The sequence below is a fragment of the Musca autumnalis genome, unplaced genomic scaffold (genome assembly GCF_047663935.1).
Source record: "Musca autumnalis isolate F117 unplaced genomic scaffold, ASM4766393v1 scaffold_4, whole genome shotgun sequence".
NCBI lineage: Eukaryota > Metazoa > Arthropoda > Insecta > Diptera > Muscidae > Musca > Musca autumnalis.
Window position 1 is genome coordinate 17,428,462 of NW_027411977.1, and position 144,179 is coordinate 17,572,640.

General features: G+C 36.8%; 6 protein-coding genes and 2 long non-coding RNA genes across 16 annotated transcripts in view; 2 read left to right on the top strand and 6 right to left on the bottom strand.

Moving 5' to 3' along the window:
• Nucleotides 1-1,599, bottom strand: part of Sh3beta (SH3 domain binding glutamate rich protein Sh3beta) — a 20,832-nt gene extending 19,233 nt beyond the window's left edge. The window contains exons 1-2 of one of the 4 annotated variants that reach the window (XM_073980994.1): nucleotides 1,313-1,599; nucleotides 1,015-1,199 (exon numbers count right to left, since the gene is read on the bottom strand). In XM_073980994.1, coding sequence (XP_073837095.1) covers nucleotides 1,015-1,059 — 45 coding nt within the window. In that variant the 5' untranslated portion in view covers nucleotides 1,060-1,199; nucleotides 1,313-1,599. Of the gene's footprint in view, nucleotides 1-1,014; nucleotides 1,203-1,312 lie in introns of all 4 variants that reach the window. The other 3 variants (XM_073980996.1, XM_073980995.1, XM_073980997.1) reach the window with 3 other exon arrangements.
• Nucleotides 1,600-6,377: 4,778 nt separating this feature from the next.
• LOC141404205 (uncharacterized) lies at nucleotides 6,378-7,008 on the bottom strand. Its single transcript, XR_012412972.1, has 3 exons — nucleotides 6,869-7,008; nucleotides 6,686-6,806; nucleotides 6,378-6,633 (listed from the first exon to the last, which is right to left on the bottom strand). It is a non-coding gene; the product is annotated as an uncharacterized lncRNA (long non-coding RNA).
• A 4,446-nt stretch (nucleotides 7,009-11,454) lies between these two features.
• Nucleotides 11,455-20,229, bottom strand: akirin. 2 transcript variants are annotated; one of them, XM_073980999.1, is made up of 4 exons: nucleotides 20,113-20,229; nucleotides 17,754-18,282; nucleotides 12,157-12,313; nucleotides 11,455-12,088 (listed from the first exon to the last, which is right to left on the bottom strand). In XM_073980999.1, exons 2-4 carry the CDS (start codon nucleotides 18,198-18,200, stop codon nucleotides 12,078-12,080), a joined length of 615 nt encoding a protein of 204 aa, XP_073837100.1. In that variant the 5' UTR covers nucleotides 18,201-18,282; nucleotides 20,113-20,229; the 3' UTR covers nucleotides 11,455-12,077. The 2 variants fall into 2 exon arrangements, with proteins under 2 accessions (XP_073837100.1, XP_073837099.1); XM_073980998.1 differs by having other exon boundaries at nucleotides 19,843-20,229.
• Nucleotides 20,230-31,068: 10,839 nt separating this feature from the next.
• On the top strand, nucleotides 31,069-104,864 carry LOC141401127 (uncharacterized). Of its 5 annotated transcripts, XM_073981000.1 has the most exons (8): nucleotides 31,073-31,532; nucleotides 31,705-32,377; nucleotides 32,502-33,047; nucleotides 99,703-100,087; nucleotides 100,157-101,421; nucleotides 101,493-103,770; nucleotides 103,838-104,107; nucleotides 104,175-104,864. In XM_073981000.1, exons 3-8 carry the CDS (start codon nucleotides 32,770-32,772, stop codon nucleotides 104,379-104,381), a joined length of 4,683 nt encoding a protein of 1,560 aa, XP_073837101.1. In that variant the 5' UTR covers nucleotides 31,073-31,532; nucleotides 31,705-32,377; nucleotides 32,502-32,769; the 3' UTR covers nucleotides 104,382-104,864. The 5 variants fall into 5 exon arrangements, with proteins under 5 accessions (XP_073837104.1, XP_073837101.1, XP_073837102.1 ...); XM_073981003.1 differs by lacking the exon at nucleotides 31,705-32,377 and having other exon boundaries at nucleotides 31,069-31,263; nucleotides 32,569-33,047; XM_073981001.1 differs by lacking the exon at nucleotides 31,073-31,532 and having other exon boundaries at nucleotides 31,695-32,055; nucleotides 32,569-33,047.
• LOC141402381 (uncharacterized) lies at nucleotides 39,592-41,233 on the bottom strand. The gene is made up of 2 exons (XR_012412617.1): nucleotides 40,059-41,233; nucleotides 39,592-39,902 (listed from the first exon to the last, which is right to left on the bottom strand). It is a non-coding gene; the product is annotated as an uncharacterized lncRNA (long non-coding RNA).
• Nucleotides 104,865-112,314: 7,450 nt separating the features above from the next.
• On the bottom strand, nucleotides 112,315-124,107 carry SMSr (Sphingomyelin synthase related). The gene is made up of 4 exons (XM_073981006.1): nucleotides 122,925-124,107; nucleotides 115,961-116,306; nucleotides 115,733-115,890; nucleotides 112,315-114,106 (listed from the first exon to the last, which is right to left on the bottom strand). The coding sequence occupies exons 1-4, from the start codon at nucleotides 123,736-123,738 to the stop codon at nucleotides 113,364-113,366; spliced, it is 2,061 nt and encodes a 686-aa protein (XP_073837107.1). The 5' UTR covers nucleotides 123,739-124,107; the 3' UTR covers nucleotides 112,315-113,363.
• A 3,092-nt stretch (nucleotides 124,108-127,199) lies between these two features.
• Nucleotides 127,200-134,503, bottom strand: LOC141404217 (coiled-coil domain-containing protein 6). Its single transcript, XM_073987599.1, has 7 exons — nucleotides 134,091-134,503; nucleotides 129,920-130,037; nucleotides 129,764-129,854; nucleotides 129,543-129,692; nucleotides 128,728-129,453; nucleotides 128,068-128,652; nucleotides 127,200-127,995 (listed from the first exon to the last, which is right to left on the bottom strand). The coding sequence occupies exons 2-6, from the start codon at nucleotides 130,033-130,035 to the stop codon at nucleotides 128,245-128,247; spliced, it is 1,491 nt and encodes a 496-aa protein (XP_073843700.1). The 5' UTR covers nucleotides 130,036-130,037; nucleotides 134,091-134,503; the 3' UTR covers nucleotides 127,200-127,995; nucleotides 128,068-128,244.
• Nucleotides 134,504-141,714: 7,211 nt separating this feature from the next.
• The window catches only part of ZC3H3 (Zinc finger CCCH domain-containing protein 3), a 2,516-nt gene continuing 51 nt past the window's right edge, over nucleotides 141,715-144,179 (top strand). Inside the window, exons 1-3 of the mRNA XM_073987450.1 lie at nucleotides 141,715-143,179; nucleotides 143,321-143,516; nucleotides 143,603-144,179. The exon at nucleotides 143,603-144,179 is cut by the window's right edge and continues 51 nt beyond it. Of these exons, the coding sequence (XP_073843551.1) occupies nucleotides 141,834-143,179; nucleotides 143,321-143,516; nucleotides 143,603-143,995 (1,935 nt within the window). The 5' untranslated portion in view covers nucleotides 141,715-141,833 and the 3' untranslated portion in view covers nucleotides 143,996-144,179. The remainder of the gene's footprint in view (nucleotides 143,180-143,320; nucleotides 143,517-143,602) is intronic.

Sequence of the window (144,179 nt, forward strand, 5' to 3'; positions counted from 1 at the left end):
AAAGAAGAGAACAATACTATTTCAAAATAAGCCGGTATAAATAATGTATGGATATGGGACAAGTGTGAATGTTCTTGTTGAGTAAACAAATAGAAATAAAGGCTGAAATTGTGATAACATTTTTATTAAGTACATACATATGTATGTACGAATGTATAATCTAAACAAAGAGATTTGATTAGAAACAACTAGATACAATGGAGAACATCCATTACATTTGGGTTTACAATATTTTGGAGCTTATAAGCTACATGTGTAATTTACGAAACGAAATGTAGACACACATAGCAAAACCAGTTTGTCTACCACTTCAGCCAAAATGGGGAAAAGAAGAAAGACATGCTTAATTTATCAAACACCCAAAAGAAAACAACTGATATCGATTAATTGATGTTCTAGAATAATTTTTTGGCTTTTTCGTTTTTTTATTTTTCTATGATAAAGAAAAGTTTACTGGCATTGCATTTCATTGCACTTTAAAACCTTTATCAGTAGGCCTAATCTGTAACTTTTATCGTTTCAAAAGTTGTTAAAATTTCTTTTGTTTTTGTAACAACTACAAAACAAACAAATGAAATTGTTGTAAAATAAATAATGAGTAATGTTGTTACAAAGTTACTGAATAGGTGGGCAGGTTTTTTGCTTTAAAATGAAAAAGGCATATATGCATTACTAAATCTCTTCCCCAACCCATGCAAAACAAAATAAAACCCCGTTTAATTCCAAAACAAAAAGAATGGAGGATAGCATTGTTTAATTAGCATAGCAAGCAAGTCCATTGTCATCGTGTCGTTGTTCATTACAAAACAACATGCTGCTCATCGTCGAAATTGAATGACAGGGAGATTGTGTATTGTTATTGCCCCGCCCACATAACATCATAATATTCTTCTTCAATCGCCACCACCACCATCATCATCGTCCGTCTCCCCCACATCATTGTGAATGATGATGGAATATACATACCACATACCACCACCAACAACAACATAACAATCATATTATTCCACTTACCTCCTTGTTACCAGACATTCCACTAATATAAACTTTCAAGACCATTTTTAAATGTTTTCCTCTTCCGCTTCCACAATAATATTCCAATAACGAATTTAATTCAATTCAATTAACAACAGCAATGGATGGGATTCAACGGGTTGTGTATGGGCAAAAGACTATATGTCTTTTTTGCAAAATATATGCTGCTTTTTGAAGAAAAAAAGAAATATTTTTAGATTTGATATCGTTTGCTGCGCGTTCAGTTACTCTTGGCCGCTCTCACTCTTTCTCACACCACACATTCACCATTACTCACACACAATCGATTTTTTTCTTTCAATATTTTTTCTTTCCGACGAAAACGGATTATTAAATTAATGCGATTTTCCTTTATACGTTATTTGGTTATTACTTGTTTTCTTTGCAGCAAACAAATATACGTTTATCCTTCCAATGGAAGCTGATTTTGCATCAATATTTGTAGAAAATAATTAATGTAAATAATTGCACAAAAAATTCCTCTTATTGCTCGGTTCGTTCACGTCTTCTTCTTCCACTGACAAACTAATTGCCACTGAAACAATCGATAGCGCTATCGATACTATGCTATCAAAGTCACTATCGATTAATAGTTTTTTCTATCGATGTTATCGGTTGATATTTGGTCTGTTCCAGCACTGCAAGAATCTACACATTTTTACTATGATAAAAAATTTTCCTTTAAAAAATGTTCGATTTGCTCAAATAATCGGCTGCTTGCCAGTGTGGCCGTTCATTTCGTCAGTCATCAAGCACTGTCAATTTCATTGCTCAAACGTCAAATGAAGTCCAATCGATTTCAGGAGACCAATTACCATCTGCTGGCCACCGATACAAACAGGCATATCAAGAAGTATATTTATGCTCTATATACGGCGGTCCAACAATATAGGAGAGAACCTCTAGATCAACAGGCATATCAGGCAGGTTTGAACAGCATTCACACGGACACAGTTGCTAAGACCATAAGCAATTATTGTGTGAATGCAGTCATCGGAGTACATCCCCCATCTATCGCAGCTGAAGAGTGTCAGCTGTCGCGACTAACCAGAGTAGTTTTGGCTCAATTACGCTCGGCATATTGCAGTCGCCTAAATTCCTATTGGGCGGGAATCGATCGCACCGTGCAAGACATCTGCCCAGTATGCGGCATGGGCCCGAACGATACTAAGCACCTATTCAACTGCCCCGCCAAGCCTGCTCATCTGACTCCAGTGGATCTGTGGTTACATCCCATCGAAGTAGCCACCTTCCTGGAACTGGAGATAGACCCAGAGCCAGATTGAACAGGAGAACAAACATACAAACATAATAATAAAACACTGTTACAAGAACAACTGACCCCCTTTACGATGGTACAAGTTTTTTCAGGGGCAAGTAAATTCTTCCTGAGAAAATAGCCCGAAAGTTGCAAAAATCTCTATGTCACCCATGTGTAGTTGCTGGAGCGCACTATAGCACTCGATTTGTTCCGAAATTTGGTCTTCGTCATATTTTGTCCAATCCTAGTTTCAGTTCGAAGTTGGGCAATACCGGTCCACAAATTCCGCGACAATTTTTTGTTTGTAAGAACGTTTTTCCGCTCTCAGGAAAGAAAGCCCTACTTTGAAATACCTCGCTCTTGGTTTTTAGGGGTGAGATTCAACCGGTTTTTTGGTAAATCTAACTATAGAACTTAAATGAAATTACATATCAATTAAAAAAGGAAGTTATATGCTGTTTATATTATAGGTTTTTGCAGGGTTAACCTTCTTTATGAGGATTTATTTGACGTATAGGCAATGGAAATGACATTTGAAACCCAGTGGGTTTGTTAAATCCGGTCATATATAAACGTACTATAATACAACATTTTCGGTGTTCACCATTTCCGTAGTAAATATTGTTTGTTGTTGTTTTTTATTTCCGTTCCACATACAAAGTGATGGGCACTTCTATAGAAGGTAGAAGTGACAATCAGCTGTATTTTAACTTTTTTTTTTGTAAATTTGGTTTTTAAAATGTAATAGGGTCTACTCGTGAAATTTGAAACTTAGAAACTTGCAACCATAAAATACTTCTTCTTTCATCATAAACGTGTAATTAAAATTACCTACGAGAGTTCTGAATGCGTTATATTTACATTTTGATTAAAATTTGTTCTATTTTAGATGATTTTCAAAATGTATTTATGTTTTTCCTGAAAAAATTTTTGGAACGACCCTATTATTCAATATTTATCTTTGACAACCAATTTTCATTAACAACAATGTTGTTTTTGTAAATTTAGCTCTGTTCCTTTACGTGCAAGAATCTTCAAATTTTACCACTTTTTACTCGAAAAGCGTTCCTTTACATCAGACACCATACAATTCATATGGGAGCAGTTTACAACTTCTACTACTTTTGCCGGTTTTACCATTTTCAAAAGTAAAGGAACAGACCATTTGTTAGTTGTTGCATGGTACAAATACACAGGTAGCCGCATCGGCAATTGTTGGCAACATAAGATGTCAAAATTTGACATCAATTCAATGCAATTGACACATTATGTTACCATCAGCTGGCATGACAATGCTACCTGTATTATTGTACCATGAGTTGTTGTAATTCATACATATGCTCTGTTCCAGAACCTGCAAGAAGCTATTATTTTTTACTACGATAACATTTTTTCCTTTATGTTATCGACAAAAACAGTAGAAATTACTAGATTCTTGCAGTACTGGAACATACCAATATACACGGTGTGCCTTAAGTCCCTGTTTATACAGGGAAAGTGGATGGGAAAGAAAATTGAGTTTGTGGGCGAGGGAGTAGAGAGGAATAAGAGGGGGTACACACACCTCTGTACTGGCAAATTCTGTTTTGTTTCGTTTTTCTTTGTATACAACCTGAAGTTGGCTGCAGATTTGTTTTTGCATTTTCTTTCATTTTATTTTCTCTGTCGAGAAACAAACAACAGCGGACACAATTAAAAAAACATTTGGAGGAAAAACTATTTTTTTAAGAAAAACAATTCGAAATAAGTGGAAATATCAAAATTAAAATGCAATTCAAGGGTTCCTTTAATAATTAATTGTTTATCACACACGTCCATTTTTATTTTTCATTACAATTTTGCCTTGGCTTTGTTTTTGAACGGCGCAATGAGAAAATGAGTGTGAAGAAGAATAAGAAAAATTAGAAAATTGACACAAACATGATTTCCGTGTCTGAACAATAAGGAAATTTTAAAAGAAATTGAGAAGAAAAATTTTCTTTCCAGTTTGAATGCATGGTAGAATCATAAAGGTAATTTCATGCTAACAGCTGATTAAAATTTTTTTCATAATTCGAATTTGAAGTACATTCATTGTCAAACTGATTGCATGTACATGTCTACACATACAAACATACGTTTGTATAAATGACAGTTACAAACTAAAAAAAATAATTCGAATTGTTGAATAATTAAATAAATGTATTTTAACATGAGATCTTGTGTGCAAAAAGAAGATTTGTGGCGGAAATGGGTCATTTGTCAATGTTCTAAAATACATAAACATGGATCTTTTTTAGGTTGTTACAATAACCGAAACGACAATGAAGCTGCTTTTAAAGGAATTACCGGGACCCAAAATGAACAAACATTATTGCCTTGGAGATTGTTGAGGAGCGTCAAAAGATAATAAACGTGGATTTCTTGAGGAAATTATGAGAAGGTCCTACAAAGGATTTACAGTCCAGTTAAATATGACATGAGCTAGGGTTTGTCACTAGAAGCAATGTCTTAAACGTAACAGCCTCTGACAACCAACATCCCCAACAGCAAAAAAAAATATATATGCAAAAAAATGAATTGTGCCTACCTTTTAAAATAAATCCAAAAAAACGGAGATTGTTTAGTAGAGTTATTCCATCTAAGAATTATTCTATGCCAGATTAGGCCACTTAAGTCATGTGTGTAAACATAAGTCCAACTCGAACGACTCCTACGAATATTCTCTGCTTTTTTTCAATAACGTTCTTTAAACACGTGGGATCGATGGACACTTTTAGAGACATTGCTTCTAATAGCAAAACCAAGCTTTCCCCCAAAATGCAGCTTTGTGTGAATTTCATACGCATGCATATGATGGTGTTAGCATAACAAAATAAAAAACATGTTGGGAAATAAAGGATGGGTGACTTCCGAAACATCAGTTGATTTGCAAATGTCTGAAGTTGTGTGTTTTAGAAAGCCGTAATACTTAACTTATGTATTTTAAAATGTTATAGTTGCGCCTTTTTAATACATTTAAAAAGCAACACAACATTACTTTTATTTCTGATGCATTCAGCTACCTCTTCGAGGAACAAAGCATTACTGTACACCAGAAATATTTTGATGAAATCTAAAAATTGTAAAGCGACTGACGTTTTGGAAGTCGGCGGATAATTTGGGAATTTTTATAAAAAGATAATTGATCTGTTCCAGAACTGCAAGAATATACTAGTCTTTACTATTCTTTCCGATAAAGTAAAGGCCTGCGTACATAAGCTGCCTTGCCTGCTTACCTTGCTTACTTCTGATAAAAGAATAAAAGAAAAGGGCAACCCAGTTCGAAATTTCCTCGGCCTTCTTTATTCTTTTATTTGTATTGTGTCAGAAATGAAGCAGGAAAGCAAGGCAACCAGGCGAAGCAGCTTATGTACCCAGGCCTTAAAGAAAAAAATGTTATCGTAGTAAAAAATAGTAGCTTCTTGCAGGTTCTGGAACAGAGCAACTATTTGCTATTAATGCGTAACTAAAATTATAGGTACTTATTACTATTATTTCTAGATAAGCTCATTTTGAATATAAAGTCTATGCTGAAAGCAAAGCAATTCAAACGGAGAAAATTATATCGCGAAAAGCTCTGTTATGCAGCAGCAATTGGGAATCATTTCTATATATTTTTTTATTAATCTTTATTACAATTGAACAAGAATTTGGTAAAAAAAATACACATACCTACATACGTATATTAAAGTTTTTATATGCAGAAAATAAATTATTTGAATTTTACTAATTGAAATATTTGGTCTGTTCCAGTACTGCAAGAATCTACTAATTTTTACTATTTTATTCGATAACATAAAGGAAAAAATGTTATCGTAGTAAAAAGCAGTAGCTTCTTGCAGGTTCTGGAACAAAGCAATTATCTTATATAGGGGGTCTTTGGGATTCTCAAACAAACAATTGAATTAAACGTATTTGTTTAATGTATCAGTCCGATGTGCCAACAGAGATATAGATACATCTACATATATGAATTGGGTCAATTTCTCAGTAAGTATGGACTTGCCCCCGAAAAAAATTGTACCATCGTAACTGGCGCCGTATACACAATGTACATGTTTCCACATCCCCGAAAAGGAATATTGTTTCAATGATATGGGACGGCGTGTCTTTCGACATCACTTGTAGAAAAGTTTTTCATGGCTGAAATACTCAACAAATGTTAGCCGACATTACGCTGAGAGGATTCATTACCGCCGGAAATGATGTTGATGCCAAAAACTTAAAAACTATCACTTAAACTGCACAGTTTTCACGATTTATGTGGGAGGTAGCCGAGTGCTCCGATGTAGTCAATATTCGGACATAATCCGAGTCTGTAAGAAATAATCGAAATCGATTTCAACATTCGAGGGTTATCTTACGTACTTCCAAGTTTCGTTGTTTCCGGCAGGCTTTTTTTGAGGTTTTGGGGCATTATCTCTCCCACGAAAAATTGCGCAATCGTAATGTATTGCAAAAATGTTTTTCCAAATTTTGTGTAGTTACACTAAGGAAAACATTTTTTGATTAACAAAAACGGTTTTCATAAGAAATTTTGACGTTTTTTACACTTTTTTTAAATATTCCAACTTATAAGCATCCGAAGCCTCGATTGTATCCCTCCAGGTTGTTGTGTCATATTTTATCATATTGTGAAAACTTCTGCTGATATTCCAAGATGTTTAAGTGCCTTAACGCTGTTATTACTGTATCCGCGGAAATACTTAGGTTTTCTTTGGTGGAAAATTATTAGGAATCTTGATTAATGACTGAAAGATTCTGCGTTAACATCTCTGGTTGCAAAAATACAATAAAAATGATTTGTTTGGATTGTTCACAGATAATTTCAAAAAATAAACAAACTTATTTTGTTTTTGTTATGAAATGTCATGCCGTATTATTGTTGTTCTGTATTTGACACGCTCCCGTACAGACATACAGGGTTGTATTTTCTTAAATTTGACAGATGCGACTACCTTTTATCATTCTACCATGTTTGAATGTCTAAACACGGTCTAACCAAATTTCAATGGAAGGTGCTTACCCCTGGGAAGTTTTTGCAGATTCTGAAACTACAATGTTCATAGATGAGAAATCTCAAGAAACAAAAAAATCGCCGGAGGGATTTTCAAATAAATCGCGATTTAAGTTCACATTTTTAGGTGTTTTTATGTTTTCACGATTTTGCTTGGGCCTAAAGAAAATGTTGTAGCCTTGAAAATTTTCCACAAGATTGACCTTTATGATATTTTCGTAAGTTTTGCCGTTTTTGAGATATAGAAGTTCAAATTGAGACAATGCACTGACTGTATCCCCTCCTTTTAAAACAATATCAAAATAGGTGTGTCTTTTTACGTGATAATTTGTAATAATTATTACGAAATGTTACTAAATGCTGTCTTTTTACACAAAAGTTCAGTAAAAGAGAGCGAAGTGAGAGAACAATTTTGACAGTTGTTTGCTGAGAAATTGCTACAAGTTGATGAAAGAATTTTTCCCAGCAACATTTAGCAAGTTCGATCAGCTGTTTTTTAATCATCTGCTAATGGTCAGCTGCTCAATGTTTACCTTATTTTTGTGGAAAATACCATGGTACAATAAATTATAGGTAGGCCAGGTATGAAAATCGCTGAAAAACACAACCCTGTAGCCATGGCTTAAAACGTCAAATGGCATGCAGCAATAATAAAGGTATATGTATCTGCATAGTTAGCCGATTTTACAAAAACATATGGATTTTAGAACTTCACTGTTTATGATAAAAGCTTCAAATAAAGTAAAATATAAAAATCACTAGTTATGCTGCAGAATATTTAGTCTGTTCCAGTACTGCTAGAAAAGACTTCCAAACAGTTATACCCAAACTTACGACAGTGAAAACAAAAATGTCATTCGCTTCTATTATCTTCTACTTGACAGGTTTGGCTGATCAAAAATCAAGATTGCGGGCATCTGCTTTGCATATACGTTGACATTGCAGCTAGAATTTTTACAATATTTGTAGTTTTTCCGTTTCCGTACTTTCAGAACAAATTTCAATTATAATCAATACTTTACAAATCGTTATTTCGCAAGTATCACTATTAACCAATTTAATTTTGCCAATGCTAATAGAATTTGTTGTCCTTGTTCTCAATTTTAAGATAATATTTTACTGTGAAGTGTTTGTTGGGAAAATTCACCGATGCATCTACCTTTATTATTGTATAATGTCAACAACAGTAAGAAATGTCAACCCTGCTTTTGACAGAAGAAGCCATAAAAAGAAAAAAATTTTAATCAGCTGTTAGCTGTGGCCTACCTATGAATTATTCTACCATGGAAAATACTATAAATATTACGATTCAGCTATTTTTATTATTTTATTAATATATTAATACTTTTTTATTTATTTTGCTCAACATTGAAGAACTTTTTCATTGCTTTGGAATTAGTTTTTCTTTCATGCATTGGCGCCAATGTTTTTGTTTTAGTTATCAACTGTTATCTTGCTAAAGTTTACTAAATGCTGTCTTTTTACTTTTTTCTCTATTTTCGTATCAAAGAGTAAAATCTCTTTTACTCTCTGAAAAGAAGTTACTGAATAATTATTACTGAAAAAGTAAAAAGACACAACTAATATCATATATCATAGCATCATGCATCAGCCCATCTGATCGAATTTGAAACGTCAAAAGAATTTGTTGTAAATTGAATTCGTCTCAAAAAACATACGTCAAATTACAAATTTACTGTTTAATACTGAAAATTGCTCTGTTCCAGAACCTGCAAGAGGCTACTATTTTTTACTACGATAGCATGTTTTCCTTTATGTTATCGAAAAAAATAGTAAAAATTAGTAGATTCTTGCAGTACTGGAACAGATCAAATGTTAGCACATTATTCTACTAATGCTAACTAAAGAGCAAATAAAGAATTATTTTATCGCAGTTTGCCCATCTAAAAAAATAAACGAATTATTTTATCGTTTAGACATCGTAAATATTAAACTTGGTTGATTAAAATCAACTTTGTACATCAAAACAAATTTATGCCCTGTTCCAGAACCTGCAAGAAGCTACTATTTTTTACTACGATAACATTTTTTCCTTTATGTTATCGGAAAAAATAGTAAAAATTAGTAGATTCTTGCAGGTTCTGGAACAGAGCACTAATTTGTCCGCCTTGTTTACAAATTTTTACATATGCTCTGTTCCAGAACCTGCAAGAAGCTACTATTTTTTACTACGATAACATTTTTCCCTTTATGTTATCGGAAAAAATAGTAAAAATTAGTAGATTCTTGCAGTTCTGGAACAGACCAATTTTAAATTATTTTTAGTGTAGCAATTCACCGATGCATCTACCTTGTTTCTTCTGCCAGCTTGCAACTTTTTGTATTTTCTAGCAACATGTTGCAAAAAACAGAGTTGTTTTCGAGGATTTATGCCAGATTTAAAACAAATCCACCCAATACGAGTGGGCCGATTCCGTACAGCGAGGCGAGTCGTGTCGCGTTGCCAGTTGCAATTTTTCCATTACGTATGGCAAAAGTCGCACGACGACGTCAAATTTTGTCGCCGTAATGTTCATTTTCCGGCGACAACAAATTAGCTGTCGCCGTACATTTTTACTAACGAATAAAAATAAAATAAAAAAATAAAAATCGACGATTATTTTCTATCGCTGTACGTAGTGCATTTTTTAAATTCTGTCACAGAGACGATAGACAACGCGACATGACTCGCCTCGCTGTACGGAATCGGCCCAGAGCATTTATTTTTGTATGGAAAATCTGGTAGATTTTGGCTGGATTTAGCAATAAAACCTGATAATGTGCTAAATCCGGCTAATGAAGTCATATCTAAATGGGCTATAATATACAATTACGAGTAATTGGTCGATTATGGATGATTGAGTTAGTTGAGTTGCCATCCATAATCGACCCATAAATTACCCCTTGGTTCCTGAAAATTAAATTTTCCTTGTGCCAACACAGGCTGGATTCTCTTGCTGTATGAAAATTTGAAACGAAAAATATTTTCTTTATAAACTTGTTCATTACATATTTTTTCGTAAATGAAAAATAATATATGTATACTCCCCCCCTCCCCCTTGCTATACAAAAGGCAATGGTTTTGCTATTTTTCTTCAAAATTGTCTGTTTTTTATTTATAAAAAATGGCATTTTCTCTAATCATTAAAGTATAGAAAAGTTTTCTTTGTTTTTTATTTTGTTTCTTTATAATAATTAATAATAATAATAAAATACAAGAGAGAAAATATATATTTCAGTATTACAAATTATTATCATTATTATTCAAATGAAAAAAAAAAAATTATAATAAGTCTAATTATAATAAAAAAAATTATATAAAGAAAGCAAATGAAACTACATATAGCTCTGTTCCAGAACTAAAAAGTTTTTACAATTTTTACCACTTTTACACATTTTGCGTTCCCGTACACAAAATTTATATGAAAATCGTTTCCGACTTTTACAACTTTTACGACTTTTACCACTTTATAAAGTACGGGAACAAGCCATATGTTTATGCTAATACACAACATTTTTCTTGTAATAAAAAATAAATGTTATTTTTTCATATGTTGAGATGCATAGAAGAAATAATATTGAAACATTTTTTTATTTTTGGATATTTTTTGTTTTTGTTGAAGATGAAATCAATGAAAATAGGAAAACATACATTCATGAATATGGTGGTAGGTAATACATGTGTACATTTTCTTCAGTTTTTTTTTGCTATGTTTTATGATATTTAAATATATATAATTTTCTTTGTTTATTTTTAATATTTTTAAGCTTTACAAAACTATTTTTATTCAGTTTTTAGTTTTTATTCTTTTTTAATATTCAGTTTGTGGAGTTTTGAGGTTTATTCATCTGTTACGGCGCTATATTTATTGTATATAACTTGAGAATAAATAGAACCACTGTAAAAAAATAAAGAAACAGGCTATCTCTGCATGTGTCTGTGTGTGTGTTAACGTGTTCCTTTACAATTAACAACAGTGGAGCAGCACTTTGTTGAAAAGATTTCGGCTTGAATAACTGCTTTGTAATGGAAGGGTTTATTTGTGGCTTTTAATGTGGGAGGAGCTGGGATTTATATTTTGAGCAGAATGATTTTTGCTGTTTCCACATGTTGTTGTTGTTTTTCCTTCTTTTTGTAATATTACTAATATTATTTACTAATTTATAAATTATTAGTTTTTTTGTTTATATGCAATATCTGTTTGTTTATTTTGTAATTCAATGTACTTTTATTCTCGGGTTTTTTTTAATGAAATTGTATTTTCTTTATTGTTGCTGTGTTGTGTTTTTTTATATTAAAAAATAATTATTGGTATGCAAATATGTTTTATGTTTTTAACCTGCAGGTATAATGAGGTGTCATTTTTGTTGTTGTAATTAATTGTTAAATTAATTCTTAATTATTTGTTGTTTAGGTTCTTAAATACATATATGTTGTATATCTCTATTCTGTTTGTTGTTGTAGCAGAGTAAAGAAATATAATTTTACTTTCTTTTTTGTTTCTAATTTAATTCGAATCCATTGGAAATTGTTTAATTTTTTGAAATTAGAAATAGGAAATATATAAGTGAACAATTTATAGAAAATTATTGTTGTGTGGATGTTTGAAGAAGAAAACAAAAAAAGAACAGAAATGATTTGTTGGGTTGGCGTTGAATGACGTAAAAAGGCTGGGAGGAAGAAAGATCCTTAGCGTCTACATAAGAAACTAATTTTGGGGGTAACACGCCTGAGGTTCGAAATTACGACAAATCTGTAAAATAGAAATAAAGCATTCAATAAACCAAATGCCCGAGGTTGGACTTGAATAGTTTCACTTACAGCTGGGAGCAGCTTCGTAACGTCTTTGTATTTGATCATAAGTAAATTTGACAAAAGCATCATATTGTTCTGCAAGTTTTGTTGTCAGTACAGCATCATATTTTTCCCGCAATTCATCTTCACGCTCTTTCAGCATACGTTCGCATATTAATTGCACCTGAAAAATAACAAAATAAAAAATTGAGAACATTACATCAAAATACAGGCCCATGATGTTTGCTGATTTTTTAATGAGAACGTTTTGTACTCTCAAATAGCGTTTAATGAGGGGGAAGGAGGTGACGGGTTCCACGACATAACTTTAACCCGAAAGTACAAAACACTTAATTTGCAAAGGACTACGAGATTTAAGGTAAAGTGGAGGCTATAACAACTTGGTCAGGGAACCAACCTCAGACTGCAAGGTTGTATTACAATGTACTGAAGCGTATGATAGTATTCACATTGCACCTCTCTTTCTTGAGCTTAACTCTTGTGAGCCATACATAGAATGTATGGGGGTGGGGTAGCGGTTGAGTTTGGAACTCCAATGTCATTGAGGAAAATATTCCTCCGGTTCATTTCTTTCTCAGATTGTTACCAAACTCAAACTAAAAACAAGTAAAAACGTATCAGTCGGCTTTGCCGACAGAGATATACCCTCAGCCTGTGTATATTGAAACAATTTTTTCCCAAAATACGTATGTATTTAGGGCGTCTGAACCGACAAAAATGTTGATTAGGATTAAAGATCAAAAGTTTTGCGGAGGAGATACTGAAAGGAATGGATCTACATTGACCGTTATGGAAGTGGATCTCCACCAATATACGGTGCCATAATGGGTTTTACACCCTTTGGGCTGTTTTCTCAGGAAGTATGGACTTGCCTCTGAAAAAACTTTTACCATCGTAATTGAGGCAGCGAATGATTCAAAGTTGCTTCAACAAAAATCAAAGTGGTTCGATATCAGGTCTTAAAGAGAACTTATCCGAAATTTTGTGTGGGAGGTACCGGATGGAGTGGACAAATAAAGTCCATATTTGAACGTGATCTATATCTGGTAGATATATTAGGATGTGTAAAGTATAGACCAATTCGGCCACTCCCTTCAAGAGTTATCGTGCGCACAAGCTTTCCGACCATTTTCGAACTTTTGTGGGGGAGGTACCGGAAGGAGTGGACCGATGTAGCTCATCATCGAACTTAAACTAAGTTTGGGCAAAATATTACGAAAGCCAAAATTTGAACCGAATAGGTTCATCCGTTCGGGAGTTATCGTGCGCTCCAGCCAGCAGGACAGACAGACGGACGGACATGGCTAGATCGACTCCAAATTGTCTGAAACACATTTCGTCCAAACATACTTGGGGTCTAAAACCATTATTTCGATGAGGCACATTTTCATCGTATCAAAGTGTATATACCCTCCTTAGCCTAAAGGCTGAGGGTATAATTAACCAGCCTTAAGTCAGGTTTAAGGCCTGATCGCGGATCACCTTGTCATATGTACTGGTTGTTGTTGTAATAGCTTACAAACCTATATAGAAGCACAGGTTTGATATTAAGTTGGCAGCCGCTGGCCCAAACACTTCGGTTTCGGTCCTTACAGCAGTTGGATCTATGTTCCGGGACCGACGCAAGGAACACCTTGCCCAAGGACTGCTACATCCCCAATACAGAAATCAAAGTACGTATATCTATACCCTTTCATTTTCCTACACCTATGCCTATCATTTTTCCCCTAACTGAGCAGACAACACCGGCCTGTCTGCTCAGCCTCACCTTGTGCAAATCCTGCCTCATCCTCATCTCTGTCTCTCCCGCTCCAATGCCCCAGAACACACAACCTATCCCCACATTTTCAAACACCCCCCATGCACGTCATCACAAATAACCCATAACCCTCCACCAACCCCATACCACAACCATAACCAAATTTACAATACAAATACCAGTGTCAGGTCAGGCTGCAGGATGTGCAATATAGCATTTACCAGGGCTGCCCGCCCAGTCAAATGCTCCATCTGTCACACCGAAACACACCTAAGGTGTTCAGGCCTTAGGAACTCAGCTAAACACTACCCAGACTTCATTTGCCCCTGCTGCCGAAGGTCTCAATCGACACTGCCGCAAACTTGCGGACCTCAGGGACTCCATTAGAAAAACCAACCCGTCGGACGCCAGAACTAATGATCTTAATAAGGAAATAAATAAACTAGTATCCAACCACAAGAGAGAAATATGGAGGAAACACTTAGAGGAGTCGATCCAGGCACAAAACGTCTTTGGAATACGATCCGAAACCTCTCAAATCCCAGGCGTTTCGATAACATAAAAATAACATTTGCTGAAAACACACCAAAACTCCATCTAAGACAGCAGCCGCAATTTGTCGAACATCCATCAACACCTGATCGCAAAAGAAGAAGGCTACGCTGATCCTCCCGTATCCTAAAGTCAACTACGGAACCAGCCACCATCACAACGGATAATGTGCTTATAAAAATTAAAGCCGCCAAAAGCTCCATAGCAATTGGTCCGGATGGCTTGGCAACAAAGATGCTGATGCACATTGCTCAACGCTGTGCAAATTACCTTGCATGCACCTATAACTTTTGTCTCAGTACCTTCGAGGTCCCCGATATGTGGAAGATCGGAAAGATAGTCCCAATCCCTAAACCGGGTAAACCCGCGCACTTAGGAAACTCATACACCGAGCCATCACCCTCCTATCCCCAGTCGTGAAGATCCTTGAGTCCATCCGCCGACCACCAACATGGCTTCAGAACCGGAAGAAGCACTACAACAGCCCTCAGTGAAGTCACGACCAGATTACGGAAGGACTAAACAGTAAGAAACCACACAAAAGAACCATATTAGTGGCTCTGGACCTGTCCAAGGCCTTCGCTACAGTTAACCACACCATACTTTTGAAGGACGTTATGGAGACTTCTCTCCCTAACTACCTAAAGAGATGGTTGGTAAACTACATGGCTGGAAGGCAATCTTATGTAGAATTCCGAGGACAAACATCCCCCCAGGAAGAATAAGTAGGGGGTACCCCAAGGGGAGTCTTATACCCACTGCTTTTCAACCTCTATGTGTCGAAGGCCCCCAATCCACCCGAGAATGTACATTTAATCTCCTACGCTGACGACTGCACAGTCATGTATACAGGCAGGAAAATCTCAGACTTAGAGTCAGACCAAAATGGTTACCTCCCTTCCATTAAAGACTTCTTTGAAGGCAGAAATTTGCAACTATTTGTCCTCAGCCACCATCCTTACATCGTGTACTAAAGAAGTTAACGCGCAACTAAATATACACATCCGCGGACAGACCATCCCGACGATCAAAACCCCAAAATCCTGGGTGTAACATTTGATAATCTACTTTACTTCTGTAAACACGCTGAGGTAGTAGAGGGAACGTGGGCAAAAGAAACAAAATTCTCAAAGCGCTTGCCGGTAGTACCTGGGACAAAGATAAAGAGGCCATCTTAACCACATACAAGGCCATAGGTCGCCCCCTCATGGACTACGCTGCCCCTATATGGTCACCTGCACTAAGTGACACACAATGGGGAAATTTCCAAAGGGTCCAAAACACCGCATTATGCATCGCAACTGGATGCCACTCCAAGGCCGCTGAAAATCACCTTCACCATGAAGCAAAGCTTCTCCCGGTGCAAGCAACACAAGGCAACATGCGATTAAATGCACTAAACGGGATCACCCAAACCACGCAAGCATCTCTAGACACCCAAATGAAAGAGATTAACTAATCTGACTTGACTTTCTCAGACCCAACTGATGATGACATTCATACAGCACTGAGACAGGCCCACACAAACGTAGTCGAGGACCAAATATCAACCTACACATGCAGTGTAGTGTTAGTTGGGCGACCCCCACCCATTCATGAAGATGAGTGGACACTACCTAGGGAGACCAGATCGATATTATCCCAACTTCGATCTGGTATCTCTAGGTACCTCAACAGTTATCTCTCCGTCCTGAATCCTGAGATAACAGATACATGCCCTAAATGCGGCCAATCACTGCACATCACTCGGCACCTCTTCGCGTGTCCAGCAAACCCGACAGACCTGACACCGGAGTCACTGTGGACCCATCCTGTCCTGGCGGCTCGCTTTCTAGGGCTGGATGTGGATGCCAATCTACTAATTTCAAATTTTCTTCTTTTCTTTTCTTTCCACCGATACTATTTTGCCTGTAGGGGGGGTTACAACAACAAGAACACTATGTTTTGGGTCAATCCCGAGATATGGACCTTCAAAGTTCCGAATTATCCACGAAATCTTGAACTTTTTAAAAGGAAGTTTTATGGCTGTAATCAGGATCCCAAGAGCTATCGATGGTAGATACGTCAAAAAGATCCGCGATCAGGCCTTATACCTAGCTTGTTCCCTTAAGCCAATTTTTTTTAATTTTGTTGTTATAGTAGTATAGGTTTGATGCTGGTTGGCAGGCTGGGGAAAAATTTCAAGAAATTATTTCAATGAAATCACTCAAGTATGGACCCCATCAGTACTTTAGTTGGTAACCGCGGGACACTTTTTGGACCATCACCTCACGAAGAGCTTGGGCTCTGCGAAATTTTTCAAACAGATCAGAGACGAGTCCTCAAACTGCACTTTTCCCAAATTTTGTGTGGGAGGTACCTGAAGGACGTGACCGATATAGTCAATATTCCAACCTGACACAATGACTGAATGAAATACGATGTGCAAAGATTGGACCAATCAGAAACACCTGCGAGAGTTATCATGCGGATTGCCATTTTAGTTGCTTCCGTCAGGGTTTCTGGACGTTTTTAGACCATTATCTCAGGAAGTATGGACTTGCCCCCGAAAAAAATGTACCTTCGTATAGGGGGCCGCGGATAACCTGTTCTCTTCAAGGGTTATTGTTCACACAATTTTACAGAAAAATTTTAAACTTTTGTGGGGGAGGTACCCGAAGGAGTGGACAGATATGACCCGTATTCGAACTTAAACTAAGTTTGGAAAACATATTGTTGAGTACAAAATTTGGTTCGAAACGGTTGATCCGTTGGAGAGATATAGTAACAGATAGACAGGGCTAAATCTACTCCAAATTGTCTGAAACGATTGTCGTCCAAACATAATTAGGATCTAAAATCATTACGTTGATGAGGTACATTTTTGGTCGTATCAAAGTGTATTATACCCTCGTTAGCCTAAAGGATGAGCCTATAAAAATAGGGGACTGATTTGAATCCAATCCGAAAACAGCGACATTATTCCATATGTTTGATAGGTCCTTGGACTTCTTATTACAATGACATCAGGGTATGTTATGATACACACTTCAACTCTCACTTCATGCCTCAAGCATTTTGTTCACCCCATTTTTCCTGGAAAAGTCCACATTTCTGGAGATATGGAACCTCGAATGTAATTTATACATTTGTAATCAGGACCCCCACGGACTACTTTTGGGAAACATGACAACATCCGCGAAAAGGGCCTTAAACTTGACATAAACCAAACAATGTATCAACACTTTTGCAGGTGGCACAAAACTCCGTTCAATATTGGAACACCTTGAAATTTACTACTATTTGCACTTACCTGTTTAAATGTAAATAATGCCTTTTCAGGATTACGAACAATACTTGGTGGGCTATCGGGACGTCTTGGGCTATCAGGTCCCATTTCTGAACCACTCGATTCAGAATCTTGCATACGTTCGATGGCGGCTGATGAAAATGGCAGCTGTTTACGTCTGTGTAATCTTTTGATCTCTTCACGAATATTCTGTGACATTTTATCCGGTGACATCTTTGATAGATTTGCTTCGGCAAATGGACTTGGCTGTGGTTCACGGACAAAACGACTGCTAGGCGATGATGGATTTGAACTGCCAGGGAGACCATCATGGCCACCGGCCAATGATGAGGAACGTGATGGTGAACCAGTATTGCCTGATTGTCCGAAAGGATTACAACGTCGTCGTTTATTTGGACGTTGATTTATTGTTTCCCAGTCCAGTGTACGTTTGAGTGTTGCACAAGCCATTATTATTTTATAGCAAAATTCTTCTCAAAGTGGGAAGGAAAACAAAATTAGTAGCGGCCGTGGTATGTAACGGTGGTATAGTCTGAAAATAAATGGTAAATTTAAGGTTAAAAATAGTTTTAAAAATATGGTGCGTTCCTTTACTTTGAAAACGCCAAAAGTGAAAAAATGGTAAAGTTTGTGAACTGCCCTTATATCAATTGTATGTTTTTTGAATTAAGGGAACACTTTCGAGTAAAAAGTGGAAACAACTGCAAGTTTCTGGTACGTAATTCTTGTGCCAGACTAAGAAAACTTTCATGACTTCATGGGTAAGAATGGAGAAAGGGAGCTCCTTCACCTAATAAACGTTCATGTGATATTTTCAAAGTCTGGCACAAGAGTAAAGGTAAAGTCACATTAGGCAAATATTTGCTCCATCGACCGACAGAGAGCAAGGGAGCGTACATCATGCGTTGAGGTTTATGCTCACTTGCTCTCAGTAAGCGCACACTGCCGGTCACTGGAGCATATATTTTCCTAATGAGACCTTAAGGAGCAGAAGTATATATAAATAACAACCATAATTGTACGGATTACGATTTTGTAAAAAGGCTTGTAGATTTGTTTTCCCTAACACAAGAGTGGCATTTCTTGTTCATAGAGCCATTTTATTTGGTTAAAATCTAAGTAGCATATCATTGAGAAAATATATGAGAGAAGTCTTCCTTGTCTTTCGTCGATGTTTGTGCAATATCAAAGCCAAACAGATAAATGAACTTCTTAGTTTCAATGTTGTTTACTAATAATAAAAAGCCTATGATAATCCATTATTAAGGTTAAACCATATCTACATTAGGGTTTATTGCCGGGAACCTCCTTCATCAACATTTATTTGACGTATGGTATATGCAATGGAATTCACAATTTATACATCTTAAAAAGATCTGTGGCAAATATTCTCAATTCGTCTTCGTTCACAAAAAGCATGGAGAAAGAAGTTCGACAGTTTTCCAAAATTGCATGTATCTGGTAAAAATTAATAAACATAAAACAAACAAAAACTATTATGAAGGAAGTCCCACACAAGTCCTTTGTACTTTAAAATACCAAAAGACAAGTAAGAAAATGCACACTCATCCACCATTAGCATCAAAAACTACTAAAACAATGTACCATATCAAATGTGTAAAACATCTCTACCAGCAAGCAGCAGGTGGTGGCAGGTGTATGATAATCTCACAGCTGCTGCTGCTGCTTGTGACTGCCGCCAAAGGATTAAAACACTACCAAACAATTTACTTCATTTTGTTTTTATTTGGCTTGGTAGGACAATTACTTCACTATTCGGTAGGACGCAAAAAACACAACCTCTCAGGCAAAACAAAATCTATCCATCTCTCTCTAATTCTTTACTAAAATTGTTTTGATGTCTCCATTTCAAGGAATGCTTCATTTACTGTTCCCACTTTAGACCACAATCACACAAACGCAGCACCACACATTCAAACAAAATTCCTCCTCTTCGCATGATAAAGCAACAAAAGAAAACAAAAAAAAAAACTGATGATGAGTACCCCAACAAAATGGCAAAATGGAGGCGTAAATGAAGCAAATTTTCACAAAATCGCGAAATCAAATACAACAGCTACATTAAACTTACATGATTTTCCTCTTGAAATATTATTTTCTTGTTTCTTTCGCCTTAAATTGTTTGCAACTTGTATCTTCTTTTTTTTTGTGGTCGAAAGAAAAAAGCTCACACTGACACACTTGCGGATAATTGCTTATTAAATAATTCAAAGGCCACTTTTTAATGTACAAGACAATGTTTTTTTTTCAGTTCAAGGAATTTGATTGTGTCCTGCTTGGTTGGTTTCTTTTTTAGGTTTAAATTGGTTCTAGGTATTTAGTTTCTTCCAAAATTAATTACCAAGAGATTTCCAGCTGAAGATATATATTTCTTTGACGAAATGAATTTTGATTTGAGTCTTGCGAGGTTGGCAACCGTGTGATATCATTTGTAGCGAGGAGCGCTCAAGGCTTAACTAAATAAAAGCGTTGACGTAAACGATGGCGCATTTCGGTGAATGTTTTGCTTTGCTAATGGCATGTTTACATCAAATGGGCTTTTATAAAAACTCTTGTGTGATGCATGATGCAATAGAAGCTACCTTCCAGTACTTATTTGGTCTGTTCCAGTACGGCAAGAATCTACTAATTTTTAATAGTAAAACTCGTAAACGAGAGAACTGTAAACATTTTTTTCTCACATAAAAGTTTTTTGAAATATTTCGGGGGGGCCAAACCTATAGCTCTGCGTGTTGCGCGTGCGTTCAAAAATACAAAAACAAAACGGGAAATGGAAAATACGTCAAAAAAAAAAAAAAAAAAAAAACAGGAACAAATGTCAAAGTCGGCGTATCACCCAATCATACGCCGGCAACCACGTTACTATTTTTTACACCCTCGAATTTGTCGAGTAAAAATCCGCTTGCAAGATGAACTAGTTCGGCATCGGTAACTCGTCGATTCTTAGGGCTACAGTAACTAAAGGGTGTTTTTTTAAAGATAGATAGAACTTTAAATTGTAAAAAGTAACACAAAAAATTAAATTTTGATGAAACTTTTTTTTTATTTGTTTCAGTATACTCTGACAAATCATCATGAATAGGCTCACGCTTGAACCACGCTAAGAAATTATCCAAATTTACTTTGAAAATCAGTCGTCGATTCGCGCAACTTATAGACGACTTCGTCATTTGTATGGCGTTCAGCGAAGAGGCGCATTTTTGGCTTAACGCTTGTTAATAAGCAAAATTGCCGCATATGGAGTGAGACCAATCCACAAGAGACCCTACAGACTCCATTACATCTAGAAAAATGCACCGTATGGTGCGGTTTTCACGCTGATCCGGAGGAGATGTGGTTTCAACAGGATGGCGCTACGTCGCATACGGCGAACGCAACCATCAACTTATTAAAATCAAAATTTGGCGATAAGTTGATTTCGAGAAGTGGACCTGTCAATTGGCCTCCAAGGTCGTGCGATTTGACACCTCTCGACTATTTCATGTTGGGCTACGTGAAGTCACTGGTTTATGCTGATAAACCAGCAACAATTGATGCCTTGGAGGCCAGCATTGTTCGTAAGTAAGTAAGTAAGTTCTATCGGGCTTAAAAAACACCATTTAGTTCCACTTTAGACCCCTCACAGTGCAATCAATTGTAAACTTTAACATGGGGATGTCATAGGAGGTAACCAATTGACTTTTTATGCATTACCTGTAGATAGTGTTGTACCAGTTCCAAGTTTACAGTCATATACCAGTATTTTGTTCAAAAAAGTGGTGGATTTAATGTAAGAGTAAATTGTCGCAACTGACGCCTCGTCGATTACTTGGGGTTAAAAAGGTGTCTATTGGTTCCCCTAGCATTACTTTGTGACGACTTGGTACTAGTTCGGCCAAGAATTATTTCTGGAATTTTCATTGGTAGTGGGTAGAGAGAAGAAGATGGAAGATGTGTATATTTCCTTCGTATTCCTTTTTTATACCAGAACAATGTGTGCATTTACGAAATCCATCTGGATTTCATTTGACGTTTAACCTAGTCCCGGTAAACAGTAGAGTAAATTTCATTAACAAATTTCATGAAATTAGGTGTTCTTAGGCCGAATTCCCCATTACAGCCATGGCACAATTATAGAAGGTAGAAGTGACAATCAGCTGTCTTTCTACTTTTTTTAATTATGTTTGTGAAATCAGTTGTCAAATTCAAATACTGACGTAACGACTTTTCAAATTGATGTCGATTTAAATAAATTTATTTGTCAAACAAATCTGTTTGTTCTCAATTTTTCTTAATATTTCGATTGTTTGCATAAAAATAAAAAAGCGAAAGTGTATCGTTTGCAAAAAACGAGAAGTTCACGGAAACGGATCTTTTTTTGAATGTCCCGAAGGACGAAAAGAGGAGACGTAACTGGAGCGAAATATGTGGTATTGAATTGTCGGTTAAATCATGAATTTGTGAAGACCATTTTTCTCTTTCTTATATTATAAGGGGAGCGCAAAAAAACGTTTACTGCCAAATGCTGAGCCAAATTCATTCTATAATTTAATTGGGCTTCATATAGAAGAATGGAAGGTACGATTATTTTTCGTGGGTAAAAATGATTGATTTTGTTTGATTAGCGGAAGTATACACTAGATGGATACATTGGATGATTGCAATTATTACGAAGAAACGGAATGCCTGAACAATGATTACGCTAATTTCAAAGAAATGGAAACGCAAACAGAGTACGTGCAGCTTGTTCCGATGCTGGATACATAATCAAGAAGTTAAGTCTTCGTGAATATGAAAGCCTAGAGGATTCAAATACTTGGGTTGACCATGTGTCAAAGGGTGCCCTCAGAAAACCGAGTCCGCAGTTTTTGGAGGGCCTTGAAAAAGTATTTCTCTAAATAAATGGTATGGAGATTGCAGAAACTAAAAATCTTACGAAAGAATTACTTGATGCGAGTACTTTTGTTTGTCTGCCACTAAATGTAAAACGCTTATTTTTCAAATGTCGTATTCACTTTAGAATACGCAACATAAACGCTAAGCTTAAGGACCAAAAATTAAAAAAGAAAGCATTAGCCTACAAGAAACTTTTAAAAACTAATCTTTAACTTTGTTTTTTTTTTCTCGCCAATGTAATATAATATCTTGTTTTCTTTGTTTATCGTTTTTATTTGAGCCAATCTTAAATATATGAACAAATACATAAATACAAATTAATTGCGTTTTACATCTTAATAAGCTTATGTTTTTTCTTTTTACGAGTTTTTATACACTTAGATGATATATACACTTCGATACGATAAAAAGTGTGCATCATCACAATAATAGTTTTAGATCCCCGTCCGTCTGTCTGACTTGTGCACACGTTAACTTTCGAAGAAAGAACCCGATTTTGTCTAAAATTTGCGAGTCGTAATATTTCCTCCGGCCGTAGATCAACTTTTAACCTGGACTTTATATGTCCAGCCCTTCGAGTATTTCCCAAATAAATTTCAAAATTGTTGGCACAAGTGCAATTAAGGAACTCTTGTTGGATCGACATAAAATGTTACAATGTTCCAAAACATTTACATAACACTGCCGATATCAACTCAAAATGAATGCACATAGTTATGTAAATGTCGTCCAAACGTTTGAAGACGGTCTATATTGGAACACCTCTCAGGTGTCATGTTGTATTAAAGGATACTTCTCAAAAATTCGATAGAAACATGCGTCTGTAAATGAGTTTGTGGACAGAGTCCTTTGGAAAGATTAGCGGTTAAAGAACGAAAGTATATAAATAGATTATATAGCATACATACGTATATTTCGTGTTTCTTTTTTTTTGCAGTCATTTTTGATTTACTTTTTTGTTATTCTCTCCATTATTTCAAAGAATAATTTAATTTTGTTTCTTATTGACTTTTGTCTTCATGTCAAAGAAACATAAATAGTCTTGACAATTGATTTTCTATAACAACAATGTTGTTTTTGTAAAAAAATAGTTGTTGTAATTCATGCAAATACCTTATATAAATTTACCTTGATTACAGCAATTTCATGATTTTACTTTACTATGGAACTCGATCTAGAGACGCATAATTTCATGTTAAAATTTCAGAGAAATTACTCTAGTGTGGACCGGGACCTATGGATTTGACAGTTGAAATCGAGTGGATTTCGCAAATGTAAACCAAGCATAACTTTAAAAAAAGTACAGTAATGCTTGGTTTGCATTTACGAAATCCACTCGATTTCAACTGTCAAATCCATAGGTTAAACGTCAAATCAAATCCAATGGGTTTCAGTAGTGGAATTCTGTAACTCATTTTTTTAGTTAACGACAGAAATCGGTAAAATTAAAACGCAAAATTATGAATGAATTATAAGCGTTTTAATTTTACCGATATTTGTCGGTAACTCGAAAAATGAGTTACAGAATTCCAGTACAGATGAGATTTCATTTGACGTTAGAACTATGGAATTGACAGTTGAAATCGAGTGGTTTTCGTAAATGTAAACTTAGCATTACACAACGAAAAATAACAAAACGAGTATTAAAATTTCTTTGTTGCAGCAATTCGATATCACGAAACGCCACCGAAATCACGAAACGATGCCGAATGTAAACCAAGCACTAGGTCCCGGTCCACACTAGAGTGATTTCATTGAAAAAATTGCATGAAATTATGCGTCTCTAGATCGACCTCCATAGTAAAGTAAAATTATAAAATTTCTGTAGTGGGGAATTCGATTTAAGAACACCTAATTTCATGAAATTTTTTAATGAAATTCACACTAGTGTGGACCGGGACTAGGAGACAAACGACAAATTTAATTTATGTATGTATGCGTTAGTAAATCAGTTGGGGAATTCTGTAACTCATTTTTCGAGTAACCGACAAATATCCGTAAAATTAAAATGCTTATAATTTCGACAATTAACGAAATTTGTCGGTAAGTTAACAATCAACATAAAGCTGTTGCTAAATCCTATCGATAGCAACAGTGTTGTTTATTGATACTTTTCACCCATAATTTTGCGTTTTAATGTTACCGATTTTTGTCGGTAACTCAAAAAATCCCACCAAAAAATTTTGGAAGTTGTGCATGTGGAGTTATGATTTCACAACATCCTCCGATGCAGTCCACACGGAGTTATGAAAAATTCACTCCGTTGGATACAATTTAGCTGTGTTCCTTTACTTACCTGAGGTTACCATTTTTAACCTGCAAAGCGTTCCTTAACCCCGAAAAGTGGCAAAACTGGAAGCAATTTTTAAGAGAGTAGGAGGGGAGAGAATGATTTTTATGTTTCTTTTTGACATTGCTGCCAGATCTACCATTTTTCCGTTCCTTTACTTTTCTGTAGTGGAAATCTGTAAATCATTTTTTGAGTTACCGACAAAAATCGTTAAAATGAAAACGCAAAATTATGAATGAAAAATATCAATAAAAGTTGACAACACTGCTAATATCGGTAGGACATAGCGACAACTTTATTTTGGTTGTTAACTTACCGAAAATTTTCGTTAGTTACCAAAGTTATAGGCAATTTAATTTTACCGACTTTTGTCGGTAACTCGAAAAATGAGTTACAGAATTCCACTACTGGTAAAAATGTTCATGAGAGAGCAATTTTGACCCTTTTCACTTTTATCATTCTTACCATTAAAAAAGTAAAGGAACAAAGCTTTTATAAGCAGTTGCTTTAAGCTGAAAACAGATACAACGTTTGATTAAAGTTTTGTGTCGTTTTGGCCGTTTTTGCACTGTTGGGCATGATGCCGAAAAATTCAAATTCATTTGAAATATATGCCGACAAACAGATAAACGCTGGACTTTGGTATCGTCGTCGCCCTGTTGTTGTTGTTTTTTTCTCGACGCCCAACGCAAAACTTTAATCAAACGTTGTATTTGTTTTCAGCTTTAGAGATCCCTAAAAAAACAAACAACAAAAACAGTTGGTTGATCCCTACCCACCGCTTGCGAAATCATTATATATAAAAATAAGAGAGAGTGTATATATGTATTTCAAAGAATTTGTTATAAAATAAAGAAATAAAAACTTAAGTTGCGAACATTTTTGCGGTAATTCACGAGATGGAAATTTTTAGTGGAGTGGAGTCCAGTTGGAGTCCATGTCGAAAGCTGAACTAGTGATGGGAAGGCAACATAAAAACCCTTTAGGATGATGAAGCAAAATCAGATGTGCTTGGATTAAATGGAGAACGGAGAAAGTAAACTCAAATGTGATTGAATTTAATGGAAACTTTATTTAATTTGTGTTTTATAATAAAGTTCTTTGTATTATTGTTTTATACAAGTAATAAATGCATTTTATTTTTTCTGGGATATTTCGCAATGGCTTGCATTTTTATCGCATTATTAGACTGACTACAAATGCAATCTGAAGAGTGCCTTTACATTCGATCCAAAACACTACATCAAAAGCTGTGATTTGGATCGAAAATGGAGTGCATCCTAGCTGTGTGCTGTGGAAGCAAAATAGAGTGCATCCTAGCTGCGCGCTCTCTTGTAAAATTCCTAGAAAAAGATGTACTCCAACGGCAAATGTACTGTACACTTGTACTGATTAAACTGCATCCGCGGATGCAAACTTTTTTCTGGGTAATATTAAAAAGACTCAAAAATATCCCTGCAAAAAGTTTGCATCCGCGTATGCACCCTGATGCGAATCGTCTATCAGGGTGAAAAATTAATTCAAATTAAGGAATTTTTAATGCAAGTTTACCGTCCGTCCGTCTAGGTTATTATCCTCCTTTGAAAGAAAGCTGCTAAAAGTAAATGGACCTGCTAAAAGTAAAAACCTGCTCTCAATCAGCTCATTTGTCAAAACAATACAATTTGCCCGCCATTAAAAGAACCAAAGCAAGCAAAAATTTTATATTTTATTAAAAATAAAAAAGAAAATGACCCAAAAAAAGAAATTTCCATTTTGCAACTTTGTTCTTCAAAACAATAAGGTTCTGTTCATGTATGTCGATAAGAAAATGAATGCGCAAGAAAAACTACCAAATTTGAGTATGTTTTTCAAATTTGTTTTGAAGTAAAAGCAAAGGCAATAATATTTCAAAAACTAAAGTTTGGGTGTGTTTCATGCGCACACATTTTCGTTTCGAAATACATAAACTGGGGGTAAGTCTGTTCTCATCTGGATTTCATTTGACGTTTAACCTATGGATTTGACAGTTGAAATCGAGTGGATTTCGTAAATGTAAACCAAGCATTAGTTTATGTTTGTATGCGTTAATAAATCAGTTGTGGAATTCTGTAACTCATTTTTCGAGTAACCGACAAATATCCGTAAAATTTAAATGCTTATAATTTCGGCAATTAACGAAATTTGTCGGTAATTTAACAATCAAAATAAAGTCCAATTTACATATGCACATTTAATGATTTCGTTTTACGAAATCCTAGAATCAAATGAAGTGTATTTACATCTGTTTTTTTGCGCCATTTGCTTACGCACACAATCGCACATACACACATATAGAATAACACAAACACACGCACACAATATATTTATTCAGAGAAATAGGAATTTTACAACACAAATGTGTATCAAATAACTTAAATTAATTCTAAAAACAAAAAAAAAAACATAATTTTTGCAAGTTTTTTAAACATTTATTTTCACTTTTGTCATCGTTTGAGTATTTTTGTTTTTCTACAACACACACAAACAAACAAAGACATCATAAAACAGTTGCATTTTTTGGTAGTTTATGACAAAAAAACTGGGCTGCTTATAATAGTATGGTGTTTTCGTGCGTTGTTTAGAATAAATGACGCAGCTATTGTCATTTATTTTTGTATGGTAAATGACGCAAAATGTAGCCTGTTTTAACAAATAAATGACGAAACAGCTCTAAATGACGAGAAAATTGCTAATGTAAATTGGACATAAAGCTGTTGCTAAATCCTATCGATAGCAACAGTGTTGTTTATTGATACTTTTCACTCATAATTTTGCGTTTTAATGTTACCGATTTTTGTCGGTAACTCAAAAAATCCCACCAATTTCACAACATCCTCCGATGCAGCCCACACGGAGCTATGCAAAATTCACTCCGTTGGATATAATTTAGCTGTGTTCCTTTACTTACCTGAGGTTACCATTTTTAACCTGCAAAGCGTTCCTTAACCCCGAAAAGTGGCAAAACTGGAAGCAATTTTTAAGAGAGTCAGAGGGGAGAGAATGCGAAAGTGGCTTTCTCTTCTACCACAGGCTACCAGCAAAATGTCTGCAGGTAAAAAATGGCAGAACTGATTTTTTCGACTTTTGTTTGACGATTATTTCACAATGAAGAAGAAAATGGACGAAAAACAGAAGAAAAAGTCGAACGCTGACAAAACTAAATTAAAAACTGTGAAATAAAAGACGAAAAATAATTTTTATGTTTCTTTTTGACATTGCTGCCAGATCTACCATTTTTCCGTTCCTTTACTTTTCTGATAAAAATGTTCATGAGAGAGCAATTTTGAGCAATATTGACCCTTTTACCATTCTTACCATTAAAAAAGTAAAGGAACAAAGCTTTTATAAGCAGTTGCTTTAGAGATCCCTAAAAAAACAAACAACAAAAACAGTTGGTTGATCCCTACCCACCGCTTGCGAAATCATTAGCTGTGTCTGGTTACCCTAAAATTTGTAACACTTTGTACCAATTGTTGCTGGAAGTCGTCTGTTAACACAAAAAAACAGCAAAAGAGAGCGATTCGAGAGAGACATTTTGACAGTTCTTTCACTGAGAGCTTGCAAATTCTTGCTGGACAAATTTCTTCTAGCAAGTACTTGCAAGCTCTTCTTCTTCCTGAAAACAATCAGCCGTTTTTAGTTTTTTGCATGGCACAATCATAATTGTACCATGGTTTTTTGTTGATTTATGTTTGTGAACATTAAAAACAATTTTATTGTGGAAATAACATAGTCTAATTGTATTGTTTTATGGAGAACAAATTTGTAAAGTGGAAAAATACTTTTTTGTTTCATTTTCTTTTTTTATTTTTAATAAAATATAACGTGTTTGCTTCCTTTGTTGGCGGACAAATTGTTCTGAGTTGGCAAGTCAGCTGATTGCTTGCTGGGAAGGTGTCTGTTTACTTTTTATAATTTTTAGCAAAAGAGAATAAAAACCCCTAAGTCCCAATTTACATTGGGCGAGTTTACTTGCGGCAATTGTCATTTTGTAGGAGAGAGAGGTGAGGCATATGGTAACCCTTTGCCTCTCAGCACCCTCTCTCACCTACAAACTGACAATTGCCGCAAGTAAACTCGCCTAATGTAAATTGGGACTTACTCTTTGAGAAAGTTCTTGCTGGACAATTCTTGCTGGGAAAGTAACCAGACAGACTTATTATTGGTCTGTTCCTTTACTTTTGAAAATGGTAAAACCGGCAAAAGTAGCAAAAGTTGTCATCTGCTTCTATATGAATTGTATGGTGTCTGAAGTAAAGGAACGCTTTTAGAGTAAAAAGTTGTAAAACTTGAAGATTCTTGAACGTAAAAGAACAGAGCTTATATATAAAAATAAGAGAGAGTGTATATATTTCAAAGAATTTGTTATAAAATAAATGGTCTGTTCCTTTACTTTTAAAAATGGTAAAACCGGCAATGGTAGTAAAAGTTGTAAATTGATGCCATATGAATTGTATGGTGCCTGAAGTAAAGGAACGCTTTTCGGGTAAAAAGTGGTAAAACTTGAAGATTCTTGCACGTAAAGGAACAGAGCTAAAGAAAAATAATTTTGCGGTAATTCACGAGATGGAAATTTTTCCATCGAATTTGTCCAGTTGGAGTCCATGTCCAAAGCTGAACTAGTGATGGGAAGGCAACATAAAAACCCTTTAGGATGATGAAGCAAAATCAGATGTGCTTGGATTAAATGGAGAACGGAGAAAGTAAAGTTCTTTGTATTATTGTTTTACACAAATAATAAATGCACTTTATTTTTTCTGGGATATTTCGCAATGGCTTGCATTTTTATTGCATCATTAGACTGACTACAAATGCAATCTGAAGAGTGCCTTTACATTCGATCCAAAACACTACATCAAAAGCTGTGATTTGGATCGAAAATGGAGTGCATCCTAGCTGTGTGCTGTGGAAGCAGAATAGAGTGCATCCTAGCTGCGCGCTCTCTTGTAAAATTCTTAGAAAAAGATGTAATCCAACGGCAAATGTACTGTACACTTGTACTGATTAAACTGCATCCACGGATGCAAACTTTTTTCTGGGTAATATTAAAAAGACTCAAAAATATCCCTGCAAAAAGTTTGCATCCGCGGATGCACCCTGATGCGAATCGTCTATCAGGGTGAAAAATTAATTCAAATTAAGGAATTTTTAATGCAAGTTTACTCGTCCGTCTAGGTTATTATCCTCCTTTGAAAGAAAGCTGCTAAAAGTAAACGGACCTGCTAAAAGTAAAAACCTGCTCATTTGTCAAAACAATACAATTTGCCCGCCATTAAAGGAACCAAATCAAGCAAAAAAAAAAAAAAAAGAAAATGACCCAAAAAAGGAAATTTCCATTTTGCAACTTTGTTCTTCAAAACAATAAGTCTGTTCTAGAACTGCAACAATCTAGTAATTTTTACTATTTTTCGATTCCATTACTAGGCGTTTACACCAGATAGTTTGTCTTCAAATACAACTCTGATTTACTAACACATACATATGTACATTTGTCGCTTGTCTCGCAGCTGTGCATCATTTTTTCACCGACAGTCGGGTCGACAAATTTTTGATATTTTTGTGAAAAAGAAGTGAGATGATAATTCAAATGTGCTGAAAACAAAAGAATATGCACAAAAACAAAATATGTGAACGGAAATCGATGATTTTTATTCATAATTTTACAACTGTTTTTGAAGTTGCCTGGACGCCTACGTCACATAGGCAAGTTTTGTGTTTTTGACAATCAATACATGAACTCAACTGTCCTGTCATTTGTAAACGCAGGGTTAAGGGAGAATTGTTATCGTAGTAAAAAATTGTAGATTCTTGCAGGTTCTGAACAGTCATTATTATAGTACGTTTACATTTACGAAATCGAGTGGATTCCAACTGTCAATTCTTTTGCGTATACGTCCAATGAAAACTCATCTGAAATCCATTGGATTTCATTTGACGTATACGCAAAGGAATTGACAGTTGAAATCATCTCGATTTTGTAAATATAAACATACTATAAGTGTTGCCAACCAGTATTATTTTGTTTATCAACGCCGTTCACTAAAAGTCATCATTTCGTAGTGATTTACATTTTTGGGGTAAACACACACACACACTTCAGTGTTTTGGTTTATGGAGTCTGCAGAAATAATTGCAATAGTTTTGTGAATTTCGTTCGCGTAATTGGCACATAATAGAAAATAAAACAATATAAAAAGCAATTGAAAATTAGTGATTTAACACGTGATTTACACAGTGTTTGACCAAACAAAACAAAATTGTTGTCATAGTTTTTAATTTAGCGGAAGCTAAAATGACAGACGGGAAGTAATTTTAATAAAAGAAATTAAACCATTAAGACTTAATTGGTTTGAGATGGAAAAAAAATTGATTGGCCTATGACATATTGTTTATAATCTCTTGTAGCAAGAAAAAAAAACAAACAACTTTAGTGAGAGTGTAGTGAGGGTTGCCAATCTAAATGTGGAAATTGCAAGAGTTTTTGCGCGTGTGAGAAATAAATGAAATAACAATTGAATGGGTTATAACTGGCAAGTGTTTTTAGTGGAAATCGGAATAATAGCTGTTTTATACAAGTTTTGGTCTGTTCCTTTACTTTTGAAAATGGTAAAACCGGCAAAAGTAGCAAAAGTTGTGAACTGCTCTCATATGAATTGTGTGGGGTCAGAAGTAAAGGAACGCGTTTCGAGTAAAAAGTGGTAAAACTTGAATATTCTTGCACGTAAAGGAACAGGGCTTTTGTTGCAGTTTTTCTTTATCGAAACGAATAAAAAATTTAAAAGTTTTTGTTTACATCACCAAAAACAGGGCAACCCTGTTAATAGAAGTGTGAAATGAGCAAAACATATGCCATCATTCAGTGATCCGTGAGTTTTCATTTGATTAAGACATGTCTGTCATTTTCTTGTCCATTTTTTGTGGCATTTCGGTTTTATAAGCAGCTTTCTTTGCCAAAAATAGTGAAGAAAAATAACAAAAACAAAAAGTGCATTAGGAAAATACCAAATCAACGATAAAACCAACCACCATCACCCCCAGAAATAAAGTATTTGAAGCAGTTGTTTGAAGCAAAAAGTATTTGTATCCAAAAAGTCAAAGGTCTATCGAATGTTCTACAAAAAAATCTTTATTTAAAAATATTATGAATACAACGATGACCAAAGTAAAATGTATTGAAAGAAGAAAATGAAACAAAGAAAAAATAATCAATTTATGTGTGTGCCGATGCCGATGTTTGTGCTGAGAAAGAAGAAAAACAGCAACAGAGAAACGCAATTATCTGTGTTGTAGTTATTGTTTTTGTGCAGCACAGCTAGTGAAATAAAAACAAGAGAAAATTGTAACTACTTTGCCCTCCTCACCTTATCTTCTTAATTGTCATCCGGTCTCGTCGTCAACATCAACGCATAATGGGTTAAAAGTGAAATTATTGCTTTGTTCCAGAACCTGCAAGAAGCTACTATTTTTTACTACGATAACATTTTTTCCATTATGTTATCGGAAAAAATAGTAAAAATTAGTAGATTCTTGCAGTACTGGAACAGACCATATGTTGTTTGTTTTTTATTAACATTTAACGGTTGTGTGAGTGTCGGCTTTTGTTTTCTTCAGCCAAAAGGAAAACATTTGGCCCGGTGTGTATTATTTTAATTGGAAACTAAGTGGAAAAATTAATGAATTCATAAAGAAAATTAAATAAAAATACAAAAATACCTACCTTCTTATGCTTTTTATGGGTATATTTATGCGTGTGTTCGCTTTGCCAAAGACACAAAAGAAAACATCTGTTATCCCTTTACATATTAAAAGAGCATGGCCTTGTTAAACAAACTCTTCTTTCCGTCTTCTGCGTCGACCACACCATCACCCGCTGTCGCCGCCCCTACTGCTGCAACAACTTGTAATACTCAAAATACTCAAACAAACGTCTCATTATCGCGTTCTTCTTCTTTGGCTAGTATTTTATCCTCCTCTACTGCTAATTCAAATATCAACAGTGGCAGTTCTTCAAACCAAAAGACGAATGCAAAATATGCCAGCAATAGAAAAACATCGGGAAATCAATCAACACATTCTAAAAACTATTTAAGGTAAGTTATTGAACCGAGCCAAAGCTCGGTTTGTATAATATGCTGTACATATTTATTTACTGGACAAAAAAATAATGTTTTTGAAAAAAAGTCTATCAATAGTATTCTAGTCACGTTATTAGGTGCGTTCGTTTACAAGTTTTTAATAGGGTTTTACAGGGGTGGCACACATGGCCTGTTCTCCCGTACATTATTAAATGACAAAAAAGACGAACGACTTGTTATAGTACGTTTATATAAAACCGGATTTAACAAACCTACTGGGTTTCAAATGTCAATTCCGTTGCTTACATTTCAAATAAATCCTCATAAAGAAGGTTAACCCTGCAAAAAGCTATAATATAAACATGGCCTTCCTAGAGTTGGGTAATCTAGTTCCTAGTTCCTTGTACTAGTTCTAAAACGTATGAGTAACATCATGGACTATAACGTGTGATATTAAGTATACGCAGTTTGTTCAAAGAACTCTACTTATTACCATAGGTAAACATAGATGAACGAAATGAGCACACGCCTGTATTCTTCACTGTCCTAGGCACACTGATCACAACGACATATAGATTTCCGGGGGAAATCCATACTTTCCGAGATATGGGTCTTGACATTTCGGAAATGTTTTACTTTATATCCGTTGACTGTTTTGTTTGTGGGCACTTCACGGATTGGTTTAAAATTTCTACAACAGGTAGTCCTAGAGACCCTATTTTTCCGCAAAATTGAAATTGGTAGAAGCATCAACACTTTTGCGGGGTTAACCTTCTTTATGAGGATTTATTTGAAATATGAGCAATGGAATTGACATTTGAAAACCAGTGGGTTTGTTAAATCCGGTTATATATAAACGTACTACTATTCTGACCAAATATTCTTCAAGCTGTCAAAATGTTTGTCTATGATGTTTTCATTCAACTTATTCACAATACCAAACATTTGACAGATTGAAACCAACCAACCTGGGCGTTTTACGCCATTTTCTAATTTCATCATGCTCTTATGTTACACGCTAAAACTTTCATACGAAACTTTCCCATTATTTTGGCGTTCATAGATCGAGTTCCATACAAAAGTAATTTTATGAAATTACTGTAATAGGGAACTCGACCTAAGAACGCCAAAATAATGGGAAAGTTTCGTATGAAAGTTTCAGCGTGTAACATAAGAGAAACATGACAAAATAAACAAGGTAGATGGAATGGCACATTTAACAGGTCATCAGAATAACAGCTGATCACGATTTTTTACAATTTTTTTTTTTATTTTATGTACATTTATTTCCTATATACCCTCATATATTATAGAAAAAACATAACCATAAATTATCTAGATCTATATAAACATGTACCACCCAACCTATTGTTATCGTTTACCGATCATTCATTATTGTGAAATAGTCTCTAAATATTCGAATTAACGGCATTACGTGCAAACGAAAAGATTCTATGGCAAACAAATAACCACTAATTAATACAACTAATTGATTATTTTAACATTTGTTTTATTTACCTTTTTCTAACTTGTATTTGTAAAATGTAAACATTTTCGTTAAAAGTAATATTTACTTTACACTTATCATCATGTGGGGGGGTTGGCCTTCTTCATATGTGAATGACGTTTGCATTCTTGCATTGGGTGGAATTGCAAGATAACCACTGTGTACAACGATATCCATGGATGTTCGTTGTTCTATATAAAAAATAAATTATTTTTATTTTTTATTATGATGACATACGTAATCGTAATCGGTGGTTAAAGTCACTGATCATCATCCTGTTCTCTTATATCAGGTGTTGAAGTAAACTCTGGATGTCCACCACCGTGCGTAAATAAAACCTTATTTGCTTGAACATCATTAGTGGGATTGCATGGCTCTCTCTGCCGGGTTATAATATCCATTATGAGGTTGATTTATATTCAGTCTAATGTTAATGTGCTATAAGTCGACGAAGTATGGACTAGAGCTGGAAAACTATCGATATTCCCAACATTAGATATTTTCGACATTTCATGTCAAATTATCGATAGCTATCGATATTACCGTTGATATGTCATTACCATTAATTTGGAAATAGAAATGGGGGAAATGTCTATCCTTCACAGAAATATAAAAGAGAAAAAACAATTCCTTTTATTTAATAAAAAGACACAAAAAACATGTTAGTTTTTAAAAAAATTTGTACGTGACTACTGACCTACTTTCTCACATCCACAAAACCGAAAATCGCGTAATTTCTACTCATTTTAATAGATTTTAGGTAGAGGGATTAAAAATCCAATGATATCGATAGAGAAAACTATCTATCGATAATAAATTTTTTTAAAAATAATCGATATTATCGATAGTGACATTGATTTTTTGCCAGCTTATGAATCCTTGTTTTTGAAAGATAGGGAGGACTATTGATGTTAAACGATATATGATGTTCTACGTTGAAGTAAATAAATTTGCATGTTTACATTCGAAACTTCTGTTAGCTTAATTAAACCCCGCTAAATTCAGTACAATGTAAATGTGCTATAAGTAAACGATGTTTGGTCATCGTTTGTGTAAGCCCGATGTACGTTTTACGTAAAAACAAACAACATTGCATTACATTGGGATCGTGTATGTACAAGTCAACGACGATAACAACGATGTCCCTCGATCCAACAATATAACTGTCTTTATTGTTATAAGGATCGTTGAAGTCTGCATCTATTTTAAATCTCTTCCTACCAATTCTTGTTTTTGAAAGGTTAGAAAGAGATGTCCTGCTCGGATAAAATTGACTGAATTAACCCTTGAAATCGAAGTAACAAGACATATCCTAACTAAATTTGTTATGATCATTCAAGATACAAACATGTATGTCAGTTCCTAGGATTAATTCAGTCAGTTTTATCCGAGCAGGTGTAGCTGCCATCATTATAGTATTTAGGACCATGCCAATACCATGAATGTTAGGACTCGTATGTCATATATATTCACTGGACAATAGCCGTAGACTATCCCCGCATTTTCACATACAATATCAGGGACCTATGGCTTATCCTGATGACGTTATTTTAGTTTATAGTACTAAAATACGTAATTTTTCAAAGTCCGGTCTGGGTTATCAATATTTTCCCTATGGATCGAGCACACATAATCTCCTGAAAGAATTTATTATGAAAAAAACATGAATAAAATATATTTTGTGACCGCAGATAACGAAAATATGAATAACAAGTAAAAAAGTATCAGTCGGCTTTGCCGACAGAGATATACCCTCAGCCTGTGTATATTGAAACAATTTTTTTTCCAAAATACGTATGTATTTAGGGGGTTTTAAAAATGTTGGGCGTTTGAACAGCCAAAAATATTGATTAGGATTAAAGATCAAATGTTTTGCGGAGGAGATACTAAAAGGAATGGATCTACATTGACCATTATGAAAGTGGATCTCCAGCCACTACATATGGTGCCATAGTAGGTTTTTACACCCTTCGGCTGGTTTCTCAAGAAGTATGGACTTGCCCTTGAAAAAACGTTTACCATCGTAATTGAGGCAGCAAATGCAAGTTGCTTCAACCAAAATCAAAGGGATTCGAGAGCAGGTCTTAAAATGAACTTATCCGAAATTTTGTGTGGGAGGTACCGGATGGAGTGGACAAATATAGTCCATATTTAAACCTGATCTATATCTAGTAGATATATTAGGATGTGTAAAGTATAGACCAATTCGGCCACTCCCTTCAAGAGTTACCGTATGAACAATTTTTCCGAAAATTGTTGAAATTTTGTGGGGGAGGTACCTGAAGGAGTGGACCGATATGGCTTATCTTCAAACTTAAACTATGTTTGGACAAAATATTACTAAGGCCATATTTTGGACCGAATCGGCAGATCCGTTAGAGAGTTCTCTTGCGCTCCAAACACCTCACACGGTGTCATAGGGGTTTTTGTAACTTTCATGCTATTTTCTCAGGAAGTATGGACTTGCCCCTAATAAAACTTGTACCGTCGTATGGAGGGCAGTAAATACAAGTTGCTAAAACAAAAATCAAAGCGATTCGAGAGATGGCCCTAAACTGAACTTTTCCGAAATTTTGTGTGGGAGGTACCCGAAGGAGTGGACCTATTGAGACCCTATTAAAACCTCATATTCCTCTGGTAGAAAGTTTACACTATACAAAGTATGGACCAAATCGGTCACTCCCTTCAAGAGTTATCGTGCGCACAAACTTTCCGAACATTTTCGAACTTTTGTGGGGGAGGTACCGGAAGGAGTGGACCGATGTAGCTCATCTTCGAACTTAAACTAAGTTTGGGCAAAATATTACGAAAGCCAAAATTTGAACCGAATCGGTTCATCCGTTCGAGAGTTATCGTGCGCTCCAGCCAGCAGGACAGACAGACAGACGGACGGACATGGCTACATCGACTCCAAATTGTCTGAAACACATTTCGTCCAAACATACTTGGGGTCTAAAACCATTATTTCGATGAGGCACATTTTCATCGTATCAAAGTGTATATACCCTTCTTAGCCTAAAGGCTGAGGGTATAAAAACGGTAGAATATGGTCCTAAATCATATATGAAAAGCGAAAGCTTCTGGAGATGTTAAATGTTATAGCTACAAATTTCTTTTGTTCAGAGACTCATAATGAAATTTTATTTAGAACATTTCTTCTTTTGCCACATCCCCCAAAAACTGAGTTATTTTAGGAGATTTTGGCTCAGAATGGAATACATTTTAATTGAGAGTCTAAAAGTGTAACTAATAATTTCTACCTATAATATCTAATTTTGTAACGCCATTTTCTTAACAAAGTATTTCGCTTAGATATCTTGTTTGTTCTGGGACTTACAGTAACATTTTGTGTAGAATATTTCTTCTTTTAACACCTTTCGTCTAGAATTAAATTTCATGTTACTTTCATGCATCAACTCGAAAAAAGAACAAAACAAATTTATTCAAAAAAAATATTTGGGTGTTTTGTTGGCAAACTTGATGTATATATTTTAGTGATATATAATGCAAATACATAATTTATTTATTCGGCGACTTATATTGGAATTTGATGGAGATTATTTTTGTCTTTGATGTCTTCTATCTAGAATGAAGTTTTGTGGGACAAAACTTAATAAACTCAGATACAGTACAACATTAACCCTAAAAGTGATTTTACTTTTAACAGATTCCTGGCGTTTAGGTACGATTTAGAATTTTGATGTATTCGGGGACCCATAGTAAAATTTTATGACAAATAATTTTGTAGAATATTTTGATCTGATACGATCACATTTCAAAGGAGTTTTTAAACGTTTTTGAAAAAAGGGACCAAAAAGACCACTTTAGTAACTCGCAAGAGCGTTAATTTTTTTCATAAAAAGATACCCCGCATTGTTGTCAGTTATATTGCCAAAGGCACTTTGTACCTAAAATGCAAGGATTCCAAGGAATCTGATGTCGAATATATCAAAACCTGTAGAAATGGGCGGAACTTGCCACGCCTATTTAGGTTACTTCCCGACGTAAACTTTCAAAACGCCGATACGCGTGTCTTCTTTTTTCGGTCCTCTTTCATAATCTGTGGGGTTTCTTGTAATTTAAAAAAGTTAGATTTTGTTGCACAGCGTAATTATTTTTTTATTTATTTTGTTTAAAATTGAAACACCTTTTCATTGCTTTGGAGCATGGCACAATTACGCAGTTAATGGCATCGTAAACTTTTGAATATGTTATGTCAAAATTTTCTCTATGTTGTTGGCGAAAAACAACAAAAATATTTTTTTATAAAGGGATTTGAATTTCATGTTCGATCACCTGGTGTGATACCACTACCTGGCCATGCTTTGGAGTTAGTTTTTCTTTCATACATTGACGCCAATGTTTTTGTTGTGGTAATCAACTGTTACCTTGCTAAAGTTTACTAAATGCTGTCTTTTTTACTTTTTTCTATTTTCGTATCAAATAGTAAAATCTGTCTTACTCTCTGAAAAGAGGGTACTGAGTAATAATTATTTTATCATGGGTGTAACGCCAAAAACAGCTGATAGTTGCCGAAAATTCCTTATTGTGAATAAAGTCACATAGAAAAGATACACAATCAATTCACAGTAATGCACTATTGTAAACAAATTTTGACTTTATTTATTGTGTCTTTTATTTATGAAAGTTTTTAATTATTTGACCTAAGGAGTTTGTATTGAAAAAGTGAATTCTAGCGAAGTCCCACACACGCAACAAATATCCTACGATCGTTTTGACGTTTGGTCTGAATTTGAGCAACTGATGTAACACCTTGAGCAACCAACCGATGCAACACCTCTTTGTTCCAGAGGTGGAATCCAATATGTCTGTAGACATCATTAGTGTTCGCCTTATGACAAAAATACTCTGAGTAAAGACTATTCTCAGTCCAATCTCCAATAAGAATGGCAAATACAAAAACAGTACCACACAGACACAGCTGTTGTATGAAAAGGAATATAAACAAATGCAAAAGAAACAAAAAGGCGGAATAAAATTGTCATTAAAACTTGTTGTTGCTGCTGGTGCTGAGAACTAAGAAAAAACACATAAAGAACAAAAATAAATTTATTGCAATTATTTACTAAAAACTGCTGCTGGCAGTCTGTGTCAATAAATTGTTTTGTTATTTTTTTTTTTTTGTTTTTGATAAGAACAATTTTGTTTGTTGCCGCTGTTTCATTGTTTGCAGGTTCAGTGTTTACAATCAGCCAGCCAAAGAACGACAAACAACAGCACTTAATTCCCAAATGGTTATTGAGTGGGGTTTTTAAAGACTTTTGACACCTTATTGTTGGCTATGATTCCCCAAGTAACTGTTTTTGTTGCTGTTGTAAACATTTGGCAATGTTTGATGAACTCTTTGGATTAAAAAAACACATTAAAAAGGGAGTTTAAAATCAATTCAAACAACAAAGAAAAATATAAATTAGATTGTTTAGGTATCAGGAAGGGAGGGAGGGAGATAGGGAGCAAGGAATTAATGGGAGGATGGGGAGGTTGTTGTTATTTCCTACCTTTGTTGGCATGGTTGTACAAATAAACGATCTGAGTTTTGGATGTAGAGGACACACCAACAACGCAGGCGGCAAACAACCGGCCCGGTACGTCAACCCGCCATTCAGCCACTCAACCAACCAGCCAGCCAGCTAGCTAGGCAAGCGGGCAAAGGCATTCACTCTTAAAATATAAATAAAAAAGCAATCACATGACTTGGTCGATAATCATTGTACGTCTCTCGTGATTATTATGTCATACAGTACATGTGTGTGTGTGTGTGAGTCGTTTTCTGTTTCGGTTGTGGGTTTGTATGATTGCTTGCCATTGTTGTTGCTTTCTGCTTGTTGTTTTTGTTTACAATATGAATGGATTTCTTTGTGTATTTTGTTGTTGTATTTCATTGGAGGCGGATGAAGAGGAGCGCGCGCAAACCTCTTGAAATTTGTATTTTCATTCATACAATTTATCCAATTTTTATAATTTCAATTCTACTTTTCTTTGCTTGCTCTCTCTCTCTTCCTTCCTCTTTCTCAATAGTTTTTATTCTATTATTTGCATAATTCCTAATTCTAATTTCTTAATTAAAAAGGAAAGATAGAAACAGCAACAACAACAAATTTATTCTAGTCACATGCACTGAATCGGTAGCGACGTCCGTCGACAACATCAACAACAATAGATTACACTGCATTGCCATATATTAGCCAATTATGGGTCACAAGTGTCCAAAACAGAAATTAGATCTATCTTATCTAATTGGAAAATTATATAGGTACCTACTCACCTACCCAACCAACTAAGGTAGCATTGTGAACAGCTAAGGTAGTGGTGTTAGGTAGGTAGTTGGTTGGATGGATGGATACACACAAACTATATTGGATATTGGACTTTGATTGTTTTTAAGCGTTATTTTTTATTACTATTCACAGTATCCATAAACATATGAGAACACATGAGTATAGTTGGTAATTATAAGTAAGTTTGTTAGTGATTTTCAATTGGAGATTAGATTGGCGTCCCTTTAGTTCAAATCTAGTAACTCACTTTTGCACACATAGTTGCAGTTGACCCATTGAACTAAAACTTTGCACACTTTTCAGATTTGGATGACAATACATGAATATGATACCAAAACCAATATGGGTACATTTTTTCTTATAGCCCCATATAGCGGTACCACCCGATTTAAAATATTTTATCGTCCCATGATGTCTATGTCATCAGCATAAGCAAGTAACACCGATAGCGGTGTAAATTGTGTCATTTCTTTTGACATTTGCATCTCGTATTACCTTTTCCAGCAACATGTTGAATAGGTCACACGAAAGGCTGTCTCCTTGTCTGAAACCTCATTTGGTACTGAACTGTTCGGAGAGGTTCTTTCCAATTTTAACTGAGGACCTAGTATCAGTTAAAGTCATCTTACAAAGCCGAATGAGCTTTCCGGGGATACCAAATTCAGACATTGCTTGGAATACCTTTGAACGTAGCGGGCTGTCGAAGGCTGCTTTATAATCAACAAAAAGGTGGTAGGTGTCGATCTGCATCTCTTGGGTCTTCTCCAGGATTTGCCGCAGGGTAAATATCTGGTCAATGGTGGACTTGCCAGGTCTAAAGCCGCATTGGTATGGTCCAATTATTTCGTTGACCATGGGCTTTAGTCGTTCGCACAATATCCCTGACACTATCTTGTAGGCAATCGGGAGTAGACTTATGCCCCTATAGTTAGAGCATACAGTCTTATCTCCTTTCTTATGGACGGGGCACAGGATACTCAGGTTCCAATCGTCGGGTACTCGTTCTTCTTGCCAGATGGTGCTAACTAGCTGATGCATACACCTTATCAGCGTGTCGCCTCCTGTTTTAAACAGCTCGGTAAGCCATCGGCTCCTTCTGCTTTATTATTCTTTAGCCGGTTGATTGCTGTTTTTACCTCATCTTGGCCGGGCGGTATACCTTCTATACCATCTTCTGGGATTGGATCTGTGGTATCATCGTCGACTTCGCTACTATTGGATACCAGCAGATTGGAAAAATGCTCCTTCCATATCCTGAGCACGCTATATGTATCTGTTACTAAATTACCTTGCTGGTCTCTACAGGAGGATGTGCCTATACCAAAGCCATCAGTTTGATGTTTCACTCTTTGGTAGAATTTTCGGACTTCATTCTGGCTCCTGTACATCTCGATTTTTTCACACTCCCGCTTTTCCATTTCTCTCTTTTTCTTGCGGAAAAGACGTTTCTCTTCTCTCCTTTTCTCACAATATCTCTCCCGTGCGCTACGCGTTGCTACTGATTGTAAAGTAGCTCTATACGCCGGATTTTTCTCTTCGGTAGCAGCACGACACTCCTGGTCATACCATGAATTCCTTTGTGGAGGTCTCTGGTATCCAAGTATGGATTTTGCGGTTGTTTGCATGGAGTGGGCAATATTTTGCCGTTTTGTTGTTATGTTATCGGGACAAGGAGTGCTCTCATTAAGCAGTTGGGCTAGTTGAGTGGAATATGCTGTGGCTATCTGTTGTGTTTGCAGCCTAGCGATGTACAACTTCCGCGTTGTGTCTGTTCGTGCTTTATTTGTAACATTTAGACGGGTACGTACCTTTGCTGCAACAAGGTAGTGGTCCGAGTCTATGTTTGCTCCTCGGAACGAACGCACATCCAACAAGCTCGAAGAATGTCTTCCATCTATCACAACATGATCAATTTGATTACTTGTTCTTTGATCTGGAGACAGTCATGTGCCTTTATGAATATCGATATGATTAAATCTGATACTGCTAACTACCATGTTTTTTGCAGCTGCAAAGTCTATCATACCTTTGTCAGATGTTTCACTGTGGAGACTGAATTTCCCGACTGTTGGGCTAAAGATATTCTCCTTTCCAATTTTGGCATTAAAATCGCCTAGAATGATTTTAATGTCATGGGCAGGGCAACGGTCATATGTTTCTTCTAAGCGCTCGTAAAATATATCTTTGGTCTGTTCGTCCTTTTCTTCAGTGGGAGCATGAGCGCAAATAAAGCTGATGATGAATAATTTTGCTTTTATTCGAATTGCAGCAAGTCTTGCATTCACTGGGATGAAGCTGGATACCAGATGTTTTAGTCTCCGACTTACTACAAATCCGCAACCGTCATGGGCGCTATAATACAGTGCGTCACCTTTAGGTGTTGTTGTGACGCCTTTCCCAATCCATCGTATTTCCTGTATGACAGTAATATCGGCCTTGTACTTTTCAAGTACGTCTTCCAATGCGAAGACTGCACCTTCTCTATAAAGAGTGCGAACATTCCAGGGTTCGTCAACTTTAGAGGGGTTCGTTTTTCATTTCTTTTGTTTTTTCACAGTAGGCTGTTTTTTCTAGGGGACGCCCAAACCTAAGTTGTTAACGTTCTTATGGGTGAACGCGCGGCTCACTACCTTTAACGGGTGTTAAAGGCAGTTCCCCAGGTGACACCACGGGGAGGTCAGTGTCCACTTGAGATGAAAGAAGGACCAAGATAAATCCTGGGCTTTGTCATGTTAAAACCGGTCAGGACCGTTCCTTGGTATATTCCATCCCCTACGTCACCCTCTAGTTTTAAGTGCAGTTATAAATAAAACACTGTAACTTATTTTTTTAATTATTTTTTATTCTTAATTATTAATTAATTATTTTTTATTATAATTATATTTTATTACTTCAAAAACTAAAATTTTTACTCACCCACTTCCCTTAGGTTTGTAAATATTTTATTAATGGATTGTCCTAAAAGTCGTTTAGCAGAACCTCTCGGATCAGGCTGAAGTTTAAGAGCTGTTTGGGGATAGTTTTGAAATTTTAATCTAAGGTACTTCTTGTTGTTGTTTTTGTCGTAACAGTATTTATATGTTTATATGTTCTTTTTTCAGCTTAATCTGGCTCTGGGTCTATCTCCATACAATTTTTGAACATTTTGCTTCGAAAAAGTCATATTTGGTCTAGTGGGCCCAGGTACAGGACCAGACTGGATCAGATTTGTTAGGGATTGCGAACCTACCGTCACATCACCGTCAGTGGAGCTGTCATCATCAGACCTCCTAGTTGACTCAGCTGGGATCACCGTAATGTCCAGTTCGTCGTCAGTGAGGGTGAGATTATTTAGCATGTCCTCGGTGGCATGGTCGGAACAAGTCTCTCCAGTTGGTCACGGAGTTCCCTACTCTGTCTCTCAAGACTGTCTCCAATAACTTTGAAATTTCCGTGTAGGTCGCCCCCGCCAGAAACTACGTTCCTGTCAGCCGTGGACTGATTTACACCAGTTATGGCAAAAGCGTTGTCTTTTGGAATTGCCGGTTCGTCAACTATATTTCGGATTGAACTTTCTGCACTTGTAGCAGTTACAGCTGTAGCTGACAACCGCTTGATCTCGACGGCACGTGGCTTGTGATCTCACCAACGCTTACTGGGTACTGGGTTATTAACTCCCTGCACCGTAACTTTACTCCTTTTTTTTGTCTTTTACCCATCTTAGTTGATTTATTTAAGGGAAATACCCCGATCCAATTTTTGTCCACGGGGGGTTTAAAAGAAAAGCCCCCAGGGTCTTTGAGATATGTGAAGACAGAATCGCCTTCGGTTTCCCTCGGGCAGTGCTGACCCCACATAACTCAGAGACTCCCTTCCCATCCGCAACCCGGGAAGACGCGCCCAGTAGAAGATTGGCAACTTCCGTGGGACAACTCCCGACAACGTACGTGTAAAAATTTTCAGCTTTTTAGGCAACATCAGAAATATCTTTCGATAGCGGAATCTCAAGTTATCTCTAGCACAGTGAACAGTGTTTTTATTTTCTTCATGGACCAGAAAAGTCCACACACAGTTTATTTTCGTCGATGTGAATTCCGGCTATTCATAATCCGAAGATCCTTGGGATAGAATTCGACAATCTTCTCCACTTCTCTTGGCACCGTACCCACATCAACCAGAACGTGAAATCCAGGAACAAAGCCTAATTAATTAACTGACACCTCCAGGTGTAAAGATAAGAATGTATTCATCGCCATTGGTTGCCCTGCTTTAATTATGCCGTCCCGGTCTGGACTTCCTTCCTGAGTGACACGCAATGGTGAATTCTGCAAACTTGACAAAATAATGCTCTACGAATTGCATCCATGTGGCAAATGTGGATCATCTTCACGAAAAGACCAGGATATTGTTAATCAGGCGACATAATGTGTTGCTGACAGTTTCTGCTGGCATTTTATGACCCTAACCATTAGGTTGTCATAGAAGATCAACCACCTAAAGCAATCTGTAAGGACTTCAGGTGCTGTCGTTGGGACATATAAGATATCATTCCATAGGACGTCAATCGAATCTCTCTGTACTCTCTGAACACCGTGCATCAAAATTGCTGCAGATGCAACAATGTCCTAAGCTAACGTTCTCCCGAAATTTCGGATAGTGAGTGGCTTTCTTCAAGGAAAACACGTTCCATATTGGCACAGTTTAGGTCCGGTTACAGTAGGATTCCAATTTCTACAGAGAACGCATGCCCTTAAAGAAGTCTGAGTCTGAGAATTTTATAACTAAGTGTCCAATGTTCGCTAAGGGAATAAGCTTTTGGTTTGCATGGCCGCAGCTTGGGCGCCAATAATCCAATACGTTTGCCTAAACATTATGACTTCGAAGATAATCCAGTTTAATGACAGTACTTGGATTGTGTTGAAGCCTGAAGTTTGTATTAAGTGCCCAATGTTCGCTGAGGGAATGAGCTGTCGGGTTACATGGCCCCACATTGGGCGCCAATAAATCAATTCCTTTGCCAAAATTGCATGACTTCGTAGAGAATACACTTTAAGGCAAGTATTTGGATTGTGTTAAAGCCTGAATTTTATACTAAGTGTCCAATGTTCGCTAAGGGAATGAGCTGGCTTGTTACACGGTCCCACCTTGGGCGCCAATAAACCAATACGTTTACCTAAATTATATGACTTTGTAGAGAGAAGCACACAAGTATTAATTTTTAAAACAAATATGACTTTTCTCTTTTTTGCATACATTTTATTGCACTTTAAAGGCTTTCCCTGAATTTCCATAAAGTCAGAATTCGCTAAGCATTGAGAGATACTGAGACTTGAGCTTTCATAAATATTTTTCTTAATGTTTTTTCTATAACCTTCAGGAGCGTTTTTCCTTTCCTCGTTGACAAAAGAACTGCAGTTACCTATGACAACACTTACCTGTAGAAAAAATAATCCCCCATAATGTGGTTGTTTATTTTTTTAGCTCTCAAGTGTTTGACATTCAAAAACTACTTGAGAATTTTTCTAGTATTTATTTGCGGTTGAGTAGCTGGTGGCTACGCTCTGTTTCTCATATTCTAAAAATTAAAACAAAGGCATTTAATTTTTGTTTTTTATTTTTAAAATATTCCATTAGGCAAAAGCATGACTTGTGAACAATACCGGAAATTATGCGAGGCGCGGCTGAATACCTGCTGCGCTGAGTTGTGGCATTGGTTCAAAGAACTGAAAAAACCTTGCATATTTCTAAAACAAATGTCTTAAATACCAAATTTGGGTGGGTGTGTTTTTGTCGCGTTCACATGATGGGGCGTGTAGGAGAATATTTAATGGAGAAAACCTTTGTTATGGCTTTACTAAATGACAATTCGTCGTGTTCCTACCACCATAGAAGTTTTATTTTTTAAGCAAATTGCGGCATTTGTGTCTTGTGACTTGTGCTTTGCTTTCTTCTAATTGACAATAAATTTGTTAACCTGATTTTTCACACGTAAAGGTCAGTTCCAACCAGTTTATGGTGGATAAAACAGGAAAATGAAATATAAATTTTATTAGTAATGACCACCGACCACCCTACAAGATAAAATCTGTTCGAAAGAATTTTTAACCATTAATTTGAAAAAAAATTGATAAGAAATATTTTTTTAAAATAAAATAAAATTATTTCATTTCTAAAAATAACTCAAGTAGTACAGAAGGATAAGATCAGCCCAAAACAAAATAGCTCAACCACTTAGCCTATGGCGATTATTTCAATTAGACAAATGCGTTGGTAGATTCGGAGCATTTGGAATTTACACATGTACTTTTAAGGGAAAATATGGTCAATAGTCGGGAAAATGTTTATGAGAATTATATACTACTATTATCAAACTAGTTTTCTGAGATTTCTATACTTGTTCCACAAGATTCGGAGCTTTTGAATTCACATATGTACTTTAAAAGGGAAAATATGGTCAATAGTCGGAAATATGTTTATGAGAATTATATACAACTATTATGAAACTAGTTTTCTGGGATTACAATATTTGTTGCACAACAAATGTAGTTCATGTTTGTGACGACAATTGATATTGTAACCGATTTGTATCATTTTGCTATACATACATATTTATATGGGAATTTTTTTCATATTAAAAGTCAATGCTAAATGGACTTTTAATATGAAAAAAATCTTGTTTTGTGATCTTGGCGCCTTTCAGTCTGATTACGAAATTCAATCACTTTATTGTTTTTGTCCCTCTTCTTCTTTATATTCAAATTCTTACAAATAAATAATAATGTGATATTTAAATTTGAAAAATGAAAAAAAATGTATCTCGGGTTTGTTTAAAACAACGGACTTTGATGTGTTCGCTGTTTGTTTGTCATTTAATACAGATAAATGATAAGAATGTTCGCACTCTTTATAGAGAAGGTGCAGTCTTCGCATTGGCAGACGTACTTGAAAAGTACAAGACCGATATTACTGCCATACAGGAAATACGATGGATTGGGAAAGGCGTCACAACAACACCTAAAGGTGACGCACTGTATTATAGCTGCCATGACGTAAAGCATGAGTTTGGTTGTGGATTCGTAGTTAGTCGGAGACTAAAACATCTTGTATCCAGCTTCACTCCAGTGAATGAAAGACTTGCTGCAATTCGAATAAAAGCTAAATTCTTCAACATCAGCTTTATCTGCGCTCATGCTCCCACTGAAGAAAAGGATGAACAGACCAAAGATATATTTTACGAGCGCTTAGAAGAAACATATGACCGTTGCCCTGCCCATGACATTAAAATCATTCTAGGCGATTTTAATGCCAAAATTGGAAAGGAGAATATCTTTGGCCCAACAGTCGGGAAATTCAGTCTCCACAGTGAAACATCTGACAATGGTATGAGACTGATAGACTTTGCAGCTGCAAAAAACATGGTAGTTAGCAGTACCAGATTTAATCATCTCGATATTCATAAGGGCACCTGGCTGTCTCCAGATCAGAAAACAAGAAACCAAATTGATAATGTTGTGATAGATGGAAGACATTCATCGAGCGTGTTGGATGTACGATCGTTCCGAGGCGCAAACATTGATTCGGACCACTACCTTGTTGCAGCAAAGGTACGCACCCGCTTAAACGTAGCAAACAAAGTACGAACAGACACAACACGAAAGTTAGACATCGGTAAGCTGCAATCACAACAGATAGCCACAGCATATTCCACTCAACTAGCCCAATTGCTTAATCAAAGCCCTCCTCATCCCGATAACATATCAGCGCAATGGCAAAGCATTGCCCACTCCATGCAAACAGCCGCAAAATCCATACTTGGATACCAGAGACCTCCACCAAGGAATCCATGGTATGATGAGGAGTGTCGTGCTGCCACCGAAGAGAAAAAGGCGGCATATAAGGCTACTTTACAATCCGTAGCAACGCGTAGCGCACGAGAGAGATACAGGGAGAAAAGGAGAGAGGAGAAACGTCTTTTCCGCAGGAAAAAGAGAGAGATGGAAAAGCGGGAGTGTGAAAAAATCGAGATGTACAGGAGCCAGAATGAAGTCCGAAAATTCTACCAAAGAGTCAAGCATCAAACTGATGGCTTTGGTACAGGCACATCCTCCTGTAGAGACCAGCAAGGTAATTTGGTAACTGATACAGATAGTGTACTCAGGATATGGAAAGAACATTTTTCAAATCTGTTGGTATCCAATAGCAGCGAAGACGACGAAGATACCACAGTCCCAATCCCAGAAGATGGTATTGAATGTATACCGCCCAGCCAAGATGAGGTAAAGACAGCAATAAATCGGCTGAAGAATAATAAGGCAGCAGGGGCCGATGGCTTACCAGCCGAGCTGTTCAAAACCGGAGGCGACACGCTGATAAGGTGTATTCATCAGCTAGTTAGCACCATCTGGCAGGAAGAACGAGTACCCGACGATTGGAACCTGAGTATCCTGTGCCCCGTCCACAAGAAGGGAGATAAGACTGTATGCTCTAACTATAGGGGCATAAGTCTACTCCCTATTGCCTACAAGATCGTGTCAGGGATATTGTGCGAACGACTAAAGCCAATGGTCAACGAGATTATTGGACCATACCAATGCGGCTTTAGACCTGGCAAGTCCACCATTGACCAGATATTTACCCTGCGGCAAATCCTGGAGAAGACCCAAGAGATGCAGATCGACACCTACCACCTTTTTGTCGATTATAAAGCAGCCTTCGACAGTCCGCTGCGCTCAAAGGTATTCCAAGCCATGTCTGAATTTGGTATTCCCGCAAAGCTCATCCGGCTTTGTAAAATGACTTTAACTGACACGAGGTCCTCAGTTAAAATAGGAAAGAACCTCTCCGAAGACTTTGGTACCAAAAGAGGTTTCAGACAAGGAGACAGCCTTTCGTGTGACCTCTTCAACATCCAGCTAGAAAAGGTTATACGAGAGGCAAACGTCAAAAGAAGTGGCACAATCTACACCAACAGTCACATGTTACTTGCTTATGCTGATGATATAGACATCATGGGTCGATCAGTAAAAGAAGTAACTGATACCTTTATAAAGGTCGAAGGAGAATCTGCTAAAGTGGGTCTGGCGGTAAACGGTGAGAAGACCAAGTTGATGGTGTCGACGCGCAATGCGTCCATTGAGCTCGGACCGACTGTGGAAGTTGGTTCCTATAATATTGAGGTAGTAAAAGACTTCGTCTACCTCGGCACCTCCGTCAACACAACAAACGACATCAGTTGTGAAATAAAAAGAAGAATTGTATTGGCCAACAGATGCTACTTTGGTTTAAGTAAGCAGTTTAAAAACAAAGCCACATCTCGTCAAACAAAAATAACGCTCTACAAAACACTGATACTACCCGTGCTGATGTATGGCTCCGAAGCCTGGGTACTTGCGCAAGCAGACATGGCAGTGCTTGGTGTGTTTGAGAGAAAAATTCTTCGAAAGATCTATGGACCAATCTGCGTTGACGGTGAATATCGACGTCGCATGAACCAAGAGCTGTATCTGCTATACAACGACATGAATATTGTTAAACGTATCGAGATGCAGCGATTGCGTTGGCTAGGCCATATCATAAGAATGAGCGATGATGAACCCGCTAAAAAGGCGTATGAATACATGCCACATGGCGGTGCACGCAGAATTGGCAGGCCAAGGAATAGATGGCGCAAACAAGTGGATGATGAGATGACAAGGCGCGGTATTCCAGTGTGCAAAGCAACAAATAGAGAGGAATGGAGATCTCTTCTTAGTTCGGCCTATAGAACAAATGTTCTGTAATGGGCCAGCTAAGTAAGTAAGTAAGTAAATGATAAGATAAATGAATGAACATTTAATTTTGGACAGATCAAAATCAAAGTCAGTCATAAGTACGGACAGTAGCAATTTATGACAGACGACAATGAATGCAATGAATTAATTTTTTATTCAACAAAGAAAAAAATCATGTGACTGTGACTTCCATACCACAAAGAACCTGTTTCATAAAATACTTACTGCAAATGTCCATACATACATACGTACAGAGGCGTAAATGGACGTATTAATGGATTTTGATTTATTGGAATATGCTTACAATTACGTAGATGGTGTGTACAGAATTATCAATTCAACCTAAAAGAGATAGGGGGCAATAAGTTAACTTGTCATAGAAGACTTTGTCTTTTATATTTTTTCCACTGTATAGTACATAGTTGCCGTTTTCTGTGAGAAGTTAATCGCTTTCACTAAATCTCATTTCGCTTATACCTGAAACTTTGATCTTATAGGATGCCATTTTCTGTCCTAGTTGTGCAAGCCTCGATGCTTCACGAAGAGTTCGTACATACCATTGTGCAATGCGCGTTCCATTTCGTGTGCCGTGTTGTTCATTTTGTCGGCTAAGTAGATAATTGGTCTATTGTGGACTGTACTAGGTGTTGGTCAGTGATTGGAGTACTTCTTATTTAGTGTTGCCATTTTCCTCTGGTTTTCGCTATCTCCTGTCATTCCAATTTTGTGGTATCCTCATGTGTTGGTTTGGTTTTAGGACGCGCAGCTACCATTGTTGGCAGCTACTCCACTCGGAGACCTTGAGGCGCATTGTGATTGATCTATTGCAGATTTTGTTGATGAGTGATGTGCGGTGGCTGGTCTATTGCATTTTTTGTTGATGTGATGATAAGAAGACTAGTGTAGGTGAGAGGTCGCTGCTGGTTATGGTTGTGGGTGTGTGGTTGCTGAGTCTGTGGTAAGAGCTGCAGTTTTTTATGTTCATATGATGGTGTGTGGTGATTAGTCCATTGGTCTATTCTGAAGTGATGAGTTATGGACAATGGGTGTGTGGCTGCTGAGGTTGTGATACAGAGATGCAGTTTTTATCCTCCTGTGGAGAGAAGCAGATGAAATTAATTAGATTTGTTTGCCAAGCCATGTTAGATTTTTGGCAAATTGGTAAATGTAGATGGGATCTATGTCGGAAAAGAAAGTCAGAGTATTTATCTCATATCTACCGAAGAATCGATGTCTCCTCGTGAGTAGCGGGGGGCACCTACATAGTAGATGTCCGACCGTCTCTGTTTCTTCTGGGTCTTGACATTGCCTACAGTAGTCTACACTACTGTTGTCCCATCTAGAAGTTAGGGATCTGATCATGCTATGACCGGTAATGGTCTTTATCCCTAACTTATTTAGTGAAAAGAGAGAATTGGTTCTGTATTGAGAGTAGCTAGGCCAGATTGCCTTGGATACCTTGCAACCAGGTTCCGTTTGTCATCTTTGCCCTGCCTTCTCAAGAAAGAAGCCGCGAAGTTTTCGGATATAGTAGCACTTTGGTGGTCTGGTAGATGACTCTAGTGGTCAATCGACTGAGAGCCACCCCGTGCTAGTTCATCCGCCTCTTCGTTCTCCTCTATATCACTGTGTTCTGGAACCCAGCAAAGACCAACGATATCACGTACTTCAAGTAGAGCATTTTTGCAGTCAAGGATAGCTTTTGAATTTATGGTCCACGACCTGAGGGCCTTAAGGGCCGCTTGACTATCGACAAATATAGTCACGGGTCCTTTAAGGCTGCTCCCAAGTTCTTTGACCATCTCCACTGCTTTCCTGATTGCAAAAATCTCTGCCTGAAAGACTCTGCAATTATCATTGAGTTTGAAGGATTGTTTAATTGGTGGGTTCTCGCAGTAGACCCCGGCTCCTGTACCATCCTCCGTCTTGGAGCCGTCTGTGTAGATGGCCAGACCGCCAACAGAAGGACTGTCACTAGACGAGGCATCCCTGCTGTGTTGGTGTTGGCATCCTCATGTGTTGATGGCGATGCCGATGTTGGTTATTAGAATGTCATGGGGCTACAGATGGATTTCATTTGGAGGGATGCACGTTATGCGGTTGTTAAGTAATCAAATGTGTGTGTGTCTGAATGTGTCATTGATCAATTCGCACAGCAAACGATTCAATTTGTTCCGTTCGTAAATGAAACAACTCGGAACAGCATAGCCGAAGTACATTTCACCAATCGTACAGTTTTGTTCTTCTTCAGTTGAAAAGTTTGCTGTTTTGTTTTGAGAACGAATCAATTCAGAAAAAATGAAAAGTTTGTGACTTTGTGTGAATGGTACGGGAACCATTTCGTTTGTTTGCGTTCATTGATTTTTAGAATTTTTAAAATCAACAAGTCGACGAATCGATCAATCGAAAGTCGACATGCGTAACCGTATTTGAAATCAGCCTTTGAGAATCCAACTAGTCAACCAGCTTTTAATGAGTTTTATCAATAAAACCAGTTAACAAGCCATGTGGAAGTAATCAATGTCAAAGTTAAATAAAACCTCATTCAAAAATCAATAAGCCTTCGTTTTAATGGGCATTGGATAAAACCTTAGAGGAGGAACGACTTCTTTATCAATTTTTGTCACACATATGGAAGATACCATGGAAATGATAAATAGCCAAACGACTGGAAGTGAACTAGAGAACGCTAATGATTTCATCAAAGATATTGTGAATACCGCTAAAAGGGTAGTATCACGATCGTGACACGCCCGTATCTATACCCAAGGGAGAGGGGTCGGATGTAGTTCATGTTCGAACCTAAGAAGAAATTTTACGGCGTGCACAATTTCAGTCAAATCGAATACTTAATTTGTAAGTTATCGGGCTCATCAATTATTTTGGTCGGTGGCGCTAGGGTCATTCAGAACTTCTGCGCCATCAGTACACTTTGATGTCTGAAATGTTTCCCCTTCTCCTTGTCGGTTACAGCATTCTTTTTACGTAATCTCTTCATTAATTTACCACTCCCTCCATATGAAAAATCTTAACAATTCACAATTTAAAAAATTAACACATTCAAATGAAATATTAAATTAATCTAAAACTATAATAAAGGCATTATCAAATGTCATCACCATAAAGACCGTTACCGATTGCTAATTAACAACACGTAACAAACATCACCATAATTCAATATGCGGGCGAAAAGATCGTTTCATCACGCCGACAAATCATCCCACTATTTGATTTCCATCGTCTATGTTTGTCTATTACTTACAATGAATGAATGGTTGTTAATTAGATTAATTAAATGTTTTATTTTTTCTTGACAATATATTTATGTGTATCACACCTCAAAATGACCGCGGTCAATACTTTGTTGTGATCCACAATCTACCAACTTCCAATTGGAATATTTTTTGTTTAGTCCGATTACTCTACACGTGCCGCCTGTCTGAAGTTTATTAATATTAATTCTCACATGATCAGCTTGAAAAGAGATAAATAAAATTTATATATTTGCCTGGCTGACTAGCTGAGGTTGTTGTATATTGTTGTTTGTTGTGGTTGATTGTCGGATTGGCGAGCAGTGGTGATCGCCATCGCAACACTAAGTAGAATCATAAATAATAGCCGCAATTTGGGCCAAACAAACATTTGTGAATCTAACACGAACTGACCACATGCATTTTTGGAATGTTTACCCAAGTTATTTAATACGAAATATCTTAAAATAGATAATTGGAATTGTTTTTTAAAGATTTTCTAAATAACAAAAAGGCGGCGGCGGCGTCTTCACACCCACGTATGGGCCATGAAAATTGTTTGCTATTTTCAATCGAATTTTTTTTTCTGCTCATATATTTTTGGGAAATGACGAAAATCCAAGAGCTATTATTTTTCACATCACGTGATTACCAATTACGCATTTTCTACAAACACACACACACACATGTGTTTTATATACCAAATACCTCTCCGCCAAAGGCGCAGAGGAAAAATATGAACCCTTCGGCTCCCTGCCCATATGTTGTATACAATTTTTGGGATTATCTCCATTCCTCTACACTAGGGTCTTTAAAATCGTGTCAATATTAGTGGAAGATATATTTCTTGTATGCTTGTTTAAAATTAAGCAGTTTGTGTTTAATTTCAAGCATATTCTGTTGAAACTACTGGTTTTGCAACAATTTGTGTTTGAAATTGCGCATTTCCATAAATTGCAATACAATTTGTTAATTATTACGCACACCTTAAATAATCAACAAAAAATCGCAGTAATTTTCATTGCAATTTTCAACAAATAATTTAGAGTGTACATTTGAATGTATTTACACACCAAACTTCGTACATTTACAACAGATTATGTCTAAAATCGCAACTCAAAATGTGTAAAGTTTTAAACATATTTTGCGTAACATCTTACAACAACAAAGCTGTTGAAAATTACGCACTTTTGTGTCGCATCTTGTTGCCTATCATTATCATTGTGAAATTCAACAGAAAAAGTTTAGAGTTTAGCTAACATGGTTGCAGCAACAATATTTATTTTAAAATAATTACAAGATACATATGTATGTCTTTCTGTTTGCATTTGACTTTTGCTGATATTGCTTTTGTTGACAGTTCAACAAAAACTGGAATTTATTTTAGAGTTTATTGTTGAAATTTAGGTACTTTAAACATTTCCCATGATTATTTGATTTTTTTTTTTTTGTTTTTAAGAAAACCAATATTGACTTAACTTTCTTCTAAGAATTTTATTTAACATTATCACCATAACATGTGAAGTTATTTCTCGTTAACACCTTCTGCACGCACATGTGAATTTCACAATGCCATTCATTGAGGTTATGATTGGTGGATTGGATGACTGGTGGTGATACTCATCACACCACCATACTACAAACCCCCCCTCCACCCAAACAACACCTGCACATGATTCAAGAGATCACACCAAACCAAATTGTTCCTTCAATAAGTATGACTTGCCCGCCGGCTGACTTGGGTGACTGATTATTTATTTATTTATGAAAACAATTAACAAATGTCCCGTTCCGTTCTGTTCCGAGATCGAATAAAGGTGTTAATAAAAAAACTACAAACGTTTCCATTGAAAACTTCAAGTGTTAATAAATTTCAAATGTCTGCTTTATCATCGATTTGCCGATTTGATTGTTTGTTTATTTGAAAAAAAAAAAATAAATAAATAATAATAAAATAGAAATAGCAACAACAACGATTAGTTGTGTTGAAAATAAATACTTTTTTATGATTAGCATTAAATTTCCCACGGCATAATTGTCTGTGCAATATTTTTATTGAATTGGAGTTGTAAATTAAACAAAACGACGATCAATTGTTGCCCTGCTGTCCGTGTGATGATCATCAATCAAATAAATATCGGAATGAGAATGAATGAGGGGTCGGGTATGTGTGTGTTTTAGACACCTCACTTCGTTTTACGTTAAATGTGACAATTTTTTTATTTTCGTAAAACAATAGCTACTGTTGTTGTTAGGTGGTGATGAGTGGGTGGGTGGTGTTTTTGTTTGCCCCAGGTTATTTAATGATTTCGCTGGGTCTGGTCGCTTTGTGCCGGCCGGCCGGCGTCACCACTGTCAACTTGTTAATTTCTGTTAAATAATAATAATGTCATCATTCAATAAAAATAGTTGAAAAATACAATCAATTTTTTGTTTCTATATAAATGTTTCTTCTAAAGTGACATTAAAAAGCTTTTAAGAATCATTGCGATAGCAAAGAACTTCATTGTCGGCAACCTTTGCAAGGTGAAAAATGAAATAAATAAATTGCAATATTAAGAAAAATTACTTGGACTCTGACCCCATTAGGGAGAAAAACTTAAATGTTGATAAATATTCAAATATGGAAGAGGTTAATGGGAAGAGGTAACTTCAATGCCAAACATATTGTACCTACAGAGGTGGGTGTCTATTACCATTACCCCATGTGTGTCTACCATCAATCACAACATTATCGATTGTGAGTTAATCTGGCGACAGAGATGGGACCTTTCGTACATCGATGTTTTTTAATCTGTTGCAGCTAACTACATGTTTTTCCGTCGCTAAGTCTATCGGCCTCATTACGTGGTCCTATGTGTGACTATGGGGCTTTAGCCGATAGCCTTAGATGCTGGTGCTATTTTTTTTAAATGATTTGATTGTAATTTTTTATTGTAATAAATATTTGAAATAAAAAAATGACTATGGGGCTAAATTTTCCACAAGGCTCAGCCAAATCGGATACTTAACTCGTAAGTTATCGTGCCCATCATTAGGCAGATTTTTTTGGGACATTATCTCAGAAAATTAGGCCCAAAAAAATTGTACCGTCGTAATCAGTGCCGCGAGCAAAACATGCTGCAAAAAAATCGAAATGATCAGAGAGCTGTCCCTAAACTTCATTTAAGCGAAAATTTTGAACTTTTGTGAGGGAAGATACCCGAAGCTGTTTTCAAAGTTGTTGTTCAAAGTTTCGACAAAATCGGATACTCATTTCGCAAGTCATCGAGCTCATCACTCCATAGGTAGGTTTTTTTAGAGCTTTTGGGACACATTGTCTCAGGAGGTATGCAAAATTTGCTGCAAAAAATTTCGAAAATAATAATGTCATCATTCAAATAATAATGTCAAAGACCCGAGAAATGTTCTTAAAGTGCACTTTAGCAAAAATGTTTTAGCTTCAATTAGCTAAACACAATCAACGATATAAGGAACAACGATATAAGGAACATCTTGACCAAAGACGACCTCTGGCTCGTCTATAAAGACCACCTCCGGCTCGTCTATAAAGACGACCTTCGGCTCGTCTATAAAGACGACCTTCGGCTCGTCTATAAAGACGACCTCTGGCTTATCTATAAAGACGACCTCTGGCTCGTTTATAAAGACAATCTCTGGGTAGTCTATAAAGACGACCTCTGGCTCGTCTACAAAGACCACCTCTGGCTCGTTTCTAAAGACGGCCTCTGGCTCGTCTATAACGACCACCTGTGGCTTGTCTATAAAGACGACCTCTGGCTCGTCTATAAAGACGACCTCTGGCTCGTCTATAAAGACGACATTTGGCTCGTCTATAAAGACGACCTCTGGCTTGTCTATAAAGACGACCTCTGGCTCGTCTATAAAGACGACGTCTGGCTCGTCTATAAAGACCACCTGTGGCTTGTCTATAAAGACGACCTCTGGCTCGTCTATAAAAAGCGACCTCTGGTCGTCTACAAAGACCACCTCTGGCTCGTCTATAAAGACGGCCTCTGGCTCGTCTATAAGACGACCTCTGGTTCGTCTATAAAGACGACCTCTGGCTCGTCTATAAAGACGACCTCTGGCTCGTCCATAAAGACGACCTCTGGCTCGTCTATAAAGACGACCTCTGGCTCGTCTATAAAGACGACCTCTGGCTCGTCTATAAAGACGACCTCTGGCTCGTCTATAAGGACGACCTCTGGCTCTTCCATAAAGACGACCTCTGGCTTGTCAATAAAGACGACCACTGGCTCGGTTATAAAGACGACCTCTGGCTCGTCTATAAAGACGACCTCTGTAAAGACGACCTCTGGCTCGTCTATAAAGACGACCTCTGGCACGTCTATAAAGACGACCTCTGGCTTGTCTATAAAGACGACCTCTGGCTCGTCTATAAATACGACCTCTTGCTCGTCTATAAAGACGACCTCTGACTCGTCTATAAAGCCGACCTCTGGCTCGTCTATAAAGCCGACCTCTGGCTCTCCTATAAAGACGACCTCTGGCTCGTCTATAAAGACGACCTCTAGCTCGGTTATAGAGACGACCTCTGGCTCGGTTATAAGGACGACCTCTGGCTTGTCTATAAATACGACATTTGGCTTGTCTATAAATACGGCCTCTGGCTCGTCTATAAAGGCGTCCTCTGGCTTGTCTATATAGACGACCTCTGGCTCGTCTATAAAAACCGACCTCTGGCTTGTCTATAAAGACGACCTCTGGCTCGTCTATAAAGACGACCTCTGGCTCGTCTATAAAAACCGACCTCTGGCTTGTCTATAAAAACCGACCTCTGGCTCGTCTATAGAGTCCTCTGGCTCGTCTATAGAGACCTCTGGCTCGTCTATAGAGACCTCTGGCTCGTCTATAAAGACGACCTCTGTCTCGTCTATAAAGACGACCTCTGGCTCGTCTATAAAGACGACCTCTGGCTCGTCTATAAAGACGACCTCTGGCTCGTCTATAAAGACGACCTCTGGCTCGTCTATAAAGACGACCTCTGGCTCGTTTATAAAGACGACCTCTGGCTCGTTTATAAAGACGACCTCTGGCTTTTCTATAAAGACGACCTCTGGCTCGTCTATAAAGACCACCTCTGCCTTGTCTATAAAGACGACCTCTGGCTCGTCCATAAAGATGACCTCTGGATTGTCTTTAAAGACGACCTCTGGCTCGTCTATAATTACGACCTCTGGCTCGTCTATAATGACGACCTCTGGCTCGTCTATAATGACGACCTCTGGCTGGTCTATAAAGACGACCTCTGGCTCGTCTATAAAATGACCTCTGGCTCTTCTATAAAAACGACCTATGACTCGTTTATAGGGACGACCTCTGGTTTGCCTATAAAGGAAGAAATACTACGATGTGCCAAGGTAGGATTAAATCAAGTTTAGGATAGGATTAACTTCAAGTGCAGATTAAGTTACAGGCCCTCTAATTTGGTTTTATAGTAATCTGGTATTTCGAATAGGTATGTACCTTTAGCATAAAAGTCTTGTCGTGGTGACGGCTTCCATGTAACACAACTGATTATATATGTAGATTAAAGATCAAACGTTTGCCGTCGTTTACGTTTCTGAAGAAAAAATATGGCCTTGGATAACACTAATCTTAATACTCAAACCTTGTAATTGCTACCTTTGAAAAAGGCGTGTAATTAGATGGGCAATTGCGACCCTTACAAAATTTCCTTAAAATCGGAAATAATTAATTTTTCAACGATAATTATTTTCATCAAATGATGATTATTGTCGTCACTGTCATAAATACCACCAACGACCAAACACAACAGCAACAGAGTTGACACAATCAACAACAACAAAACAACATTTTACATGACGCCCAAATGTCTGGCAATCTGATATTTTTTTCTGTTGTCCGTCCACAACTATTATCAGATTGCTGCTGCTGCTGGTTATTGTGTAAGTACCTTCTTCGTATACTACTTCTTCTTCTTCTATCCACACGACGAATCAACCAACGAATGTCATGTTGAAGAAGTACGTCGTCGTTTCGTGTTTTGATACAGTAAATGTCACCACCCATTCACCCGTTCCACTTTACCTTTCCCAAAAATTAAATTGCTCTTCTAATTTAAGGGCCATATAAATTATCAGTAAAGCAGCGGCAATTGTGGCTCCCCGCGCACGCTCCATGTTATGGGGTTCCCCCTGTAAGAATAAAAAAAATCGGATAATTATGACAACAAAAAAAGCGCGTGCTTCGTTCGCAATGCCATAATAAGTCATATGAGAGGAAAAATTATAAAATACTTTTCGTTGTTGTTGTTGATTTTGTTACTGTTTGTATTTACTTTGTGAGAAATTCTGCCTAAAGTAAGAAAAAAAAAAGATTTAAGCATGTTTTTTGCACAAACAACAATCTGTTATCAGTTAATTCACACGCTTTGTTTATTGTTCGTTTATTTAAATATTTTATCAAAATATTTTATCAAAATATCCATCAACCTCCCCATCCCATGCAGATATATGATGTACATATGTATGTACCTATGTAATTATAAGATGTGAGGCAGAAGGGAGCAAATGTCTGTTTACATATCCATATAATAGATGTAAAAAATAAATATAAATTTTGTAAATTTTCTATTCCCCTACGGGGAGGGATAGATCCGAGTTGAGGTGATTTTAAGTTCAGTTTCACCAAACTCTACGTTTTTATACCCACAGCCTTAAGACTATCGAGGTAATATACACTTTTATAAGATCAAAATGTATGCACAACATCCCAGAAGCGACAAGGTGGATTTCTTTCATATCAATGAGTGCACGCTGATTCATATTGGCTCAATGATATGGGACCTATTTTTTATTGCCGAGTCCGACACCACTTCATGGTTGAAATACTCAAGATGTTCTGGTCAGGGATTGAATTGCAGACCTTTTGAGTGCAAGGCGTACCACTACACTACGGTGGCTCAAATTGTAACTCATCAACAATTTTTTTTTTGACCTCACGTATGCTTGGACTATATTCGTTTCAAACAAATTTGAGTTGGTTTAGAACTAACTGTCCTTTTGGCTGACTGGTGCGCACGATAAAGATTTAGACCAAACTTTTTATTTCTTTAAATTTTGTCCAAACTTAGATTATGTTCGAACAAGGGCCATATCGGCGGTCAATTCCTTCAGGAAACTCCGACACAAAATTTCAAAATTTAAACGTGTAGTTTAAGACCAGCTCCCTGATAGTTTTGAAATGTTTACAGCAGGTATACCTCGCGGCCCCTATGGTATAATTTTTTCGGAAATATTGACCAAAAAGCTCTTAAAACCCTGGATGCTGATCACGATAACATACAAATTGTTTATTTGATTTAACCAAAACATAAAAGTGTACATCAAGTTCCAAAAAGTCTACATCGGATAATACCTTGAGGTACCTTCTACACAAAATTTTCGCCTAAGTGCAGTTTAAGGGCTGTTCGAGGATAGTCTTGAACTTTTTAATGAATGTGCCCCTAGTGGTCTTGTTTTGTTCAAAGTGATATAATGTATTTCGTGGGCAGTTCAATGCTTTCTGAATGGTCCAAAAGTTTTAAAAATCCTACGGTGGCCAACTAAAATGGCTGATTGGCAGAAAACTATTCAGTGGGATAATTGGGTCCATTGTGTATGATACTGTTATGGAATTAGGCTTAACTTAATCCGGTGTTACGATACGATTTATACCAAATAAAACGTGGTTTCGTTTAAATTAGGATTCCTACAATGCTTTATGCACAAACATATGTACACTTATCTAGCCGGCAGCACTTGGAGTGCAGATAAGAAACCTTGTTGGCCACATATAACGCGATAGGTCGGTCTGTGGTAAGCTATGCGGATCCAGTCTGGTCCCCGAGATTATGTGATACGAATTGGGAAAAGATTCAAACTTGTCAGAATGCCGCCCTGAGAACAGCAACAGGATGCCTCCTCAAATTTTCAGTGGACCATATACATGCGGAGGCAAAGATTCTTCCAGTAAAGCAACACAATGAGATGCTTTCGTTCAGTACCTGCTTGGATGTTACCGTGTGAGCCATCCCAATGACCATCTTGTGGGTAGGCCCGACACATTCAGGCAGATCAGGAAGGATATCCATGCTCTAGAGGGAGAGGTCCAAAGATACAGGAGAGAACCCCTAGATAAACAAGCATATCAAGCAGGATTGAATAGCATTCACACGGACGCAGTTGCCAAGGCCTTAAGCAATTATAGTGTGAATAAAGTACTCGGAGTACATTTATCGCAGCTAAGGAGCGTCAGCTGCCACGACAAACCAAGCTCAACTACGCTCGGGATATTGCAGTCGCCTAAATTCTTATTGGGCGGAAATCGATCGCGACGTGCAAGACATCTGCCCAGTATGCGGCATGGGCCCGCACGACGCAGAACACCTTTTCAACTGCCCCGCCAAACCTACTAATCTAACTCCAGTGGATCTGTGGCTACATCCCATCGAAGCAGCCATTTTTCTGGAACTGGAGATAGACCCAGAGCCAGATTGAACAGAGGAACGAACATACAAACATAATAAAAACACTGTTACAACAACAATGCTTTATTTACATTATTCTCTTGTTTACATAAGACTTTGTCTCCACTAAGCATACAGCTTTACCCTGTTCAGGCTACTCTTAACTGATGGTATTAGTTCGCGGTCTGAATTACAACTCAACTCGCCATTCTGCTATTCTTCCGTATTTATACTAGCTCGTTGATGCATAGACTCTTCTAGCCTCCTCAATATAAGAGGTTCTACAATGTTCAGGCCAAATACTAACCGATTAGCAAATACAAATGCGAACAGACGGGTGAATGTAAACAACCAATGGAACAGAGGTAATAAATAAGAAAGAGTTGAAGGGGTTACAATGGATGGGGTCACGATGTAGAAAGTTTATTAGCAATGGTGTCCAAAATAAATAACAGATTTAATCGTAGAGTAATGTCACTTTTTTAAACAAGGGTTGGCATAGGAAAAGAGAGAAAAAAATTGGTTTGTTGTTATGGCAACGCATATGGGCTCTCATCAATAATATTAGACAAAAATGAATATAAGAAAGTGAGATTCCAACAAAAACAATAACAAAATAAACATGAAAAATTGTAAGTGAAATTCTATACAATAGTTGTTGTTGTAAAATTGATTTAAATAAAGTAAATGCTTAATACAAATTTACGCTGGAATTTAAAATTCTTAAATTAATGGAAATTCATTTAAAATAATTTAAATACACCAAATACTTTCGTAACAGTAGCTACTCCACCAACGCCTACATCTACTCCAGAGCTACTCTCCTCACGTACACTATGCGTGAACAAAAACAAACAAAAACATCACTTGGTTGTTGTTTTTTTCACTCATGCATTCGTTTTGTTTGTATTCCTATAGATATTTGATTAAATATGTTAAGCTATAATCTTGAATTCAAATGTAAACGTTAGGGTGGGGCGATTTGTGTGGGAGGAAAAAAAATTAATGAGCCCTTCGCGTTTCTGATTCCTGGGATTGAACTGAGCAAAAAAGTCTACTGGACCATATATCTACCGTGAAAATCGAGCCTCCCGATTTTGACTTTAAGTTTTTTATTGATGTTTTTTTTGGATATTTTGGCATATAACAGCCAAACCATTGAGATTTTCGATCCAACACAAAGACAAACATTGTAGCCAAGACAGTAATTGAAAACTCTCTAATACATCGCAAAAACATTGGAACGCTCCTTCAGGCAGTTTTGGCCTTAAGAATGTGCAAACTTTTCGGAAAATGTCGATAAATGACATTGTGCTACAAAATTTGACCCGAAAAATATTGAAGTGTTCTGATGCAAAATTATATCGTGTTGGGATCCATGGACAACGACAATGTCTTTAGTTCGTTTGGGTCACTTCGTTTTACTTTTTTATAACGGTAAAAGTAGTGAAAATCTGGGTTTCTTACATTTTCAAATTTAAACGGACATATCTTCTTTTTTCACAACGGATTTCTAGTGGTCCTTCTTCCTTTTAAAGGGATGAATAATATCTTTAGAACAAGTTATTATTTGTTTAAATCGGTTAACAAATGGCTAACTTATAGTGGTTTAAGTCTGAAAACCCCCTCAAAAAAACTATAACTGAATTTCTCATAATTTTGAAAATAATTATTGAACAAAACAAAAAAACATTATATTTTTGAAAATTTTGAGAAATTCAGTTATAGTTTTTTGTGGGGGTTTTCCAATGCTTTTGCGATGTATTAGAAAGTTTTCAATTACTGTCTTAGCTACAATGTTTGTCTTTGTGTTGGATCGAAAATCCCAATGGTTTGGCTGTTATATGCCAAAATATCCAAAAAACGTCAATAAAAAACTAAAAAGTCAAAATCGGGAGGCTCGATTTTCACGGTAGATATATGGCCCAGTGGACTTTTTTGCTCAGTTCAATCTCAGGAATAAGAAACGCGAAGGGCCCAAATCGCCCCAGCCTAGTAAACGTGCTTATTTTATATATCCCCAATGTAATCTAGTTTAAGTTCCAGAATGCAACTCTGAATTGAATTTGAAATTTAACTGATAAATGCAACCCTGTAAATATTTTTAGTTACTACTACATACTTTAAGCAACTAGTTCTAGATTAGAATCTTGCTTCTCATAAGTAGTAGCTAACTACAATGAAATTTAAAGAATTCACTCATTCAGCAAAATGCATTCAAACGCGTTACATAGTAACTATCTGATAACTTTGCTCCGAGTAATAATAAAAGTGTTCATTTGAAATTTAAATCTTCGGTGTTTCTTTGAGAGGCAGAACTGTTCAAACTTCTATAAGAATAACATTCAACTCCTACATATACATTATCTACATTATCTCTTCATGTCAAATAATGTTGTGAATTTGATTGATTTGCTGTTTTCGATGACTTGCCGTTTTTTGGTCATTAAAAAGCGACACATTACAGACGTTTATGTCACTCATTTATCATTTCCTTATAAACCAAAATGTGGTTTACCCCCACCTCGATATCTATTAACACTGTTTGGAAATGTAAACAAATCAACAAAGAGTCATAATTTTAACCACCAAATGGTTTATTGTGTCTGCGCTAAACTCCATAAAAATGTAGACAGACTAGAAGAGAAGAGAAGGTTACACACATGATTTATATCTAAAATTATCACCTAAATAAAAAAAATTGGGGCTATGTCTCGGCACGTGTCAAAACCATATGGGTATGTTTTTGTATTTTTGTAAACACAGAGTTCTTGTTCGGTTGGTTACCTCTCTTTTTGATTTATGAAAATAGTAAAAATGAAATATGTAGAGTTATGACCTTTGAAAAGCCTACGGGTCATAGAGCCAGTCACAAGCGTCCTGACAGGCTGGTGCAATAGTAAAGCTAATAGCCAACTCCATTCTGGAGCGATTCTTCCTCAGCAACCATCACAACTCTGTAAGCTGCAGTTGTTGTTGAGTTTGGTTTACTGCACCGCCGCGACCATGATCTTCTTCCGACTCAGGAACTACACTAATACCTCGATCTTACCTCGGAGTTGATTGCAGTTAAATTACAAAAAGACTGCATTTTCAGGGAATGGAACAACAACGGCTGGTGTTTAGTACTGCGTGCATCGCCGCTGTTGTGTTATGTATGAAATCTCCCTTTGTCAGGCACGAATGCATACTATATTTTTCTATTGCATACTTTACGGGGTGTCATTGAGTGACGTTCACTGAGCGCACACGTGCGCCCAATTGTTCGACGCTGCTTTATTCGTGAAATATTGCCTACTTTTAGGGATTTCATTTTCATATTCATGACAATCATGAATAATAATTCCAAGCGGAATTTGTTCCCTTTCACCAATTTCACAAATTTTTTTATTTCCACATTTATGACCAAAAAGGTAATATTTTTTGTCGATTCGGCGAGAATATTCCATAATTAAGTGATTCTAATAGTTTGCAATGTTATTATATACTGGTTTTGAAAGAAATTCACTTCTTTAAATTATTTTCCGTGCGGAAAATTCCGGAGGAAATATTTGTGATTGCCCTGATTATGACATGCAGTGTTGTATGTTTTTATCGACATTTCTTTGTCTCTTTGTATTTCTTGTGGCTTTTTTTGTTGTGCTTTAAAAAAAAAACTTTTTAATGGGGGTTATCATGAATGAAATTTCACCGTGAGTTTCGTCTTTTCGCCGTTGCAACTCAAGGGAGAAAGTAAAAAAATTCACGGGGAATTTCCGTTCATGATAACCCCCAATAAATTTTCTAAAAAAAATTATATATTATTTTCAAATTTTCGAAGTTGTGCCTACTTTTAGGCGATGTATTCGATTCGATTCTAACAACTCTCTCTCATCGTGTGTACATCTCGTTCTCTGATTTTGTTTGTTGATGTTTCTTCTCTACCTCCTTCTTATTGTTATATTTTGGGTATTATTTACAGTATTTATGCAAATAATAATAAAAACGATAATAAATAATATTTAATTACTTAAATAATTACAATGTATATTAATGCGGCACATTAAAATTTATTTTATCTATTTCTGTTTCTGTTTCTGTTTTTTTTTTTTTTGCCTTTTCATACACCGGCATCAATGGAGGAGGAGGTAATTCTCCAGTAAAAACAACAAATTATGACAACAACGACAATAAAAAAATTAAAACAAATACACTAACAATCATTCTTCAAAACAAAACGTAACACAAATCTAGAATATTTGAATAAACAACTCGTGATCGTCGGTCACAACGGCGTTTGCACCATATCAACAAAAATACAAACCGACGACAACGGCGACCACAACCACCATCAACACCAATACATGGACAGGGCACAGCAGACGCGGATCGTGCATTATATAGGAATGACAGGCAGGCTGGTTGGCTGGCAGGCAATCCGCCGCTATCATTTTAATCTACAAAAACAAAGCGAAAAAGCAACAATTGGCGGGTTATACGCCTGCCCTGCTTTGCCACCGTTATATATTTTAATAACAATTAAGCGTCAATTTATGAATCAACTTTAAACTTTTCCTTCACTCCAGGTGGTGTAACGGTAAAATTAGTAACAAAGCGAAGAAATTTTAATGATTTCATTTTATTTGTGAAATCTGTGGGTTTTTGTGTTTTTATTTTTCTCAGCCAATCACCACCCCACCACCCAATGTGGGGTGTGTAATATTTGCGGTTTATTTGTTTGTTTTTAATTTTCTTTGCTTTTTCACTTGATAGGCAATTTGATATCTGGACACACAGAAAACAATCCACATCATGTGAGCAAACCATAAATCGTGTTCCACTCTATAATAAAAGCCCGTTATTGGGTAAATAGTGGAACGACAACGTATGGTCACTTTTTTCCTAAGATTGTTTAAATCAACAACGGTGTGTGGTGTTGTGACAAGAAAGGTGTTGTTGCTAACTTCTTCAGTGTGCGGTTTTATTGTTGGGAGAGGGTAGTAAAGTCGTCTGGGCCATATGTATGATGTTTATGGAGTATGGAGAAGGAAGGTAGTTGTTGCTTGGTAGTGTACCCCCCATTTTTTGTTTATAACATTTCTACATGTGTATGAGATACAGTTAGTCAACTATATTATTGCAAACGATGAATTGTTAAACATTTTGATTTTTAATTAGGAATTACTACAAGAAATTCTATCAATAATGTTGTGTTTTTTGTACATATCTGTTGATTTACCTGTTAATGACAACACCCAGCCAAAAAATGCAGAAATCGGTCGTAAATTACGAAAACAACGGGCAAAAAGTACAGGTACCTGGTTTTTGTGGTGTCAACTAAATAGTTGCAAAATGAATGAATGTGCAATAAAATCGTGGGATTTTCCCAGCGATTTTTTTCAATTAAGGATTTTTATGATTTTATGGTATGTGGACATGTAAACCCATAATTTTTGATCATACATTAATTGTTCTGTGTGTAACATAGGCGGTATATTCAGAAAAAGTGAAGCTCAGGTAAACGGATTTCGAAAAATATGCTACATTTGGTCAATTGCAATTATAATAATGGTAAATCCGCAAGAGAAAGCGTTAAAATCACCTCTCATAAGCTGATAACTATATGCAACATCATATACCGCACAGAGAGAGAGAGAAGGCAGGTTCAAACTAAAGACGTCACATTGTAGGCCAAGAGTAGTAAATTCACGAATTGGCAGGAGACTGATTAAAGAAATTGACGAAAGACCCCAAAGCAGACCCAGATAAATGCTTTTTCTCTTAAAAATAGAATTCGGAGTAAGTGTTTCACATGGAAAAGCCAGAAAAGCTATTGCCCTCCCAGCACAACATATAGAAACTATTCAGACTTGTTACAGACAACTTTTCATGCCATCTTAAGTATTGGGATGACGTTATATTTTCTGATAAGACTCAAATTATATTGTACTATCACGATGGGCCTCAAAAAGTACTGCGAAACCCCTTTATAGCCATGGAAAACAAGAATTTAATACATACCGCAAAGTTCGGAAAACTGTCAATTATGGTATTGGGTTGTATACCAAGCAGTGACGTTGGTGACATCTAGATTTTGAAGGAAACAATGACAGAGTGCGTTTATTTTCGTGTTTTAAAAATTATTTAACCAAAAACGTCAAGAAATTTGGACCTGTTGACCCTGAAAATGCAAAAAATTGCAATATGAATACTACCAAAACAACGACCCTTCCTCATAAATCGTATTTATGTAGGACTTGGTTGTTATACAACTGCACCAAAGTCATTGACACCCGAGTCCAAAGCCTAAATATTAACCCAACATCGACAATTCATGGGTACACCTAAAAAAAGTCGGGAATAGGTCGCCCACTAACCTGGGGTACTAAATAAAATGCAATAAAGAAGAATGGCTAAAAAATACCATTAGAACATGACATACCGAAACTTATTTATTAAATTCATATACGTTTACAAGCTGTTTTTGATGCCAAATGTGGGCATAGGAAATATTAAAACCAACTTTTCGAAAAATACCGTGAAAAACTGAAAAGTTGTGAATTTTGCAATTCTTTAGTTGACAGTGCAAATAATGAGTTGTACTCCTTTTTGTTAATTTTAAGAAAATGTTTAGTGAAATTTAGATACTTTTTATTTTATTATATTAATAAACATGTTTAAGAATTGCATTGTTAACAAAAATATTAATAATGATAATTATTTATACCAAAATGCTGTTTTATTTAAAATTTTGTAATAATTTTGGTTTTGCAATAATTTAGTTGACTAACTGTATGTCCATATGTGCAGTCGGGTGGCAGGGATGGGAATTTAGTATATTTCAAAAGTCAAAAATATACATAAGGTGGATTTTGTTAAAGAATTGAATTCTGGTCATTACGAAGAATAAAAAAGTTTGTAATGAAAACTACTACAAATTTTAAGGACGAGAGGTAGGGTAAGTGTACCAATAGTCGGCACTTTAAGGATTTGTCCAACTTCAATCATTCACCATTCCGAGTAAATTTTTCCAATTGCTATGAACTAAAGCTTATTTGCTTCGAAATTTTGTTTACTTTTCGATGAAATAAAAAAATGTTGAATTATTTCTTATAAAAGATGAGAAAAATGAGAATTTAGTAAAATAGTACTTTTATGCTAGTAGTCGGCACCATTTTGCAATAGTCGGCATGAATTGTTCCAGTAGTCGGCATATCGTATTTTAGTAATAAAATGTTATAAGTGGATCATTTCTTTTATTTTAAACAACAACAAACGCCCTTTTACACAAATAAGTCTTATTTTAATCCATATGACATTTAAAAATTAAATAATTTTAAGATTTTGTTAACATTTGGAAATCAGTAAAATTTTCTTTTGTAGGTGTTTAGAACATCAACATAATTATTTGCATTTTTGTTCACATTCCAATTAATTTTGCACTTCAAACTAGGCCTAATATGGGCTAAAATTGCTTAAATACTCATTTTTATTGAAGTTGTTTTTATCAATTAGACTATAAAGTATTTATTTAATATATTTTTACAATTGCGAGCCAAAAATAATTGACAGCGCGAAAGTTTTTAAACCCATGCCGACTTCTGGCAAACTTTACATTTTCTTGTCCCTAAAGTCGGCATCAGCTAAAATGGCAGAATTAAAACAATTTTTTAATCATTTTTTTCGAATGTGTTCTTTTGAATATTACCTACCATCACAACAAAATTTTATTGACAATTTGCTCATTTAAATGTGTTGAAAAACGCTCACTACCAAAAAGTTAAATTCCGATATAATAAATGGTCTTAGTTCAATGAAATTTATTTTTTTATTATTATTTTCACATTTTGTTACAGTAATTTTCAGTTCAAATGCAAAAGATGCCGACTACTGGTACGTGCCGGAGTTAGGAGCATTTTCCCTATATGAAGTTGTTTTCGAAACATTGGGACATATCGCAGGCTTCCCCAAGAAAACACTAAAATGCTGTAGTCATGGTCGCGATGACTATCCGCTACTAAGTTTTCGATACGATCTGAATGATGACCTTTAACTCGAAGTGTTGACTTTTGTGGTCGTGCCAACCTGCCATTTTAGTTCGTCACAGTAGAATTTTTTTCAGGAAGCATGGACTTGCCTACGAAGAATATTATATCGCTGTTAAATCGGCTACAAGGGAAATATTTCAAAATTTCGATCCTCGAACTGCCCGTAAACGGTACAAAAGCGAAAATGTTGAACTTTTATGAGGGAGATGCCTAATGGTGTTGTCTGATACAGAATTTCTTAGAAAATGATGGACGTTTGGAATAAATTTTACGATGTGCAAAGTTTCGAATCGGATAAATCGGATACCCAAATGATTAATTATCGTCTCCATCAGTGAATTTAGTTGGTTCTGCCATCGGGGCTTTTGGCCAATTATCTCAAGTATTGACTTGCGAGGACAACGCATTTGCTGCATTTTTTAAATTTCTTGTGGGAAAATGTGGAAAGAGTAGGCCGATATAGTCCATATCCGAAATTTATATTTACCAGTAAAAAATACTAAAAAAGACCAAATCGGTAACTCCATTCTTGAATTGACGAAAATGTTTTAACTTTAATGGAGGTTGTTCCGATGGTAGTGGACCTACCATCTGGCTGCGGGTATAAAAATATGTCTCATCAAAATAGTGGTTTTAGAATCTGTATATGTTAAGATTGAATCCATTTCGGATAATTTGGAGTCTATCTTAATTTGTCCGTCGGTCTGTTCGGCTGGCTGGGATGCACGATACCGCTCGATCGTCTAAATTATGTTCATTGTAGTATTCCATAGATAGATCAAATTCCTTACCTCCTTCACCTCCTCCTCCTTCAAAGCATTAAGTGATGTTTAAGTGCCGTTGGAGGATGGTTTTGAAATTTTCAGCAGTCTGTGGTCTTGATTAGAATGTTCTTAAGAACCTGTGGCCACCAACTAAAATGCCTAATGAATTCCACAATATTCGAATTGAGTAACCGACGTGGCCGAAATTCTGAAAATGTTTCTTACAAAAATACGTCATGTTCCGAGGAGGTCTATATAGGAAAGTACATCGGTTACCTCTGTATCAAAAGTTCCATTTTTGCCTAAGTGCAACTAAAGGACTGTTCGAGGTTCATTTTACAATTTTCATAAAAGGTACTACTTGCGGTTCAGATTACGATTGAATTTTTTAGTGGCAAGTCCACAGTTCGTGACATAATTGCCCGAAAATGGCCCTGAAAATGATTGGTGGGCACGATATTGTCTTTCCGCCGTTGCAATTTAAGGGAGAAAGTGAAAAAATTCACGGGAATTGTCGTTCATGATAACCCCCATAGTCTATGGGATCATTATTACGGTGATATAATTCATTTGTAACACTTCTCCACAAGTGGTGTCTTAAGACACGCCGTTCGTACTCGGCGATAAACAGTAGGTCCCATATCATTGAGCTAAATATGAATCGGGGTGCACTCATTGATATGAGAGAAGTCTCCCTTGTCCCGTATGGGATGTTGTGGAACAATGCGTGTTTATACCCTCAGCATTTATGCTAACGAGGGTATATACACTTTCATACGGACAAAATGTACCAAGTATGTTTGGACGAAATCAGTTTCAGACAATTTGGAGTTGATTTAGACATGTCCGTCCGTTTGTCTGGCTGGAGCGCACGATAACTCTCGAAAGGATTAACCGTTTCATTCCCAAATTTGGCTTTCGTAATATTTTATCCAAACTTAGTTTAAGATCGAAGATGGGTTATATCAGTACACTCCTTCCCCCACAAAAGTTCGGAAATGTTCTGAAAATTTGTGGGCACGATAAATTTTGAAGGGACTAACGGATTTGGTCCATACTTTGCTAATCGTGAAATTTTTACCAGACGTAGATAAGGTTCCAATATGGACTCAATCAGTCCACTCCTTCGGGTACCTCCCACGCAAAATTTCGGTTAAGTTCAGATTAGGACCTGCTCTCGAATCGCTTTGACTTTTATTGCAACAACTTGTATTCACTGCCTCCCATACGACGGTACTAGTTTCATTACGGGCAAGCCCACACTTCCTGAGCAAATACCCATAAAGGTACCCAAAAACCCCCATGACACCGCCTGTAGTGGTTGGAGAACAAGATAACACTTGAACCGATCTGCCGATTCGATCCATAATTTGCCCTTGGTAATATTTTGTCCAAACGTAGTATAAATTCAAAGATAAGCCATATCGGTCCACTCCTTCAGGTACCTCCCCCACAAAAGTTCAAAAATGTTCGGAAAAATTGTGCGCACCATAACTCTTGATGGGAGTGACCGATTTGGTCCTTACTTTGCACATCCTAATATATCTGCCATATGTATATCAGGTTTGAATATGGACTATATTTTTTCCACACCTTCGGGTACCCCACACACAAAATTTCAGATAAGTTCACTTTAAGACCTGCTCTCGAAACGCTTTGATTACTGTTGATTCAAGTTGCATTCGCTGCCTCAATTACGACAGTAAATGGTTTTTCAGGGGCAAGTCCATACTTCTTGAGAAAACAGCCCAAAAGGTGTCCACGTTTAGTTTCAGTTCGAAGATTGGCAACAAATTCCTGTACTTCCCTACGATTTTTAAAAAATACCACTAAAATGGTATGCACGATATTGGGCGTTATCATGAACGGCAATTCCCCGTGAATTTTTCCACTTTCTCCCTTACGTTTCAACGGCGGAAAAACAAAACTCACGGGGAAATTTCATTCATGATAACCACCATCGCTTGAACGAGGCGACCAAATTGGTCCAAACGTTGGATCTCCTAATATTTTGTCCAAATTTAGTTTAACTTCTAAAATGGCCGATATCGATCTTCTCCTTATGGTACCTCCTCTACAAAAATTCAATAATTGCGTCGATGCAATTTTCAATTCACATAGGCTGAGGGTATATCTATCTCTGTCGGCAAAGCCGTCTGATACTTTTTTACTTGTTTTGATTTAATTGTATGAAAGGGTATATGCCATAGGTTTGATACTAGGTTTGAGCTTTGCCTTCGTCTGCCACAACAACAATATCCTAATACACCTGAAGATCGGCTTTACCACCCGTGAAACGTAGTGTAATGGTTGGATGCGTGGGACTTCGGTAGACTCCTAATTTTTCAATGTATCTCTAAAGGCCTAACAGCTCAACTCGAAAGAGAATTAATTAAATATCACTATAAATGGCCTTCGCCTTAATATAAGGCAAAAATAAAAAAAATATCATCCGTTAAATCGAGGGTCTTTAAACACCTCTGATAATATTTTCTTGTTATTGTTTCTCAATACATTTAAATTTTCCCATCCCTGACTATACATACCTTGTTTATTATGGTATATTTCGTGCTGCTACTGCCGAACTCGTGCGTGTATATTGACGTTGTTGTTGTTGTTGCCCCACAAACCGAAGAATAGTATAGGGGTAAAAATGTTTGTTGTTTCTCGGCGAGTGGCGATTGCAGCTGACTTTTGGGGCTGGCTGGCTACACCAGCAGTCATCATCCAACCCGCGTTTGAGAACCATGCAAGCGATAAATGATCGCAACTCGAAACGGACGGACGCTTGTACTGAAAATGTTATACCGCAACAGCTATACGGCGATTTAATCAAAAAACCACAAAAGCATTTCAACAAATCAATTGGTCATACAATTTAATCTGAGTGTATGTGTGTGTGTGAACCGCGCAAATAGTTTACTCATTATTATCAAAAAGCAACATATGGTGGTTATGTTATGGTGGCGACGATGCCTTGAAAAGAAAGTGGCGCCTTGAACTTCAAAAAAACGATATTTTTGTGCAAAATCGTTATCGCGTTGGTCGCGACAAAAGTGTTGTGATTTTTTTTTTTGTGCGTTCACTTATAAGTTCAAAGTCAACAACACCAATAAAAAAAATACTAAACAAAACACACAACAAATTTAATTAAAAGAGGGCATAACCACAACCAATCATCGACCTACCCACCTACCCACATTTATGCTATTATCTACCTCAATAACAACAACAAGAACAACAACTAAAGCACGTAATGCTACATATTATTGGCATGAGTAAGAAGATCTCTAAATTTGTACCGGAAAATGTTTATTAATATTTCCATATTGAATGTGAAAATGTTATCAGTCGCCGTCGTTCGCCGGTGTTGTTTGTTTTTGTAATGAAACCGAAATTAAATTGTTACCCACCACATTATTACCGTTATAAAACAACAAACCATAACAAAAATAGATAGCAGTTGAACCTATCTACGCCGCCTACACCATACAACCTACCCACTATCCACCCACCCACCTACCAACCAACAACCATTCCAAATTTTTTTCATTATCGATGACACAAAATCAAACAAATAAAACATTTTAATTAAAATAAAGAACGCTTTTTTACATTCTAAAAAAAGCGTAAAGCAGCACATAACTCGAATTCAAAGAGAACTGAATTTGCATTTGGATATAATACTACCTACAGACGTGGAGCCATTAAAAGACGCATGAAGGCGCCATTATATTTACCAATCAAGTGAGTGTTCCTTCCTCTAAAGTGATAAAGTTTTAAACAATTTTTATTAAAGTGTTCCAATACTACGATCTCAGGATCTAATCTAGAAGACCCAGGGCACATTTATATAAGGTAGATGCATCAATTACAATAACTAACAAATTAACAAAAACAACGTTGTTGTTATTGAAAATTAAATGTCAAAGAAAATATTGAATAAGAACGTTCATCATACATTTCTATGGCGGACATCGGGGAAATAAAATACCCGGGGGTGACCAAAATCTAGCCTAAGGGTCGGCAGCTGGTCCCTTAGTACAAATGGCAGGCAGAGGCTGAGACAGCTGGAATGGCTGCATTTGAAATACAGAAGGCGCTGTGGGATCCACAACTTCGGCTTCTGCACAGCGAAAAACTTACACAACAGCGACTGTATCCACATTGGGCGGCTGTAAACAGCGTCTGACCCGAATCGAGCGGCTGAACACAGAAGGAAAACTATAAACCCTTCAGAAGGCAACGGGAAACCACTGAAGTACTCTTCCTTGAAAATCATACATTATGAAGCCTACAATACATAACACACGGCCCTCAGTCTCCGGCCAAACGAGGGTGCTAAGAATCCCCGGAGGTAAAACCAAACATAACCTAAAAATCGGAACCTGGAATGTAAGGAGTCTTTTTGAAATCGGAAAGCTTAATAACACCATAAGTGAGATGAAAAGGCTCAATATAGATATACTTGGAATAAGTGAAACATGGTGGGAAGAATGTGGAGATTTCAAGTCACAAAATACTCATGTAGTATACCACTCAGGGAATTTAGATGGACATCACCGAAAAGGCGTTGCAGTAATTATGAAAGACGGTATAGCTGCATGTGTTGCTGGATATGTTCCGATGTCAGACAGAGCTATGCTTGTTAAAATTGATGCTAGCCCACTTAATATAAATATTATACAAGTTTATGCCCCAACAAGTGATTCAAGTTCGGAGGAAATTGAGCAATTCTACCAAGAACTAGAACAGCTATTAAAAATGACAAAACCGCACGAAATAACCATAATACAAGGTGATTTCAATGCAAAAGTCGGAAATGATGAAATACGTGGCATTACAGGAAGATATGGACTGGGAACAAGAAACGATAGAGGGGACAGACTAGTGGAATTCTGCCAAGCACACAAAATGACAGTAACAAATACCCTTTTTCACCTACATCCAAGAAGGCTATATACTTGGAAATCTCCAAGAGACAATAAGGACAACATTATACGGAATCAAATCGATTATATAATAATAAACAGCCGATATTGCACAACTGTAACAAAATGCTCGACGTTCCCAGGAGCAGACGTTCCGTCTGACCACAACCTATTGTTGGCCAATTTAAAAATTAAAATCTCTGCCGTCCGAAAGACGAGAAAAAATCGAAGGCCAAAAATTAACGTAGAAAAACTTAAAGACCCCTTAATAAAAAGAGATATAAAAGAGCGGGTAAATTCCACGCTGCAGAACATCGATAGAGGCGACCTTGAAAATATTTGGAACAATATAAAATGCAAAATTAATTCAATTACAAGAAATAATTTAGGAAATCAACCCCAACAAAAACAAGAAGAATGGATTACTGACGAAATTAGGGAGCTTCGCTTAGAACGTAGTAAATATCGAAACACTAATTTTGAAAGATACTGGGAAATTAATAAGGAAATTCGCAATGCAACCAGAACAGCAAAAAATGCAATCTTACAACAGAAATGCCAAGAGATTGAAATGCTACAAAACATGCACGATGACTTTAACTTACACAAAAAGTTAAAAGAAGCTGCTGGAATACACAGGAATTCATCATCAGGAGTATTATTAGATGAAAATAATGAAGCTGCATTTGAAATATCCGACAGAAAACGAATTTGGAAAGATTACGTCACTAGGATGTTTACAGATGACGAGAGGTCAACATATGATTTTAATCAACCCGCTCTGACCGGAACTCATATAGAAAAGAACGAGGTCGAATACGCAATTGCTTCACTTAAAGATAGAAAAGCAGTTGGTCCCGACGAAATTCCCTCAGAAATTTTAAAGTTAATAGATGGAGAAAACATAGACATGTTAGTCACACTTTTTAACCACATATATGACAGTGGTCAATATCCACAAGACTGGCTAAAATCGATTTTCATAACCATACCAAAGAAAAAGAATGCAAAGAAGTGCGATGAATATAGGCTTATAAGTTTAATGAACCACACCCTAAAAATCTTCCTGAAAATTATCCATAGAAGAATTTATGCAAAATGCGAACTTCATATGGGCAAGTCACAATTTGGTTTCAAAGAAGGAATGGGTACCAGAGAAGCGCTACTAAGCATACATTCGCTGATCCAAAACTGTCGTGAAGTGCAAAAAGACGTTTTTATATGTTTCATAGATTATGCGAAAGCTTTCGATACTGTCCAGCACCACAAGTTAATCGATATACTACTATCAATTGGGATAGATGGGAAAGAAATTCAATGTATAAAAAATCTATACTGGAACCAAAATGCATGCATTGATGTTAACGGCGAACTCACCGACGAAATCGCAATATCAATGGGCGTCAGGCAGGGCTGTATATTATCGCCTCTTTTATTCAATATTTACTCCCAAAAAATATTCACGGAGGCCTTGCAAAACGAGAAAATGGGAATACGAACAAATGGTGTTCTTATAAATAACATACGATATGCAGACGATACGACAATTCTAGCAAGCAGTCTAAATGGCCTACAAAAAGCAATAGACAAACTTACAACGGTAAGCGAATTATATGGGCTTAAAATTAACATCACAAAAACAAAATACATGATTATCAGTAGAAAGAACACATATAATAACACATCGCTGACAATCCATAACACAGAAATTGGAAAAGTAACTACCTTCAAATATTTGGGAGTATTGATAAATGACAAATGGGACATATCACATGAAATTCGATGTCGAATAGAGATGGCCAGAGGAGCATTTTATAAATACAATAAATTACTAACAAGTCATGATATCGGGCTTCAAACAAAAGTTAGATTTGTGAAATGTTACGTATGGTCTGTACTACTATATGCAGCCGAGACATGGACAATTAAAGCCAAAGATGAAAAAAAACTAGAGGCATTTGAACTATGGATCTATAGAAGAATCTTAAAAATACCCTGGACCGATCGAGTAACTAACAATGAAGTTTTAAGAAGAATGAACGTGGATCGACAATTGATTAAAACGATAAAAAATAGGAAAATCTCATATTTCGGCCACATAATGAGAAATGATAAATACCGACTTATCCAAACAATTCTCAAAGGGAAAATTGAAGGAAGACCCAGTAGAGGAAGAAGAGAAATCTCCTGGCTTAAAAATATTCAAGATTGGACTGGCTACGATGACGAAAGGAACTTGTTTAGGGCGGCCAAAAATAGAGAACTGCCGACAATATAAACAACAAAAATATATATAAGAAAATATTTATATATTCTGAAATGTAATATAATTATTGTAAAACGATTTAATGTATGATCGCTTATATCCGAACAACGGATGGGCAAATAAAAGAAGAAGAAATTGGGTCGTTTTAAAATTTTTCTCAGGAAAAACTTAAGTATATTTTGAAAATCCTCTAAAATAGAACAAATTTGAATCAAAATTTGTCATTATACCTCAGCATTTATGCTAACGGGCAAAATGTGCCTCATCGAAATAATGGTTTTAGACCCCAAGTATGTTTGGACGAAATGTGTTTTAGACAATTTGGAGTCGATCTAGCCATGTCCATCCGTCTGCCTGTATGTCTGTCTTACTGGCTGGAGTGCACGATAACTCTCGAACGGATGAACCGATTCGGTTCAAATTTCGGCTTTCGTAATATTTTGTCCAAACTTAGTTTAAGTTCGAAGATGAGCTACATCGGTCCACTCCTTCCGGTACCTCCCCCAAAAAAGTTCAAAAATGTTTGGAAAATTTGTGCGACAACTCTTGAAGGGAGTAATCGATTTGGTCCGTACTTTGCCCATCGTAAAATGTTTACCAGACTTAGATAAGGTTTCAATATGGCCTCAATCGGTCCACTCCTTCGGGTACCTGCCACACAAAATTTCGGAAAAGTTCAGTTTAGGACCATCTCTCGAATGGCTTTGATTTTTGTTTTAGCAACTTTTATTCACTGCCCTCCATACGACGGTACAAGTTTCATCAGGGGTAAGTCCATACTTCCTGATAAAATAGCCTGAAAGTTGCAAAAAACCCCTATGTCACCGTGTATTGTGGTTGGAGCGCACGATAACTCCCGCACGATAACTGCCGATTCGTTCCAAATTTGGCTTTCGTAATATTTTGTCCAAACTAAGTTCGTGTTCGAAGATGGATTATATCGGTCCACTCCTTCCTGTACCTCCACCCCACAAAAGTTCGAAAATGATCGGAAGATTTGTGCGCACGATAACTTTTGTTGGGAGTAACCGATTTGGTCCATACTTTACACATCGTGAAACTTCTACCAGACTTAGATGAGATTCCAATATGGACCCAATCGGTAAATTCCTTCAGGTACCTCCCACACAAAATTTCGGAAATTTTCAGTTTAGGTCCTGCTCTCGAATCGCCTTGGTTTTGTTTTAGCAACTTGAATTCACTGCCCTCCATACTACGGTACAAGTTTCATCAGCGGCAAGTCCATACTTCCTGAGAAAATAGCCTGAAAGTTTAAGAAAAAAACCCACACAAAATTTCGGATAAGTTCACTTTAAGACCTGCTATCGAATCACTTTGATTTTTGTTGGAGCAACTTACATTCGCTGCCTCAATTACGATGGTAAAAGTTTTTTCAGGGGCAAGTCCATACTTCTTGAGAAAACAGCCCAAAGGTTGTAAAAACCCCCTATGGAACCCCCATAGTTTATGTTGGTCCATTCCTTTAAGTACCTCCTCCGCAAAACTTTTGAACTTTAATCCTAATCAACATTTTTCTCGATTCATACGCCCAAAATTTTGAAACCCCCTAAATACATACGTTTTTTGGAAAAAAAAAGTGTTTAAATTTACACAGGCAGAGGGTATATCTCTGTCCCAGCTGATTTTCCTTGATACCTTCTATAAATGTGCCTTGAGAAGACCTTAAAATTTGTTTCTTGTCAGAATCATGGAGCCAGAAATTTCAAAAAATTTCAACATTTTTGCGTTTAGATCCAGTTTAATGTCACTTTTCGGATATTGTTGAATTTTTTTAAACGATATAGTCCTGATTGTTACTGATTAAGACTGTATATTCTTTTCTTGTGGAAGCACATACTTTGAACAATGTAGTTCTTGTGGTCCTGATTTGGACGATATAATTTGTTTGTTTCGGAAGCCCATACTTTATGAAATATGGAACTCGAAATTGTCAATATTCCACATCAATGCGATTAAATCCATTTTAAGGCCACTTCTAGGATCGTGTTGAATATTTAAAAAAAAAAAAAAAGATAATCCTTGTGATCCAGATTCTGGCGGTATAAATCCCGATATATAGATCCCGATACTTCGAATATTCAACATGTTTGTGTTTAAATCGAATTTAAGACTACTTCTCGAATTGTTTTGAATTTTTCGAACCATGTGGTCCTTGTGGTGCTGATTACGATGGTAGCATTTGTTTCTGCGGAAGTCCATACTTCTGGAAAAATTGTCAAGGAAATTTCAACAAAAAAAATATAATTTTTTGCATTTAAATCCAGTTTAAGTCCACCTCCCGAATCGTGTTGAATATTTTTGAAACAAGTACTCCTTGTGGTCCTGATTTCGATGGTATAACTTGTTTCTTGCGGAAGCCCATACTTTATGAAATATGGGACTCGAAATTGTCAATATTCCACATCAATGCGATTAAATCCATTTTAAGTACACCTCCCGAATCGTGTTTAATTTTTTGAACCAAGTACTCCTTTTGGTCCTGATTACAAAGGTATAATTTGTTACTTGCGGAAGTCCATATTTCCTGAAATACGGAGGCAAAAAGTTGAAATATTCAACATTTTTGTCTTTAAATTTAAATCGAGTTTAAGACCACTTCTCGAGTTGTGTTGAATTTTTCGAACCATGTGGTCCTTGTGGTGCTGATTACAGTGGTATCATTTGGTTCTTGTGGAAGTCCATACTTCTGGAAAAATGGACCAGGAAATTTCAAAAAAAAAAAAAAAATAATTTTTTACATTTAAATGCAGTTTAAGTCTACATCGCGAATCGTGTTGAATTTTTTGAACCAAGAAGTCCTTGTGTTCCTGATTGCGATGGCATAACTTGTTTCTTGCGTAAGCCCATATTTCACTAAATATTCGTCCCGAAAGTCAAAATTTTCAACATATTTGCACTTTGATCCAGTTTAAGGCCAGCTCTTGGATCCTGGTGAACATGAATATTTTTCAACCATGTAGTCCTTTTGGTCCTGATTACAGAGGTATAATTTGTTACTTGCGGAAGTCCATATTTCCTGAAATACGGAGGCAAAAAGTTGAAATATTCCACATTTTTGTCTTTAAATCCAATTTGGCACCACTTCTCCGATCGTTTTGCATATTTTAAAACACCTAGTCCTTGTGGTCTAGATTTCGACGTTATAAATTGTTTCCAGCGTAAGTCCATAGTTGCCGAAATATGAGACCCGAAAGGTCCACCACATTTTCAACATATTTCCGCTTGAATTCAGTTTAGGGTCACTTTTCGGTTCGAGTTGATTTTTTTCTAAGCCATTTAGTCCTTTTGGTCCTTTACGTTGGTATCATTTGCTTCTTGCGGAAGTCCATACTTCCTGAAATATGGACCAGGAAATGGCATATGTTCAACATTAATGCCCTTAAATCCACATTAAGGTCACTTCTCGGATCGTGTTGAATTTTAATAAAATCCTGTAGTCCTCGTGGTCCTGATTACGATGGCATAATTTGTTACTTGCGGAAGTCCGAATTTCCTGAAATACGGAGACACAAATTTCAAATATACAACATTTTTTCCTTAAATCCAATTTAGTACTGGTCGTTTGGAATATTTTATACCATGAATCCTTATGGTCCAGATTACGACATTATAATTTGTGTCTAGCGGAAGTCCATAGTTCCCGAAATATGTGATCCGCAACTTAAAATTTTCAACAAATTTCCGTTTGAATCTGGTTTAATGTCACTTATCGGTTCGTGCTAACTTTTTCAAAATCATGTAAAACTTTGGGTCCGGGTTACGGTGGCATTATTTGTTACTTGCGGAAGTCCATACTCCGGTAATCTGGATCTCGAAATTGCATTTTTTTTTTCAACATATTTCGGCTTAAATCTAATTTACGGTCACTTCTCGGATCGTGTTAAATTTTTCTAAACCAGGCCCCTAAGGCCCTGATTACAACGGTATAATTTGTTCCTTGCAGAAGTTTTTGCGTTGGATGTGCCAGTTGAATATTTACGACCAGAACACTCCTTTTGGTACTCCTAGCACAAAGTTAACATTTTTGACTTTATGTGAAATATAAGATCAGGTATCGGATAATTTTGAGATTTTTACCACAGATGGTCTCTGCTTCCTTATTACACTGGGAAGTTCATGCATCCTTAGCTACAATCCATTTTTTCTATATTAAATCAAAAATGGAGTATTTTATTTGTATAGACTGTTTTGAATCTGCCATTGCAAAAATTAGGTCAAATCCCTCATAAACCTCCCCACAAACTCTTAAAAATATTGAAATGTTTTTTTTTTATTATATCGGAAAGTTAATATTTTAAAAAAAAAATCGAGAAAGTATGCAAAGCACCTTTACGTCCAATTTTCGACACAATTCTTCATTGCGGTACTGATTCCAACGAAATATATTTTTAAATACCTCTGAAAGATCCAAAAATTCCAACTGATTCTTTTAATACATTATCCTATGCCTTCAATTTACAATATTTCTTCCTTATCTTCCTACTCTTACCACGGTCTTAACATGGTCAGTTTTTTTCTTAATTCTTTGTGTATTACCTATAATTGATGATGTTCAGTAATTGTTGTCGGTTAACATCAAACCAAAGCACACAAAGCACTACCGACCTAACACTACCCTCCTCCTATACATCTTAAAAGCTTAAATCTAAATACCTCAACAGTAATGTATAGGCACTTAAAATTTGTTATCAATCTTTGACAGAAAAAAAAAACATTTTAACTAAACTTTAAAAAATAATATACCTATATTTATTTGTTAAAAAGGGTTTATTATTTATCTCTAACATGGCATTAACCATGGAAAAAATTCCCACACAAAAACAATTATTATAAAAACAGGGCAAAACAAACCGAATATTAAATATTTCACATACCTACATAACTGTCATTATTTTAAGCCTCCCACCACCCATTCGACATGCATATGCTTTGAACTTTAGCTTCTTTTCAATTCTAGCGCCGCAGACATTTTGGAATTTCAAAGTGATTTTATTTTAATCTTATGTTGGCGCCACCATCAACACCTCCACCTCCATTATCTACGTAGGTGCATATGTTATGACTCAAAGAATCTTTTACTTATGTTGGATTTAAGGCAATTTTTTGGTAACTTAGTCATGTTCGTTAGTGGCATAGCCAAGTTATTGATTTATGCCGGTACATCAAAAATAGACTTTTGTGGAATTAAATTTTCATGTGATTGTAAAATGCTCTGCTGCCATAAATTAGTTTCCAGTATGTTCTGGATGATTTATGAAATTTTGTTTGATATTTGTCACGTATTGAGAATGTAGTCAGTCTATGTTTTGAGTGATATGCAAATTTATAATCCCTTAAATTGCTTCGAAATCTTAAAAACATTTAGTTTATAGTAATTAGTAAATCCCATCCCTGGAGTCCTAATGAGATGAAGTTGCATTTACTATGTGAGAGAGAATGACAAATAACCAACCATAACATCATCAATATACTAATAAATTCACATTGAATTGATATCCCATTACTTCTAAATAATACATTTCCATCTCTGGTGATATTGCTCGAATGTGTTTGATGAACGAAGTGAGATGAAAGAGTTTGTCAACAAAGAATTTTAAACCATACAATTACTAATAATTGTTTAAATAACATTTAACTGAAATAGCGTAAACTAAGTACACGCACATTTACATCAATGATATACAAAATTATATGAGACTTTGCTGTAATAAACCACAAGTATTCTCTTCTTCTTTATAAGAACTGCCGTTGTTTCCCAACACATACAATTAATTGCCTCCGTTGGTGTGTCAACAACACAAGTGAGAATGACAGTTATCCGTAACAACATCCTAAAAATAGATGGGAATTAACTATTTTTTTTTTCTTTTTTCTTTTTTTTACATTATGCAACATCCTTTTAACAATACTCGCGAAAAAATGCGTTAAATCATAACTTTCTCCATAACTTCTTTTCAGAGAGTAACAAAGATTTGACTATGTTCGATTTAGAAAATTCAGTGGATTACGATGTCATTTTCATGCATTACCTATATGTCAAATAAATCGAGGTAATGCACTTAATCATTCGCCGTCAGCATACCTGTATAGTCTAAACCAAGCTTTAGAAAATATACAGTTGATTACTTACTTACTTAGCTGGCCCATTACAGAACATTTGTTCCATAGACCGAATTAAGAAAAGATCTCCAATTCTCTCTGCTTTTCGCTTCGCTTTCTGGAATACCGCGCCTTGTCATCTCTTCACCTACTTGTTTGCGCCATCTATTCTTTGGCCTGCCAATTCTGCGTGCACCGCCATGTGGCATGTATTCATACGCCTTTTTAGCGGGTTCATCATCGCTCATTCTTATGATATGGCCTAGCCAAGGCAATCGTTGCATCTCGATACGTTTAACTATATTGATGTCGTGGTTCATACGACGTCGATATTAACCGTCAACGCAAATCGGCCCGTAGATCTTTCGAAGAATTTTCCTCTTAAACACACCAAGCACTGCCTTATCTGCTTGCGCAAGTACCTAGGCTTCGGAGCCATACATTAGCACGGGTAGTATCAGCGTTTTGTATAGTGTTATTTTTGTTTGGCGAGATGTGGCTTTGTTTTAAAATTGCTTACTTAAACCATAGTAGTATCTGTTGGCCAATACAATTCTTCTTCTTATTTCACAACTGATGTTGTTTGTTGTGTTTATGGCAGTGCCGAGGTAGACGAAGTCTAACCCTTTCGGCCCCGAACTTTTTTCCTCGCATTAGTAGTTACTTTAAAAACATAGAATTAAAGTATAAGTCAAAACTAAGACATATCATAAATTGGTGGGCGTTACCCCACCTATTTCGGAAGATACAGTACATTTAATCTAAAATTTATTTGCTCATTATTTTGTCCAATTATGTAAATATAAATGTTATAATCGTATAGAAGTATACCTCTGACCTTACTTTTGAAGAATCAAAACTAAAGTTTAACATAAAGCTCATACATTTTGATTTAGAAACGATTTAAATAATTTGGACTATACACATCGATTATTGACATGCCGTGATTTTCCAGACTTCACACTGAATAATGCATCGTAGTTCTGTTGATCGGGTTACAACTGACACTTTTTTATAATTTTTGCATTCTTAGGACTACAATTAACCAAAGCAATGTGTTCTTTGAGGAAAAAATTAAGTAAGTTTTAAATAAAACGACGTTAAAATCGAAGTTGCTTATAAGCAACGTTGGGGCCGAAAGGGTTAACTACCTCAAAATTATAGGTACCAACTTCCACAGTTGGTCCGAGGTCTATGGACGTTTTGCGCGTCGACACCAATTTGGTCTTTTCGCCGTTTAACGCCAGACCCACTTTCGCAGATTCTGCTTCGACCTTCCTAAAGGTATCAGTTACTTCTTTTACTGATCGTCCCATGATGTCTATGTCATCAGCATAGGCAAGTAACATGTGGCTATTGGTGTAAATTGCGGCATTTCTTTTGACATTTGCATCTCGTATTACCTTTTCCAGCAAAATGTTGAATAGGTCACAAGAAAGGCTGTCTCCTTGTGTGAAACCTCTTTTGGTACTGAACTGTTCGGAGAGGTTCTTTCCAATTTTAACTAGTATCAGTTAAAGTCATCTTACAAAGCCGAATGAGCTTTGCGAGGATACCAAATTCAGACATTGCATGGAATACCTTTGATCGAAGGGGACTGTCGAATGCTGCTTTATATTCGACAAAAAGGTGATATGTGTCGATCTGCATCTCTTGGGTCTTCTCCAGGATTTGCCGTAGTGCAAATATCTGGTCAATGGTGGACTTTCCAGGTCTAAAGCCACATTGGTATGGTCCAATTATTTCGTTGGCCATTGGTTTTAGTCGTTCGCACGATATGCCTGACACTATCTTATAGGCAATAGGGAGAAGACTGATGCCCCTATAGTTGGAGCATACAGTCTTGTCTCCTTTCTTGTGGACGGGACATTGGATGCTCAGGTTCCAATCGTCGGGTACGCGTTCTTCCTGCCAGATGGTGCTAACTAGCTGATGCATACACCTTATCAGCACGTCGACTCCGGTTTTAAACAGCTCGGCTGGTAAGCCATCGGCTCCTGCTGCTTTATTATTCTTCAGCCGGTTGATTGCTGTTTTTACCTCATCTTGGCCGGGCGGTATACATTCTATACCATCTTCTGGGATTGGATCTGTGGCATCATCGTCTTCGCTACTATTGAATACCAGCAGATTGGAGAAATGTTCCTTCCATATCCTGAGCACGCTATCTGTATCTGTTACCAGATTACCTTGCTGGTCTCTACAGGAGGATGTGCCTGTACTAAAGCCATCTGTTGGATGCTTCACTCTTTGGTAGAATTTTCGGACTTCATTCTGGTACATCTCGATTTTTTAACACTCCCGCTTTTCCATTTCTCTATTTTTCTTGCGGAAAAGACGTTTCTCTTCTCTCCTTTTCTCCCAATATCTCTCTCGAGCGCTACGCGTTGCTACTGATTGTAGAGTAGCTCTATATGCCGCATTTTTTCTTCGGTAGCAGCACGACACTCCTGGTTATACCACGAATTCCTTTGTGGAGGTCTCTGGTATCCAAGTATGAATTTTGCATGGAGTGGGCAATATGTTGCCATTGTGTTGTTATGTTATCGGGACAAGGAGTCTTCGCGTTAAGCAATTGGGCTAGTTGAGTGGAATATGCTGTGGCTATTTGTTGTGTTTGCAGCCTATCGATGTCCAACTTCCGCGTTGTGTCTGTTCGTGCTTTATTTGCAACGTTTAAACGGGTACGTACCTTTGCTGCAACAAGGTAGTGGTCCGAATCAATGTTTGCGCCTCGGAACGATCGTACATCCAACACGCTGGATGAATGTCTTCCATCTATCACAACATGATCAATTTGATTACTTGTTCTTTGATCTGGGGACAGCCAGGTGCCCTTATGAATATCGAGATGATTAAATCTGGTACTGCTAACTACCATGTTTTTTGCAGCTGCAAAGTCTATCAGCCTCATACCATTGTCAGATGTTTCACTGTGGAGACTGAATTTCCCGACTGTTGGGCCAAAGATATTCTCCTTTCCAATTTTGGCATTAAAATCGCCTAGAATGATTTTAATGTCATGGGCAGGGCAACGGTCATATGTTTCTTCTAAGCGCTCGTAAAATATATCTTTGGTCTGTTCGTCCTTTTCTTTAGTGGGAGCATGAGCCCAAATAAAGCTGATGTTGAAGAATTTAGCTTTTATTCGAATTGCAGCAAGTCTTTCATTCACTGGGGTGAAGCTGGATACCAGATTTTTTAGTCTCCGACTAACTACAAATCCGCAACCAAACTCATGCTTTACGTCATGGTAGCTATAATACAGTGCGTCACCTTTAGGTGTTGTTGTGACATCTTTCCCAGTCCATCGTATTTCCTGTATTCCCCTGTATTCCCCTACGTCACCCTATACAGTTGATTACCAAAACAAAAACATCGGCGCCAATGTAAAACCTAAACCCAAATCAGTGAAAAATTTCTTCAATATTAAGTGAAATAAATAAATAATAATAATATAATAGATTAATAAAATGATCATTAAATGTAATTGAAAAGCAATATTTGCAATATTTTCCCACAAAAATCAAATAAACATTGAACAGATGATTGATAAACAGCTGATCGAATTTACTAAATGTTGCTGAGAACAACCTTTAGCAAATTCTCAGCAAATAACTGTTAAAATTGTTTTCTCATTTCGCTCACTTTTACTGAACATTTGTATAGAAAGACAACATTTAGTAATAATTATTAGGTCTGTACGATAACTTTCCTAGCAAGAATTACTCAGCAAGTTCCAGCAACTACTCTCAGTAAAATTTATTCTCTCAAGAAAGGAAAAAAGGCAGAAAATTATCGAACAACATTTTGCAAAAACTTGCAACAAAGTCAGCTGTTTCCAAAAATGTACGAACAATTTGTTTGTTGCTTTTGATTTTTGAAATCAAATGGCACAAAAACATTAGTTTTAAAATTACATTTAAATTATTTAAATCTTTTAACTTAAAAGTTTTTAAAATTTTTACGACTTTTACACATTTTCCCCGAAAAACCGTTCCCGTACATAAAAAAAGTTGTAAAATGTTCACTTCTCTTTAAACAAAAATGGCGCTAAATTACGCTCTCTTTAAAAACTTTTTACTCGAAAAATTTGAGCTTATAAAAAATAGTAAAGTGGTTGCCGGCGTCTGATTGGCTTATAAGCTGACTTTGACATTTGTTCCAGTTTTTTTACCTATTTTCCATTTTTCCGTTCCCGAGATATTTCAGAAAAATTTTATATGAGAATAATTTTTTTACAGTTCTCTCTTTTACGAGTTTTACTATTAAAAAGTACGGGAACGAAGCTTTAATTTTCTTGGTCGAAATTGAAAACATTTTAAGTTATTTACATTGAACAGCTGATTTAAAGTCATTTATATATGTTGTCAATTCCATTGAATATTTGTCAAAATAATTCGCATTTCTCCTAAATACTGATTTTATGTACAAGTGCAAATTATGTTTAAGTTTGATTTGTCGTTGTTACGAAGTCGCAGCTGGACTGGCATCATCCACGTTAAATAAAAGTTGGTATTGTGACATAAATCAAATCTGAGGGCACCAAATCTACTGGGCGAAATGATAAAGGTGTCTTTTATAATTACCAAAACCAGAAGATATACAAATGATGATACACTCTTATTTGGACAACTGCAAATGTAAATAACACAATAATCAAGGTAGATCATAGACAAATAAAAGAATAGACAAAGAAATTGTAGTGTGCTTGTTTTTTGTAGGGGTCGCCCTAACGAAAACTACGCATACATCTCACTCAATTGCATTTTGTTTTGGGGTAAATTGCAAGATTTTGTTGAATTTGTTTATATGAGAATGTAGATCTGGTCAAAGACTACCCAAATGTTGTCTTTTACCAGCATAAATAGTTTAAAAATGTATAGTTATTGTCATTTAAAAATTGAGTGCATATAACGTCCTACATCATCTGGAGATAGTTTCAGCGCCTAACCCACGTATGATTAATAACTTGTTAACAACTTTATATTACATATACGCCAAGTTGTCCCATATACATATGTACCATGACCTGCCTACATAAGGTATTATTGATATACATAATTCTAACCGCCATCACATAACTTATACGCCAAGCTGTCACCTAATTCTACATTTGAAATTCAATATAACGTTTCTCCTCTCCACAAGCACTTTACTGATTCATTCACAAAAAAAGCTAAAGCGCCAGGGATCACGTGCCTTTTTCTTTGTAAATTCGCAAAGTTTTATATTGGAAACCTGAAACACACACACACACACATCTATACAATATAAAATTGCAAATCAATTGACTCTTGTGACCATTTAAGATATTTCAACTGTTTTACTTGGCCGCTTCTCTAGACTTTCATCTTTATTCCGTGACTGCTATTTTGTGTGTGTGTTTTTTTTTTCATAATGAAATCTTTGTTCGTTTGTGTTAATTTGTTTCGCAAATGAATTCATGCTGATCTTTCAATTAGCACTCATCACGATCTCATACCGACGACGGCGGCGGGTCATTCTTTCGTGTTACTTACGTTAAAAGTTTAAAATTCGTTACTCATATAGTATTGGGTGAATGGATTATAACAGATTATAAAATCTTCAATGAAAACTTCTGTTTCTGTTTAAATTTTTTCATAAATAACAAGTTCTAGCCTAAAGGCTGATTGGGTACCTCCCACACAAAATTCGGAAAAAGTGATGTTTAAGAGCACCTCTCAAATCGTTTTGAAATTTGTTTCTGCAGGTTGTCCTTGCGGCCACCTTTACGAGGGTACAATTTTTTTCAGGCGCAAGTCCACACTTCCTGAGATAATAGCCTAAAAGCTCTCTAACTATTTGTGCCGAATTCCAACAGAAGCATAGACATTACGGCCATTTACATTTCCAAGTTAATGGTGATGACAAACTAACGATAATATTGATAGTTATAGATCTTTTTAAATGATATATCGAAAATTTTATATGTATACGGCATAATTATTGTGTTTTTTCAGTGGGTGAGGGTTTTGCAAGAAATTCATATTCTTCTTTATCCCATGTAAATTACATCGGTAGTCATTCATTACAACCGTTATTTTGCAAATGTCATTTGTTTTGACTTCATTGTTGTGTTTGTGAAAGGGTTCACAATGAGTCCCTGCCAATATTCCTATAAATAAATAAAAAAAATCTGTTATAATTTCAATGTTAAATACTGTAGAAATTTACGTGTTTCGTGTCCGTGACCGAGAAATCGTACTGTTGACTACTTGTTTTTGTTTTTTGCCGTTTTTTTTGCGAAAATCTAACTGCACGATTGGTGTGAGTGAAAGCACAACAGTGGCATTGGGTGAGAGCGAGAGAACATCTATATTTAGAAAGCACGTGAGTAGCATTACTCACGTCAAGCAACAACGACAAAAAAAGTCAAGTACCTGTATACGTAAGAAGAAGAAAAAAAAAAACAATGTTACTGAAAGAAATGATTAAAAAATTGAGTATGAATAAAAGACAAACGACTGACTATGGGTGAGAAATATTGGTTCTTGTTGTACGATTTATTAGTTACTTTGACATTTGATGTTGAAGTAACGGAACACTAACAAAAAAGGGTGCACTCATTCACCGATAACAAAAACAAGAGACAATTGGTAATGATGTGATTTTTGATTGATAAATGACGTTGTCACAATGCAAGGTGAGAGATAGGCTGTTGTTAGTGTTGTTTTGTTGATAACAGTACTGGGAAAATGCCAATTTTATAATCTCAATGCGTAAATAAATGACAACGATTTTGCAGTAAAACAAACAGTACCCTATTTAATGATACTTGAAAAGTGAACAAAAACAAAATAATCTGCCATCAGTTATGACATCATTGAACAAAATCATACCTCATCATTCTCCCGTTCTTACTCAGGCCAATGACGTATTCACCAAATAATGATGGGTTTTGATATGGTTTTAATTTTAATTTACTGTTGTAGGGGTGGAGTTCAAGTACATACCCTCAACATCAACACCCAAACAAATAAACAATGAATAAGTATTATGAAAAACCTCTTCAGGCTCTAGGCCATAAAGTAGGTAGTATTAGTTACCTGCTGATAATGTGACAAATCTCATCATCAACAAAATATTTGCAATTTTTAATTAAAAAATGTTGTTCAATAGAAGAGATTTATATCACTTCTTTTAAATGAAATAAATAACTTGTGTGTGTTTCTATTTGTTCTCAGTGAAGAAGTGTCGAACTGTTGTGTTAACCCTCAACATTTGGTAACAGTTGTTGGCAAATATCGTGTAATCAAACACGTCGTAGAATGGCATGGCGTCGTTCCCATGCCTTTGTAGTTTTTTTTTTTTTTTTTTTTGTTAATTGATATGTTAATTGTTATTGTTACTAAAGACCTACTTACATACATAACTTGAAATACCCACAGTGTGTCAATGTTTGGTGTTAAATAACTGTTTTTGGTGTTATTTTTTCATTTAAACAGTTAGCCTACATTAAAAATACCGTTTATGTCATATGATTAGTTGTCACTCACATGTACAAAATAACGCCAATGATTAATCAAACTTGTTTTTAATAAATTCACAAACTGCCAGTTTAAAAATAACAAAAACCTCAAATAGATTAAAAATGACAAAAGGGTAAACACACAACGAACTCTCATCATATTATCAAACGAAGAAGAAGAGGTCCTTTGTTTAAAACCACAGATGATCATATGACTTTATTTAATGACGCAAGCATACCTATCTTCTATTATTATTATTTGGTGAGTGGTTGAGAAAACTTGCAAAAAAATACGACTTCGATCATGGCATATTAGGGAGGCAGTAATTAATAATGTGGTTTATTGGTGTTAAACACTATTACAGTTAAAATTCAAAGTAAACTAAAAGCAAATAGTGAACCCAACTTTAGCTGTGGATTGATATATCATCTGGAAATTTCAGATATTGTTGACCTATGTAAATGTTGACAAATAAAAAACAAGGGACCAGTGAGATACTGTGGCGAGGATCGAAACTAGTCTTCCCTGCCTTACCCCTTGGCGAACAATGTCAAACTTTCTCAACTAATAAAATTAAAACAACAACAATAGGATTAAGCCAGACTATTTTGAAAAATAGTCCAGCACAGGTGATCTCCAAGAAAATATCCCTAAAGATGATTGCCGATGACAATCGAAATATTGGAAAAATAAAAGAAGAATAAAAATCAAAAATACATCGTTTTCTTTTTCAATTGACCTATAGCCAAACAAAACCACTAATAAAGAGAATTACATCAGGTCAACAATAAATAACAAACAAACAAAAACATTTTTCCACAACATCCCATACGGGACAAGGGAGACTTCTCTCATATCAATGAGTACACCCCGATTCATATTTAGCTCAATGATATGGGACCTATTGTTTATCGCCCGGTCCGAACGGCGTGTCTTAAGACACCACTTGTGGAGAAGTTTTTTCAAGGCTGAAATACTCAGGAAATGTCGCCAACATTACTGAGGTGTATTTTGCCACCGTTGAAAATTTTTGATGTTGCCTGGGCGGGGAATCGAACCCACGACCTTCTGCGTGCAAGGCGGGCGAGCATACCATTGCACCACGGTGGCACCCCAACAATAAATAACAACAACAACAAAATGGCATAAGTTGAATATACGGACTGGATTCGGATCGATGATAAAAAAATTTCGATTTAAAGGAAAATTTTGTTCGCGTTAGCCGAGATTTGTTCCTGTCCATAGGAGAAAGTCTTAAATCCCCGGCCGAAGGCCGTCTATTTATGAAAAAATTTCGATTTAAACTAAACTTATCGTCAATACCAAGGGAATTGTTGAACATTCGGAGCCTATATCTCGGGAAGTATGGACTTCATGCCCATGATATATACATTGGCGTGATCAGCACTTCATGTCCTACGAGTAATAAAAATTTCAGATCGATCCGAACCCAGTCAAAACATTCAACCTGGTCCAAAAAAATAAAAAAATTGGTGACAGTAACATTTTTCGACTCATTAGGGCTTTTAGATTTTTTTATAACTTGGTATAAATTTGGAGAAAAAATATGCTTCAGCTGAACTTTGGTGTCCTGGTGAAGTTCGGACTTCCTTAATAAAACAAGCACAAAGCTGCAACAGTAAAGCTGAAAACACATCCAACGTTTGTGTAAAGTTTTGTATTGGGCGTTGGGAAAAAACAACAAGAACAGGGCGACGGCGACACCAAAGTACTTTACCCAAACGTTGGATGTGTTTTCAGCTTAAAAAGCAAAAAACGCGTAAGGTTCAGCCGGGCCGAACGTTTTATATCCTCCACTAGGGATAGGCAATGGAAAGCAATAATCGATTTTTTGACTTTTCCATTTTGGTCTAAAACTAAAAAGGCGATTTATCGGTCTTGCGATTATTTCAGTTGTCTTAAAACACGAATTTCAAGTTTTTCATAACCGCAGAAAATCGAATATAATCGCCAATCGTCGATTTTCGTGTTTTGTTTTGAAAACCGCCAACTGTAGGCCTGTTCGGTAACCCAAAAGTTTGTACAAATTTGTACAAACTTTTACAAAATGCTGTTCGATAACAAACTTGTCCAATAAAAGAGGAATGAGAAGTTGTTGCAAGAACTTACAAATACTTTTTTCTTGCGAAGTTATCGAACAGACCTAGTGTAAAACCGCCAAGTCCACAATCTATAGGCAAACTTGAAAATCGATTACAAGATAATCGATTATGCGATTCTCCCTCCAGACAAAAGTCGACTACGATTTTTAGATTTTGGACTGCAAAAAGTCGACTTACGTATCCCTATCCTCCACCATGATGTTTTCTGAAATAAAATTGAAATCGGGCGGTACCGTTATATATGGGCTATAACAATCATAGGGTACACAACATTAGGTGGAGTAGTTTTTTGAGCACTGGGAATACAAACTACCAAATTATAGCTACTTTGGTCACGAAATGTAGCTAAAACTTCAAAATACCTGCAGTTAGCCCCCGATCACAATTTAAGCACATTCCATAGTTTTTGCGGATAAATTTCTGGACCACTTGGAGCCATAAATTCAACTTTACATCCAATTTGGAACAAAAACGTCGATAATAAATTCAAAATCCCTGAAATCGGGCGGTACCGTTATATGGGACCTATTGCAAAACGTAGGTCCATGTCCTTAACTTTTTGTGAATACGTTTTGTTGACCATTAATTCAACTTTACATCCAATTTGGAACGAAAACGTCGATAAAAACTTCAAAATACCTGAAATCGGGTGGTACCGTTAATGGGGCCTATTGCAAAACGTGGGTCCATGTCCTTAAATTTTTGTGAAAACTTTTTGTTGACCATTGGGAACTATTAATGCAAATTTACATGCAAATCGAGTTGAAAACATCGATAACAAAATTAAAAGTACATCAAATTGGTGGGTACCATTATATGGGGGGCTATACCAAAACGTGGACCTATGTCTTATTGGTGTAGAAATTGTTTAACTACTAGGCAACATAACTGCCAAACAACAGCCAATTAAGATCGAAAATATAGATTACAACTTCAAAATACCTGAAATCGGGTTGTACCGTTATATGGGAGTTATACGCAATCGTAGACCTGTACCTAAAATTTGTGGTGGATGAGTTTTAAATGTCCAATAACAGCCATCTAAGACCAAAAATTTAGATAAAAACATCAAAATACCTGAAATCGGCTGTTGCCGTTATATGGGACCAAAACGTGGACCTATATAGAACATTTTTGGTAGAAATGTTTTCTTCCCTCTGGAAACACAAAATTCCAAATTACAACCTATTCGGTGGGTAAATGTGTAAAAAGGCGCGTCGCGCAATATAGGGATAGCCCAAAAACATGGACCTATATAGACAATTTTGATAGAAATGTTTACTAAACTCTAGACACACAAAATCCAAAATTTCCAACAATTTGGAAATCAAATTTGTTCAAAACTCCCAATATACCTCAAATAGGTGTGTTGCTTTTTATGGGCCCTATACCAAAAAGTGGACCTATCTAGACAGTTTTTGTTGTTGTTGTAACAGAGTTTGTTATTATGTTTGTATGTTCGTTCTTTTGTTCAATCTGGCTCTGGGTCTATCTTCAGTTCCAGGAAAGTGGCTGCTTCAATGGGATGTAACCACAGATCCACTGGAGTTAGATGAGTAGGTTTGGCTGGGCAGTTGAAAAGGTGTTTTGTGTCATGCCACATACTGGGCAGATGTCTTGCACGGCGCGATCGCTTTCCACCCAATAAGAATTTAGGCGACTGCAATATCCCGAGCGTAGTTGAGCCAAAACTACTCTGGTTTGTTGTGGCAGCTGACACTCCTGAGCTGCAATAGATGGGGGATGTATTTCGAGGACTTTATTCACACTATAACTGATTAAGGCCTTGGCAACTGCATCCGTGTGAAAACTATTTAAACCTGCTTGATACGCTTGTTGATCTAGGGGTTCTCTCCTGCATCGTTAGACCTCTCCCTCTAGAGCATGTTTATCCTTCCTGATCTGCCTGTATGTGCCGGGTCTACCCACAAGATGATGATTGGGATGGCTCACACTGTAACATCCAAGCAGGTACTGCAACGAAAGCAGCTCATTGTGTTGCTTTACTGGAAGAATCTTTGCCTCCTCATGTGGATGGTCCACTGATGATTTGAGGAGGCACCCTGTTGCTGTTCTCAGGGCGGCATTCTGGCAAGTTTGAATCTTTTTCCAATTCGTATCACATAATCTCGGGGCCAGACTGGCGCCGCATAGCTTACCACAGACCGACCTATCGCGTTATATGTGGTCAACAAGGTTTCTTTATCTGCACCCCAAGTGCTAGGGACTTGAGGACCTTGTTCCTACTTTTCAGTTTGTCGCAGATAGCTGTGGCGTGTGCGCATGACGTGAAAGTAGTGTCGAATGGGGCAGTTTGTGGTCGGAATTCTGCTACCATCGACCACGACATTCAATTCTCTTCCAAACTGCGCTATCCATGTGGTGAACAGTGTGGCTGTTGATTTTTTGGCGGAAATCTGCATATTCCTCGAATGGAAAAAGGTGGTAAGAACGGTTAAATAGTCGTTCAGTCTCTCACAGATGTCATCAGGATAGGTACCCGACGCCAGGATCGTGCAATCACCCGCATACGGCGGAATCATGGAGGGGGCGGAATACAGGAGAGGTAGAGGTTAAACAGTTCCGGAGATATCACCCCACCTTGGGGAACTCCCTGTTTCACTCTACGGGGTTTGGACTTCTTGTTCCTGAATTCCACGTACGACTGCCGTCCACACATTTAATTGACTATCCAACGTTTCAAGCTTGGCCGGAGGGTTGTCTGCTCAATGTCCTCAAACAGCGTGGAGTGCCTGACTGTATCAAAGGCTTTTGATAAGTCAAGCGCCACCATCACTGTTCTATCGCACGGCCATCTCTGGTTGAGTCCTTGACAAATATGTGTGGTAATGGCGTGCAGCGCAGTTGTCGTGCTGTGCTGCTTACGGAATCCATGCTGATGATCGGCAACTTGATAGCTATTTCTGATATTGGGGAAGTGTAAGGCCTCAAGTGTCTTTGCTACGGGCGACAAAAGCGAAATTGGCCTGTACGATTCACTTTTGCTGGCATCCTTGTCGGGCTTCCGTAGTGGGACCACCCAGCCCATTTTCCAGACTTCGGGAACAATGAAGTTGGATAGCGGTAAGTTGAGAACTTCTCTTCGCCCTGTCACTCTCGGGGTGCTCGACAAACTGTCGATTGAAATAACTTGCGCAACTCTTTGGGTCAGTCAACGTAACGTCGCCAAACGTGACTGAGGTCCTATCTTCCCTTCTTCCAGGGTTTGAAAGTGACTTAACCGTTGCCCACAATTGACCTATACCGGCTCTAATGTTGCAACTCTTCAGATGATTTAACCACTTGTTCTGCTTGTGCTCGCCGACCAGCCTGTTAACTTCCAGTGTCAGCTATCTGACTCTGGGGTCATTGGGGTTGGTTCGGCGAAGCTCATCACGCTCATTTGCTAATCCCGTCGCCTCTGCTGGGAAGTTTGGTCTTACTTCGGTTATTCGACCAACAGGGATATGGCGAGCGGCTGCAGCAGTGGTGATGTCTCGGAACGTCCTTTCCGCTACCCGAACATCAGAAGGATTGGGCAGTTCTCTGAAGCGGTGATTGGTGAACTCTCTGAAACCCGGCCAATCAGCTTTCTTATGATTGACGAATGTGCGGCGTTCAGAGGTAATGAAATCGGGTGGTCTGCTAATGGAGACAATTATGGGGATCCAAGGGAAATGACGGGTTGCCAGCTAACGTCATTTGTCAGACCAGGTGACACGATGGTTATGTCTGGCGAGCTGTGACACTCTCCTCTTATTCTGGTAGGGGCGTCCTCACCGACCGTACAAAACGTAGAGATGTCAATCTGCTCAGCGAGCGCTGTACCTCTCTCGTCGTTTCCGTGGGCCGAATGGCACATCTCATGATGCGCATTGAAGTCCCCCAGGACCAGACGATTATGACCTTCCAAAAGCGTGCCAATATTAGGCACGTAATCTGAGATACAGCTATTTCTCGGCGGGATGTATACGTTCAGCAACTCTATCTCGGCAGTTCCACACCTGACTGCTACATGCCATACATTCCATGTACGGGTCATTAGAGACAGGCTCAAGCGAGATAGGTCTGTATTGGACTGACTGGTGCAATAGGAAAGCTAATCCCCCACCTCCACTTCTGGTGCGATCTTTCCTTAGCACATTGAAACCATCACAATGTTGTAGGCTACAGTTGTTGTTGAGCTTGGTTTCTTGCACCGCAGCGACCTTGATGTTCTTCCGACTCATGAAATCTACTATTTCCTCGATTTATCCTAGGAGTCCATTGCAATTAAATTGCAAAAAGGATGCATTCTCTGGGATTGGGGCAACAACGGCTGGTGTTAAAGGCTGCGCGTGCGGTTGTTGTCGAGGGGACTGCGGGGGAGTTTCGTAGTCAGACGACTAGGGAGTTTCGTAATCCGACGACGACTCACTGGGGACTGTGTTCACGCAGCATGCAGCAACATAGTCCCTCACGTGGACAAGTCCAGAGCAACCCCTTAGATGCACCCACTCCTGACATCTATTGCATCTCACCGAAGGTTGGATGTGGGTGAGGATGCGGATGTGACAAACCGAGCACAAATATATTGGTCCTGGGTTTTCCTACGTCCCGGCACGGACCAAAAGAATTCGGAGCAGGCATTCCGGGATATGCTGCTCCCAACACAGAAAAACGAAACAAATACAAACATATGTACACTGAAGTGGCAGCCGTTGGCCGGAACGATGATTTTGTGTTGTTCCGGGTCAATCCGGTACGAAGGAACCCGCTGCCGTGAGATTGAGACAGTTTTTGTGAACATGTTTTCTTACCTCCGGAAACACAAAATCCCAAATTGATTATTTCGAGGAGCTACAAACGGAATAACAAACTTAATCTACCTTCCATTATATGGTGGACCGTAAAAATCCAAGGATCTGAGAAGATCACTTAAACTATACTTAAATTCATTTTGATGATAGTCTACCTTCAAACTTGATCCAAGTTTGAGAATTTTGATGGGCCATGTGCCGGAATATCCCTTGTTAAGTTTTGTCATTTAGGTCCATTCACTGATAAAACATATGCAGTTTAAATGTCGTTTAGAAGTATCCCTCAGATCGGGAGGTCTATACATCCTGGAATATGATGGGCCTGGAAACTTGGATATTTTGTTGGACAAATGCCGGCTATTAAAAATTAAAATTTTAATTTATTTTAGGGTCAAAATCTGTGCAAATTTGGACTTCCGACGGAAAAACCAAAGTGGCAATGGTAAACATTTGAAATAAATCCTTGGGGTGATACTAAACAACACCTGTTCCTTACTTGCTCTCATAATCTAATTTTTTTCTCTAAGTCAGTCGTTATTTAGCCAAGACGAATGAATGATTCTCTCACAATACAAATTCTCCCACATATTTTCGGTCATTGATGTCAGCCCATAATATATGCTCTCTTTACATATGTCAGCTATTGCTAGTAGTTCTCTCTCATATATTTTGGACATTGTGTTTTTGACGTTTTTTTATCAAGTGGATAATTCCCAATGAGTTATGGGATAATCACCGCCGACTTGACTAGTGACATTCAACATGACAATGACAACACATCTTCTTCTTGTTCATTATTATACCGCCTTTTTATAACATTTCTTTTTTTCTTCACATTTCTTTGCAGTCAGTTTCCATTTGATGGAAGTCAAATACGCATCTTGTTATACCGGGAATGTGATACAAGAGGTAGACGGTTACTTTTCGATTCGAATGCCTTGGAGAAGGTGTATCTCAAGGAAAAGAATGGCAACAGCAGCGGCGGCAGTAGTTCCCACAAAAACAATGGTGGCAAATCGGCATTGTCATCAATTACTGGAGGGGGAGGAGGAGGGGGAGTTGGAGCATTACACAGCACCAGCAATCAAACAAGTCTGAACAATAATCACAATAAGGCATCATTACTCTCTGATAGGCTTAATGCATCAGCAGCAGCATCATCACACAATTCGAATAAAGGAGCCCATTCCAATGGTGGGTTTATCGAAGTATGCGATGAATATGGCTATAAGGTAATAAATATAAAAATTATTCAATTCAATTTCTTTCTAATTGTATAATTATTTTCCTCCTCCCTCCAGCACAATCGCCCAAATTCAGACATCAGCAGTATTGGTGAAATGGTATTTGGTGCATCGGCCATGTCATTTAGAGGTACCTCCTTGAAAGTACATTGGCAGCAATGTCCATCGCGACTGCTATGTTCCCAGGTGTTTCTAACACCGCTGCGACAAAATAACAATGGCCATTCACCCTACTCAACCCTATCCACCAACAGTTTGGCAACTCCCCGCACCTCCATTTGCAGTGAACTTGGCTCCATAGATGGTTTGTCGATGAGCTCTTTTTCCCTGCCCTACTCAATGGGCATGGGTCGCAACCAAAGTTTAACGCCCAGTGATCTCAGTACATCTGTGTCATCGCCACTCGATGTACCCTCCATTGACCAACAATCAATTTTAACCAGTACCGAAAGTACCGCCGATAGCAGTGGTCATCGTTTCTCATCCATCTATAGTACAGGAACTGATTCGGGCTACTCGGGGCTAAGTCGTGGCGGAGGCACTGGCTCTTCTTCGGATCAATGGTCGGCCTCATATCAATATTCTACACGTAGCAGTTTAGGTTCGGTAATGTCTGAACAATCGGAACGTGTACGAAAATGTAGTATTGATTCAAATATTTATCCCGGCAGCAGTTGTTCGGGCAGTACCAATGCCATGGGTATATCCAGTGATGGCAGTCTCCAGAGAAGAATTTCCCGCAACATTGTTACATCATTTGAAAATGAAAATTCCATGAATGATTTAATTGGCTTTGTAACGGATAATTATGCCAATATTGCTCCCGGACCCGGCGGCAGTGAGGGTTTAAACTTGGGTGTCAGACCCCATAGTAGCTATACAACACCAACAACAAATGAATCTCGCAGTAATCCTGAAATGGGCCGTAGACGAGAAATAGGCTCCTCCAATCTAATGAAATCGGCATCACGTAGAGCCAGACTGGGGCTGGCGGTGTGCATAACAATGAGTGAATCGTTTGAAGAAGAAATGGAATTGTTTTGTAGTGAACACATTGCCCTATTCGAGAGTATGTTGAGTCGTTTAAGGGCCAGCACCGAAAGAGCCTATATCCATCACAGCAGTTTCCTGCAGATTATGTTTCAAATTTGGCAAGACACCCAGCAGTGGTTTGTGGATCTATTTACCGCTCCACGCATTAAATGCCCGGTTTGGTTAAGCATAACCACCAGTGGCAGTAAGTACTCGAAAAATGTGGCTGAACGTTTTATAAAGGAGCTGTGTTGGCTGCTTTCCTTTGCCGATACCAAAGATACAAATTTGTAAGTATTCCATCTGCAGGAGGTCGCGATTGAAGTATGATTTATTAGGTCCATTCTTTGTGTCTTTTTAGTTTTATAAGCACCATGTTGACGGCTATTTTGACTCATCACTTGGGCTGGGTTCCCACAGTGTCACCATTTAGTTCGACATCATCAACGGCTGCTGTTGAACAGCGAGCCAAGTTGTTACAGGTCTCGCAAAAGCATCCCTACAATGCCTTGTGGGCCCAAATGGGCGATTTATTTGGAGCAATCGGCCTACCACCCAAACTGGCCAGAACTGTGATATATGGCACGGAAAAGTTGTCTGTGGAACGGCTTTTAAATGTCCTCACCTATTTTATACGCTGCGGAGAGGTGAGACGTTCTGCCAAAAAGGAAGATTTTAGCAAAGATGCCATAAATGAGATTGTCGCCCAAACCAAAAACGAAACATTTAAAAAATCCTCCAAACGGTTGGGTAATGAGACCAACAGAATTTTAACTGGCATTCCAAACTGCGGTGGCGGCGGCGGCGGTATTCGAAGTGGCCTGACAAGATCTCAAACCTGTAAACAAAATCTCAGTTTACATGACATTGCCGATGACAATAGCTTTGCATTCTGTGAAAGAGATGAGGAGTATGAAGAGGAAGATGAAACAGATCATTTAACCGACGAGGCAATACGCACCTACAAAAAGAATGAAATTCCCACAGTATTGGCATTTAGAGATTCCAGATTTGTACAACAGGAATTGCGTATTGGTAACTATTTGATGGACACCGGTATCGAAAAGAATTCTGTGGCCCAATATCAGAAAGCAAAGGCGAAGGAAACCTCCAATAACAGGGCGATGGAGGGCAGAATACGTTTGACACTCACCACGCCAGATAATGTGGAATTGATTGTTGAAGATTCCAGCAGCTGTGGTGTTGCCAATGTTGAGGAGGGTGTTATGGAAGCAATTGAAATTGAAACTCTGCCGGCAGAGAAATCGAAAGATAAACCCTCGAGTAGTAAGGAGCATCGCAAGAAAAGACCTTTCTTCTGGAGCATGACAACGGCAGAGGTCAAGGAGGGGCTTAGTCTAAATGATGTTAATAAATTGCAGCAATGTTTAGCCAGAACCGAGGCACAACAACAAAGGGACGAGGAGGACAAGGCAAAACTGCGTAATCCTGCTACCCAACATCTATCTCTATCCGATCTCATTACCCAAAATAGTATTGGTAAAAGTGATTGTCCCATGACATGGGGTGTGGAACCGGTCAAGGAAAATGTTAGCCTGGAAGAACAAATCCACTTTGATTTTTGCCACAAACTAATTGAACGGGAGCATGGAATTAGCCGCAACAAAGAAGAAGGTAGTGGTGTGGTGTTTGTCTTGGGCGACAATGAACCACTGGTGAACATTAAACGCAGCACCGAAGATTTGAGTAGTGATGTCATTGATTCAAACCATCCACCACCCACCACCACCATAACCACCGACTCCACCCAGCAACAAAAATCTGAACACTTTTTATGTCCACTACATCAACGTTTACACAATCCCCTAACGGATGCCTCAAACACAACAAACACCGGATCCCAGCAACTGAAAAAACATTCTGGAGTTAAATTCAATTTTGAGCAGTATCCCCAAATCGTAACGAATTACATGAAAAGTAAGAATTTGCTAATGACCAATTATGACCTGCTAATGGATAAATGCTCAAAATTGGAAGCACAAAATAATAGTCCCGACAGTAGGCAGATAGATGCCAACAACAGTTCCACACTGACCAGTACATTCCCTCAAAGTAAGCAAACAACCAGCAGCGCCACCACACCCACTCCGAATTGCATTGTTTGCCAGGGTCTGGTGAATGCCTATCAGACGCCCTCTAATGCCACAGAGTTAGAATTTGAAACGGATGAAGTTCATGGTTTTGGTAATAAGACAAAAACACCAGCGGCGAGTCCTTCAACACCTGCCCTTACCACAGTCAGTTCACAGGCTTCTGTGCAAACACTTATATCCAGCAATGATCAAGGCAATGCACCTGCGTTATCTGGTGGAGAAGTAAATGCCAATGATGTTGAGATGAGAGAACTGCTACAAACACCCACCTCAGAGGCTCCCAAGAAAACTTTTTTTACCGGCAACCAAAAGAAGTGTTCTTCACAACGAGGTTCTGTGTCATCGGTGGCGGCCAAGTGTGCCGCAGCCAATGAGGCAATGCATTTGCTACAAATGCCCATACCCCCCGTCAAGGATATACCACAAGATGATGAACTTAGTGGCGATATGAAATTGCCAGTGGGTTTTATACCATCGCTATTTTTGAACGTTAATGATCATTATGTACCGGATATGGTGTTGCAGGTGAGTTCAATTGAAAGGTTATCTTTTAAAAGGCATTTTGTAATTTGTTGTTTTTTTTTTATTTTAGGGCACCTATGCCTCCCCCTCCAAATGGGAAATGAACTTACGAGAAGATTTGGCGCTGGCCGCCCACTCCGCTTCTCTAATATCACTGCCTGCCGAAAACATTGCCATCATAGCCGACATGGAGAAATGGGATGTTAAACTAATATCCTCACAATCTCAACATTTTCCATATGCTGGTGGTCAAAGTGCACCCGTTGGCATGTCTCAGTTGGTTTCCTCAATGTTGGAAACGGTACAAATTATGAACAGTGCCGGCATATCGGCTTATGAGGTAGGTGTTCTTCACTCTTCAATCATTTGTGGAAAACGACAGCAACTAATCTTTATCTTTTTTGTAGTGCCTCTCATTTATGGAATCAAAACTCCAGGAAATATATTTACATTCAGAAACCTTGGCCGCCTTTCTATTGGAAACTGATTTCTGTTCACTGAGTGCTGTAACGACAGCATTAAATCTTTCCGAAAACGATGTACCGCTACTGTTGTCCATAGCCTCCATTCATACACCACAAATAAGTAAAAAATGTGGCATTAGTTTTAGATGACAACATTCAAATGAACAACAAAACAAATGCCAACAATGACATTGTATTAACTCATCAATGACATAAATCTGATCACATCCCCTCATCATCATCATCGTCGCCAGCATTTCTTTTTATTATTTTTTTTGTATGCATATAAATTGTAATATTTTTTTGCAAAGTTTTTCATTATTAATTTCTCATACCAAAACACGCATAACATGTAAATTTCCTTTAGTAGGGGTTTCGTTCGTTTCTTTGTATATAACATTAGCAATTCATCACATTTGCCACCATCCTTCTTCATCTTCTCCAACACGACACACAAAAATAATTAAAAGTATTTATTTATAATAGGTTAAATTATTTATACTTTTAGCATAGGATTTTTAGAGTGTATTGAAAAAAATGAATACATGCAGGAATTTAATTGAAATCAATTAATTATAAGCAATATTTATGATTTTTTTTAAAGCAATAAAAAACTTAATTTGAAAAAAAAAACTCTTCAACGCTTTTTAATTCACCTTATGGGTGAGATCCGAACTAAAGACAACAAACAAGGTTATGGAAAAAAACAAAGTTATTTTTGGCTGTAAGTTATATTAAGTATGCGCCTGAAAGTATGCTATGGCTAGTTTTAACAGCATTGCCACACCCAAAAGAGTTTTTGTTATTTGAAATATGTATTTGAAAACTGCTGGAAAAACTGAGTTAGAGATCGCACTACACGAAAACCAGATCGGCTCAATTTGCAGAATCGAAATTGTATATATTCGAGGTGTCTTGATATATAATTTTTTTTTTTTGGACTTATGATTTTTCGGAAATATCGATTGCTGTCAAACTGTCCAGTAACAATTAAAACATTTTGGGGTTGCATGATGAACGACAAAAAATAAACGGCCACACAGTCAAGCAACCGATGATGGTGTGTACCCACAGCTCATGAAATATGTTAATAACTACTGGTCTTTTGCAGAACTGGAAGAATCTACTAATTTTACTATCTTATCGAAGTAAAGGAATTGGTTTGCGCTTGGATGAGAAAATGCATTGTAAGTGAGGCGACAATGGCACAAGTATCGTTTAGGGGCACCTCTCGGATCGGTTCGAAATTTTTACCGGGGGGAAGTCCATACTTCCCGAGATATGGGTCTTGACATTTCGGAAATTTCGTACTTTAATACCTACATATAGGTTGTTTATGGGCACCTCTCGGATCGGGCTGAAATTTTAACCATAGGTAGCCCTTGGGACCCTGATTATTATTTTTAAAACCTATGCAATATGGGGCTCGTTTTAAAGCTAAACGAAAGCTTAAACGAAGAGTACTTTCCAATGCCGCCAATAATTAATAATGGTAATTACATTTTCTAATAATAATTTATTAAGTTATTATTGGGCTACGCGATCAAAACTCTCTTTTAAATTGAAAGTGTTCTTAAGTAGCCGGCCTTCGGCCGGGGACTTAAGACTTTCTCCTATGGACAGGGACAAAAGTGGGCTACGCGATCAAAACTTTCTTCTAAATTGAAAGCGTTCTTAAGTAGCCGGCCTTCGGCCGGGGATTTAAGACTTTCTCCTATTGACAATGACAAAAGTGGGCTACGCAAACAAAACTTTCTTGTAAATTTAAAGTTTCCTAAGTAGACGGCTTTGAACAGGAATTTAATACATTCTCCTACAAACAGGTGTAAAAATAGGTCGCGTGCATAGAAGTACTCTCCATAAGCTTTAAAACGATGCTCATATTGCCCACGTTAGAATTGTAAAATGTCAAGACCCATACTTCGGAAAGTATGGACTTCCCCCCGAAAATTATATATCGTTGTATTCAGTATGCCAAGGGCTATCTACTGTAAAAATTTCAGCCCGATCCGAGAGGTGCCCCTAAACGACATTTAAGCCGTGACAATTTACGATCATCGAAGTGAGGTCACTTATAGAAGATCCAATTCGGGTTTGACAATATTTAAATAGTTGTTTTTATAGCCCGTTTCCACGGTACGTCGTTCGTTCTCTATTCGTTGTTCGACCGATAACTACGAATAAATTACTTATTTCCCCACACAAAATTCTATGAACGAACGACGATTTTTCTACGTTGTTCGATTATGCCTTGTTCAGACTGACGGTAATTCGCTCTCTATTCGTTGTTCGACCCCAAATTACGATACAATTACTTCATTTCCCATACAAAATTTTGAGAACGAACAAAGATTTTTGTACATTGTTCAATTTAAATTACTCTTAGAACGACGATAAAATGTGTCCCATCTCTAACAAATGAGAGAATTTATCGAAATAAATTAATTATGACAGGAAAAATAAAAAAATAAAAATGTATTAAAAATCCAAATCTTGTTAGAAAAACTGCAAAATATGAATGAAAAGTAAACGGTTTAACGACTAGTATACATTCAAATCATAGCAAATTTCGTCTTCTATTTCATTGCAGTTACATTTCTTGTCCATCGTTTCAAACTCGCGTACAAATTTAGAAACAAAAATCAAATGCATGTCGGAAAGTCTGTATACCAAAAAGTTATTTTGGCAGGTCTCTCTCGTTAATTTTTAAAATAGAAAAATTTGAAAATATACTGAAAACACTAAAATGTTGAGAAAAAATAGAGAACATGAATGAAAATAATATAATTTAATATTGAGTAGATATCTGGAAGAAACAAATATTTTTTCAGTTCATATCAATTAATTTTACTCGTCTATTGGCTGAAACATTCTTTAAAATCAGTAAACAAAAAGTATTAAAATATGAATCATGTTGCTATGAATTTTGTACCATGTCGTATGAACGGGTTAATTTGTGTACGTAATTATGAGAACAAACGACGTGATTCAAATGCTGGTATGAACATGACATTAGAAATACTCTCCGAACGACGATTAATTATGTCCCATCCCTAACAAATGAGAGAATTTATCGAAAAAATAATTATGACATGTCTAAATTCAAAATTGAAAAATTTTTGAAAACACTAAAATTTTTAGAAAAAAGGAAAAAGATGAGTGAAAATTAATGGACTAAACATTTTATATAGATGCAGAAGGAAGATGGTTGTGTTTCCTTCTTAATTCCACACACATTTCTTGTCCTTTAGTTCAAAATCGCGTAAAAAATCAGAAACAAAAAGGAAACAAATAACTGAAAGTCTGTATACACAAACATTGTTTTGACATGTCTCTCTCTTTAATTTTGAAAATAGAAACATTTAAAAATATATTGAAAATACAAAATTATTCAGAATTTATGGAAAAAAATGAATGAAATGTGTGTAGTTAAATATAGAAGATACATTTGAAGGAAAGTCTATTGCTTTTCCTATTCATTTAATGTATGTTTCATGTGTTTTCGGTTCAAATTTTCGTGAAAACAAGGAAACAAAAATGAAGGACATTTGTTTATGTTTCTGTTAATTACGAATGGTGTCATGGAAACGGGTTAATTCGTGTACGTCGTTTGTCAGGCGAACAACGTAATTGAAACGCTCGTGTGAACATTACATTATGTCATGTTCACACGAGCGTTTCAATTACGTTGTTAGCCTGTCGAACGACGTAGACGAATTAATCCGTTTCCACGACACCATTCGTAATTAACAGAAACATAAACAAAATTTCCTTCATTTTTGTTTCCTTGTTTTCACGAAAATGTTAACCGAAAACACATAAAATATACATTAAATTAATAGGAAAAGCAATAGACTTTCCTTCAAATGTATCTTCTATATTTAACTACACACATTTCATTCATTTTTTCCGAAAATTCTGAATAATTTTGTATTTTAAATATATTTTTATATGTTTCTATTTTCAAAATTAAAGAGAGAGAGAGACATGTCAAAACAATACAGACTTTCAGTTATTTGTTTCCTTTTTGTTTCTGATTTTTTACGCGATTTTGAACTAATGGACAGGGAATGTGTGTGGAATTAAGAAGGAAAAACAACCATCTTCCTTCTGCATCTATATAAAATGTTTAGTTCATTAATATTCATTCATCTTTTTCCTTTCTTCTAAAAATTTTTGTGTTTTCAACAAATTTTTCTATTTTGAATTTAGACATGTCATAATTAATTTTTTCGATAAATTCTCTCATTTGTTAGGGATGGGACATACTTACTCGTCGTTCAGAGAGTATTTCTAATCGAACAACGTAGAAAATTCGTCGTTCGTTCATAGAATTTTGTGTGGGGAAATAAGTAATTTATTCGTAGTTATGGGTCGAACAACGAATAGAGAACGAACGACGTACCGTGGAAACGGGCTATTAGTTATATTTGTAATTAATAACATTCGGGTATGTTCTGTCACACACTCCACCTCTCACTTCACGCCTCAAGCATTTTGTTCAGACCCATTTACGCTTACTTTTCTGAGTATTTTATGGACGGAGTAGGGTGTATTCTTATTTTTAAATACCCTAATGAATTTTAGTCCCAAGAAATTCGCAAAAATAGGAGTAAATGTGTTCAACAACAAAATGCTTGAGGTGTGAAGTGAGAGGTGAAGTGTGTCTCAGAACAGACTCGATAATTGATGTTTACTTTCATTCGTTGCTTAAAGTTAAAGATAACATTAGAATAAAGTGGAGTTGACACAGTTGATACCATCACCACATCTAATCAATGATCCTATGTTATCGGCCAATGTATTTGTTCATTTGTTGACAGACGGCCTCTTAATCGATTTAAAACGAAGAGCTCTGGGGAAGAATATGAATTTAAGGTAAGTAGGAAGGTGTAATATTTTATTTACGATTATGGGAGTGGGATCACTTTCCGTATCCTTGTATTTACATCTATTCCTAATTAGTAACATTATAGCTTACCATTTTCAGTTAAAACAAAAGGCCACAAAAGCCGGAATGCTCTTTTATGACGAATATGATCTCAGACGATTGGGTTATGAACAAAACACCCGATATTTTTCATGGACTCGGATTTTTAAAAGATGTTCTTCTTGGATGTGGTTTAAAAAAAAAATGTTTTCTTGAATATACAAGATGGCTCAAAAGTAATCCTCCTATCAGACCCCGGAGTATCCGTTCTGCAGAGAATATTGCTGCTGTATCCGAGGATGTCAAGGAAGCGTCGTCGACATCGACCAGACGACGTGCCACGCAAATGGGTATCAGTCGACGGTCTTTACAGCGAATTTTGGTACAAGATTTGATGACTTGGGATTGGAAAACATGTGGTTCCAACAGGACGGTGCAACGGCACACACTGCACGTGTCACAACCGATATGCTGAAGGATGCATTTCCCGGGCGCCTAATTTTGGTGATTTGAACTGGCCAGCAAGATCGCCTGATTTCACCGCTCCAGACTTCTTTTTGTGGGACTATTTGAGGTCCCGGGTTTATGTCAACAAGCCTCAGACTCCTTCAGCTCTTAAAGACAATATCCGTCAAGAATGTGAGGACCTATCGCCGGAAGTTTTGGCCAAAGTGATGGAAAATGTCATAAATGACAAATGGCGATAAACTGTGGCAGTGGCCATTTATCTGACATCACATTCTCGACTTGATGTAAAAAAAATTAAAAGTTCAAATAACAAGTAAAAAAGTGTCAGTAGCCTTTGCCGACAGATATATACCCTCAGCCAATGTGAAGCGACACTTTTACCTCCGGACAGATCGAATGTATTTCAGGTCTCTTTAGAATTTGGCCTTTTTGGACATAAGAACTTGCCGACAACAATGTAGAATAGGAATTACCTGCACTAAGACACAAATGTTGAACTTTTGTAGGGCAGGTTCTTAGGGAGGACCGATATGGACCATTTTAGAAGTTAAACTAAATTTTGATAAAATATTAGGAGATCCAAAGTGATATTTTTTAAATATTGGGGAGAAGTACCGAAAGTTGTGGACCGGTATTGCCCATGTGACTAAGGGGTCGATTATGGATAGCATCTCAACTGTAGTTGCGTTGCCAGATAAGAAAATCGTACAATTAAAATGAGTGAAAGGACAGAAATGTTAGTCAAATTTATGCAATATCATTATTTTGAACCTTCAGCTAGTAATTTAATAGTGAAAAAGCAAAAATTTTAAAGCGGAAATGGAAATTTCTGTTATTAGATTTGCTGTGGGCAACGCAACTGGAGTTGGGTTGCTATCCATAATCGACCCCTAAGTTTGGATATAATATGACGAAGACCAAATGTCCGACCGCCACATATGGTGACATAGGGGTTTTTTACACCTTTCGGGCTGTTTTCGCAAGAAATATAGACTTGCCCCTGAAAAAAATTTTACCGTGGTAATGGAGGTAGCGAATGCAAATCGCTTCAATAAAAATCAAAGTGATTCTTAAAGTGAACTTATCCAGAAGGAGTAGACAAATTTAGTCCATATTCGAACCTGATCTATATCTGGTAGATATATTAGGATGTGCAAAGTATGGATTACATCGGTCACTCCCTTCAAGAGTTATCGTGCGCAAAATTTTTCCGAACATTTCTGAAGTTTTGTGGGGGTGGTACCTGAAGGAGTGGACCAATATAGCCCATCTTCGAATTTAAACTATGTTTTGATAAAATATTACGAAGGCCAAATTTTGGACCGAGTCGACAGTTATCTTGCGCTCCTACCACTACACAAGGTGTCATAGGGGATTTTTGCACCTTTCCTTTCTCGGGAAGTATGGACTTGCCCCTGATGAATCTTGTACCGTCGTATGGGGGGAAGTGAATACAAGTTGTTGCAACAAAAATCAAAGCGATTCGTGAGCAGGTCCTAAACTGTACTCATCCGAAATTTTGTGTGGGAAGTAACCGAATATGTGGGCCGATTGAGTCCCTGTTGGAACCTCATCTATGTCTGGTAGAAATTTCACGATGTGCAAAGTATGGACCAAATCGGTTACTCCCTTCATGATTTATCGTGCCCACAAATTTTCCGAACATTTTGTGGAGGAGGTACCGGAAGGAGTGGACCGATATAGCTCATCTTCGAACTTAAACTAAGTTTGGACAAAATATTACGAAAACCAAAATTTGAACCGAATCGGTTCATCCGTTCGAGAGTTATCGTGCGCACCAGCCAGACAGACAGGCAGACGGCAGAATTGTCTGAAACACATTTCGTCCAAACATACTTGGGGTCTAAAACCATTATTTCGATGAGGCACATTTTGCCCGTATGAAAGTGGTATGAAAATAAACCACAAGACGAATCAAAGTTTTTCTTTCTTAAATTACAGCCAAAAAAACATCGGATGCTTACTTTTGCGCCAACTTGTACATTTTTCTTTCTTGGATGGATTTTTAAAAGACTTTTTTCATTGACATGGATTTTTAAACAATTTTTTTCTTGAACATAAATTTTTAAAAGAATTTTTTCTTGGACGTGGGTTTTTAAAAGAATTTTTTCCTTCGAAGTGGATTTTAAACAATTTTTTTCTTGGGCGTAGATTTTAAAAAGTATCTTTTCTTGGACAAGGATTTTTTAAATAATATTTTTCATGGACCCTCAGAGTAACAATCGTGCATTTTTAAAAGAATTTTTTCATGGACCCTCAGAGTAACAATCGTGGATTTTTAAAAGAATTTTTTTCATGGACCCTCAGACTAACAATCGTGGATTTTTAAAAGAATTTTTGCATGGATCCTCAGAGTAACAATCGTGGATTTTTAAAAGAATTTTTTCATGGACCCTCAGAGTAACAATCGTGGATTTTTAAAAGAATTTTTTCATGGACCCTCAGAGTAACAATCGTGGATTTTTAAAAGAATTTTTCATGGACCCTCAGAGTAACAATCATGGATTTTTAAAAGAATATTTGTTTCATGGACCCTCAGAGTAACAATCGTGGACTTTTAAAAAATATTTGTTTCATGGACCCTCAGAGTAACAATCATGGATTTTTAAAAGAATAGTCACAATCGTGGCCGTTAAAAACTTTATAAAAAAACAACAACAAATCTTCAATTCATGCATTTTATTTGTGAAAAAATAGTTGAATTTTATTTTTTCGAATAAAATGAGATTTCATTTATTTACTTCCAGAGCAAAGGAAAGAAACGAAATAAAGAAGAATTCAAATATGTATACATATATGTCTTATTAACTAGAGAATAGAGCCTAGACTACATTCTAAATATTGTATACAGTCATATATAAATATAAGTTTTTAGATTGTTAATTCCATTAGCTAAGAATTTGATTTAATATCAGTAATTTGTTTATTTTATAGAAATTCAATTTAGAATATTTCAAAACAGCAGAGTTTGGATAATACTTGAAAATTTGGAGAAAAAAGGAATGGTGGTAATAATCTTTAGTTTATTAGATAAATATTTGCAAATACTACAATTTGGAAATCACTATTTATTTTGTATCCAAGTATATTTTCGATAGAAATTTTTATGTGCGTGAATGATAAATATAAATTAATTTAATGTTTTAATTTTTTCTAACTAACATTAACATTGAAAAAATAAAATGTTGCTACAGGCGAAAACAAATTGTTGTCTCAAGAGGCTACAATCGAATTAAACATAACCTCAATTTCAGTTTCGTATTTATTTTCAGTCATAACTCAATTCTTTTGTAGGAATATTGACCCGCCTTGCATAATGTAGCAATTTAGATATTTTATATATTTAAAATGTATTTTTTACAGTTCGAAAAATAAAAAATTTCGTAAAATAAATCAGTCAAAATTATCTTTAAAAACAAAAATTGGAAAATCGTTTGCCCTCTTGCAGTGCAAAAGTAAAAGAAATAAGTAACTGCTTGGAATGTGGAATATCTAGTGAACAAGGCTACAATTTTGTACAGGCAGTTACAAACTCCGTGCTAATGAGCTCAAATAGTATATTAATCTAATCTATAATACTCTTAAAAAATATTTTGATATTTTTGCGCATTCTTTGCTATATTTACATAAGAGAAAACAAAAGCAAAAACAAAATGAAAAATTAATGACATTGGGGGATGAACAACAAACAGATGAAGATGCTCTATAATTTTTTATGATATTTTGGTAACTTTGCCAACATTCTTTCTATTGTTATTATTATTGGAAAGTGGAATTGGGCTTTGTTCTATTGGATTTTTAGAAAATGATGCTTCCGTCGAAGATGTCATTTTCTTATGTTCTTTATTATCCGTTGTACTAGATTGTATTGTTGAAATAGTTTGGGAACGTTGTCTCATTGCCTCACTACTACCACTCTCATCCATATCATAGGGGGGTTTCTGCCAAAATTGTTCTGTTGTTCTTGGCGATGAAGGCATTGCTGTCGGGGTATTCGATGCTGTTATTGTTGTCGATGTTGCAGCATTGCGTTGTTTAGTCGTTAACATTATCTTTGGTACAAAGAGTATATTTCTCGATGATATATTCAGATAGGGAGTCTCCACCCACAAACGATGTGTTGTCATCATTACGTTATCCTTAATTTCAAGCAGTAAATGTAGGAGTTTATCCATAATGTCGGAACATGTATCAAATTCATTTGGTATTATACCATCAACGGAACTTTCAAAGTAACTAAACATGGGAAACCAAATGCGAGTACGATTCGAGTCGCGTTGCATTAACGCCTGATTATTGGCCAATGTGTGATAGTAGAGGAATAAACGGGATGTTATATAGAACGCAACAAATACATCAATCGAATAATGTTCATGGGCAGCCAAAATGAAGAATATACCGAACATATTAAGGAGCCAGCTAAGCGTGTGTAAGAAGTATAAATTACGCGGGGTATCTGTTTTAAGAGAGAAAAACGAAAACAAAAAATAAGTGAAAAAAAGTTAGTGGGAAATTAAAAAAAGACATTTTCTTAGGATTAGTTCAGGAATTGCGTATTTTTGGGAGAGAATTTCCTATAAGAAGGGAATTTTTGACCTTTATCAACAATTTTTAATATAATCTGACTGACAGTACACAATAGATAAATGCTGGTCCACAGATGCTACAACGGACTAAATAAAAGGCTAAGAAAGACAAATCTTCCCAAACAAAACTACCTCAAATTGACATACTACTAATTTATTCTACTAACCAGGGCTTATAAAAGTACTTCACAATCAGTTCTGACAGCAATGGCAATCTTCCGACAAACGGGACTCAATATTAAAGGTTTGAAGGCGGAAGGAGCTGAAACTATGGTGCGACAATATCTTCGGGCGTGGATCTATCCTATAAGAGTTAGGAACAAACATTAAAGTGATCCTCTAGGGAAATACATCGATTGTATATCACATCCCAGCAAAATTTGAAGGAAGGGGTTCCATGCGATGACGTGATTTCATGGCATCTTTTGCATTATTTCAAACAAAATTGTGAAAGATCCGATCTTTTCATCATCATTTCAACCCATGCAAAGAAAGTCGTGAAAGATCCCATCATTTCATCAACATTTGAACACATTCCATCGATCCAATAGCTATGAATTTTGTGGTTTTATTTATACACATTTTTTTAAATATATAAGATTACGGTTCCAAGATGAAGAACGTACCGGGGCTGACGTTTACTATGAAAAGCAAGGTATTGAACACTCATACAAATGACTGTAGTGTATTCCGAGCTGAGATCTTCGCAACAAATTTGATAAAAAACAAGTAAAAAAAGTATCAGTCGGCTTTTCCGACAGAGATATAATCTCAACCTGAATTGAAATACGTTTTTTCCTATGGATGGGATTAAAGCTCAACAATTTGCGGAGATATATTAGGATGTGTATGGACCAAATCGGTCACTCCCATCAAGAGCTATCGTGCGCACAATTTTTCCAGGACATATTTGAACTTTTGTGGGGGGAGGTACCTGCAGGAGTGGACCGATATGGCTTATCTTCGAACTTAAATTAAGTTTGCACAAAATATTACGAAGGGCACATTTTGGACCGAATCGCCAGATCCGTTGGAGAGTTACATATATTGCGCTCCAACCACTACACTGGGTGTCATAGGGGTTTTTAGTAACTTTCAGGCTATTTTCTTAGGAAGTATGGACTTGCCCCTGATGAAACTTATACCGTCGTATGAGGGGCAGTGAATACAAGTTGCTACAGCAAAAATCAAAGCGATTCGAGAGTAGGTCCTAAAATGAACTTTTCCGAAATTTTGTGTGGGAGGTACCCGAAGGAGTGGACCGATTGAGTCCATATTGAAACCTCATCTAAGTCTGGTACAAATTTAGGATGTGCAGTATCGACCAAATCGGTTACTTCCTTCAAGAGTTATCGTGAGCACAAATTTTCCGAACATTTCCGAACTTTTGTGGGAGAGGTACCGGAATTAGTGGACCGATTAATGCATTTAAATCTGTTGATTTCATTGTCACAAAAATACACCTCCCGAAATTAAAAATGGAACATTTTACTTACATTCGGTAATGAAGAAATTCAGCAATGTTAGTGCCACGGTATGGCCACTAAACATATAATCACCACATGTGCGGACACCCTGTATTGACATTCCCAAACCGCTCCAAATTGTATAGGCTCTTGATATGCGCAAAGAAAGGGCTTCCGTTAGAGTTAAGCTGCAAATGCAAAGAAATATAAAAATGTATCATATATTATATATTCCGATATTTTCCACATCCTACTTACGCTGTATCGTCAATTGCATAATCGTTTTGATTACATTGTAAATGAGTACCGGGAACACTTAACGAAGTTATCAACATTGTAACACATCGCAAGAGAAACACTGTTCCAGCCAGTGCAAAAAATCGTCTCAATATAACCATACGACACTTGTGAAAGATACAGACACAAGCCCAAATACAGAAAAGGAGAGTGCCGGTAATTTCACACATATGAAAGGCCCATGGAATATGCGGAACATTGTCGAGAAATATGTCCGGTAATGGTGGATATTTTTTCATATCTGGTACTCGTTCGTGTACAATGACCATTACAAATGATGTTATCCATGTGACAAGGAATGAGTAACCTGTAATAAAATCGGAAGAAGGGTATGATTAGACAAAAAAAGAATAACGAAAGTTGTGGCCTAGGAAGTGGAGTGTGACGTTTTGTAAGGGAAAATGTGGACGAGCCTACAAACTTCAGAGAATCAATCGACATTGCCGACAGCGTACAAAAAAAAGTGGTCGAACTATATGTACTATGGACAGATTGCTAGTTTAGCAAATAAATAGCATTTTCGTAGGTAACAAAAAAGTTTTGGATGTCTCCAGCGCACATTTTTATGCGTTGGCCTAATTATTCTGCTCATAGACCGGCCAAAAAATCATAACATTTGGGCGGTGTTTTTGATCATTACAGAGATAAGTGTGGAAATAAAATTATTGCACAAAGGAGTGTTTCTAAATATTGCAATATTTCCAACACGATCCGAAAAGTGACCTTAAACTAGATTTAACCACTTTGGATCACTAAGTCAGAAAGAAAGAACTTGTCCACGAAAAAATGATATCGTTGTAATCTGAAACTCAAGACCCCATATTCGATGACAATGTCAAAACAATCGTCGAACAAACGAAGAGAAGAGTATTACGTTGCATAAGATCTCTCCTTGACGAGAAGGAACCACCACAGTTTACAATGAATGATGTTGCCAATGCCATCAGGAACGCTAAATCATCTAAAGCGTTGGGCCTTGATGGAATCGCCATGGTAATGCTGAAGCAGCTGGATTTGCCGGGAGTGGAGTATCTCACTAAAGTTCTCAACTTGTCGCTATCCACCCACTACGGAAGACCGGCAAGGATGCCAGCAAAAGTGAATCGTGCAGGCCGATTTCGCTTTTATCGCCCGTAGCAAAGACCCTTGAGGCCTTAGTCCTCCCCAGTATCAGAAATAGCTATCAAGATTCCGATCATCAGCACGGATTCCGTAAGCAGCACAGCACGACAACTTTTTTACAGTTAGGCACTCCACGCTGTTTGAGGACATTGAGCAGACAACCCTCCGGTCAAGCTTAAAACGTTGGATAGTCAATTATATGTGTGGACGCCAGTCGTACGTGGAATTCAGGAACAAGAAGTCCAAACCCCGTAGAGTGAAACAGGGAGTACCCCAAGGCGGAGTGATATATCCGGAACTGTTTAACCTCTACCTCTCCTGCATTCCGCCCCCTCCATACGGCATCGAAATCATAACGTATGCGGATGATTGCACGTTCCTGGCGTCAGGTACCTATCCTGATGACATCTGTGACAGACTGAACAACTATTTAACCTATCTTACCACCTTTTTCCATTAGAGGAATATGCAGATTTCTGCCACAAAATCAACAGCCACTCTGCTCACCACATGGACAGCGCAGTTTGGAAGAGAATTGAATGTCGTGGTCGACGGTAGCAGAATTCCGACCACACATTTGACACTACATTCAAGTCATGCGCACACGCCACAGCTATCTGCGACAAACTTAAAAGTAGGAACAAAGTCCTCAAGTCCCTAGCCGGCAGCACTTGGGGTGTAGATAAAGAAACCTTGTTGACCACATATAACGCGATAGGTCGGTCTGTGGTGATACGAATTGGAAAAAGATTCAAACCTGCCAGAATGCCGCCCTGAGAACAGCAACAGGGTGCCTTCTCAAGTCTTCAGTGGACCATCTACATGAGGAGGCAAAGATTCTTCCAGTAAAGCAACACAATGAGGTGCTTTCGTTGCAGTACTTGCTTGGGTGTTACTGTGAGAGCCATCCCAATCACCATCTGTAGGATAGGCCCGACACATTCAGGCATATCTGAAAGGATATTCATGCCCAAGAGAGGAGGGTCCAACAATATAGGAGAGAACCCCTAGATCAACAATCGTATCAAGCAGGTTTAAATAGTATTCACACGGATGCCGTTGCAAGGCCTTAAGCAATTATAGTGTGAATAAAGTCCTCGAAATACATCCCCCATCTATTGAAGCTGCGTCAGCTGCCACGACAAAATAGAGTAGTTTTGGCTCAACTACGCTCGGGATATTGCAGTCGCCTAAATTCTTATTGGGCGGAAATCGACCGCGCCGTGCAAGACATCTGCCCAGTATGTGACATGGGCCCGCACGACACAAAACACCTTTTCAACTGCCCAGCCAAACCTTCTCATGTGGATCTGTGGTACATCCCATCGAAGCAGCCACTTTCCTGGAAATGGAGATAGGCCCAGAGCCAGATTGAACAGAAGAACGAACATACAAACATAATAACAAACACTGTTACAACAACAACAATTCCTCGATTATGAAAAGCGACTATCGTTCAGTTGCATATCAAGCAGGTTTAAATAGTATTCACACGGATGCAGTTGCTAAGACCATAAGTAAATTTAGTGTGAATAAAGTCCTCGAAATACATCCCCATCTATCGCAGCTGAGGAGCGTCAGCTGCCACGACAAACTAGAGTAGTTTGTAGATGCCGGGTAGTGCTTCTAGCTTTCAATTTCTGATTTATGTGAGTGGCATGTGACAAAAAGTGTAGATAGCGCTTCATGTCTTTGGACTACTATGTCAGGAAGTGGGCTTCCCACATGAAAAACGTAATATCGCTGCAAATAGGACATGGTATACATTCCCAAAGGACCTTCAAACAGACCCTAATCTGCACTGAAACAAAAATGTTGAACTTTTGTGGGGCAGTAACCCTACGGAGAAGACTGACATGAACCATTTTTGAATTTAAATTAAATTTGGACATAATATTATGAGATCCAAAGTTTAGACCAAATTGGTTGCTCCGTTCCCGAGATATAGCGCGTACCATTTTAGTGAAATTTTTTTAACTTTTAGGGTGAGTTACAGGAAGCAGGAGATATCGGTACCATCTTCGAACTTAACCTCTGTTTGGAAAAATATTACAAAGGCCAAATTTTGGGCCGAATCGGCTGATCCGTTCGAGAGTTATCTTGCGCTTCGGTCACTACATATGGTGCCATACGGGTTTTTAACACCTTTCGGGATATTTTCTTAGGAAGTATGGACTTGCCCCTGAAAAAACTTGTACCGTTGTAAAGGGGGCAGCGAATACAAGTTGTTGCAACAGAAATCAAAGCGTTTATAGCCAGCCACATACATACATATATATGTTCCCACAACATCCCCGAAGGGACAAGAGAGACTTTTCTCATATCAATGAGTGCACGCCGATTCATATTGGCTCAATGATATGGGACCTACTTTTTATCGCCGAGTCCGAACGGCGTGTCTTACAACACCACTTCTAGCCACTTGTCCGAAATTTTGTGTGGGAGGTACTCGAATGAGTGGACCTATATAGTCCATATTCGAACATGATTTATGTCTCGTAGAGATATTACGATGTACAATTATGGACCAAATCCCTTTGAGCGCACCATTTTTGCTAAAAGTGTTGAACTATTGTGGGGGAGTTGCCCGAAGGAGTTTGCCGATATGACCCATCTTCGAACTAAAACAAAATATTACGAAGGTCAAATTTTGGTCAGAATCGGCAGATCCTTTTAAGAGTTATATTGCGCTCCAGTCAGCCAGAGGGACGGACATTGCTAAATCGACTCTAAATTGTCTCAAACGGATTTCGTCCAAACATACTTGGATTCTAAACCCATTATTTCGCGATAAATCGATATGTTGTATGCAATGCGGTACCAAGGTGGTCCGCTGCGAATGCAAGTGTAACGAAAAAGAATATCATTCCGAACTGTACAAATGCCCTGCTAAGAAGTCTAGATATTACCGTGAAAATCATCATAGTTTAGATAGGACTTTGCAGCCAGGCGTGTCAGAAGGATGTTTATGATGTGAACGAAGATGTCCCATGTTGGCATAAGTCGGGTTTACGTGCGACCTTCCGATTCTTCTGAATTTTTCACCACAGGTAGGTCTCATTGTCCTGAATAAAACAATATATATGGAGAGTCCATACTTCCCAAGATAAGCCTTCAAAGTTTTTACAAATCTCGTAACCGTGCAAATCCAAAATCTCCATTATAACGAACTTATAATTTATATAAAAATTGAGTTCGTGTGGTCGACTTTTACACCTGTGATTCGAGAGCAGGTCGTAAAGTGAACTTATCCGAAATCTTGTGTGGGGGGTACCCGAAGGAATGGACAAATATAGTCCATATTCGAACCTGATCTATATCTAGTAGATATATTAGGATGTGTAAAGTGTGAACCAAATCCGTCACTCCCTTCAAGAGTTATCGTGCGCACAACTTTTCCGAACATTTGTGAACTTTTGTGGGGGAGGTACCTGAAGGAGTGGACCGAGATTGCTCATTTTCGAACTTAAAGTAAGTCTGGACAAAATATTAAGAAGGCAAAATTTTAGACCGAATCGGCAGATTCGTTCGAGAGTTAACTGGCGCCCAACAACTACACACGGTGTCATAGGTGTTTTTCTGCACCTTTCGGGCTATTTTCTGAGGAAGAATGGACTTGCCCCTGATGAAACTTTTACCGTCGTATGTGGGGAAGTGAGTACAAGTTGTTACAGCAAAAATCAAAGCGACTGAACTTTTTCGAGATTCTGTGTAAGAGGTACCCAAAGGAGTGGACCTATTGATTCCATATTGGAACCTTATATATGTCTGGTAGAAACTTTACGATGTCTAAAGTATGGACCAAATCGGTCACTCCCTTCAAGAGTTATCGTGCGCACAAATTTTTTCGAACATTTTCGAACTTTTGTGGGGGATGTACCGGAAGGAGTGGCCTGATATTACCCATCTTCGAACTTAAACTAAGTTTGACCAAAATATTACGAAAGCCAAATTTAGGACCGAATCGGGTTCTCCGTTCGAGAATTATCGTGCGCTCCAGCCAGCCAGACAGACAGATGGACGGACACGGCTAAATCAACTCCAAATTGTCTGAAACACATTTCGTCTAAACATACTTGGGGTCTAAAACCATTATTTCGATGAGGCACATTTTGCCCGTATGAAAGTGTATATACATACCCTCGTTAGCATAAATGCTGAGCGTATAAAAATTGAGTTCGTGTGTTCGAATTTTACACCTGTCCATAACAGAAAGTTTTCTTCACCTTATGTCCCATTTTCTCTCACCTCAACTTCCCATTTTATGGCTGTGTGCTAATCATCAGTCCAGTATACGGTGGAAGTCCCAAGACACATTTAATCATTTCACGAGCCAAGTTAAATCCACTCAACTAACCCTAGATAGTTTGTGGTCACAGCACATGGAAGTAACTGGAGATTGGGCCACAGCCAAATTTAATGGAAAAACGAAATCTCGACTACAACAGCATTATTGAGCTATATTGAAGAGTATCACATAAAGAAATTGAAGATATCACAGAAATCAGGTCAGTTATTTCTTTATTTTCAATAAAGCAAATATTTTATTTCTTTATACCTCCTACATTTATTAAATGATATCGGTAAATCATTAACAAAGAAGCATTGCAATTTCTACCCGATTGGTTTTATTTGTTACTTTTGCATACACACATATGCAAGTGTTAATGACAAACAAATTGTTGTTACCATCTTATCTTCTCGCCTTCCGTAGGAGAGGTAAATGTATTATTATTGAAGGCATTATCATACACTCGCCGAGTTGTCTTTAACAAAAGAAAGTTTTCTCAAGATTAACAGAATTTCTGGGGGCCATCCTAATTATTGTTAGTTTTTTTTTAATCTGTCTATTTTATCATAGTTTAGCACTATATTAAGTTAATATTCCAATACATGTATAATTGGCTTAAATGGCTTCCTTTGTATTGAATGTAAATAAATTGAAATTGAAATAAGCAATTATAATGTTTATTTATAAAAATAATAACGTCACTAATTGTAAACAGCTTATCGTATCAAATCACTTATTTAAAAATAATTGTATTTTTAAAATCCCCCCAAATCATGAATTTAACTTAGGTTAGTAATTCATCCCCAATGGTGTGGTATTGAAGTTTATTTTGGGACACCACCACAACAAACTGAAGAGCACAACAACAAAATGCATTGTGTTTGAAGTGATTAAAAAAACTTGGCACTATTAATATCGTTCAAACGTTTTCTTTCGCAATTGATTCTTCGATACGATACAATTATTTTTTTGTACATTTGTATGTAGTACATGTGTTATGTGTGTATGTATGCTTTAAATTTTTACTATAATTACTTAGTAAAAATACAAATGCAAATGACCTTTATCAATAAGTTCATTTATTATGAATAAATATCCATTGAAATTTGTTATTCATTGATTGTGTTTCTATTTTAAAATGTGTGGGAAATTGAAATTGTAGATAACATTGTTTGAGTACATAGTTCATAATTTGTATTTGGAATTTATAAAGAAAATAAAACAAAATCAAGGCAAGAACCAAAATTTGATTTAAAGACTGATTTCATATATGATAGAGTCCTAGGGGGAGATTTAAATACATGCTAACTGATTTTTAAAAGAATTAATGAGCTGCATATAATTTACAATGCGGTTTAAACCGGCATCCAAAAACATTTGAATAAAATTAAATAATGGCATTCCCATGTACCAAACATGCATGTATGACTCATTTGTTATTTTGTTTTTTAATCTAATGAAATAACTTTCAACACCCATAAAGAGAAACAAATAAAAACAAAGCATACTCACCTAAACTAATAGCCGTTTTGAAAAATTCTGGTGGAATGCCGGCGGAACAACCCTCCGAAACTGAAGATACTTCTGGAGCACAACTATCACAATCATTGAATGTATCGTGTAAAGGATTGAAGGGAATGTTACAATTAGTTCGGCCATTACAACCAAGATGGTGATATACTGAACTACATCCACCACCTGCCAACATATAAGGTGGAGGAGCAGTTAAGCTAGTTAAGTTGCCACCAACTCCCACATTTCTATGATTGTGATGGTGTTGATGCAAAGGCGATTCCAAACGAAGATTATTTCTTGGGTTTGATGATTTTGTTGTTGAAGTTAAATGTTGATGTTGATTATTATGTATCGATGCTGCTGTTGTCGTTGTTGTTCCCGATCCACCAACAGCATATGAGTAATTATAATGACAAATCTGCTGTAGTTGATAAATTTTACACCACAATTTCTTTAATTCACCAAAACGCAGATTATAGTTGAGCCGATAACGGAAATCACGAACATCTTCCTCGCTTAAACATAGAAGCACGGCTCCATCAATTTCCTCGAGCACTATGAGATTGATTACTTCTTGATTGAGTTTATTATTTCTTGCCCAGTCCATAACATTTGACACTTTCCAATTTAGCACCGTTTCACTATTTATTTCCTCCTCCCCCTCGAAATTGTTTTCTGCATCATCGTTGTTTGTGGTATTTTTGCTTTCTTCTTGTGCGGTTGTTGTTGTTATTAAATTGTCATTGCAATTCGTAGTAATAATTGGCAAATTTCTTTGAAATTGCTTTTCTTCGAGATTAAGATTATTCATAATTATGTTCTTGCGTTTTAGGTTTTTTGTTTTTTGCAACCAAAAGAATTTCGAAACTTATTTAAAAATACTTAATGAGGTCACAATCTTTCACCGCTTAATTACATCCCCTCTCATGACAAATTACTTTTCTATAAGAAAATATTTTGTTTCGTTTTATTTCTTCTTTCGGTTTCTTTCGGTAAATTGTCACAAATAAAAGAACACTAATCAATCGCTTATTTTATGTTTAATGCCTCAAAACAACACCCGTCCTGCAATTTAATTAAAAAGTTATTAACAAAAAAACACTGATGGGTAGATGGATCTCTAGTTTGGAAAATGGCTAGCCAAATAGATCTATAGACCGAAAAATGTCTTTTGGCACTAATCGATTTTTTTTGATATATTTGTTAAGTGGGGTACACACGATCAGTTTTGACTGTCGATTTTTCGGAATTATCGATAATTGTCAAACAGTCAAGCTACCACAAAATATTTTGTGGTTGCCTGATGACTGACAAAAGTGAACGGCCACACTGGATCTTGAATAGGATCGTTATTTTTGAACGTAGAAGGGCAAGTGTTTTAGTTTTAGATTCAATCAAAAAACGATTTTTTTTTGGTGATACGTCTTCGGAAATTTATGTTGACAATTGGTCTGTTCCAGTACTGCAAGAATCTACTAATTTTGACTATTTTTTCCGATAACATAAAGGAAAAAATGTTATCGTAGTAAAAAATAGTAGCTTCTTGCAGGTTCTGGAACAGGGCAAAAATGTAATAACACACAAAAATATGTAAAAATCGAGAAAAATATCCGGATTTATCTTTTTGAACTTTTCAAAATATGCAAAATACGAGTTCTAGCGATCATTAGGAATAAGTAAAACTAGCGATATACTCGTTGAACCCCTAACTAAAATTATTCCGAATGGACATCAACATACAATTTTTAAATTCGTTACGAGCCTAAAAATTTCCAATTCATACACAAAAATTATGGGGTCGATCATCGATAATAGGGATAAGTAAAATCGATTTCGGTTAATCGATTAATCGATTATTAACCGTAAAATTTCCAAAAGTCGTAGTCGACTATTGACTGTGCGAAAACCGAATAATCGATTATTCTTAGTCGACTTTCGGAAGACGGAGTCAACTGTTATTCGTAGTCAACCATCAGTCGTAGTCTATTATTACTCGTAGTCGGCTATTAATCGTGGTCGACTATTAGTCGTAGTTGACTATTGGGTGTGCTAAAACCGCATAATTGACGGTACTTTTTTATACATATCGATTATAATCGGTTTTCGGCGGTTAACGATTAATCGAAATTCGACTTTTAGAACACTCTCAAATAATCGACTAACCGAAAATCGAGTTTTAAGTTGTTCACGAAAACCGAATAATCGAAAAACCGATTATTGCAATTCACTGCGTATCCCTAATCGATAACAATTATCGTTGAGTGGCGTTGCCAGTTGTCAAAATTGATCCACGTATGGCAACTCTCAACTGAAGTTGGGAATCTCAGTTGACGAAGCGGGTGTTTTTCAGCAACCACCAATTTTCAGTTGCAGTGAACATTTTTGAAGAAACAAGAAGTCAAATAGATGGAAAAATAAACATTTTGTTAACAATTATTGATTCTTTGCATCATTAATTAATTTTGTGTATCAATAGGGTGAAAATAACGACAAAGCAACAGTCCGAAATATTAATTGATAAACTGAGTGAAAATCCAAACTTAGCCCGAGGAGTTCGGGGTTTTGGTGAAACCAAAGCCACAGCGGATGAAGCGTGGAGGTCCATTTCGGGCAGTTTAAACAGCCATGAACCTCCAACACGAACACCTGAAGAGTGGCAGAGTCTGGATTCACTTTAAAGCAAAGTTGAAAAAGAAAATGCCTCAAAATAAAATAAACTTCAACGACGCTGGTGGTGGTCCATCACATAAAGTTAATTTATCGCCTTTGGAGCGGACAGCAGAAAATCTTTTGCAAATGAATTTGGTGACAAATACAGTAGGTTCAGTTTAAGTACAAATGACGAACATCCTCCTTTGGACTCCTCTATCAAGTGGACAATTTCCTTCAATACTCTCGACAATGTAGATTGAGCCATGCAATTGTTGAAATCATTGCCATGGGACATTTGGAAACTTCCGTCCTCAAAGAATCGCAACGCTGCGCACACTATTAAAAGTGGGGGTATTGCTGTTGATCTGTAACTTACTTTGAAGTCATCCTTTAACTTTTTCACAACGTAAACTACGGCATCCTTTGGCAATCGAAAATACGCCTTAAACCTGAAATAATTTACTGATTATACAGATCTTTCCACATGATCATCAGCTTACAGTGCAGATGGCAATTCCAATGGATTCGACTTGTCCCTCAAATTTCTTCTAATAGATGCAATGTCCTGTACATTTTCTTCATCATCAAAAAATTATCATTTTTTGGGACAGCAAATAAAACTTGACGATCCGAAGATTCAATGGGCAGCTTATATTCCAATCTTGGGTTGTTTTCCAAATTTGCTCGAAAACTCATCCAAAATATTAAAATATTGTCCAGAATACACAAAAGAGTTATCTAAAGCGCAATTATTTTTAAAATGTGTTTTTTTTTTTTGGTGAATGTTTATCGACCACCCAGTTGAGTTGACATTAATGGTAACACATTTCGTCTAAGTCGCGCAGACAACTGACAACGCAACTCAAGTTTAGTGGCAATACAAGATAGACCCATATGTTTGCCTACTAATTAAAAAAATGCTTACACCATTTCGCACATTCTTAAGAACAAAATTACAGCCCCCAAAAGTATGCTATAATAATTTGGTGTAACTAATTTTGAAATTTCTTCTCCCATGTTCCCACGTCGTTGAGAATATGTAAACCTTGGGAATGGGAATGATCCCATGGGAATGTGCAGAATAGGGCTGATTATTAATTTTTTCACTTATTAGCCGGCCTTCATCTACATATTTTTGGAACTTTAAAGGCCTATATCTCGGGAAGTATGGACTTCCCAAAGATGGTATATATATTTTTGTGTTCAGGGGGGTTACTCTGTATTGCGATGCGTTTGCGTTTGATATTTTGTTAGCGCAAGATATTTGCTTTAACGCACGATTTTGACATACGCTTTTGTATTACAGATTGCGCTGATGCCAGAAAGAAAATGGGAAAAATAAGTGCGAAAGGAGATACGAAAACGCATTGGAGACGCATTTAATTTCCTCACGCATCGCATTTTTCTTACGCAGGACGAGACCTACCTGTGGTAAATATCAAAAAAATAGGGTGTGCGCATGTATTCCCGTCATATGCCATCTTTCTTTTTATTAGTTTACGATAGGCAATTTAGCTACGAGTGAAACTCCCCATCACCTCGGGGATGCCACACTCCACCCTTGCCTAATCACTCTCAATTAGAAAATGGATTCCAAGATGAAACCAAAAATTGCGCCACTTTGTTTCAATCTTATTAATTTTTTATTGGTATAGACTTTATGTCTCAATTCATAGCTTACATTTAGTTTCAATTATGGATTAAATTAAATAAATATATATTATTTTTTAAATATATATGAGAAAGTCCAGTGTCAAAGTTCGTTACAAACCAAAATTATGAAAAATGTGGATGTTTTTTTTTTGCGGGTGAATGTGTGTTTGTAGAATTAGAGGAAAAATTCATTTTTATTGTTTTCCCAGTTGTTTTGTTTTATGAATGTTTTTTGAAAATATAGAATGGGATAAGAATATAACTTTTTTTTATAAAAAGAAAATCATTTAATGATTTTGTTTAGCTAAAAATAAAAGTAACAGAATAAATATATTGTTGTAATAGGTAGTATCATATATGTATGTATGGTATGCGTATTAATTAATAATGTTTTTGGATGATAATAATAATAATATTAAAGTTAATTGTAATATTGTGGTATTCTTTCGATTTGTTTTGGAAAAAGCTCAAAGCGAACCGTTCACATTTTACACTTGCATTTGTGTGCATTCCATGAGTGAGAGAGCGTGTTAGAATCAAGACCTCTCTTCATCCTTCCTTTGTTTCTTTCATTATTTATTAATAGTTTTGAGAAGATATTTAATTGGTTGCTTATTTAGTATGAACGGCATCGAATAAATTCAATCAATTTTTTGTGTGTCTGTGTTCTGTAGTAGGTGCCGCAGTTGCGCGTCCATTTGCAATTATTATAGATTCCATTGTTTTGTTTTTGTTGTTTTTTATAATTCCCTTTGGTGTATTACTGTAATAAAAAAAAAGATAAGAGCACAATAATTTAAATCATGATATACCCCAAATACCAATATTTACATACCACCACCGCATGCACAAAGATCCTCATATGTTGCTTTACTCTTTGTAAAAGTTAATTACTTAATTTAATTGAATTAAAAAAATCCATACAACATTTTATTTGTTTAACTACGTAAGTTTCACTTCTGCTGTTCTTCTTATTTTGTTTTTCTTCTTCTGAAGGTCTGCACGTTCAGATTTAGTCTTTGCATGTTGATGTGTCCATTGGACTGGCTGGTTGAGCAAAAGTACCACCACCACTTGGATTTGTGGGTGTAAAAGCGGAATTGCTGTTGCTGCTATTCATGCTTGAATTGGACGTATTTATGTTGAATGCTTGAGTGCTATTGGAAGATGCGGTGTTATTGGTATTGTTACTTAACAGGGATGCTGATGTGAATGATAGGCGTTCATTGCTATTGAGAAACCCTGATGATGGTGGTGGGCCAGCAGCGGCATTTGAGGAACATGAGGAAAATAAGCCACCAACTACAGATGGGCCGGCAACGCCAGTTGAGCCTGACAACACATTTGGAGCTGAAGTATTGAGACCTAACATAGGAGTGGGCAGTGCTGGTTTTATGAAGCGTTCACTAGCACGACGATTCTAGAAGGGAAATTGAAATATTACAACCATACCATTGTAATATAGTTGAGGTTCCAACCATAAAAGTAAACTTACCACAACTTGACCACATGCATAACAACGATTATGCTGGGAATTTCCTGGGCTCAATGGACGACTACTTGATGGACTATGTGACACTGGACTGCTTATGGTACGTTGACGATGGGCATTCAGGGCGGCACTGGTTAATGGAGCTCCAGTTGCCAAAATATTCTCATTATAGAAACGTTCCTCATCCATTTCCAGTGAAGATTCCGATTCGGATAGATGACGACACAAGGCTTCACGCCTTTCGACTTCCTGCTTTAGTTTACGCTGCAAGCGTGCATTCTCCTCTCTGATCGATTTCTCTTCTTGGGCAAATTGTTGTAGTTTTTTGGCCGTTTCCTCTTCGGCAGCTGCCAAATTAGCTCTAAGACGTATAACTTCTGATCTTAGCGTTTGTATGTGAGAACTAAGATTGGAGGCTGTATCTCCATTGGCATTAGTAATATCACGTGGTGTTGTTGGATCCGAAACTGGTTGATCCAATTTAATTTGTAGCAAACGTTTTTCCGTTTCCAATTTATCCATGCGTTTCCATAGCTTGTTAACTAAGGCTTCTTGTTCCTGTTCCAATGTATTCTCCAATTCGACCATTTCTCTACGCAATTGTTCTAAATTTGTTTGCTTATTGTCCGTTTCAGCTTGGAGTTTTTCAATTTTCCTCATTAGCTTGTTTACTAGACATTCTTGTTCCTGTTCCAGGGTTTGCTCCAACTTGCATTTTTCTTGGCGTAGCTGGAAGGAAGAGTAATTAAAAAATATTATTAAAATATGTTATGTTTTTTTTTTTTTTTTTTTTTTTTTTTTTTTTTTGCGGAAAGTACCTGATCCAATTTTCGCGACAGATCATTTGTCAGACATTCTTCTTCACGTTCGTAGTGATGAGCTAGTGTTTCCTTTTCCTTTTTTAAAGCCTGAATCTTTTTTAGCAATGTATTCGAAATGTATTCTTCCTCTTGCTCAGCCTTAGCTTGCTGTACAAAAAAATAATGCAACAAAGATTTGAGATTGCAATAATGATTTCCAAATTTGTAGCAATACTCACAATTATAACCGATGCTTGTTTAAGAGTACGATTCTCTTCCTGTACAACCTTACATTTAATTTTCATGGTATCTAGTTCGGCTTTTAAAACCCTGTGTGTAAAAGAAAAACAAAAGAGTTTGTTTTGTTTTGGAAAATGGATTTTATAAAGGCATACTTATTCTGTTGAGTTAGAGATTCAATACGTTTTTGCAATTGCTCCCTAGATACGGGACTGGGAGGCAACATGGTTCCGCCATCCAATGAGCTCTCTGATTCACATGGACTTTCCATAACTAAAAATATAGAAAATATATCGTTTAAAGCTAGAAGTTTGGTCTAGGGTTTTTTGTAAAATTGCGACGTAGGATTCATGTATTCCTTAAGCAAAAAAGCAATAATAACTTGTCATCGGTACCACAACAAACACTACCAACGGTAACATTTTCAAAAAGATCCAACTGAAACGTGAAAAATGAGTTGACCATGCCGGACATAAACTTATTGTGGGTTTAATTTTCGACAGTTGTAAATATTTTGGATAAAACCACAATGTCCACACTCATCACCAGGAAGAAATGTACCGACACAATGTCCATCTTTGAACATGATCTGAGTTTGGAAGAAATGGTACGAAGTGCAAAGTCTGGATCAAATGAGGTACACTCTTCTAGAGTTATGGGGAGTTGAAAGGAGGTATGGATTTTCTTAAGAAAATAACTATTCCCATGTAACGAGGACCATAAACACAATCTGCGATGTAAAAAGAGCTTAAGTGACTTTTGTGGGGAAGCTAACAGAGGTAGACTGTTAGGGTCCACTTTGAAATTGGTTTAAGATTGAAAGACATATCAAAAACTGCTTATATAAAATAGTGCTTAAGGAGAAGCAACTTCGACAAATTCAGTGTGACATGTGGTCCCAATCAACAGGGACGGCATATGTTGGGTGTCATGGCATCAATTCGAGCCAAATATAAATTGAGCCGGTTCTTCTGCTGCAGGTACTGCATTGGACAACATCCTGTTGTACTGATGCATCCGTAAAACCTGCGTAGCGTTAACATTTTCATACCACGTTGGCGCCGCATAGCTTACCACAATCCGGCCTATAGCTTTGTAAGAGATAAACAAGATTTTTTTTGTCAGTAACCCAAGAGTTGGCGGCCTGTGACTTGAGGAAATTCTTCCTACTTCTGACCTTTTCGTAAATATGTAGCTGCGGCTTGCGCGTATGACTTAAACATGCTATCGAATCTCGCACCCAATAAATTGGGGTAGTTAGTGGTCAGAATCAGGACACCATCATATGTTCAGTGGGAGCCTCATTTCAGGCGTCCAACTGTATAGACATTTAACCCGATCACTTATGTCATCGACGATAGGACCCGACGAGAAGATAGTACAATCATCCGCATACATAAATTACGATCTATATGCCTTCTTGAGGATGTGGAATTTCAGAAATATATCCTCGGCTTCTCTATATCTTTGAACAGCTTGGCATGGTCGACTGTATCAAGGGCCTTCGGCAGTTCAAGAGCTACCAAGACTGTTCGGTCACACAACCTGTTTTGATTCAGTCTTCTACTGATATGTGTGGTAGGATTTGCAGCTGCCGCTATTGTAGACAGCGCATGGTGACCATTGTGTTCATAATAAAAAGAGAGAAGAGGAAAGGGAAACGGTAAGGGGAGGAAGAGGAAAGTGCAGAATCAAGGGACAAGGATAAAATAAATTGTTGTGAATTTAAAGCTTCTGCAGTATTTTAATATGTTCTGTGAAGGAGAAGTTAAGAACAGTCAATCTTCTGGGCACCCAACATCCTGTGCCTTTTGTTCATAAGACTAGGACCCCATCAGAGAATGTGCTCGATCGTTTTTGTTATTTCTTTCTTCTACACGGAGCCTGCAGTAGTCAATATTATTGTCATGCCACTTGCTTGTCATAGATCTTTTACGGTAGTTACCAATAGTGTCTGTTACTACAACTCCGATCTCTGGCTTGCTAAGTGAGAATAGGGACCCAGTTCAACGTCCTGAGATTACCGGCTAGTTTGACATTGTCATGTCAGACCTCATGGGCTTCTTACAATAGAACTTGTTAAGTTTGTTGAGAAGAAGAGATTAGTGGTTTGACACAATCCTGCACCTCAGAAAACTGAGAACCCCGTCATGATAGTTCATCATTTATCTCATTTCGCTCAAATTTGAACAATCCCACTTCAAGAAGTTAATGATGCAAAGCACAACAAAGGTGCTGTGATGAAGTATCTTCGCCCGTGCGTGGGACAAGATCCGAATTTGCTTTATGAGAAGGAAGTCCTCTTCATCAGAAGTAACATCAGGAATTTCGCAAGAACTTACGTTCATATTCCTCAAAGCGTGTTTCAGGTGGATAAGATTTTCCTTCTCAGACTCTATAGCTACTCAAGTCAAAGACTCTAAAGAAGTTGTGGAGACGATCCAAAAGATGGAGAAGATGAAACTTACAACGTGATGGGGTCAAATTCTGTTCCGAAGCCGAACGTAACCCAGAAAAGAACACATGAAGGCTAAGGAACCTAAACTAAACGACGTGTGAAAAGGACACCAAATAACAGAGGAATTTGCTTCTAAACCCGATTCTAAACCGAAATGCTGGAGTAAAGGGGAGGGACAATCGGTTCTACGAACTTCCATAGCTTGTAAGGAATTCATGGTGTTTGGGCCGACTGAAAAACCATCATCTTCTGAGAAGTCAAAGCTTCGCAGCAAAAAGAGAAATTTGTGCGCTCTACGGAAGGAGCTCAACATTCACCCAAGACCTATCGTCTCTCAGATATTTAAAGCATTGAACTCCACTGCAGCTGTTCCTGATCAGAAAACCAAGGAGATAAAGATCAGAACTGAGAAGACAGCTACCTTCCAAGGAAAAGCTACTTCCAAGGCGCAAAAAAATCTTATGCCGACCGGTCTCAATTATGCCCCCTGACGACCTAACAGTGGCAGTCATTTACCAACCTGACCCCGACAGGAGAATCAGCGACACTCACTAGTTGATAGTCCAAAACGGTCTTGGGAGTGTCGTTATTTCTACGATAGTAAATCAGGGGGACCGTCGGTTCGACCATTAATAACATCATCAAGAGCATGAAGTTTCTGCTACGGTGCAACTTGGAACCACAAATAAAACACTTCTCCCTACTTTTTTCCTTCTTTGTTTTTCTACATTCTTTTTACGACCTCCCCCTTCTTTATTATATTTTTGGAAGATCACCACGAATTGTAAGGTCTCCGATTGGCGTAGTCACGCAAAGCGCTACACACAATTTATGGCAAAGGGCCCTAGAACCTTTGAGGCAGGCTATCTAACTACCCATACCGAAACCTCTCCACCTTTTACTCTGTCATTGCATCTCGAAAATAAAGTAGATACTTCTGGTTTAGGGAAGGGCCTGATGGGAAGCCTGTCAGATGTAAAATGCCGATGAAGAGAAAAATATGGCAATTATTGGAACCACATTCTGCTAGGTATGGTACATAAGAAGACATAAATCTCTAACCCAACGCATGTACAATGATGTTGGGGGTATTGCGGACTAAAACATATGGGCAACGAAATAATCGGTTTTAGACACAGTGACTCCACCATACTTAAATTGCTGGTAGTTAATGCAGAAGATGACCAATGAGATCTTGTGTCAGTGAAATTAGTAGAGTACTTAGTATTTAAACCCATTTTGGTTTGGGTTTGGATGCATATTTTCCATGAAAAATATGGATGCTTTGGTGTCTAATACATACGAAAATTAAAAGTTGGGTACTTTTAATAAGTAATCTACCTAAAAATTGTAAATCTATAGAAACGTGTTTCATTGGCTATGCGTAATACCGGAAAGGAATGAAAAACATGACAAAAGAGGGGGAAGTAGTAACCAAACACATAACCAACGTGTTTTATTTTTCCACAGTTTTTAAAAATAGAAAAAAAATAAAGTCCTACTATTAGACCCACCCATAAGTTTCAACTTTTCTAGCAAATAATTATTAAAACAAAATATTGTAATAAAGGACATTTTTTAATTTCCCCTAAAAATGGAGAAATTATCATTCCAAAAGGCCAAAATTACATAAAAAATTGTTTGAGATTTCATTTAGGGAGCTCTTGAAGTGATGGATAATGTGGCGTGTTGCAAGAAACTCACCATGCCACTGACTGGAAAAATGGCTTATTAGAACAGAAAAATACATTCAAATGACAATAATTGCATTTTAACATAACTTTTTCTACAATTTCAATTAAACAAAACACGTAATGCATGTAATGAAAAAAAGAAAGAAATCAAATCCTTTTTTGCCATCTACTTACTTGCTTTTTCCTTTTTCAGTATTCGTGTTTCGCTTGCACCTATTTCTCTTTGCGATTTTTTTTTTTTTTTTTTGTTTAGCTGCTTTGATGCTTCGAATGAAACTTTTCTTAATTTGCGTTTCTTTTTGACTTCTTTTGTTTAGTAAACGAAAACGATTTCCAATAGGATAAAATTTTGTGTTTTCATGCAAGCGGGGATAAAATAATACTTTCCTTTTTCTTACAAATGTAGATTATTTTTGCATGATTTTTAATTTAAAATAATTTTTCAAGAGATTGCAAAGAAAAATTAATGACGAAGTTGCCAGGAAGTTGCCGTATCACTGCATTGCTTTTTGGCGTTTTAATTAGTAGCTATCGTATCGTAGAAATCACTCATAGAGTTGCAGGAAGGTGAAAAATGTGAAAGCTTTGAAGCTGAAAACAGATACAACGTTTGATTAAAGTTTTGCGTTGGGCGTCGAGAAAAAAACAACAACAACAGGGCGACGACGATACCAAAGTCCAGCGTTTATCTGTTTGTCGGCATATATTTCAAATGAATTTGAATTTTTCGGCATCATGCCCAACAGTGTAAAAACGGCCAAAACGACACAAAACTTTACCCTAAAGCTGTAAACAGATACAACGTTTGGGTCAAGTTTTGTGTCGTTTTGGCCGTTTTTACACTGTTGGGCATGATGCCGAAAAATTCAAATTCATTTGAAATATATGCCGACAAACAGATAAACGCTGAACTTTGGTGTCGTCGTCGCCCTGTTGTTGTTGTTTTTTCTCGACGCCCAACGCAAAACTTTAATCAAACGTTGTATCTGTTTTCAGCTAAACGTTGTATCTGTTTACAGCTTAAGGGTTGTTTACACCATCTATCAATGTCGTATGAGATGTCAAATTTTCTACCTGCGAATGTTGTACACATAGTGTGACCACTATGAAAATTTTCATCTATCAAAATGATTTGGCAACTCATATGTAAATTTTTCATTTAGGGAGCGCTCTATTTGATACGGCATTCTCGTATGTAAACATAAATTTATCAGCTGTTTTCTGGCATTCTCAAAAAAAAAAATTGAAAAACAAAATCTTTTAAAAAAGAAAATGGAAAGTTATGTATATTTAAGTATTTAGAAAAGTAAATAAAGGGTGTTTATAATGTTATTTTCAGATCGATTGGTCGAAAGGAGCAGTGTTGGAAATTATTGCTTTGTGGCAAAACATGAATGCCTCTATAACCCCAAAAACCTATTCTACCACAACAAACATGCTAGATATTCATTTTCCTTCAACCAAAATTAAAAATTTGCGCAAATTTGTAACTCAACAATAAATGTAAACAATGACAAAAACAGCTGTTTTTATATTTATAGGTTATGTCATACGAAAATAACACTTGTAGGTATGAACGCACAAATTGAAAGTTGTATGGATGACGTCAATTTTGACAAACATAGAGAATGTCGAATGGGTGAAAGAAATGACAGCTCATATGACATTGATAGATGGTGTAAACAGCCCTTTAAGGCCAGAACCATGGTACAATTAGAAAGGTAGATACATCGGCGAATTGCTACAACAAAGCAACTTTTTTTGTAATGTAAACTGTCAAAATTTTCGCCAAATGGTTTCTTGTTGTCTCTTTTTATCGCTTGTGTTTGTACAGTGAAGTGAACACATGATATCTCTTACTTACCGGATCATATGGTTTTTGTTTTGATTTTTCACGGCGGATTTCTAGTTTTTTGACGTTTTAGATTCGATCAGCTGGGCTGAGGCATCTACCTAAGTAATTGTACCATGTTTGTAATGTAAATTGTCAAAATTTTCGCCAAATGGTATCTTGTTGTCTCTTTTTATCGCTTGTGTTTGTCTATAAAAGTGTAGACATGCTATCTCTTTCTTACCGAATCATATTGTTTATTGTTTTGATTTTTCATGGCGAATTCCTAGTTTTTTTGATGTTTTAGATTCGATCAGCTGGGCTGAGGCATCTACCTTTCTAATTGTACCATGGCCAGAACAGAATCAATCGTTGCTTGCATGGTACAAATACACAGGTAGCCGCATCGGCAATTGTTGGTAACATAAGATGTCAAAATTTGACATCAATTCAATGCAATTGACACATTATGCTACCATCAGCTGGCTTGATAATGCTACCTGTATTATTGTACCATGGTTGCTTGCTTCATAAAATGTCAAATTATAAAGGAATGCCAGAGCCTTTTTGCAAACCCGCCTGCGTTCCCCTCTAGCAGGCTCTGCCATTCCTTTATAATTTGACATATGGAAAGCACGCAGTTCCAGTACTTTTTTTATGATAAAAGTGTCAAAAGAACAAACTGTCAAAATGATTCTTTTATTTTTGTTATGTCAGAAATGAAGCAGGCAAGCAGGCGAGGCAGCTTATGTACACAGGCCTTTAATACTTCCCTTACTAGGCGTTTACACCAGACAGTTTGTCTTCAAATACAACTCTGATTTACTAACACATACATACATTTATCGTTTGTCTCCCAGTTTTTCACAGACAGCCGGGTTGACAAATTTTTGAAATTTTTGTGAAAAAGAAGTGAGATGATAATTCAAATGTGCTGAAAACAAAGGAATATGTACAAAACAAAATATGTGAACGGAAAAGAAAAAGAAATCGGTGATTTTCATTCATAATTTTACAACTGTTTTCGCAGTTGTCTGGACGCCTACGTCACACCGGCAAGTTGTGGGATTTGGACAATCAATACATGAAGTCAACTGTCCTGTCATTTGTAAACGCAGGGTTAATGAAAACGCATATATACTCCAAATAACTCCAAATAGTAACAGCCTGTTTTTGTAAAAAGTTTTTGCCCATTCGTTCGTCGATTTCATGAACGAAGACACAATTTGGTTTTCATAGCGGTTGACGTTTGTATTCGTGTGACAAACAAATAAAGCTTTTTATTTTCGTTTTTTTTTTTTGTTTTCGTAGCAAAATCAGACGAACGAATACGTCAAAAATGGAAAAGACCCATCGTTTTGAATGAAAATTAAATAGTTTGAGTGTAATAAATGGCACAAAACACACAAAAAATGGAAGGGAATGCACTTTTATTTATTTCCATAGACGCACACGCGTATATGTACAACCGTTTCTTCATATTAGCTGTGTTCCTTTACTTACCTGAGGTTACCATTTTTAACATTTGTTACCATTTTAAACCTGCAAAGCGTTTCTTAACCCCGAAAAGTGGCAAAACTGGAAGCCATTTTTAAGAGAGTGAGAGGGGAGAGAGAGTGAAAATGGCTTTCTCTTCTACCACAGACTACCAGCAAAATTTCTGGCAGAACTGATTTTTCGACCTTTGTTTGATGATTATTGACGATTATTTCAATGACGGAGAAAACGGACGAAAAGCAGAAGAAAAAGTCGTACGCTGACAAAACTAAATTAAAAACTGTGAAAAGTAAAGGAACAAAGCTATTATGACAATTATTTTTGCCATCAAGAAACTCATATTACGTGCAGATGCCTATGCAAAATTCACAAAATAAGTATCATGGAAACCCTGAAATATAAAAGCTAGAGTTGGGCCATCTAGTTCCTAGTTCCTGGTACTAGTTCCAAAGCGTATGAGTAACATCATTAAATATAACGTGTGATAGTAAGTATACGCAGTTTGTTCAAAGAAAAAAGGTGGGCCATTGGAACTGCGAAGTGAACGAGATAGTTCCATATAGTTCCTTTGGCACAACTCTAATAAAAGCTCTTCTGAAATAGACGAAAGCTTTGTCCCGGTCCACACTAGCGTGAATTTCATTAAAAAATTTCATGAAATTAGGTGTTCTTAAATCGAATTCCTCACTACAGCAATTTTAGGATTTTACTCTACTATGGAGGTCGATCTAGGGACTCATAATTTCATGCAATTTTTTCAATGAAATCACTCTGGCGTGGACCGGGACTTTTGGATAAAAACGAATGGTTCGTAAAATTTTACAAGAACCAAATTTTGAACATACATATACGTTTCAGTACGAACGATTCGTGTGACAGGCAAGCATTTTTAGCTTATACCCCGGTTACACTATTGAAGGTTAACCCACTGGGTTTAATAGATCCAGTGGGTTAATCTTTGCTGGTTACACTTAGCTTTTTGAGGATATAAACTGTCAGCTGATGATTGTTTACGTATACATACAAAATAACTAATAAAGTCGTGTGTTACACTTTTACAATTTCTCGTATGAGATATCGTCCCCTCTTTGCTCATATTGGTATATTTTACACACAGGGATACAGTTTTGTATCATGGCATCAAGCGTACTTTTTGTTAAATGAAAAAAATAAATAATTTTATGATTTTCAAATAACTTTAGATTTATTAATTCCATAAAATCTCATGCGACCAATCGTAAACGTGTAAAACACGACAAACTCTGTTGCAAAAACAGTTGCAACTTTTGGTACTTTTTGAGTAGAGTTGGATTTTTTTGCACAAATACCGAATACAACACTGTATTTTTGGTGGATTTGTGCCGGATTTAAAATAAACCCAGTCGGGAGAGGATTTAATTTTTGTATGGCAATTCTGGTCAGATTTGACCAGATTAAGCAATAAATCCTTATGAAGTGGGTTAACCCGGCAAAAAACTGTAGTGTAATGCCAAGTTTACACTTGCGCTCTAAAATCCACTGGATTTCACGAAATCCTGAAATACATCCCGGTGTTTACACTTTTTTTTTGTTGATTTCATACATACCACAATGATCAAGGTAGATGCATACGCGCAGCTGATCGAACATGAATTTTCAAAACAAGTTGTTGCAAATTGAATTAGTCATCAAAAATATGACAATATAGAACTTTACAACTTTATTTCGAAAATTATCGTAAAATTATCTATATATCGTATTAATTGTGTATAGAACCCGTTCCCGCACTCCGAAGTCTAGCAAGACTTACACTTCTCTTTAAACAAAAATAGCGCCGAATAATACCCTATTCTCCTGTTTTCTGCCATACAATTTTGGCATAGTAGAAACTAGCAACATGTTCATTATCATCTAAATACGATAGCTGATACGTTGATTTGCTACAGTTTTTGCAATTTCCGTAATTTTTTCGTTCCCGTATTTTTTAAGAAATTTGTATGGGGAAGCAATTTTAGACATTTCGCTCTTTTTCTAACATTACCATTAAAAAAGTACGAGAACGCAATGAAAAATAGCATTGTAACAAAGTAATCTAATATTTTTTTCACATTGTTTAAAAATGTTGTTTCTAAAATTTTTTATTGCAGCAATTGACCATCTACCTTGTTTATTGTGATACGTGAAAAGTGTTGCAACTTTTAGTAATTTTCCAGTCACAAACAGGGTTGTATATCATGTGTACTGTGATTTCGACGTTGATTTCGCTGAAATCACGAAATGAGATGATTTCATTTTTGTATGCGAAATCATGATAATTTTTGCTTGATTCCGCGCGAAATCACGAAACGCCTTCGAAATCACGAAAAGACGCCGAATGTAAACCAAACATAACCCCACTATTATGTACCTAGGTCTTAACTCATTTCTACCGATAGCAAGAGTGTTGTCAACTTTTATTTGAACTTTTCATTCATTATTTTGCGTTTTAATTTTACCGATTTTTGTCAGTAACTCAAAAAATGTGTAAGAGAATCGCACTACAGATATTATAGCAAAAAACTGTATGTAAAATGACAATTTTGTTGTAAATATGAATTTACATGTGAATATACAAGCTACATAACATACGTAAAATAGCAGATTTTCTGATGGCAGCTTTAACACAGACGACACCGTCACTTTTGGTCTGTTCCTTTAAGCCCTCGGCACATACGGTCCGTTTAGTGACACGTTGCGACACGCGTTGTCCCAAAACAGTTAAATTATGTTTAACTTTAATGCGTCAGCCATGTTGTTGTTTTTCAAAAAACTTGGCTTCACTTACACATTTTTCATGTGGTTGTTGTAACGCAACGCAGAACGCACCGTATGTGCCGAGCGCTTTACTTTTAAAAATGGTAACAGTGGCAAAAAATGGTAAAAGTGGTGAACTGGTCTCATATAAATTGTATGCTTTTTAAAGTAAAGGAACACTTTGCAGGTTAAAAATGGTAAGAAATGGTAACCTCAGGCACGTAAGGGAACAGAGCTTTTATGTACTTGTCATGGCACAATTACCCAGGTAGTGGCATCGTAAAATTGTTAATATGTTATGTCAAAATTCTCTTTATGTTGTTGGGGAAATTACAACAAAAATAATTTTTTATAAAGGTATTTGACATTTCATATTCGAACAGCTGGTGTGATACCACTACCTTGGTAATTGTCAAAGAACGATTCGCAATCTAGTCCAATGTGAACTATTAGTCGAGTTTGGGGCCCGGTCCCAGATCTTGATGATATATACTATACCACAAATAGCCCCTGGGTAGAGCTCGCAAACTATCGATTTTCCCAACTGGGTTGTAACGTTAGTGTCAAATTCCATACGACATTTTATATATTTATTTCTATTTCGATGTACATTAGTGATATATTTTTTTGAGAAAAAAGTATATCATTCAGAAAAAAACTATTTTCCATAAAGACTTCTTCATATCAATGATATGTAACCTCCTCCAAGTCCGAACGACGAGCCGCAAAATAAAACACCGCTTTTAGAGGCGGTACAACGTTTGTTAATATCTGAGGTATTTTGTTAAATTAAAAAAAAAAAAAAAAACAAAGTCCTAATAAACATGTGCGTTTTTGATTTCAAAAACAAAAGATTGAACTAGCTTATCCTTTTTCAATGAATTTCCAGCGATTGCAAACATTTTTGCAAGAATTCTACTTTCTGCGAGAAATTATGCATTTAGTGGAATGATTGATTCAAATTCAAAATGTAACGAATTTTCATTCATGTTTTTCAAAATATTCAATCAAATGTGAAAAAATGTTAGTTTTATCAATTCCAATAATTTATAGACATTTGCGTGTTTTGTTTACAAATACCGCTGACACTAACATTACAAACAAAAACAAATTTCTATGTGGTTGTTGTTGATTTGTAGTAGTATTTACTTTACCTTATATATGTTCTACAATGGTTGTTGTAATTCTTGCAAACACTGTACTTTTTACATTAGCCCGGTCCGCACAAGAGTGAAGCTGGAAACAGATACAACGTTTGATTAAAGTTTTGCGTTGGGCGTCGAGAAAAAAACAACAACAACAGGGCGACGACGACACCAAAGTCCAGCGTTTATCTGTTTGTCGGCATATATTTCAAATGAATTTGAATTTTTCGGCATCATGCCCAACAGTGTAAAAACGGCCAAAACGACACAAAACTTTACCCAAACGTTGTATCTGTTTACAGCTTGATTTCATTGAAAAAAATCATGAAATTATGCGTCTCTAGATCGCCCTCCATAGTAGAGTAAAATCATAAAATTGCTGTAGAGGGGAATTCAATTTAAGAACGCCTAATTTCATGAAATTTTTTAATGAAATTCACGCTAGTGTGGACCGGGACTTATGACTACCTACCTTGTTATTGTATCATGAACTAAAGTAACAGCTGATTTAATTCAGACAGTTTTGACTGTTCTGTTCACGAAACCATTATTTTGAACTTTTTCATTTCTCACGACGACACAACTTTAGATTTTTTTCCAATCTACGACACATACCTAAATAAGTCTGGGATTATTATAAAACCAATTTATCAACAATTTTGTGTTTCCAAAATGCTACCTCAAAATAATAATAATCCACGTACAATATATATAAATCCGAATTTTAAGGGTAAGCAGCAACAGCCAACGCAATTTAGTGCACACCCACCAACAATAATTTCATCATCCTCCTCCAATACGAGACCGTCACACATACCAGCAAGTGCACATATTAATCCATTGTTTTTGGAACGTACCCGACCCACAATACACATGAATCCAAGATTTTTATTAACACTACAAGATCCACATGCGAAAAATGCCAATGCACCAGTTCCATCTACAATAGTTCCCGCTAATCCAGTTCCATGCACAACCATTAGTAATTCAACAACAACTAAGACGGGGACTACTGAGATTAATAATAAATCAGCCGACTTGCCAGCCGCAGACGTGCGTAAAATAATTTGTAAATCTAAAAATCGCCTTATTCGGGAACCTTTACTGTCACCACAGAAGAGACAATTACAAATTAAACCTGTTCCGGCTGTCGCCGCAAAACAACCAATAGTTCATGTTACCAAACGAAAACTAATAAGAAAGCCAGCTATGCAGGAGGCAAAAACCACAAGCCAAGCGACAAAAATAGATGCAGTACGAGTTGGATCAACAATTAAGACAAAATATAAACTGGATAACAGAATTGCTAGAAAGAAACCAATTTCAACTGTTCCATCAATATTTAAAATAAAACGCAAGTCTTTTGTGGGACGTTTTGCTTTGAGAAGAACATCAACAAGTTTACCACAAAGCTCAAACTCTTGGAAAAAGTTTGGCCCATCATCCAACTCGTCGTCTCCAAGTAGTATGAACAAAAAACTACAAGTACTAAATATCAATGGATTATTGTATAAATCAACACGTAACTCTCTAAAACTTAAAGACTTGACCAAAAATAGTTCAAATTTAGAAAATAAATGTAAAAAACCAACGATTTCTTCAGATGTTAAGTCATCATCACAAGGACTGACAATATTGACAATATTTGTTCGTGGTACAAAATACATAATGGATGCCCAAAAACACAAACTTACCCGAGTAACTGGCAGTGGTGGAGGTGGCAATGACGACAATGTTGCAAATCAGAAGAACTCAACCCATTGCCGTCGTATAGATATTGGTGGATTCACATATATTTCCACACCATCAACAAAGAATATTTTGATTCGAACGCGAAATCATTTGGCCCGGGCCTACGTTAACAATGCCAAACAAAAGAGTTTACAAATATTGAGTAGGCATTTGGTCAAATCGAATGTTCCCTGCCCGATATACCAACGTGTTGGAAAATGTGCTGCATTCGAACGTGGCAAATGTTTAAAAGTTCACAATAAACAGCAGGTGGCAATATGTTCCAAGTAAGTATGATTTATGTTCACGAATTTAATTAATAAGATATTTGCATGTAATCCAACTAATGAGGACTTTCAAATATTCGCCTAGAATAGTAGATTCTATATACAATTTTTTCCATAATGTTCCATTTTTTAATTTTTCAGATTTTTACGTGGTGAATGTATTAATCCGAAGTGCCTACTGTCGCACGAGGTATCACTGTCTAAAATGCCAGTTTGCAAATTTTATATGCAAGGTGTATGCGTGCGCAATGATTGCCCTTATTTACACAAAAAGCTAAGTGATAATGCTGAAGTGTGTATAGATTTCTTGCGAGGATATTGCCAGCTGGCCGACAAGGTATGTTTAATGAAATCGTTCAGATTCATTTGGATTTTATTAACATTTTTTTTTTATTTTTTCCATTTTCCTTCAACGATCTCAAGTGCAATAAGCGACATGAATTTGTTTGTCCGGAACTTGAACGTAATGGTGTGTGTAACAATAAAAACTGTGTCTATTGTAAGAGCAAACAGAAAAGAGAAAACTATTTAAAAAAACAATCCGAGCTTCATGCTCTGAAACAAAGTAATAAAATGCCTAGAAAATCTAATGAATTGCCCGTGGAGGTTTCTACTGAACCACAAGAAAAAACCCCGGCTTCCGGTGTACGTTACTTTATAGGAACTGCCGACGAAATGACATCCAATGAAAGCAAAGAAAGTGTGCAGAATTCAAGTGAAGTTTCGTCGACAGTCGATGACTCTGCTACAGTTTCGGAAGATGTAATTAGAAAACGTCCAAAATTGGGCGAACTACCAGCATTTATACCATTATGATTATTGCGAGAAACATGACCGCCGGAGGAGGACATTCTACCAAGAAACAGGTACATTTATGATTATTTGTTGTACTATTTATACACAACTCCTATTTTAGTTAAGTAATTGTAAAATATATATTTGACTATAAACACATGTCTAAGTTTTTTACCAAGTTATCCTATTTTTAGTAAATTCTATT

What these genes read in the sequence shown, in the direction of transcription:
- akirin (XM_073980999.1), bottom strand. Translation starts at nt 18,200, where the DNA reads ATGGCTTGTGCAACACTCAAACGTACACTGGACTGGGAAACAATAAAT. An exon ending in CATTATTTACATTTAAACAG is followed by an intron (nt 12,314 to 17,753) that starts GTAAGTGCAAAT and finishes GTTATTTTTCAG; the next exon opens with GTGCAATTAATATGCGAACG.
- LOC141401127 (XM_073981003.1), top strand. Translation starts at nt 32,770, where the DNA reads ATGGCCTTGTTAAACAAACTCTTCTTTCCGTCTTCTGCGTCGACCACA. An exon ending in CATTCTAAAAACTATTTAAG is followed by an intron (nt 33,048 to 99,702) that starts GTAAGTTATTGA and finishes ATTTCTTTGCAG; the next exon opens with TCAGTTTCCATTTGATGGAA. An exon ending in GATACCAAAGATACAAATTT is followed by an intron (nt 101,422 to 101,492) that starts GTAAGTATTCCA and finishes GTGTCTTTTTAG; the next exon opens with TTTTATAAGCACCATGTTGA.
- SMSr (XM_073981006.1), bottom strand. Translation starts at nt 123,738, where the DNA reads ATGAATAATCTTAATCTCGAAGAAAAGCAATTTCAAAGAAATTTGCCA. An exon ending in CAAAACGGCTATTAGTTTAG is followed by an intron (nt 116,307 to 122,924) that starts GTGAGTATGCTT and finishes ATTTTATTACAG; the next exon opens with GTTACTCATTCCTTGTCACA. An exon ending in TATGCAATTGACGATACAGC is followed by an intron (nt 115,891 to 115,960) that starts GTAAGTAGGATG and finishes TTGCATTTGCAG; the next exon opens with CTTAACTCTAACGGAAGCCC.
- LOC141404217 (XM_073987599.1), bottom strand. Translation starts at nt 130,035, where the DNA reads ATGGAAAGTCCATGTGAATCAGAGAGCTCATTGGATGGCGGAACCATG. An exon ending in AACAAGCATCGGTTATAATT is followed by an intron (nt 129,693 to 129,763) that starts GTGAGTATTGCT and finishes TTTTTTGTACAG; the next exon opens with CAAGCTAAGGCTGAGCAAGA. An exon ending in TGTCGCGAAAATTGGATCAG is followed by an intron (nt 129,454 to 129,542) that starts GTACTTTCCGCA and finishes TCTTCCTTCCAG; the next exon opens with CTACGCCAAGAAAAATGCAA.